Here is a 144,179-nt window from a genome sequence, read left to right as displayed (position 1 = left end):
TTACTTGTCACGGCTGTTTTGAAAGATAGCTTTTCTCTGAAATGTGTGTTGCCTGTTTTATTAGCAATAAGCTTTTTTTTTTTTTTTTGGGGGGGGGGGGTGAGAAGGAACAAATAATCTATGCATTTGTGTCCATGTGTCTGCATCTGTGCCCATGTCTGTGCTTCCTTGTCCTACATGCCAGACCCTCCACGCGGCGGCTGCAGCTGTTCTTTGCCAAGAGCTGGGAACACCAGCATCGCATGGGGGTTCTTCCCGCAGCAGGGCTGATTTCACCGCAGGCAGCCTGCTAGAAATCCGATGCCCTTTCGCCTCCATCTTCCATTTCCCTCCCTCCTCCTTCCTCTATTTCCTACTTTCCTCCTTCCTTTTTCCTACTTTCCCATGCCTGGGGCTGCGCTGCCACCTGGCGTCGCGGACGCGGGAGGGAGCTGGGAAAAGTGCTTTCCTTCTGCTTCTCTGGGCGATGTTACCTACAAACACACCCCCTTCTTCCCGACCACCCCCCCCCACACCCCCCCCAATGTTTCAAAAACCAAAGTGCATGATCTTATACCCCCAGCTGTGGGATGGACTTAAAAGGAGCTGTAAATGCTAATGTGATCTTTGGCCAAAATGTGTTCTTAACCATCCTCAATTAAAGCAGGACATGGTGGAAAAGCATATTTACATCAGGTGGATTGTGCAAGTGTCTGAGGGCAGAGTTAGGCCTTTGTTGTCAGAAGCAAAAACTGCAGCTGTTAATGTTCCTGACTTTGGAGTTGAGGGCTGGTGAAAGGTAAGGATAATTTATTTTGCCTTAGCAGAACATGAAATATAACCCTCTCATACAAGAAACCTTGCTGTTTTCTGGGATGATGCCATGTCTGCAAAGAGTGAATGAGCCTTTTCCTTTGTGTGAAATCCTGGCAGACCCTTGTTCCTGAGTAATCAATGCTCAGGGTGAACTTCCAGGACAGAGGGATGAATAACACCATCTTTCTGAAGTGTAAGCTGTCAGGACCACTCCAGTTTCTAATGTGCTTCATGGGAAATAATCAGCCTGCATCATCTCACAGCACCTTGTGAGAGCCACCATTGACTTGCACTGTACCTGATAGTGGTTTTGAATGAGTGCTACCTCTGTTGAAGTGGATGTCTGGGGGCTAAGTACACTCACTCTGGCTCTGTAGAATAAAAAGAAAGCATTGCTCGCTCCTCCAGCCCTGTCCAAGCGTTTCTTCCCAGTGCACTGGGGATATGTTCAGAGATGCTGTTTTGCAAAAAGCCAGATAATAGTGAGTGTTGTTTGTAACTGAATGCAAGGCACGATTCAGAGATGTTTCTGTTGATGTCATAAAACACAAAAGCAGAATTCAAGTGGAGAAGCCGAATCTGGGGGATGAAATTGCAGCCGTGTATTGTGCTGAGGATGGGGCCTTGTTTTGCTAATCTGCAGCTTTGAAGCATTTTCACTTTTAGCTCTGAAGAAAAGAAAATCTGGTTGTAAATGCAGCTGTGAAAGGAATTACTGATAGCAAAGAAATGTGATGCAAAAATATAACCAGGACGTGCTGCAGAGATTTATCTTGGATGGGGGAATCAGGCCCATGCATGCAAGCACAAATACTAGCTATCAGTTTCTCTGATCTACCAGGGAAGTCAGCCTTAAGAAATCAGGGCAAGGAGTGATGCTGTGTCCTTTGGCAGGGTTGATTTTAAGGTATGCACGATTGTGTCTTACCCCTTAGTTATGCTGCATCTTCACTCTGAAGGAAGGTGTGCATGTTTCTAAACTGTATTGCCACCCTCTTTTTCTTAGTTGAGGAAATCCTCACCTTTCTTGGTAAGAAATGAGCATGTTTTCTCAGTGTATTTTCCCTTGTTGGTGCAAAAAAAGCATAGATTGTATTGAGCAAACTGTATAATCATGTACTAAGTACTGCAGGATGGTTGCCATTTCAAGACTTTATTCCTTTCATCTGCCCTTACTTGGGAAAGCTGCAAATGAGTTGAAGTTGTTGCCTATTGTAAATAATATTTTGTCCCTGATAACACACTGACATTCTCAAGGTGAGGTTGAAGGTTGTTTAAAGCATGGGTGGCATTGCTGAATTGCTTTTCTTTGACATTCATCTTCAACCCAAACAGGTTCTGCAGTAGTTTAAAAAAAGTGAATCAGTATTTTAAAGGCTCAAGAGGAAATCTACTTGGCTGGACCTTGCTCATTACAAAGTACCTGGGAATGTTTTGTTTCTCACAGAAGTTACTTTACACTAAGACAAAAGAGCTGCAATAGTTTAGTTAATCTAGTGTGAAATTAAAGCTGGTAATATACAGGCAGAGTTTACTCTTTCTCTAAAGGCTGGAGCCTGAGTGCTGCTGCAGAGCGTGGCAGAACCAGGCTGCATGGTCGAGGTGCTCCTCAGCAATGATGACAGCAGTCTGCTCCCCAGGCCTGCATCTTGCCAGCCAGGATTTTGTGAGATCCTCTTTTTAAGACAGAACAGTGAAAATCTGCCACAATTAACCATTCTGCTAAGATTTCAGATGTATTTAAATCCATAAAGCAAGGGGAAAGTAACCCCAGGTTTTGTAGCTTAAGTGGCACCTCAGGTCTTTCATCAGCAGAGATGAATCAGACCATCACAGAAGTGAAGGATTTTAATTTCATCTTGTTATTTTGATTTAACCTGTAGGCAAACCATTGTGGCATATCAGTGCATTTATTGTGAGCTGATTCATGTGGCAGACGATTCCCCCAGGACATGTTTCCTCCTGATTTTGCTTGTAAATAGGTGGTTTTGCTCTAGCAATGCTTTTTGCTTCAAGCTTCATTAGTACAGTAGGATATTTACGTGTACCAGACTGTGCTATTTGACTGCTTATGTATAGGAAAAATTATTGCAAAGTTAATAAAAACACATCCTAGGTATAGCCTGAAGCTCCAGAGGCTGGCTTCTACTCAAACCTTTCCCCCCTCCACTTTAGCCTGTTAGAAAAATTGCAGTGCAAAGACAAAAGCTGCAAACGTGCAAGTACATTGTTACAGCTGGGAGAGGATAGTAAGGTCTGGAAAAATACAGGGCCTAATTCTGCTGCCACAGTGTTGTTCTGCTGACCTCAGTGGAGGTGTGACGCAAGTGAAATCCTCACCCTTCTGAAGTTAATTCAAACCACAGAAGTTTTTGGGAATGGGTACTCTCGGTGTGTGTTAAACCACAGCTGCCAAGCATTTGTCACCTGCAGTGAAATGGCTTGGGGCCAGGTAATTGGTGATGTAGGCATTTTTTTAAACTTTTCATAAATTTTGCACTGTCAGGTGGCATTTTAATAGTCTCTGGTCTTACAGTTTAATCTATAAGAATGTGTGTTAAGTAGTTGATGAGTGTAATTTGCTGAAGAGTATAGGCCTATGAGGCTGGAGGATGCATAAAAGAGACATTTCTGTCTTCTGTATTTGGGAACTGGACTGTGAAATTAAGCACATGGTTTTGAAATCTTGTTGTTTTGCCTTTCATTTCCTGGAGTTTCATTGCTGTGAACATTCTCAATTTATGAAGACACCGAAGGAGATAAGAAATCCCCTATGATAAAGCCAAAAGCAAACAAAAATACAAGCTGTAGGAAGGAGGTTAAAGAGTGCAGGAGTCTGGTATGGCTTCAGAAAAGCCCTCAAGAAATCCAGGTGTTACTGAAATGATGTATAGGAGCACTTGAGCAGATGTGCAAGGACAGAAGCTGTCCCCGACACTGTCAATTCCTGCCAGAGTTAAATTGTACCTTCTCAAATGACCAAAATTTGCTTTCCCTGTGTAGGAAAATGTGACTTCCACAGGCTTTGAACTTTGGTTTAGTTATTGGCATTACATCGAAGTAAATGAGCTGTATAATAAACAGTGATGCATAGAGGCTTTTCTGGTCATTATTCTAAACTAGGAAAATAGCCTTTCTTGCACTGCTTGAGTGAAGTCTTGACGGCTTAAATAATTTTACTGGCCAAAGGCTTTGAGAAAAATAGTTTGTCAAACTCCTGATTATAACAAAGAAGTAGACTAGACTGCCCTCAGTTACAGAAGTAATTTCAATCACTCTTCTCCTACAAAAGCAGTACTTAGAAAGACAGTCCAACTGTAAAGCAGAGATTTCATAATGCTCATGAAATGGGAGCCTGCAGCATTTGCGGCTGAGGCACACGAGAGAATACAAAAGTTTCGATACGGAAGATGTTTTCAGTAACATCCCCATTTACAAAGTGTTCTGCCACATTTTGAAGACAGACCAAATAGATTATAAAGAAAGAGGTTCATTTACTCTGGATGGTGTTTTCTAAAATAAAATGATGTCAGATTTTTGTCTGACACAGAAACTACCTTGTAGACAAGGTCTTCATGATGGGTTTTGCACATTGCCTCTATGTTCTCAGTGCTTTAGCAAGTCCCACAGCTTCCGCGTGAGTATCTGTGCAACACAAGTGTGCTCCAGGGTCTGTCTGGGGCAGTTTGCCTGATGTTTTTAGTAAGGATAAATAAAAACATGGGGAGATGCATATTCTTGTAGGATCAAGCCCTGATTTAAGGAAGCTGTCACTGCAGCTAGCTTAGTGTATTTCAACTGTTCAGCAGTGAGAAAACACCCAGGATGTTTTCCTTTGTGAGGGTCACCAGAGTTATGTTTGTGTTAACCCAGTTCTTGCTGATACTCTGGAAAGGGATCAGTTGGATGGCATTTACTTCATGACATTTTTTATTTATTTTTTCCTTCACTCTTCCAGAGGTACTTCCTTAATAATCACGTCTTCAGTCATGTTTTGGAGGAAGACATGAGGATAGCACAGAGGATATGTGTGTCAGTGAGCCCGTTAGGTACCAGCAATTAAATGGTGAGGGAAGATAGGATGGAAATGGGTAGGGATTTGAATGCTGTGGTGAAGAATAAACTTCAGTATGGTATGGTAGGGGAAAGCTTCCTCTTGACTGAAAGTTCTGTAAGTTTTTTATTTGTCTTTCTCAGAAGCCTGTAGCATTGGTTGCTGCTGGGGTTGATGTTGTGGAATAGCTGATTGCAGTAGGGATCGACATCTGGAGAGTGAGCTTAGTCAGGGGCTTTATTCACGGAGAAAATAAATGTACAAGAACATGAGTCAAAATTTATGTATAAATGAGGACATATATGCTAAGTGCATTGACCCAGACTTCACGGTTCGTTCTCCAGGCTGCCACCACCTTCTGGAGTGTCACTGCATGTGTCCCTCTCTCCTGAATCATTCCCTGCAAAGTGGAGATGCTCCTGATATGGATAATAAACCCATATGGAAGATCTAGGGATTTGTTGTCAGGCAGAAGGAGGACAGTGCCAATTCTGGCTTGTGAAAAGCTGTACTTTTTGTCTGATTCTTGGTTCCCCAGAGTCAGCTGATGGAATAGTGATAGAAAGACGACAGTCGTCGTTATTGCAAAGGGCTACCACTATGCAGCACGTCAGGGAAATGAAAAATGCAAAGTGAACAGGAGATACAGTCTGCAGGATGCATCCTGCTATTTTCACTTTATAGTATATTTACTTGTCGAGAGCCCTACAGGTGGTATAATGAAACCCTGTCAAATTATTCCTCTGCAGTAAACTGGGGATGTGGAAGCAAAACTGCCCTAATTGAAAAAATTACTTCAAAGAGCAAAAGCCTCTGTTATACTTACAGAGGTGTTCAGAGCAGCTTGTTGAACACCAGATACTCACAAGGCTACCATGTCTCCTGAGCAAATCCTTGATGAGAGCTTAGAGTAAACAGAGATTCCTTTACTTACAGATGTGTTACGCTCATTAACCAGGAGCCTTCTATCTGCACTAGGTAAGGACGCTGACAACCAGCTCGTGGTCTAAATTCTTGACATCTTTCTTGAAGCTACCTGAAAGGAACAAATGACTCCAAAAGCAAATGTTAGGCTTTTAACTTCCATATTTCTGAGAGAAGTGGGAATTTCATGGTAAACCTATGAATTCATCAGCTGGAGGGTGCTATCTTGTTGGAACTGAGCATATAGGGACCTGGCCTGACCAGCCCCAGGGCTGAGACTTCTGACAAAAAAAGGGGAAGCAGCTGCCCTCATTGTTCCAGCTCTGAAGAGAGATACCATCATCTTTTTAATGAGTGGCTGCACAAATAGAGAAAAATAACTTCTTTTTTTGTTGCTGTTGTTTCCTCAGGGATAGCCAAATTGCTAGCTGTCTTCACCAAAAATATTTGCAGAAATTGTTAGTTTACAAAGAAGTACAAAACATAAAGTAATTGCAAAATGTATAAATATTTGCAAAATTAATTGCTGTTGGTTCCCAGTGTAGCAGATGCAAAACCTTCTGTTAAAATGTTCCTTCACTGCTCACTAGATACATAAAGAACATATTGAAATCTAGTGGTAATAAGATCTCAACATAGATTACTCTTTTTTCCCATTTAATTTGCTGTGTGCCACAAAGATTCAGTCAGAATCAATTTTTACATTTGAATGCCATCCTAAAGAAGCATAATACTGCCAACAGGTTTGCATAGAAAATATAATGGAAACTGTGCATTTTGACCAAATTGTCTAACTTTGCTGGTGGAAACAAGGGATAACTTGTTTACTTCTTGTCTGAAGCACATTCTCATGACAGAGGCCTCTGATAAATCACCCCGGTAGCTATACAGTATTTAAATTCTCCCTGGAAATACAAAGTTACATTAATTTGTTTTGTTAATCTTTGAATAAAAGAACAGAGCGACTCAGGAGAGAATGTGTGGGGCAAGCTGAGATGGCCAGAAGTACATGTGGGTGTCTGCAGAAATCTTTCCCTTAACAGATGTGCCTAGGGAAACAAATCCCCTTATCATCAAGTAATTTGTGGGAATTAGGGAATGAAACCCTCTTTCAAAAGAGAAACCCTATAATCGTAAGTAAGAGAAGTTATTTGCCAAAAGCCTAAATGTCCCAGCTTTGGCACAGACTGGCGCTTGCCATCCAGCTGTTATTTCCCTTGTTTCAAAATAGCACAGCTGGTAGATCTCTTCAGAGCATGGACTTGAGTTCCCCTCCCACCACAGTCCCAAGTTTGTCTCCTCTAGAACAGGACTTATTTTCCCATGGATGCTGGATAAGTCCTGTCTTTTTTTCATTTTTTGGGGTAATAGGATTGAAATTACCTCTGTACTAATGACTGAAGCAGAGCAATGCTTTGCCTGCTTGGGGATTCTCCTGCTTTGTTCCAGCTGAAGCTCATACAATCCTCAGGATGCCTGGGACCTGGCAAGGACATGGGTTTTGTACCTGCAGGGATGTTCTCTAGAAGCACAGTGAAGGAACAAAGCATGTTAAATCTGCCGGCCTGTAATTCTGCTCCCCTTGGCATTTCATGGCCTTGTAAAGCCTTCAGTTATCCTGCCAATATTCTCAGTTTAGTTCTAGTTCATCCCTTGCTATGAATCATCATAACAAAGATAGAAAAAACAAGCTATGGGAGCAAAGCAGGCAAAGGACAGTGTGCCTCTCATAAAAGAAGTTGAGATATATCTTTAATGGAGGAGCTCAAACAAGGGTTGAGCATCTCATCTGATCACCTAGCATGCACTAATACTAGTGGCAGACTGCTTTCTGTTGGGAGAGTAATTTTATCAGTGCAGTCACTAAAGCCCCTTACATCCGATAACTCTCATTTCCCATGCACTTATATCTGTTGCAGAAGTCCTCATTCTATGAAAAAATCGTAGCATGCAAAAATCATCTCCTTGTCTTCACTTCTGAACTTTTTTCAAAATCTTTTTTAAAGTTTTCAAGTTTGTCTCCCTGTCCTGAGTTCAGCAGTAGCAGTCATTTTTCTCCTTAGCTGGTGCAGTGCTGTGTTTTTGACTTTCAGCCTGGGAACAGTACTGATAACAGTGATGTTTTTAGTTGTTGCTCAGTAATGTTTACTCCGACAAAGGACTTTCTCAGTCTCATGCTTTGCCAGGGAAGAGGGGAAGTCGGGAGGAGGCATAGACAGGACACCTGACCCAAACTAGCCAAAGAGATATTCCATACCACAGCACGTCATGCGCAGTATATAAACTGAAGGCAGTTACCCAGAAGGGCTAGATCACTGCTTGGGTATTGGTTGGTGGGTGATGAGCGGTTGTATTCTCTTCCCTTGTTATTTCCCTTATCATTATTATTATTGGTGGTAGCAGCAGTGGTTTGTGTTATACCTTAGTTGCTGGACTGTTCTTACCTCAACCTGTGGGAGTTACATTCTTTTAATTCTTCTCCCCATACCTCAGGAGCGGGGGAAGAGGAAGGGGGGAGTGAGCGAGCGCTGCATGGTTATGAGTTACCGGCTGGATTTAAACCATGACACTCCCTCACATACTATTTATTACCACATCCTCCTAGAGGGGCTGTTTTATCTGTGACGAGAAAATTATTCAGCGTGTTTTGAATAACCTCCATCAAATTAGAAGATGAGTAGGAAATATTTCCACAAATATCCCTTGGAATTCATAAAAGCTGGTCATCAAAAATTATGATATTATTTAAGGTTCTATTTTCTGCAGCTGGAACGACACAAGATAAATCAGAGAAACGACATAATGTCTTCCAAGTGTCTGGATCAAAAGCTTTTGCAGTTTTGTGTGCATCTGTATACCAGAGACCATTTCTATTTCCCATTCATTCATATGCAGATTTCTCTTTCAGTATGCTGGGAAATTAATGCATCTGAAATTTAGCAGGTAAACATTTACAGAACTAAGTATTATAGTTCCCAACATAATTTAAAAATTGGCCTAGCTGAAAATTGCATTGAATGATGATCATCTGTGGGCACAGCAGCATGCAATCAGCATACACCTGAGTCAGCAGAGCTGGAGGTGAGGGTGCTGGGAGTGTGGGGAGGAACACCCAGCCCCACAGAATGGGAAAGAGAATATTTAGCAACAGCTTCCAGCTGAAAGTTCCTGTCATTCCTGCCAGCACCTCTTTGGCTGGGGGTGGGGGGAGGGATGTGGGGTGCTCCTCTGAGCCCCTTACAAGCCCTTTGAACCACTCTATTGTGGTTGGATCTGTTGGTGGAGACTTCTGGGGAAAAGGAAACTCTGAATAATTTAAATCAGGGTTATGAAATCCCCTAAAATAAGGAAACCCAGTTTGAAATTCAGACATCACCTTTTTGAGGAAGTGTTTTATGAGGTGGCAGAATATTGATGAATGTAGATCATGCTAAGCCACTTGCCCAAGCAGTGGCAAAGGCAGATGGTGTTTGAATCAGGATGGAAAAAGGGAGCCCCAGGGCTGTGTGGATGATTCTGTTTCAGCTATAAATCTCTCAGTGCTTGTCTTCATGCTATTGCTCTTATAATTCATATGTATTGCTAAACTGTCATCATCTTTCTTCCTGTTAATAAGAAGTCTAAAATGCATTTTATTTTTCATTTCTGAGAGTGGAAGATTTCAGAAGATGCTAAAAAAACAGGTCATGACATTTTTCTCAGGGGAGAATGCCAGACATTGTAATTTTGTTTCAGAAAGATATATAAAGGAAGAGAGATAATTAATTACAAGGAAAATAAATTAGCAAATTCCAATTCTTTTGCAGAAAATAATCTTTATTTTTCATAATAGGTCAGGATTGAGGTACTTGTTTAACCATCTGCCCAAAATTTAAGGTCAGGAATGTTCCACTGTCAGATAGATACTCTCTTGCTTTAAGCTAAGCACGTCCTAAAAATCCTAAGTGCCTTGCTTTGGAAAATGGAGATAAAACTTATATGGCTGGCTGCATAGAAAAAAAAGGCAGTGTGAGAATGTATGACCACAAACTATTCAGGTTAAAGACCCAGCAACTCCCAAGAGAAAATGTGCCGATTGGAAGCTTTTCTCCCCATGAAGTGTTAAGGAGAGGAAGCTCTGATGGAGTCTTGTGAATCGAAGACGATTAACTCACAGCAGCTGTGATCGCAGCAGGGGATGAAGGACACATGTCATCTTCCCAGAACCCTTATGTTTGCTCTGTAGGCACCATTGCCATAGATGGGAATTAATACAGGGAGTTGAGAGGGATGTGAGACTAATCATTTAGCTGCAGAGGAGAGGGAAAAAGGGAACAATATGAGTTTTATGTTCATGGCAATTTTTTTGACCATTTATTAAGTTACATCCATTGTATGATTTGAAGGAACTCCTCCTTTTATCACGACAGCCATCAGGATTGAAACAGTAATAAAATTCTGTTGACAAGTGCCATAAAGGTGACTTTGTTTTCAGAGCCCCTCTTATCTTTCTGCTTGATCAGAGAGCTAATAAACACAATGAATTTCTCACTGGGCAATTTCAAGAAGAGGAGGAGGGCTGTAAATGCTCATTTTAGTTTTGGCTAACTCTACTGGAAGACAAAATAAGTGCTTTAATAGCAGATCATGTATATATGCTACACCTGCAAAAGCCAGAAGTTGAGGCGTGGAGGGAGATGTACTAATGATGACAGTTTCATACCAATGACTCAAAGACAGTCTGTTTAACCAATGCTACTGAAAGCCCCTTTTATTTATACTGCTTTGGACAAACTTCTTACCCAGACAAGACACGGGGCTGCGGCAGGGTTCTGCCCTGCTGACTCCTCTGCTCCAGGTGTGTAAGGGCTGTCTGAGGCTTGCAGCAGGAGATGCAGGAGCAACCAACTCACAGTAAAGGGCAATACCATCGTGCAATCCCTTCTGATAGCAGAAGGCATTGCAATATTACTAAGAAATGCAGTCTTCATGGATTTCTGGGGGCAAGTGTTAGCAGGATTTTAGTGGGCCATATATGGGGGTCCACTTTTCCTCCTATCTCGATCCACTGATCTCAGTAGGCTTCCTCTCCCTGGGGAGGGAAGGAGCAATGGGCTTACCACAAAGCCTGAGGGGCTTGCCCAGCTGCAGGAGCCTGTGGTGCAGGGATGCTACTGTCTGTATAGACACTCTCTAGTTTATCACATTTTTTCACTCAGTACAAGACATTTTATAATGAGACTAGCAGGTGGTCCTACAAGAGCAAAGCTTCCTACCTGCAGGACATAATACATAAAAAGTAAAGTCAGGCTCTCTGTTTGTGAGTATTCCAGGCATTACAATGTCATGCACTTTATGACAGTTTTTTGCTTAAGGAATAAAAAAATTAAAATCTATATTCAAGAATTTAATGCTAAACATTTAGAGATGATAAACTATGAGGGTGAGATTTTCTGCTGCCTTATGTCTTTTGCGGTGTCTGGAATAAAGGTCTCAAGTCTCTGTCTGGCTCAATAGAGCTTGCTACCTGTTGGGGGTAGAAATGCCAAACTGCAAAACGAGACTTGATTCTGATTTCAAATGAATCGATGTAACTGCAAAGTAGCTTCTACAAAATTGATAGAGATGCATCAGAAGAAGACCAGAAGGACCCAGTTCTGGGGCTTTATGCGATACAATGGGATGCTGACTCAGGAGGAGCCTGCCATCAGGCTCATCAGTATTCTGCTTCCAGCAATGATCTAAACACTAGCAGATTTCCTAGTTCAGTGACTTCCTGAACAGCTGCTGGAAAGATCTCAGGAGAAACCCTGGCGTGACCTTGTGCAATCTTTTTTTTAGCCAGGGAAAATGGTCTGTCAGTTGCCTGTTCTTACAGGACATCGGCGACAGGCCAGGGATCAAGACTCACACACACAGGAGTCTGTAGTGAGTCAGCAGATAAGAATGGCTTAAATTTAGCTTATATTTATGCCTCAAAGAGTGAATGACTATTTTTTTCCTTTCCTTCATTCTCAGACAGCAATTTGGCAGAGGGTTTGGAGTGGGTGCAGAGAGTCTGTCTCTTCCCTGCTCTTGGCCTCTTGCTGCTGCAAACACTAATTTTTGGTAGTGTGTTTTTGCGCTGATCATTTATCATACATGCACCTTAAAGTCTCTTGCACAAACAGAGGGGAGAGAGAGGTTACGGTGGGCTCCTCAGTGCCCTTTGCCACAGATCCTTCTGGCAGATTGGTGACTTTGGCATGCCTACCTGCCAGCATTTTTAGGCTGGGTAATTAGAGATATAAATTGTTCACAGCTGAGCACAGAAAAGGGTTTACAGATTTTGGGAACCTCATTAGGTGCTGTGGCTCCTCAATGCCTCTGAGAAATGGGTCTCCTTGAGCACAGAGTGTATTGCACAATGCTGCCAGGTCCCCACATTCACAACTACTGGTAGTGATCATGGCACCTGTGCCAAATCATCAGACAAATTAATCCAGTGAGTAGAGGACACAGGGGTAAAGTCTTGCAGTTCTGTTGTGCAGCTGCCCTGTGCCATGGGCATGGATTATTTTTTTCTTCTATATTTATTCTTTATATTGCTTTTAGGTATCAACCAATAACATCCAAACCATGTTCTGAGATATGAGAGTGCTCCTTTCCCTCTGGCCGTCTCTGTCCAGGTGGTCTTCCAGCACCTATTTAATCTCTCTCCTCCCCTGTAAAACACAGCAAATGTAAATCCTGTATTTCCATGTGTGTGCCTTCCACATCAGCCAGTCTGTGTGCAGCTAGAAGTACTGTGAAGAATGGCCATTTTCCCAGTTTTTCCTGAAATGGTCTCTATCCTTGGCACTGTAAGGTGTGTGGGGAGGAGAGTCCATGCTGCATATTATCCAAGTTTCATCTTTAGACTGTAGCTCATATCCACAATAATTATGTGAATTTCTCCCAGAAATAATTTTCCAATCGCTTTGAAGCCATATATCCATTTTTGGACAAAATGGCTGCAGCCCAGGAAGCATCGCTCAGTGGTGATGGTAAGAAAGAAGACCCGAGGGTCTGCTGCCCATTTCCTCTGTATTTCCCCTCTGCAGGGGAAAGGGCAACACCAAGCAAATGAGCCCACTGCAAAAAGTGCTTTAAGAGCTGGGGTTTCTTACTACTGGATGCAGTCCTCCACATAAACCAAGTGCAAGCTTGTGGTAAATCAGTATTAAACGCAAAGAAATCCTGTATGATACCAATTGTGAATGCTTGAAATGATCAGGAATATTTAGATGCAATGCTTTAGGAACTCAAGATACGTGATCTTCAATGCAAATATTTTGAGATAAGAGCTAGGAAGTGCTCTGAGATACATATTTATTTATTAACCACAATCCCCCAGTGAAACAAGGCAAGATTTTGCTGCTTTACTTGTGGGTAGAAAAGAAGTACATAAATACATTAGTAGTCCTCAGGATGTATATTAAGATTCATTAACTATCTTAAAGTTCACCAATTTAATGCCATGTCATGCAGGAGTAGCCTTTAGTTAAGTAAGTTTCAAGATTTTATGGCCTTCCTACTTGTGGAATTTTTTAAAGGGCATGAAAAAGATAGCTATCTGCTCTAGCATTGCCCCAGAGAATTGACCTTCCTACTAAATGAGCAGTTTTTCAGTAGGAAATGTTTGGGCACATTTTTCCTGCCCTTCAAGTTAATTTTGCTGAGTACATCTACACAGTCTCAAAGCAAGAACAGATTGTTGCTATTAACCTAATGATGAAACTTGATATTAACATATGTATAAAGATTATATAAATAATTAACAGATGTTTTAAGTATGTAGCAGCTATATATCCTGGAGTATATGTATATTTTAGGTGGGTAGGTGCTTTTGAATGGTAGGTATCATGAAGTGCCAGCAGCCCTTCTGTCACCTTTTTGACATTGTTTGACTCTCCGGGCTATTTATTAGTCTTTTAAGACCCATTGATTGGATGCTGAATCTTTCTATGTTGTACAGTATAGATAGCATAGTGGGACAATGCTTGTCTGTTTGTACCAGTTTTGATGGAGAAGAAACAAAGGGAGTGAGAACCGTGAAGATAGGGCTGCAGAGTCACCTACTGAACCTCTGAAGGACTCTGTTCTGAGCCATTCCTTTGTGCCCAGGATGCCTCTCCCAGCAATTTTCTAAACAGAAGTGCTAGGTCACCTCCACCATGTGTCATGCCACTGGCTGAGCTGTAATAAAGAATATAGCAGATACTATAGCTGGTGTGGTAGGGTAAGGAATGATATCCTCACAGTAACAGTGACTGAGGCAATGGGCATTTTTGGTTTGATTATATTTACCCTGTAAAGCCAGTGTTCACATTGTTGTCAGTGACATTTTGCAAAAATGTTGTATGTATGGACGATTCTAAGAATTTGGTCACCTCATTAATAGTGATCCACCTTGGGTGATGGGCTCTGTGACCCTGTTATTTTGACTCTCTAAAACTCATATCAGAGACAGAGGTGGATGTGCAACGAGGGGAAACAGGACTAAAATATGATATGACTTGGAACTTAGTCCTGGGGCTGATTTTTTTTCTCTTCTTCATAGCACCTGTTTACTAGAACAACTTCTATAGGATATTATGCTCTGCTTAACATGATAGCCAGTGATAAATTCTTTCCAGCTTTAATTTAATGTCTTGGCTGCCTGTTGGCACTGATTTGCGTTAAGAATGGCGACAAAAAAAGCATTGCTGTCATAGCATCTGGCAGGAATCAGGAGTCCAGGCAGGATCACAAATGTGCGCAACCTATAGTGTGAAGATCACTGTCTTGACAAGTGAAAGCCTGAGTCTGGTATTCATTACTTGTCCATTGGCTTGTCCTTAGTGGGGGTTGCTGTTAAATTTCCTTTGTAGAGGGCTTTCAAAAGTAGGGTTGGGCTGACATATGCTAGTGGAAACTGATATGTACCTGATCCTGCTGCTGCACCACTTTTGGTACCTGGCTTCTGAGTCTTTGATTGTATGTGAGGCAGCTCAGTGACATTGAAGAGTTTTTTGTTCTGCACTGGATATTGCTTCCACAATTCAGCTGTCTGTAACGTCGGTATTGTTGTTTTCCTTTGCACCACTCTAAGCATGTATGGTATTTTCTTTCACAACTCTGTAGTGCTGAAAACCCATTCTAGGCAATTCCAGATATGTTAGTATGTAAGGGCTGGAATGAAATTGTTACAGGGAGTTCCATATAAGACCAGGAAATGCAATGAATACCATGAATGTTGCACTCAATAAAGCCAGTGAGCTCCACTATTTCTACCCATAAATGCCATATTGAATATGTACTCGGAGCTCTGTTGAGTTGTACATTACTGGTTAGCCATGCTGCAAGGAGCCCTTCTACGATGCATCCCCTTGTAGGCACCCCTTTGGGCTTCTGCACAGGCTGGACCTAAATCTTGTTTCCTGCTTGTGTGACACACTGGAAAAAATTCTTTTTTCTGTATTCTTTACAAGAAGGAATAACACAGCGTGACTTGTAATTACTTTTCTGCCTTGTGCTACTATGCTGGGCATGAGTGTTAAACTAGTCTGTGTTTTCAGCTTCCCAGGTTTGCATGCCAGTGATCTACAGCTTCATGGCAGTGGCTTTCAGGGAGGATGGCAGGGGAGGTTTTAGAGGATGAAGGGAGGTGAACTCTGTAGTGAAAGTCTGTAAACCATGATATTTCACACCTGGAAAATACATGGAACCTGCCCATAGTAAGATTTTAGGTCATAAACTGTGCGCATGGCTGCTCTCCCATGCTCCTTTGTTTATATATATATAAAATGGAAGTATAAAAATGCCATATTCAGTAGCTCCCAGAGAGTCCCCTGAGTACTTTCTGACCCTGCTTCTCACAACTCACCATAGGTTATCATGTGCTTATAATAGAAACAAGCTAGCTGATAGCAGCACCTGAAAGCTTTTATAATCCTGGGAACAGCACCCAGGTAATTAATTTCCTGGGCTGAAGGGGGAAAGTCTGTTGTCTGCACCAGGGCTGGTTGGTGGAAAAGTGCCTCCTTTTTTTTCTCTTTGGGGATGGGGGTAGATTTTGAGGGGTTATTTTTTCCATTTGGGTTTTTTAAAATTTATTTGTGTGCATAGTATGGGAAGTGGAATGTGTGTGTAATATACAGCTCTTAATTGAAAGAGATGGCTGTTTCTGAAGGGTGTGGTGGCTAGTTTAAGGAGGACAAATCTCCTACCTGGATCTGCATACCAAGGAAAACTGAGGCAGTCCACCTGGCAAAAGGCATAGCAGGGGTTTAACAAAAATAATACTAAGAGATTCATAAATAAGAGCAAGTCTGTGTGAGTGCTATGAGTAAGGTTTCTGCATGTGGCTCCTGGCGTGTTTGAGTGGCCTTCTGAGCTATTGCTGATGGCTTTCCTGTGGTTTAACTCCCTGCTGGAAGGAGTATCATTAGCATCTCAAGGCAGGAATGGGAGCAGGAAAATGCATATGTGAATTTAGACCATATGGATTAATTTCTGTCTAAATACTTGGGTTTAAGTTAAGCTATCACTGCCAACAGTTTTACCCTTCTTTTGGTAAAGTACCCAGAAGATATAACAGTGCTAAGCTCTTGTCCCAGGGAACATGCTTGCTGTCTTGGGGGAGGAAGTCTTCGTGTTTGTGCCCTGGTTGTAACACCAGACTGTGGTGAGAAAACCAGTTCAATTCTTCGGTGCCTCTTGCTGCTGCAAACTAAATGGGCAAGGTGGCACTGTGGAGCTTCCTACCCTGAATGCCAGATAGTGAGAGTAGAAGGTATATGTTGTTTTTTAGCTTTGCTTTACTTGGTGCTACCTCTCTTATCTTACTTGATTAAAAAAAAAAAAGGGGGGGGGCGGGGCAGGAAATGCATTTAAACCTGAATAAATTAAGTTAGGAAAGAAGCACAGTTCTTTGCTACTGAAAGTATTTAAGCTTTTAAAGGTGGAGAAAAAAAAGCCATTCTGCATCAGAAGGTGGCCAACCTGTAAGCTGAACTAGCCTTGATAGGATGTAAGGCCAGGAAAGGGGAGTTGAGGAAAAATCCTCTTTTGAGGGCACTTTTTCCCTATGTTTTTCCTTACAGTCATGGGTAAATTCCTGCTGATCCCTCCTGTCATGAGAAAGGGCTCTGCCCTGACCTGTGGGAGGAGCAGCTTTAAATACCTGAATTCATAGAGCGGTCCCTTCCTTTTGGGCCACATCTGTATGTTGATGCAGCCATTGAATATTCTCCCTGTTTATTTCCATGGGGCTTCAACAAGAGAGACTTTCACCCCCTGTTATCCCTGTACTTTTTCTGATGTATTGTGATAGAGCTGCGGCTTCTATGGTTTGCTGCAGACAATTTCTCAGATGATGAGGGTTTAGCAACCTGAATTGTCATCCTGTAGTTCTGGAAAGGAGCAAAGCTTTTTGATCAGTGTTGCATTCAGAGTTGAATTGCTTGTGCCATGTGGGTAGATGTTTATCGTTAGGATAATGGTACTGCTGAGTAGAAGCAATACTTTGTGATGCAGGTAACCACAAGGATTTTCACTGACCAGTGCATGCTGTCTTCTGAGGTCCTGGAGCTGATCACTTCCAAGTGTTCTGGTGTGAGTGTGGTCTCATATATTTTGAAGAAAAAACTGGGACCCCAGTGCACATCTATAGTCACAAGTCAGCCAAGCACTTGAGTGCAAACCTGTCAGTATTACTTTGTGGCGAGAAGATATTTTCCACAGTCAGACTATATCTCAGGTTCCAAATCAAGCTGCTGGAGAAAAATCTGTTCAGTAGGTAGTCAGCTAAAATGAGACAATAGTATTTATTCCCAGAGATTGTATCTCTGTAAGTATCAAAGGTGCTTTCACCCAAAGCACTGGGCCTTTGACATCAATAAAAGACAGGCAGTTACGGATAACTCTCCCAAAATGGTTTTATAGCTAGTTAATCAATTTACCACAGCAGACATACTGCCTTTTATTTTCAGTTTATACGCCACCCAGGATCCCTGTATATATTGTTGGGGCCAGCAAAAGGATACGAGAGCTTAGAGATCAATATGAAACGCTTCTTCAGTTATATTGATTGCTAGCTGCTAAGAAAGGGATGACAATAAATTTTTGTGTATTTTTGTACCGTCTGTGAGCCTGTTAAAAGAAAAGAAATGCCCCATTTTGCTTTTCTGTTTCTCTCTTCTGAGAAAATGAAAAAAGGTGGCAAAAGCTAAGGGATTTGGGATTGGTTTTGGGGTTTTTTTTTGTTGGTTTTTTTTTTTTTTAGAGTGGGCCAATCAAATACACTTCTTATTTGACATTTTTCTCTCTTTTTCTGTCTTGGGAGGAGAGGAAAATAAGGATGGCAACTAGACGAGAGAGAATTCAAAAGAGAAAACAACAACCCCAAACCTGAAAAGGCAACTCCTGAAATTGTTTTATTAATCCAATCAATATTTGTTTTATTATTGAATTACTAAAAAAAAAAGAATTAAATTATTTTTCATTGCTATGAAAAGTGGGAGCTGTGTACCTCAGGTTTCTAGCACCAGGAGCTAATCTTATTTCTGCAACCACTTGAGACCTTGATTTGGCACAATTTTTCCCAGTCAAAATGCAAAGGCCATCAGGGCATGGGTGTGCTTAGCGTGCTGCAGAATTGGGTGAACAGGGAAGATGCTCATTTCTAGTCTGTGTCCCAAATTATGCTGCAGAAGCTGGAATTGTTTCCATCAGCAAGCTCCTTGCATTTCAGAGAAGCTCTGTGGTAAATGAAGGACACAAATGGAAGAATTAGAATATTCCTTGACTCTGCCTTAGCCTTTAAATTACCTGTACTGCCTGTCCATGTCTCTTTTTGTGGGACATGAACAACAATGCAGCTTAAGCTGCAGCTTAAGCCTTGGCCTCTTCTACTCTCCTCTGAAAAGTGATAAGAAATGCATATAACTTCATTAAGTTGGGGTGCACAAGCAGGCTGGTCCATGCATTCCCAAATTGTTGAGCCACCTTTCAGAAAGCAGGCGCTCTTTGGAAAAGAAGCTGTCCCTCTTGGATGTGAGTTTAATTTGCCTATAAAAAAGGCCTTCATATCTGGGGGTTGTCACTCTGCAACAATACAAATAGTAAATCAGGTTAAAGAGGAGATGAAGCCCAGAGAAGTGAGAGACTTTCCTGTGAGGTTTTGGGAGGGAAAGAGCACAAGCTTTGTGTCCTGGTTCCTAGTTCCCCACCAAATATTGCCTGTCACTGAAAAGTTCCCAATGGAAACGTGTGGCTGTGTGGTCATTCACTGAGTTACGTCTGCTCAAGTTTCTACCCCTTTGGAGAAAATTATGCTCAGAAAAATAACTGTGTCTATGACAAGTTACTGAGCTTCATTGCATCATCCCCTAGCACAGGGAGATCTCTGAGCCAGCCTTTGTGTCTGGAGTGAGCCACATTAATCAGCTGGGAAAGCAGCAGCAGCACATGCAACATCTTTCAAGGGTGTTGTGGCTGTGTCCTTCAATCTTGCTTTACAGTCCTGTGCTTGTGCTGGACCTGCTGCCAGCACTCAGCCAGAGCATCCCTGTGTCCCTGGCCTTGCACCTCAGCCTTGTGCTGGGCACCTTTGCCAGAATGGGGGGAATGGCCATGCTACATGGCTTGCCATGGGGCTTTCGGTCAAGGGAAGCCACCTGCACCCAACTCTGGGTAGAGAGGGTTTCAGTTACAGCACTTTCTGGCCACCCTAGTAACAAATTTCATATTGCTCCTTTATTTGCAGATGAATAATTACATATGAAAAAAATGAACTTTGCCAAGGTTTGGATTCCTGGCAGGAGTGTGGCATGTGGCTGGAGGGTGTGAGTGGAAAGGCATTGGTAAGAGAAAAATCACGTCTGCTAGTGTGAAAAGAAAACCCAACCCCAAAACAAAGAGATTTCTACTTTTCCATAGGTTGGGGGTAGGGGCTGCAAGTCTCTAATAACAAACCTATCTGTCACATGTATGGTCTTCTAATACATGGTGAAATCACCTTATTTTGGTTTGTACATGTACACAGAGAATAGTGAAGTGTTAGGAGGGATCTGGAAATCTGGGTGAATGAGAGGCTGCTGCTGCAGCTGAATTAATCACTTTGACTGAGTTGAAATCTGGGATAAAAGAAATAGCTGGAATCAGCCAGGAAATGCACTCCATCTGTCAGAATCTGGCAGAGACACAATAAACTGCAATCAACCAAAACCAAAAAAGGCTTCCCCAAATCAGCTTTAACCTTCAAAATGGAGGTGCTGGTGAATCTGTTGCGTGGCATTTGTGAGAACTTATATGTCTGTAAGTCACCACCTTGGTAAAAACCATTTCAGCAATTGCTCTGTGCAGGCTGCCTGGAAAGCATGTTTTTCTCATATTCACTTTTAGAATAGGCAGTATTCTCTCCTCTCATAAATATCATGTGCCATAATCTCACTTTGAGTGACTGTCTCTGAAGTGAGGTTCATGTTGGGAATAGGGCTTGGAAAAACTCATGGTGCTTTTTGGATCCTGTGGAAATTTATTGAGAGCTTTCTCTCCCCCAAGACACATCCATCCTCTGCTGGGGTCGCAGAATTGTTCATTTTAATTCCCTTTTGGTGGGACATGAACAACCATGCGGCTTAAGCCTTGACCTCTCTCTTCCACCTTTTTTTCATACTATAAATACAAAAAAAACAAGGGTGGCTTCTTTTTCACACTGTAGGTGAAGTAGGATGAATCAGCTCAGATCCCCGGGCTGTTTAGCTGGGGGTTTGTGCCAGCTCTGTGCCACGCCCCCGACACTTGGCAACCAGCCACATCGGCATACACTGAGTCTGCACACAGGCGTTCAATTCATCGTAGTCTAATCACAACAGAACAAGGGCCTCGCTGTTCAAATAACAGTGAGGCAATGCTGTGCTGGTGGTGTAAATTATGCAGTCCAATCTTGAGCAGGCTGCAGGAAAGACAGTCTATCAAAATGCCATTACACGGCGTGTACAGCTTGCTGCTGCTGGTGGCTGGGTGGCCAGGTAGCTGCAGACTGTTTAATGATAAATTTAATGATAGACTCCTGAAGAATTACTGTTGATTACGCTTCTTGTATTCATTTCAACCTTTCTCCCCGTGGACAAAGAGAGGCACAGAGCAGCCTTGTTTTAAATCACCCTCCAGCCCTGTATGAAACAATTCTGAGAGCCAGCTGGAATAGTCAAGTGTGGCTTTAAAGAAAATCTTTTAAAAAAGAAGATAAAGAGTATATATCTTAAAGAGCCAGATTGCCTGTCAGGAGAAGAGGATGTTTGTGGTTGCACCCCCTCCCTGCCTATGGCTTCATTCAGGGCTGGGGAAAGGAAGGAGGTCGGGATCACTGGCTTGAGGGGTAATGCCTTCTTGGAAACATAATGGAAAAGCACACATACACACATACATGTGGTAATAACATCCAGAGCATCGTGTCTGTGGGAGAGAGAGAAATGGGAGCTGTTGCATTTTAAGTCTCAACATGGCTATTAAAAATTAAAGCTTTATTTAGTCCTGTCAAATGACAAACAATTTTTCTCTTGTGGGAGAATCCTCCTCACGCATCTGAAGAAACTTGTTTGCATTGTGTTCTGTGCTTTTGGTGGGACATGAAAAACAATGCAGCTTAAGCCTTGACCTCTCCTACTCCCCTCTGAAAAAGGATGAGAAAAATGTGTAATTTCATTAACATGGTTTGATCCCAACAGGACTGCAGTCTGCAGAGCAGCCCACTTGAAATTGCATTGTCACCGACCACAAGGCAAGTACCCTTGAAATTTTGTCATTGCTTTTCCCAGTGCAAAGTGTGGTTCTTTCACGTCTCCTTCGTATTGCCCAATCTGACTGCTTCAGCTACTAAAAATAACTTGTCCATGTTATCAGGGAATAAAAGCAGCTGAAATATCCAGGTAGCTTTTTCCCAGTAAAGCCTGGAGTTAGAAACTGCCTTTTTTTTAAGGCATCTTTTTGTTATGATTCATTTTGGACCATGTATTTGTTAATTTCAAGACCACAGATCCTAAAAGCATGTGTAAGAGAGGAGGGCATGATGTGATGGGAGGCTCGAATGATGTGGGGCTGTAAGTGTTTGCACAGGGATGTCTGACCAGGGTGTGAGAGGGTAGGTTTGGGCAGAAGTGATGTACCGGTGAGTCTGATCCCATCTTGGTAAGAACCTTCTGACTCAAAACAAACTTTGGATGAGGTCCAGGAGCCTGTGTTTCACTAAGTCCAGCAGGCCAATCATTCAGGGTGACTGGCAACTAGAGATCGATACACTTAGGCAAAGTTAGTCTACTTTCCTTCTAATACCTAATACTGATACACCGAAATTATTATTAAGACGCCATTAAGAATATAGCCTTCAAAATAATGTCATCATCAGTGCTGCCAGGGTTGTTGGGTTTAGATTTTTTTGGGGGAACAGGCTTCTGCTGTAATGTTGTTTTATGGATTTTATTTTAGTTTTTCCCCTCATTTTGCCTTTTTCTGAAATGATTTATGAATGTCTCTGTCATCATTTCATTCCTTCTGAAAAATCTTTGTTTTTGGAATAAGCTGTGGCATGTCAGATTAAAGTGCTCAAGGCTCTAACAAGTTCTGTGATACTAGGAGCCTTTGATTTATGCATTTAATTATGTCTCACTGGATTATAATAATCCTATTCTTCCTTGTTTCTTGAGCGCAGCTTTCCATACTTGTCTTGCGCTTGATTAAAAATGCCTCCTTTGCTGCTAGGCTGGTAGTGAAATGAAGGCTAACACACAAGGGAACTTTGCATCTGGAGGAGTCTTATTTTTAACCTCTCAAACTCAGCACTCATGGGGCTCCTAGTGGCTTAAAACTTTTGTTTTAATATTGTGAAATCTGAAAACAAAACAGTCCCATCTGTTGGGGTAAGGTTCCCTGGAGACCCATCCCAGATGGTGCCCACCTTCCAACATGATTAAAATCCACAGTGCGGCATAGCATTTACCTGGGGTTTGCTCTTTAGACTTGTAATTACTCAACTCATACCTTGTTGCCATTGTACTAATCTTAGATCCTTTTTCTTTATTTTCTTTCTGTAAATGTAAGTTCCATCTATTTCCCGTTGCTTGGTAGAATGGCATCAGGCAATGATGGTATACAATAGTATGGATGCAGTCAAGACGTCTTGAAAGTTCTCTACTCACGACACATCAGGGGGAGCAGATGACCTTCACTATTTTTCTTTTTTTCTTTTTTTTTTTTTTTCCAGTCCTTGGTGTGCTTCAGACCTGCCTCTCTCAAAAGATAACGGTTGAAATTCTCAAAATTGGCTAGTAGGCTTTTAAGTACACCAAGGGAAAGAAGCTTTTTGGAAGTCCAGTGTGCCTGAAGCTGCTCTCACACACATACAGAAAGGGCCACCTTGGGATTTGGCTCCCTGTTTTGTTTTCTATGAGCAAAAATAGATACGTTTATACCAGTTTCCATTCTTCTTTTGCATAAAGAAATACTCATCACCAGTCTGAAAAAGAGAAAAGTTAATCTGGAAATCTGCTGTTAAACATTTGCAACGTATTTAGAGTTGCAAAGAAAGAAGTTGAATACGTGCTAATTTCTAGCTAAATTTGGCTAAATTCTAGCTAATGTCTTGGCAAAGCTTTCCCCACCTCCCCTTTTTCTTTTGATAGCAGCAGTTTGAGTAGTGATGAGTTTGGTTTTGGCTTTTTTTTTTTTTTTTTTTTTTGCCATTGTGGAAGCAGCTTTGTTAGCAGAGGTGGAAGAAGCAGCACTTGACCCTATCCTGAGAGTTGGGTGTCTGGGGGAGAAGGGCAGATCTACTGGCCTTAATGTAAAGCATAAAATTTGGTGTGTGGATAAGAAAAAAATATCTTTGGACAAGCGAAAGAACTGCTGTGTGCAAACCGGTATTGGATTATGGAGAGGTTTTTGTGCTGGGGAGGTAGAAGCACGTATTTCCATGGGATGCTTCAGTGGATAAGACAATCTCAGTTTCAGAAACCCTGGGCCAAATATGTGGATTGTGCAGCTCTATTGCAGCCAAATAAAGTTACAGCAAGGAAAAAGTTTGCCTGGGGCCTAAATTCAGTGCTTTGTGGAAAATAATTGATTATGACCCATACTACATACTACATGCACAATGCTATGAAATCCCTTGTGTTAAGTGCAGATGAAGTTGATAGTTATCTGATTTGTGTGTCTTGTCAATACACTGTTACCAGGATTTTTTTTCCAGCCTGCAGATTTAAGGGAGATTTTTATTTAGTTATTTCACAAACTCAAATGAAAAGGTTCAGAGTATATCTTCAGAAAAAGAAGAGCTAATGCAGTGTAATAAATAGCTAATGCAGTGTAATAAGTAATAGGAGAAGTACTTGCAAAGAATCTTTATCAAAAGAGCTACATGGTAGATTCTGTTTTAGTATGTTAAGTTAGTTATGTGATTAAAATATGGTTTTTGAGTTACCCACCAACACACAACGCTGCAAGAAGACTAAGCAAAGTGTTTTTTTAGCATTATATATGTATATATATATATAAATTATATTTTGAGTTGGTGTTTTGAGGCACAATATCTGACTTTGAGGTCTGTGCTTTTTGTACCTGGTAACTGTCACCTGAGGCAGTTGAGAAAGCTCCTTAAAATTTTCCAAGTACATGCAGTTATTTCGAGTTCTAATCACCTTATTTCAGTTTTATTCCATTCAACTCTGTTCAGCAGAGCGCATTTTCCTGCATAGTCTATGACTCAAGACCCTTGAATCATCCTGGGTTCTTGGGATCAGCCAAAAGATTTTAGATCATTACACTTCTTATTCCTGAAGTGGAGATTTGGGATTTCTGAGATTAATGAAGATTTTCCTTGATCCCTATTTTCTTCTTCCCATTATGCTGTAAATGCATATCTGACTGTGGTCCTCCTCTGCCCTGGCTGTACCCACAGCCACACATTGGGCTTTCCAGGAGGCTCCTCCAGAGTATTTCCAGCCCACTCCGACTCCTGTGCTGAAGGGATTTGATCACAGAGCTTGCTGTCATCTTTGCTGTGGCGGATAAAGGAAAGCATTTCAATTCTGCCACTGTAATAGGATTATGCTTTTATACCCAAAGTGATTCCAGCTTCAGAGAAGTGTTTTTGCAATCAGATTTGGATTCCTGTGCGGTTCGATTATTACTGGAAGCTGGTGAGTGATGGTGCAATTCATTGAGCTAATTACAATGAGGCATACATGGTGTAGATCACAATGGAAGTAGTAGAGCTTCCTGGAGTAAACTTGGCTTTCTCAGGGAGTCTTCAACGAAAAAAGAAAATGTCTTGCAAGATGTCAAAAGGGTCAGGACCTCTGGGTTCTTCCTTGTCCCCAGCTGCAGGGGTGATGCACGTGGTAGACCTCAGGAGCTCCTGCAGCAATGGAAATTCCTGCTGGAACTCTGCCCAGGTGGTTTGTGTCTGAAACCAGCTCCCTCCTCCAATGCTGCTGAAGCATTTAATAATACGGAGTATTTGAACACTGCAGTTGCTCCTCTGCTCTAGTCCCTGTGGAAGTACCTCTTAAGGTAAGACATCTAATTTGTTTGCCGCTAAATTCCCTTTGTTGAGGACTTGTACTTCATGCTGCCACCAATTTTTTCCTACTCTTACTGTAATAATACGTTGCATGCACCTCTCACATTAGGCACAAGCTTAACCCTCTGACAAAGTTCACAAAGCCCATTTGCTGTGAGTATGGGCTTGAATAGGCTTTTTTGGTTGGGAAATGACACACATCACATGAAAGCCACCTGACAGACCTGATACAAACAGAGCTGTGAAGGATTAAATTATTAAGGTAATTAATCAACAGGTGGCAAATGAAAAAGGCAACCAAAATGAAATTAATTGCCTGTGGACAAGCAAGTCACTTTAAACTGGCTCTAAGCTTTGTAATTGAAGGTGCAGGAGTGCATAACTTTGCATGGGAAGAAAACCAGAAAATGGATGTAAATGGTCAGGCATTTATGAAAGTAGTTTATGCATTACCAAATTTTATAATGTCTTCACTGTGTCACTGTTAAGTCTCCAGAATTATTCTTGTTTAATGAGTAAAATAAAAATGTTTAATGTGCCAGTATTAAATTTAAATAGGTCAATGGGAAAGACAAGTCTGTAAAGTATGTTTCTACTGTAGTAGCCAATACTTTGTCAAGTGTTGTCTTATGGAAGATGTGGAACTAGAGAGCAAAAAGTAGGCTGTGGGTAAATGCTTCAGTTAATTCCCCTTGGAGCTTATGTCTCCGAAGTGGTCTTTGTGCAGGAGGACAGAAATTCCTTTTTCCTTGCAAAAGAACAGTGTACTGACTGTCACAGAGGTAGCACAGGTAGGCCCATGTTTCTGACTTCTGCTTCTGTCCTAAGCTCACTTACCGACTCAGCCCGTGAAACCCAACAGTGATGCTGGAACAGAGGACCAGCTGCAGCACCTCTGGAGTTCATCTGTGCATGAACACATTTGGGTTTGGGGTTCATAGAGTGTGCATAGCTTTCTCTCACTGGGTGCTGTGACTGGATCCTTTTTCCAGTGGCAGTGATGCCCCTTTTTCCAGTGACATCACTGCTTAACTGCTGTGCACACCTCTCCTGCAGGGCTGGAGTGGATGCAGTAATCAGTGTGTGATTAGCATGTGGGTGTTAGTGTGAGACTCTGATTTTATGGATGCTTTTTCTTATTTCACAGTCGACCTCATTGCCCAGTTAGTGGCTGGCTCTGTCATGTGCATGTGCAAAGACTTCAGAAAGAGTACTTGGGGTTTATGACAATGTAGAGCTATTCTGAAATAAAACCCTGCAGCACTACAGAAATGGTGATTTAGGATCTGTTACTAAAACCCTGAGCTGCTGAGCAGGCTCTTGTGCTCATAAAAATTCTCAATTATACAGATGTTTTCCACACCAGAGCAAAAACACTGGAGCACGATGTCAGTAATCTAAAACATGTCTGTTAAAATTCTGCATCTCGGCTTGTCTTACATGGTGCGGAGGGGGGAGGGGGGAGGGAGAAATTTGCTTCTCATGAAATTGGCCCACATGAAGGACCACAACAACGTGGTCTGTGGTATAGCACTTACGCTATGGCTTCCTGCAGTGATCCAGGCAAGCCTTGAAATATTTCTTCTTCAGCCAGCTCTTCTAACATGGAGGGAAAGAAGAGAGGTGGCTTCCTGGCTATGCCTCTGAGCTTTGGAAAAATTAGGTTTAATGTTGTGCAAAGGGGCTTGTCTCTCCTGATTGTCCTGGCTGCTTTGGATTGCTTCCCTGTATCTTCCTAAGCTGGCAGTGTTTTTTATCTTTAGGTATTGGATCATATCTTTTAAGAAGATTGAAGGGAATTAAGTCTCCAGGCTCAATTCTCTCCTCTTCCAAGCAGCTGACAAATTTTAGTGTGTTCTGTGTGGCAGTTACTGGAAGTAGCTGAAGTCTGCAGAGGATGAACCAGGATCCAACAAAATGTTCTTCCTACTTAAGATGACAACTTATAATTTCATTGCAGCTCCCAACTTAATGGTAGCAGATTTACACAGGGTGCCATCCAGCTCTGCCTGGCTTTATAACCAAACAGCTTTACTGAATGGTGCTGGGCATCTGAAGAGGGTAAAGAGTGTGGCAATAATGTAGAAAGCCACCTCACGCTTCTAGAACATATTGTCTTAATTAACTAGAATGTTTAATTAAAGTCAGCATGGCTGAGGAAATGAAAGATGATGCTTACTTGGGAGATTTGCCTTTTTCTTTTTTCCCCTAGAAGGTAGGAGCAGAAGAAATTGGTACAGAAAGGCAGGCAGTTGGTATTAAAATGTAGAGGTAAAATTATAGATCTTGAAGATGAGTAGTCCCAAGGAGGGTGGTTAGGGGGGAAGGAATGGAGGGGGAAGCATGCTACAGTATAGCAAGGAAGAAGGCCCTTCAAGAGGACATTAAACCACAAATATTTAAGACAGAAAACTTTCTCCTTAAACAAAAAATTTGAGCCTTGTATATCTGTATAATAAATAAATTTAAGAGAAGACTATTTCAATACATATTTTTATTTTTCTATATAAAAAGTCTTTGGTTCAGGTAATATTAATTTTTATTGCCAGGTGCAGTATAGAAATCTCATGCAGTTATGGATATGATAACACTCAGGGACTTGGTAGGATTTAATCTCCTTCCCAATCCTGTAGGGCAGATTAGAGGTCCCCTTGCAGCAGGGATCCACCTTCAGTCTGTAGATTTTGACATGAGTGTTCAGCAGCTGCTCGGGTGACTTTCACATCTGGGAACTGTGGGGGAACAAAGACACAGGTTGCCACATATAGCCTGAGCACTGGATGTAAGCCCTCCTCAGCCATGAGTTCATGGTGTGCTGTTTTAGATGTGTCTCAGGCTGCTGGAAGGCATGGCTTGGGTTTCCTGCCTAGCACAGAACCTGAACAATAGAGAATTTGGCTTTAGGTCTTGATATGGGGTCTCTTCAGCTACGTAGTGCATGCTGAGTTTCATATCAATAAAATCATTGGGTGCCTTCAATCCTTAGTCATGATGGGGTACACAAAAGGTGGGGTTTGCTTCTTCCTTTAAAAACAGATTGCCTATGAAATTTTAAATGCTCAACATTGCAGAACAATTTTTCTTTGCTAACTTGGTGTGGCTACACAAAGCTTTGCAGGAAAATGTGCTGTGTAGCCACAGTGTTACAAAATAACAATTTACTTTGGTGAGTTTATTTTCTACTTCATAAGAATATTTAATCATCAATGATGTTAATGGGAATTGCCTGTCTTTGGAGAGTGTGCAGATTAATACTGAGATGACTCCCTCGCTGAGGCAAACACAGTGTAAAAAATAAAATTAAAAAAAAAAATTCTGTAAATAAGTATCTGCCTCACAGTAAGTTCTGCAGAAACTCATCCCCTCATATGTCCAGCTCTTTCTTGATGTTTTGATCATACTATGAAGGGAAGCTAAATTACCCAACAGGGAATATGTCATCATCTGCAAGATGCAGAGCATACACCACAGAAGAGTAGCAAGTACAAAGTCAGTTGAATGTCATGCAATTATCTCCCAAATTATAAAGCACATATTTCGACCACCATAGACTTTATGGAATTGCATCTTACACGAAAGAATCCCATTCCACCCACTGCTAACCTTCCTCTGGCTGAAAATAACCTCTGAAAAAAAACAGGACTAACTTCCAGCTCATAATGCTGGTTGACCTTCTGTGATGAAAACAGATCTGTGCATCAAAATGTCACATTTCCCAAAGAAATAGGAGTACTATGAAACTAGTCCATGTTTGGTTACAGTTAGCTGTATTGGGACAAACAGCTTTGTAAACCCAAAGTGGCAGGTATGGGTTTATTTAGATATTTTAAATGGTTTTCTCCCTACCCAACATCTACAGCTGACTGAAATGCAAATAGCAATCTGTTTTCCCTAGGAAGTCTTTAACTCTTCATTGATGCAAACAGGAGTATAAATTATATGTAGAATTCACTTCTGTGTTCTATAAATCAGTTTCTAACTGGAATTTGGATATTTACATGCTTTAAAAAAAAAAAAATCAGTCTTTCTCCCCTCTCACAAGCTGCACATAGAAGAAATCCTTTCCACAAACAGATGAGCTCAGAAGTTTATTTAGTGCTTCCAGGCTTCCAGGGGTCTGGGAGTGCAGAACAGTCTGATTCCAGAAGCTAGAAGGGGGTATGCAAACCATATTGAACTTAATAGAACTGGTAAATTTTGGTAAGAACTCAACTATTCTTTGACTGAGTAACTTGGGCATGAAGCTTGATGGAGCCTGGAAAGATTCCTGATTTAGGCAAAACCCATTTGGGTTTGTTGGTGGCTTTCAGATGCAATTTCCTCATGTCTTCCTTCCCACTCAGGGGATAGTAAAGAAATGCATGAGGTGGCCACAAAAAGGCAGGGACATCTCAGTGACAGGGGGAAAAAAAAAATTGCCTTTTGGGTTTTTTTTTGCTTTTTTTTTTCTCTTTCTCCAGTAATCTGCTAATTTAGATGTAAAAAGGCATTTGGGATCCAGAGTACCAGACAGGTGTGAGGGCTTTTAAAATTGCCTGTCTGACCCCGTTGATACCAAATAATTATGATAGAAATCTGATTGCTGTTTAGTTTCTAAGGGCCTACAAGTGATTTTATTTATTTATTTATTTTTAGGAACATACTTAAAGTTTTAAAATATTTTTATAATTTTACCAACCATGTCTCCCTTGTCTGAAAGCATCAAGCACATCCAGAAAAAAAGCCGAAACATGTATTAAGGTAGTGTAGTGTCATTTCTGATTTGCTTAATGATAAAAGCTCTAGTGAGGCATGATTTGCTATTCTGTAAGGTTTGTACTAAGAATCCTTGACTCTGGTATGATTTAAGCTGATTGTGACATAGATCTATAAAGAAAATGAATATTTTACAGTAAAAAGTAGATGCATTATGGTATGGGGGGGGCTGAAATCACTGTCTCATCATTCTGAGCACTTAGTTGGAGCCACATTCAAGGTGATTTGCATCAGCTGAAACTGGGTGGTTTTCAGATTCCTTAAACAGAGCAGAGGAAAAAAAACTGGTGTGGTAATTAGAGAAAAAGCCTACACAGGGCTGTGAGAATATCCACACCTCTCACTGAGGGGAGGTGGGTCACAGTTTTGAAAGGCAGGCCCATAACTGTGTCTTATGCAGTGTTAACAAACATCTGAGTGTCAGACTTGCCTGAATTCATATTCCCTGCCTGGGAGATGGAAGGAGGAGGGAGGACACAGGCAATGACACTCCCAGTGCTGGTTCTGTAAATCCCATGGTGTTGGGGCTGCTGTGTGAAGAAGGGGTGAAAGTCTTATGAGTTGGTGAGGCAGGAGAAGCTGAGTTAGTGCACCACTTGAAGTATATGGCAGGGATTACTGAAGAGTAGATTTTGGCTCAGAAAATGGGAGAGAGGATTTCAGGAAAGAAGAAAAGCTCTCTCTCTAAGACACCTTCAGAAGTGTTTATTCTGCAGCAGCGAGAAGAACCAATAATAAGGTGTGTGCACATCAAGTATTTTAAACAATTCTAGCAGTCTTTGACCTCCCTCGTGGCCCCACCCCACCTACCCTCACCCCATCCCCTCCCCCCCCAAGAGGATACTTCACATGATCCAAATGTCTTTTGGTCTCCTTTCTCTTCAACACCAAATACTTGTTCAAGTGGACTTGCTGTTGTCACATAGGAGGATAAAGAAAAAAAAAAAAAAAAGCAAAGAAAAGAGCTTGGGCAGGACAGAGGAGTTTTTCCTCAGCTCTATCAAGATGTCTTTTGTATTGAAATAGTACAGAAATTACAAGAAGTCTTAGAAAAGTTATCCATTGACTGGAGCACTGAATAGTTCAGAATGCGTTGCTTGCAAATCATTATTTAGTTTTGGCAGCTTTTCTAGATGGGATAGTGGTGGAGGAACCGAATCCATAGGCAGGTCCACACCTTTGCAGTCACACTAAAAGGATAAACTGGAAGGAAAGAAAGGAAAAATAAAGAGAATGTAAGAAATGTCTGACAGGAAATTCCTGTCCCAGGAACACACACTTAAACAAAAATCTCTGAGGCAACAACTCCTGGCAGATTTATGCAGAGGTATATGAACTAATATAATGGTAGACAGACTAAACTGTTAAAACTAAATTGCATTATCTGATATCAGTGAGGGTAAAGATAGTGAGGTGATCATATGACATTTCAACTCTTAGAGAAAGAGCCCCTGCTAGTAGGAGAGAGATGGCACTGCAATCGGAGAGCTAAAATGGGAAATCTGAATTGCATGTGCAATAAGAGCTTCTGACACCAGCAGTGATCTTAATCTTACTTAACTACAATAAAACTAGACACCTAGACACCTGGTCCCTCCTGATTTATATATCTGTGTTGTACCTCTTTTACACAATTGTCACATGCTCACAGCACAGTTATAAACATCAATTGGAAACCCATTATAAACACATAACTTGCTACTGATAGAAACTAAATGACTTGATGTCTAACTAAAGTTGGCCCATCTTAGGGGAAAAGAGCACCCTACATCTAATTTATTCTCAGCTGGTTGCTCTGGAGATGAATAATGTTCCCCTGCTTAATGGGCTCTGCCCATTGTGTGCCTTTCAGATGCACTATGCTGGCTCAAAGTTTAACACGAATAAGAAGGTAGAGGAGGAGGGGGAAGGAAAAGGAGAAAACATTCAGCTTCTGCTTCTGTGTTCAGGACACGTTCCCGATGCCTTATTATCACATCAGAGAGCCTGGACCTATCAGCACTTTGATTATGCAAAATTTTCCTCCACTAGGAATTTATTATTCTGCCATCTTAATTTGTTTTGGGGACACTCATCAGTCTGATTCCCTATCAGAGAGAAAATTTGTTTTATTAGAAAACATCTATGAGCAGTTAATGCATCAACTTTATTTTGACCTTGAGAGGTCAATGCATAATTAGAAGGTTTTGGATTCCATTCTGACTGCTTCTTGCTCAAAGACAACCTTGATTATATAAGCTTGGTTTTCCGAGGGCTGCAGTCCTCCTTTAATCATCAAATATGCTGCTACAGACCCTGACACCTCTATCTGGCCCATAGAGTTTTCTCATAGTCAGGGAGGACGGAGCAGAGGGGGATCTTCAGGGTATGGCATTTTCATTACTGAGCAGCAACTGAAAATCGGTGTTATCAGTGCTGTTCCCAGGCTGAAAGTCAAAAACACAGCACTGCACCAGCTACTAAGAAGGAGAAACAATGACTGCCACTGCTGAACCCAGGACACTGTGGTTTGCTGGAATTAATAGACTCCCACCAATCTGCATAGGCAGTAGGTCAGGTCCTCAGTGTGGCAAGGTGCCTGCAAACCTCTCCGGGAACCTGTATTTCCAGGGGAATGGGAGCAAACTGCAGCTGCACCCCTCCTCGAAGTGAAACTCATTGATTTACAGCCTGCATCACATGGAGGTATTGTGGAGACAAATCCTGTGGCTTATGAATAGCAGAGAAGGGCCATCATTATCTTTCCTAGCTACAGGCCCCCTGCCATGAATAACTTTCATTTTTATTGCATTTGTTTTTCTGGTCTTTAAGAATCCCAGCAATTATGTGGTCAGCAATATGAAAGGCATAAAAGAAATCAAGATAATTTGCAGTGAGTTCACAAAGGCTTCTCTATAAAACAGTGGTACAGAGAAATTCTGTGTTGATGGGTTCTATTACAAGTGGAAGGAATGAAACTTTGAAATACTGTTATTTCATCTTTATATGACACATAATGAGCTCAATTCAAATGTTGGTTTTCAGTGGAGCATGAGATCTCTCGGAAATGTGGTGCCCATTCAAACTGAGAAAATAACAATGTGGTATAGAAATATCCAGTGTGTTCTAAGGACATGATACTATTACAGAGCTGAGAGATGGAAACAATTATTTTTTCTTTTAAATGAAGAGCCAAGAACAAGAAGTAATTTCCCACATTTTATGGTGTTTGTCTCATTTCCCTGAAAAACTTCTGAAACCAATTTCATGTTTATTTAGATTTTAATCCAGAAGTTATGAAGTCATCTTCTAATTAATGATGAGCCATTTCTAAGGCATTTTAGCAGCTAAAATGTTATCAAATGGTTGATTTAGCTATTCTTCTCTGACCAAGCTTTACTTATCCAAAACTCTCATCAGACTAGTCACCTCTGGCATTATCAGTGCTAAAAGTTAAGAGTGTGAATTTGCAACAAAGTATGTAACTGGCACCCCACCCTCCCCAATAAAAATAATAATAGAAAAAGAAAAGCCAGCCCAAGCCCCCCCCCTTCCCCCCCGAGGTTCCTTTTGTTTGACTCTTGGTTTGCCCCAGCTCTTTTTGAAGAGTTCTCCTGCTCAAAATATAGGAACTAAAAAATTACTTCAGGAAATAGAAATCAAAACCTTCCCTCAGACCCTCACAGCTCCCTCTCATCTTCATTTGTGAGATCAAATACCATCTTCTTTTCAGATCACCTAGTTTTAGACTTACACAGCTGAGCTCTTCCTCCGAATGAGTTGTCTATTGTCCTTTTACAATCAATAGAAATAAGCAAAATTAATCTCACTCATTTAAGAAGCCTGCTTTGTGATGAGATGAATGGTTCCCTAGAAGTGCTATTTCCCTTCATCACCTATAAAATAAAGTAGACGTCTCAATTATGTGAGATAAATACCATATCAGTATTTAAAAGGAAACATTAAGACTGTCTTTGAGGCTTTCCAGTATGTTTGTGTATGTTCTTGGTGCTGGTTGCACCTCAGCCCCTCCTCCATGTGCTGCATGAAGAACGTGTAGCAAAGCTTTGACAGCTTTGGTGTTCTTGAGAAAAAGTGTTACAATGGTAAAATGGCTAAATGGCATTTGTTCCCTCGACTTAAGTTTCCCAGCAAGTTTGTGCCCAGTCTTGTCAACCTTTCCCACACGTATCTGGGAAAAAAGTGCAGTTCTTAATACTGTATTTCTGGTAAACCACACTTTCATCAGCACAAAAAGCAGATATGTATAAGCGTATGTCTGATCTAGAAATACTGTAGGTAGATATGCAGACATAAAACTTATGTGTCATGTATGTGATATATATGTAGTGGCTATGCTGTCCTTTCAACTCCATTAAAGTCTGTAGAAGGCATTTGTTCTTCAACACACTGCAGGTTTTTTCAAAACCTTAACATACACCTTGGTCATTAAAGTTTGTTTTCTATAATAGCTTGCAGACCGAGACCCTAGCTGGCTAACCTAATTGCTTACTTTGAAAGCTTCAGAGCAAACCCACAGCTTTTCAGATAGAAAAAAGATTGTTGGTATTAGATTATTGTCAGTACACTGGTTGCATGGCCTGCTTAGACTTTAAAAGGTTTTGGAGTGTTTTGAGTAGTCCCTTGGCATTGAAACAAAACATTTGATATGACCTCACATCTCGGAGCTTTGTCACATCTGCTGTAGGAAGCCAACAGGTGTGATGAAAAACCTCTGGGTGGCAAAGCAGCTCTGTCCAAGAGGCAGGCAATGGATTTCACTGAGATCTGGGAGGACATCCCCTCACTGCTTTGCACCTCAACCACCCATACAACTCCAGTAAATCGGGATATATCTCCTTGTGAAAGGGGGAAAAAACCCCAGATCAACAGAAGAAAGAACACAGACTGTCATCAGTTATTAATGGAATCCCAGGAAAGCAAGTTAGGTGAGAATTTAGCCCACCTTTTGCTGTAGAGAAAACAATGATGGTGCATTGACACTAGACATGGCAGGACCATTAGGAATCCCAACTGCAAACTGCTGAATATCCCCCTATAAAATGACAGGAAAATCTGTGGGGTTCGGATTAAACCCAGCAGAAGCAAACACGAAAAATCCCAGTGGATGACCAACCTCATGGTCCAGTGGGAGATGTTCCCATCCTTTGCTCAGGTCCTGACAGACTGCAGTTTGTCTTGTACGCTGAAGTCAATCCATCCTACACACAGTTTCTGGTACTTCCTGGTGTATAGAGGGACTAAGCTATGCACAAATCCTGGTCTGGATAAAGAATAATGCCATGTAGCTCTCTATTATTTCCTGGAAGCTGACAAAAGGGGTCGATGCTTGTGTCTGTCAGCACTGGTGGGGTGGGTGTTATTCTTCTGTGGGTTTTGGGTTTTTTAATAGAAAGAGTGTTATTCATGAGGTCCTCTACTGATGATCACAAGTGAGTTGGAGAAACAAGGGGTTTGACGGTGAAGAAAATCGTCCATATTTCGGTCCCTTGCCCTTGTGTGCTACCTGACCTTCTGCAGCTCTTGTCTCAGCCAGGAGGGCAGGGGTTGCCCCAGCCTGTGCAACAGTTTGGACAACTCCACGTTGTGGTCTCTGTAGTAGCTCGACAGAAATTCTCGAGACTGAGGAGGATGGGGAAAAAAGAAAAAAAAACAACAGTCAAGGAAGGAAACCCACCCAGGAGCTATGCACTGCTCCCAGGAAGGGGCTCAGTGTGGCTAGTTTTGGAATCAAACAGCTCAATATCCAAACATGTTAACTTGAATCTCTGGAAAGCCCTTACCTCTTGGTCCATTGGTGGGTATTTCCGACCTTTGCTTTTTCCCAGGCACTTTGTTTTCCCCCCTTCCAGTAACTGGCACCAAAAGCCTTTCTGAGGGTCAAACCTGTAGAGGATTATATTTTTTAAAGACCTCACTACAGAATAATCCTCCAGCTACTAAGACATCAGTGTTAGCCAACAAATGTTGCTGTCCACATCTCTTTAGATAACGGAAATACTGAGGACAGAGTGGGAAACAGCTTTCCTGTCTTGTGAAAGCTCCAGTAATTTATTTTTTTTTCTGCACAAATTTTCTTTAGAAGTGGCTCAAGGTTAGAGGTTTTTCACATTGTGCTTTACCTACACTAGCTAGTTTAGCTAGTTTTTATTCTTCTTGTTCAGCACATAGATTACAAGTTTTAAGTGTTGATCTGGAGGATGCCAGTCAAGGTCCTGAGCCTCAGTCTCAAGGATCTTACACAGCCCCAGTCCAGACTGTGACTCATATTTTGTTGTCTGGTTTTGGTCAGAGATTTTATTAGTGTCAAACTGCTCCATGTATCCCTGTGGGATGGTAATGTTTTGATCAATTTACACTTGAAAAGAACTTTTTGCTGAAAAAAAATTTATAATCTCTTTCTCTGGAATTAGATGTGCTGTATTCTCATGACACCACCAGCTGTGCTAAAGGACAGCTGCCCATCTTTCAGCTGGATCTGATGCTGTCACTGGTCAGCACTGTCAAGGTGAGAGGGGCTAAAAAGGGCAAGCGTCTATTTGCTGGCTTCAACAGGCATGGGCTCAGTCCCTAAGTCTACTTGTACAGAGAAGTGATTATTGTGTGACTACCACATGATAAGAAATATCATACTGGCAGGTTTTATGTTGTTTTTTGAGTGAAGTAAGCAGTGTTCAGGTCTACTGAAAGAACTGTGGTTTGATTGGTAATTTAACTGCACCTGAGAAGCTAGTGGCTCCATATCATTAGATCTAAATGTAATTTTCATTCCAAAGATGGCATTAGAGCATAAACACTGTCTTAGCAGTCATATCTGAAATACGCAATTTGATTTGGATGTCTAAAATTCAAAGATACAGGAATTTTAGATTAAGGCTTTAAAGCACATACTCACTAAGGAATGAACAACATGCAGCCTTAAGTACTGAATTTATTGCTGCAGGACTTGCAGCATGCATAAAACATTAGCAAGGTTTGGATTTCTGCTATTCAGCAGATGTTTGAAAAGGATGAAGTAAAATCAGCTGGAACAGGTTGTTTATGAGTTACAGACTACCTTGTTGCCCTAGGTCTAGCCATACAACATGGGTGCACCTGCAATTTGCCACTATGCATAAGTGAACTGATTTCTGGAGAAGGGTGAACCTTCTGCACATTTTCTTGCCCGACTCTTTATGGCAGGCCTGACCCTTGTTTCCTAAATTCTTTTAGTAGCTGTATCGATTAAAAATAAATAAATCATTGATTAAATAGATATATCAATGATAAATTTATTTCTGCTTTGGCCTTTTCCATCTGCTCATTGTATGGCAAAGTACTTGAGCTGGCTTGCACTAATTTCCCAAAAGAAGCAGCAATATAGTGTGCTGGGAAAGGAAAACTGCAAAACTGTGCACCAAACAATATTTCTGCCTCAGAAGAAACATATTGAACGGATTTGGGTGGGGGAAAAGAGGGTAAGACAGCTAGGGCTGAATTCAGTCAATGCATTCAGGCATTATGAAACTCTCAAACCGTAATTGGGCACAATGGAAGTATTTATTTGAAAATAGTGATAGTTTTAAGGCTAAAGTTACAAGTGAGCTCTTTAAAGCAGCGAGCAGAAGCCTCTCCTCCAGGCTTGGTTACCTTTTCATCCCTTACAGAGCAAGGCTGTGGGAGGTGCAGGGCTGAACCTGGACACCTTTACGCTCACCCCGCCTCTTGGGAAGTCAATACCTGATGCTAGAGGCAGGGTGGGTGCCTGTGAGGGCAGAGATAATGCCACCATGAGGATCCTTCTGTTATCCTCTGACAAATGTTGCAGTGCTCCAAGAGAAAACATTTTCTTAAGCACACTCCTCTAATCCTGCCTTTTCCTTTCGTTCCTGTTCTTCACAGGAGAGAAAACGAGGGAAATCTCCTCTGCGAGGCTGGTGGATGTGGAGCTGCTTCCGTGGCCAGAGCATGGTGTGAGGAGCCAGGCTAGAGGAAAAGGCATTTTGTCCTAGGTTTCTGTTCATAAAGTTCAGACACTTTAAAATTTTAAGCTGTCACTCCCTGTGAAAATGAGTTTGGTGGGGGAGAGCTGGGAAACATCTCTTCAGTGCCATAGTGGGAGCTTCATGCAGACAACTAGTTTCCCTCTCCTAGCGTTTTGTGGGTTACCCTAACATCTACTGATGGCATTGCATGTGAAAGCCTTGCAACATTAGTTGATTTTCCTCATTTCTTTTCACTACTCTAATCTCTCAGGTCATGGATTCATAGAATCACAGATGGATTAGAGGGGACATTTAAAGGGCATCTTGCTCCAGCCTCGCTGCAGTGAGCCAGGGACACCTTCCATGAGACCAGGTTGCTCGAAGCTCCACCCAACCTGACCTTGAACACTTCCAGGGATGGGGCACCTACCACCTCTCTGGGCAACTTGTGCCAGGGTCTTACCACCCTCATTGTAAAGAATGTCTTCCTTGTGTCTAGTCTGAATTTAGGTCCTCTTTAGCAGTATGTGTAAGAAGCAATGACCTAGTTGCCCATCTCAGCTGTGGCTCTTGCTAACCTGACATAATGTGCAATTCTCTCCAGATGCCTGAGCCCCTTGTCTCCCCTCTGCTGTCTTCTTCCACTGGCTCTGATTAGTACTTTCCTTCTGCCTGGGTTGATTTTACTCTCCTATAAGATGTTCGCATAATTACTCAGGGTGATGAACTTGTTGCTCCCTAGTGTTTGCAGGTCTGGGTCCTCAGGCTGCTTTGTGACAACTTTAAAAATCTGTGGTGTACAGTTATTAGGCAGTAATGACAAGGAGCAATCCTATGCAATCTTTTTTTACTTTGACAGTCCTACCATAAAGTGGCTACATTGTTCAGTGCATTTTTCAATTCAATCCTAAATCTGTACAGAAGTGTGTGCTCCCACAGCACATTTGCATTCTTGGTGCCTCTAAAAAGTGATTGCATAATTTTATAGTTGTGTTTACAATCCATTTTTCCTGTCCAAACAAATAAGAGGCCGAAGTTTATCCCTTGTGTCTGACTCTGCTGGCTTTAATTTAGTTACAGAAAAGAAGATGTATGTATGTGGGTGTGTATTTAAACACCCAAGCGGAAGGCACTGCAGATGTGCGGCAGCAATTATTCAAAGATCAGTAGTTCAGTTGTGGACTCAAATTCCTCCTCTATTTCAGCTGCTTTGGAAAACAATGACTTAAAAAATTACATTGTCAAATCTAAAATTTGTCCTTTAGAAAAAGATTTTGGCAGAGCAACATTCTTAAGGCCCAAAGACCAGCAAGCACTCAACTCTCTCTTTAAACCTGTTGCATAAAAAACCAGAACCCTCTTGGTGAAAGAAACATTAAACAATCGTGAGAGGAGGCTGTGTGGGGTTACTGGAAAGCCTGTGGTCTCCTTTTCCCCTCACTTTTCCTGGTACCAGCCTTCAGGGAAGGTAAGGTACAGGCTTTGCTATTTCCCACCCCACATGCAGGCTCATGCTTTCTGCTTGCACACTGACTTGGCAAAACCCCCTACTGCAGTGCCAGGCTTCTCAGCACATAGATGTTCCAGGGCTCTCTGAGCCCAGCACTTTGGGCCATAATGGGATGATGCTCCTCCTATGTAGAGGCTCAGTACAAAAGCTACTTACAATTTTCTGCCAGTTTAAGAAGCAAGAAAGTAATTCAGCCCACCTTCCACCCCTGCAGAGACTGTCTTCCTGTGGGGAACTGAGAAGACTCAGAGCACCACACAGGCCATTACTCCCCTTGCATGGGGAAAGCTTCACCTTCCAGGTAATGAGGGTGAGAAATGTGATAGGGCTCATCATAGCTGCCTTTGCTAGATCTGAACCAAAGGCTGTGGGAAGTCAATCAAAGGGCTTTCCATATATGAAAATGGGATTAGGAAATTATATATTTAGTCCATGTTAAAAGGAAATTGTCAAGAAACTATATGACCAGACAAATCTTCTCATACTGGGCAATTCTAACCCAGTGTCTGTCACTAGACTCCAACAAGAATATGGTAACAACCTTTAAGCCAAATTTTTCACACCTGACCCTAGGTGGTCTTCAGGTTCTGAAGACTAGCATAACGTTCAACAGTCTGATGTGCAAATGTGTGCTGAGTTCTTACGTGCACAGCTCACTGCAGCAGAATGTACATTTTAAATGATCCAGTGATGAAAGCAAAACAGATACCCATAGCAAACAAGCACTGGGTGCCTCAGGTCAGGCACTCAAACTTAGCAGATGTGCTTTTACGTAAATCTGTATGTTCGTCCTGCATCTGATACAGCAGGTTGTGTAGGTATTTGTTCTGGATGTTGTGCAAAGTAGAGTTTGCATGTGGGAATGTATGCAGTCATCAATTCTGTAATGTGTTATATATGTGCAAGTTAAGGAAAAACTGGAGGGGTGTTACACAGACAACCTCAAGCTTTGCAAAATTAGTGTTGTTATGGATTTTTTTATTTGTTAATTGCAATTAATGATCAAGTGGGGATGTACAGCATGATCCCATAAGGCAGAGAGTAAAGGAACACACTCACGTTAGAGCTTCAGAGTAATTATAATGAGGAGAGACTCCAAGAAACTTCTGCACTTCATCCATCACAGTAGCTGGGTCACTTCTTAGCTGTTGTCCATCAATAATAAGCAACTGTAGGGGTAAAAATGCTAGTTATTTAGAACCAAGACTGAGGCTAATATCATGGGATTAAATTAGCATGTGACTCTGTACAGTTTTATTACAGATGAGCTTCCTTTTAGATATACTTCATTCTGTTGAATTTGTGTAGGTGAGCACTTTATAACTCTGTGTGCACATTGTTCAAATGCAACAGTTAAATCTCACAAGCCAATGTTGACTCTCAGAAAATTCTGATAAAAAGAGATAAAGAAGGAATGTAAAATTATGATTGAGATTTATATTGTGTCTTTAGGAAATCTGTCATGGAAGGTAAGTAGCAGAAAGCTCATGTATATCTTTATCTTAGAATAAAATGTTCAGAAGCTACTCAATTTCATGTTCAAAAGTGATATTGTGGCAATTTATTTAAAACTCGCCACGAGCCTCTCAGCCATGCAGGTTTGCAAAATTGTTAGCAAAGTTTCTTTTTTTTTTTGTTTTGTTTTTAATTAAAGAGGAGTGTGGCATAAAGGTACATTGACTTCCGCAAGCAAATATTCAGACAGTGTATCAAAAGTGTCATGGAGTACCAAGCAGTATTACTAATAACTATTTCAGGCAGATGTAGTTTATATTTATTTTGAAGGCTTATTGTGAATTATTAAGGTTTTGAGTGCAAATGCCAAGAGAATGCACATTACTGAGGCCCGTTAGTAAGCACTATGAGTGCTCTCTCTCTCTGTGCATCTCATTGAGAATGAGTGCATTTTGTTGTGCATCTTGTAAAATTAATCACTGTAACCATGAAACATGAGTGGTTACCAGTGTTACAAGGAAGATGTCAGTGTGCCCCTGAATGTTTAATAAGAGGGCTGCAGTCACTCTTCATTGGAAGAGAAGGAGAGAAATCTTCATGAGAGGGACAGAAGCAGGATGAGGGCAAAGAAGGAGCACAGGTAACAGGGCGTGGGATGTTTGGCATCCTTTTCATGCTCCAAGTTCATCAGAACTGCCCCTTCTCCTTCAAAGGAAGAAGTTGATCTGTGCTGGAGATGAGGAGACATACCCTGTTTGCTCCTAGGGCCATACTGCCTTGACAGTACTGCTTCCCTGTTATGAAGGAGTAGAAAGGCCAGGGATGAAAGAAGAAAGTACTTTCTCCTGGAAATGGGATTGGCCTGCTTCTCCTCTTTGTAGTACAGCTGAGACTGTATAATAGGAAAAGGGAGGATTGCAAAAAGACAAAGCTTCTATTTTCTTTCTGGATTTTCAGGTCCATGTCTAAACAGGCAACACTCAGTTCCACCTCCTTTCAGCAAAATTCTGTCCCACATATGGTAATCTCTGGAGATACTTGTTCATTATACTTGCTCACTAAGCACCCTTTTACTTCTTCTTACAGTAGGTAGACTTATGAACTGAGCTATGGACAACATCCATGGGTCAAGAGTGCCCATGTGTATATTTTGTAGTACTAAAATTTTGCTTTAGGTTTATATCTGTAAACAGTATTTTTAGTAATGGGAATATTCTTTAGGTCTATGTGTTTACATATATTTTTTTCATGGGAAAGATTATGAAAGACAGTTCAGTAAGACATCTGAAGGAAGATGGAAGCAAAAGAAGGTATTGCTGCTCTAACACTGAGAAAGACTAATTCCAGATCAGGATATAACAAATGGGGAATTTTTTATGAAAGGGAGTGAGTGGGAAGTGGAATGAAATTTCTAAAGCCCTGCCATTTTCTAAATGAATTTGTCAAAACTTCCCACAAGGTCTCACGCTGCATCTGCTTGTTTCTTGGGACCTAGAAGCCTTGTCAACCTTGGCTGATGCTGGAAGGAATCCCCAAAGTCCCCCAACAGGCCCATGTGGCCACAGTTCATAACATTTTCCCGTTGCATCTTTTCCACCAGAAAACAGAAAAATCAACACACTTCTGCCAAATAGCTTGGTCGTGTTAGAACTGCATTTCCTGTCAGCTCAGAGTCGCAGTGGGAAATATCCCAGCTCCTCTACTGATGAGGTCGTGCTCATTTTTTGGGACTTTGATGAGCTTGGCTAAACAACAGGTTGAAAATTACCTGTGAAGCAGGGTAATGAGTTAACCATCGTTCAATGTGGACAGCATACCAGCCGGGTGTCAGGCATCTCTTCTGGAGGGTCCTTATCTCTGAGGACGCCCACTGGCTGGATGTAATGACTTCATAAAAATTGAATTTCAAGGCAGCAGGGTCCTCATGGGATCGCTGGTGCTAATGGGAGATATTAGGCAGGTATCACAAAGATGCTAACGATGAAGCCATAAGCCTCCCAAGATCTGTTGGGAGGGCTGTGCTGGCACAGCGGGAGGGGAGTTGAAAAGCCAAATTTTGTCAAAATATACACAATTTTTTACTGCTTTGCATCTCTCACATTGACAATTGTAAAGGTGCAAGTGAGCTATTAAAAATGGTGCAGACTGCAGCCCTAGGCCATGTTTTATTCCTTGCAGAAATCGTAACACCAGTATCAGAAATGGTGTATTTTATAGAATCGTAGAATCATAGAATAGTTAGGGTTGGAAAGGACCTTAAGATCATCCACTTCCAACCCCCCTGCCATGGATAGGGACACCTCGCTCTAAACCGTATCACCCAAGGCCTCGTCCAACCTGGCCTTGAGCACTGCCAGGGATGGAGCATTCACAAACTCCTTGGACAACCTATTTCAGTGCCTCACCACCCTAACAGGAAAGAATTTCCTCCTTATATCCAATGTAAACTTTCCCTGTTTAAGTTTGAACCCATTGCCCCTTGTTCTATCACTACAGTCCCTAATGAAGATTCCCTCCCCAGCATCCCTATATGCCCCCTTCAGATACTGGAAGGCTGCTTTGAGGTCTCCACGCAGCCTTCTCTTCTCCAGGCTGAACAGTCCCAACTTTCTCAGCCTATCTTCATATGGGAGGTGCTTCAGTCCCCTGACCATTCTCGTGGCCCTCCTCTGGACTTGTTCCAACAGATCCATGTCCTTTTTATGTTGAGGACACCAGAACTGCACACAATACTCCAAGTGAGGCCTGACGAGAGCAGAGTAGAGGGGCAGGATGATCTCCTTCGACCTGCTGGTCACACTCCTTTTGATGCAGCCCAGGATACGGTTGGCTTTCTTGGCTGCAAGCGCACACTGAAGCAAGCTCATGTTCATTTTCTCATCGACTAGCACCCCTAAGTCCTTCTCCGCAGGGCTGCTCTGAATCTCTTCTCTGCCCTTCTGAGTTGTTCTCTGTTCTTCTCTGTTGCTGATTGCAACATTAGCAATCCATGTCTGTTTTAACTCTGCTTTCAATATGCCCTTTATCTGTATGATTACACCATATTTTACAAATATGTTTTTTAAGTAGAGTAGACTTTCTTATGCAAAGACATAGGCTTGGTGTTGTGGTTTAAGCCCAGCCGGTAACTTAGAACCGTGTAGCTGATCACTCACTCCCCCACTTCTTTCCTCTCCCTCCTCCTAGAGGGATGGGGAGGAGAATCAAAAGAATGTAACTCCCACGAGTTGAGATAAGAACAGTTTAGTAACCAAGGTATAACACAAATCGCTACTGCTACCACCAATAATGATAATGATAAGAGAAATAACAAGGGAAGAGAATACAATCACTCACCACCCGCTGACCGATACCCAGCCCAACCCAAGCAGCGATTTAGCCCTTCCAGGTAACTGCCTCCAGTTTATATACTGGGCATGATGTGCTGTGGTATGGAATACCCTTTGGCTAGTTTGGATCAGGTGTCCTGTCTCTGCTTCCTTCTGACTTCCCCTCCTCCCTGGCAGAGCATGACACTGAGAAAGTCCTTAGTCAGAATAAACATTACTGAGCAGCAACAATTAAAAACATTGCTGGTTTTTGTTCCCAGGCTGAAAGTCAAAAACACAGCTGAACCCAGGACACTTGGTAAAAGATAAAGTGCTTCCTAGAATTTCCTCAGAAAAACAACAGGCTTTCTTTTTTTTCCAAGGAGAGGAAAAAAAACCACCTCAGTTCTCCAGGCACAGACCTTTTTAACTCCATGGAAACTTTAGGAGACACTGCATTCATATGTACACCACCCCATGTAGCTTCACTTACATGCTGGAGGATGCGATGATGTACCAGATTCTCAGCATCAAGAGAAGAGCTCTGATTTTCTAGCTAGGCTATGCTTGTTTCTCTCGTGTATTCCCCTGGGCGAGGCACACTGCTTTTCCTCGATGCAGTGTCAGTTGTAATTGAGATTAAACTGTTTGTTTACAGCTGGTGGCAGCTCTGTGCTGAGAAGTTTCATCATTTATGACACTGGTGTCACAGATGCCAACTGCAAAAGCTGGCACTCAGCATCCTTCCACTTCTACAGAGTTCAAATTAGGTAACTCTAATTCTTGCTCAAGGGGTTGCTCAAATTCCCACAAATGTTGGCCGTCATCCCCTGCCGCTGATTTCTCAAAGGCAAGGTGCATACCTGGTACCAGGAATATGCCCGATCAGATGGGTCAATGAGGATGGTGATGATCTTGGCTTTGGGGATGAGGGAAGCAGCTCGCTTAGGAGCATCCTCAGAGTGGAAATAGTTGGCACTTTTCTCGAAGACAAGGTCAGTGGTAGTGTTGGAAGGAGTGGGGAAGAAATCCATATACCTGGGAGATGAAGGAACTCATTAGAATTAGCGAAAATGAAAAATGGGTCATATCTCTGCTTCCCATTTCCTTGTAGGTGAAAAGGTGGGTTTTCAGACGTAATGCTCAAGAAACAAAGTTGAGTTTCTCAGCTCATTCCAGAACTGGAATAGGGGGAAGACATCTTGGCTCTTACATGGTATTGGTAATAGTTAAAGCTTCCATGAAGTCAGGTAATTAGGTTTTTCCTTTGGTGGATGGGATTTTGCTAAGAAGTTCATCAGTTTGGAATGAATTTGGTTTTAGCTGCAGAAGAAAATGGGAAAAGCTTCAAAATGTCAACCATTTAATTTTAACATTGTTAAAATACTTCATTTTGGAGCCAGCAAATATTTCCTTTTAGACATTTTCAGAATGTAAAATTTGAATTTTGGCTTTGAATAGTATTTTCCACTTAAAACTGATTAGAATTAAAAGTGGAAAAGAAGGTTCAACTGAAAGGGTGAAAAAATCAAATGAAACAAAAGGTGAAATTTCTCTGGAGGTATTTTCGGGTCCCTTTGATTTTACTGAGCACCCTGGGGCTTCCAGTTTTGGTGGGACTCACTGTTTTTTGTCCTTTCAATAGAAATAAAGTAGGCAGGGCTCACTCTCTGCCCGGGACCCCACTGACTTTGGAACCTGCAGGCCAGTTTTGGTGACGCCTGGCAGAAGGAGTCTCCAAGAGGCTGGCCAAGGCTGGCCTCTTCCTCTACGTGTTACACGGGGCTGCAGAAGAGAGACACCCTGCTGCCCCCTCACCACTCCTTCACCACGTGTATTATACATGTAATGTAGGATGGCCATGGTGAACTTCCTCTTTATGTAGCACGGAACAACAAACACCAAGCATTTATTTCTCTTTCCCTTTACTGTTTGTGCCACCTTGACCTGAGCAGCTGGTGCTGTGACTGGGCACAGCCTGCTTATATCAGTCAGGCCTGTTCACTCCACACACTCTCCATGCTGTACGCCAGCAAGGAAACTACTCCAGGTTAAAATGTGGAGTGTGATATATATCTTACATTTAGGCTTTCACACAAGGATGAGAACTGCTGTTCCCTGTGGAAAAAAAAGCCTTACACAAATGCTTTTCTTAGAAATAAATAGTAAAAGCAATATTTTAAAGTGTGATAGGAATACCAGCTGAAATGCTCTACATTTGTTTTTTTCTCAAGAAGACACAAATCAAATGTTACTTCATGAAAAGCCACTTTTGGAAAAAGAGAGTATAATTCAGTATAGAAACAGTTATGAAAAGACAAGAGTTGTTACTCAGCATGAAGAGAGTCATCATAACTGTCCATTGTGTTCATTGATGAAAAAATAAGAAAATTGTGACTGTGATATCTAAACAAAATTAAAGACTTGATTAAATGTCCCATCATTACAAATTAGTTTCTTTTTGTTTGATAATGTCAAGCATAACAAATTCATCCAGTAATTGTGTTGATGTCATACATGCTCCTGTAATTGTTCCATTATGGTTTACCATGTACTAATAATGAATGCTTCTTTTTTGTTATTCTTCTTACCAGTCAATTCCCTTGTGATAGTTGTTTCCATTGAAGAACTGAACTTCTTCAAAAGTTTTTGGAGTAGGAAGATTGCTGATAATGGAAGGATGCATCAGAAGAAATAAATAAAGGGCTGTTGTTCCTACAACAACAAAAAGAGATGCCATTAGGAAATAGTAAAAAAATCCCCACCTTTGACTTTATTCATTCAATAAAGTACTTTAAATCAATGCATGCTGAGATATACAGGAGAATTAGATTACTTTTTATAAGGAAGTTGCCTGTTGATGAAAGGCCTGTGTAAGCACAAGGGGCTTTCAGAGGGATGGGCGATATGTGCAGACTCTTCTGCTTTTTGAGCTTTTGTCATTTCCAAACCCTGAATTCTGCTCTGTGATACAAGCCTGATATTGCTGCTGAAGGCATTGCTTCCTTGACTATTTAAACCTCTGAGGCAATTCGGCCTGAACATCTTTGTTTTCAAACTATTCATGTTGCACAAAACTTCTCCAAAGCACTAACTGTGGGACTATGTTTTTGTTGCTTTCAGAACTGTCTTTTTGCCCTCTGTGCATTTGTCCTGGGGGTCTGCTACTGAGGAATAAAAATTCTGTTTCAATGCTACTAAGCCTGTATGTGGTAATTATGCTTTCAAATCCCAGTAACAGTACTTATTCGTTATTTGTTTGAGAAAAACACCTGGAAATGTTATATGGTGGTAAACAAAAATTTGGAGAATGTCTCTTTAAAATTGCACTTCGATGTTTTCATGCAATGCAAGCTGTCATTGGACTATGGATTAAAACCTGCTGTCTCTGTCACTGTCACAGTATTTCTGTATGATCTTGGATTAGTCAATTATTTCCCTGCCTCCGCATCCTTTTTGTGTAGTATGTCCACAACAGTAATCACCATCTTGGAAAAGGAATTGGTAGCTTAATTTAAATAATGCCCTGAGAGCCTCAGAGGTCTGCAGGGTGTTAAGCACATTTGTTGTCAGTTAGGTTCTTAAACAATGTTGAAATAATTTGTCAAAGAAGTTAATAGCAATCCTAGCACAAGGCAGCCTGACAGAAACATTTTATGTCAAGTGAGTGCAATTTTGCTATACAAACAGTTGTCCCTGTCTGTTGGCAGTGGAGGAGTTAGTGTCTGAATCCCACAGGGATTGGAAGTGAACCCTTTCTAAGGCAGGGAGTTGACTTCAATTTACAGGACACAAATACACAGGTGCAAAACTGGGTGGCCAGCTTTGGTTACAAATTCATTACTTCTTACCTGTTTTCTGGGGTCCTATCACCAGAAATTTGGGTAGGTGGTCACAAGTTTTGTTTCTTGACCAAATATCCCTATGTCGTTTATCATCACATGGATTCTGAAGAAGAAAATGCAATTGTGTACATCATGCTGGGGTATCCTATGTGTTTGCATGTCTTTGCAAGTGAGAAGTGTTAGGCAGTAATGCCAGAGCCTTACATTAGGTAGTAAACCCCGTATTTCCTCGTAAGAGTTTACTCGTGGCAGATATTGAGCTGGTACTCATCCATGGGAGCATTCAGGTACACAGGGACCAAAGTCTCAGGTATCTTCCAGGACCAGCCCTTCCAGGGGTCCCAGAGAAGTCAGTAAGGCTACACAGTTGTGCACATCTGGAAGGATTGGTGTCAAAATCCACACCCTGTGAGACTACTGCATTTCCTTCTTTCCATTAGCTAGGCTTATTTCATAAACTCAGAGTTTGTAGGCACCTAGGTGGTCTCTTTGGGTAAGAATCAATGCATATGTAATGGTTTTGCATGACTGACTATTAAGTTCACTCATTAGAAAAAAAAATAAGAAAAAAAGATTAAAAATTGATTTAATCAAGTTTTCATTTGAGGTAAAAATGGAAACCTCTGAATAGCTTCAAGGCATTACTTTCTTACGTAACAAAATGGTTTCAGATATATGGAACTTAGTGCCAATTTTAATTTACATAAACACCCAAAAGGAAGAACAAAATAGAAATGTGGGATATTATTAATCTCCTTATCTTCCTACTACCTATGAATGCAAAATAAAATGTGTGAACAAAGGATGCCACAGAAATAGTTAGGATTGACTACTTCTTAAAGCAGTTATCACATGCATACTGTTTTTGCATAGTATTGGCTGGTAATAGAAGATACTTTTTGCTAGTGAATAAAGTTAACAAAATACAATGGAGAAAATCATTAACTGATCTGAATTGCTGCTGCTCCACTGATGCCAGTGGAAATACAGATTTAGACTTCTTTTGCACCTGGACCAAAAATAACAGGGAAAAATTCTGCTCCTTTTTGCTAGGATAAGCCCAGAATAACTGCCCAGATCTCCATGGTGTCTCTCTGAATTTATACCTGCATATTTGAAAGCACAGCTTGGCATATCATATTCTGAGTAAGAGAAGAGCCAGACATCTGTAACAATGATTAGGTAATTACAGTGCTGAAGGAGGTTACAAGCATCACATTTGAAACATATAGTCTATACAAAAACCCTCTTCATTCTTAAACAGAGCTGCCCATTCTGTGTTTGCTGCTGACCCCTCCGGCTCTCCCTTTTCCTTGCTGTTCCACTGAAGGGGTTTCAGGTGGTAGGAAACCCTCCTGGTAGCTACAGTGATCCAATGTTAGTGATTTCCCATTGAGGGATCCAATGACTCTGCATCTCTTACACCTGGCTGGCTGAGAGCATCGTATGGGTAGTGCAACACAATTAGTGAACACAAGGCAATGCATCAGCAGAACTACAAACAGGGAGGATGGGAAGGGAAGCTTTCTCACATATAAATGGCAATTAGGGGCTTTTACCATGCCTGAGTTAAGGGGAGTGGAAGCTAACCCATTTCTGGTCAAAAGCAGTGGCGTCTCAAGAATACTTAAATAATCTAAGGTAGCCTGCAGGAAGAAATAACGTACCTGAATGTGAAGGGGGATTATTTTATTGTTTTAATAGGAAAAGATTCTTATTTCAACAAATGGCTTGTAATTGGAGGAGGAAGAAGTTGTAACATTACCTGCCAGAGAGGGTCTGTCTGCTCTGGAAAGAGCTCAAAGTACTTCTGAGCCAGCTGAACGGGGGGCAGTGTCTGCAGGTTCAGGTTAGTTGAGCTTTTAACAAAGTTGGCCAAGTTGACAAAGGTGTATAAGCCCAGGCGGTCGTTCCCATAATTAGACAAATGGGTCATGAAGATGCTGATCTGGGAGGCAAGAGAAACTTTTCAGTTACAGGGTATCAGGAGATAGCAGCATCTGGATGGAAGGGTGGGCACAGGGGCTCCAAGAGGTTTGCTAAACCCTGTAAACACCCCACACCCCCAAACCAAAAGGCAATAAAAATGTTAAACTAGTTGCACTTCCTGTCCTCTCTGTGAGGGTCACATCTCCAAACTTGTCATATGTGCACTATCTCTTTAAAATCCCTTACCTGAAGCGATGTATTGCTCAAGAGCTCCCCATGGAGTGGTATTCAGGAGACGCTCTTGGAGATATTTTTGTCAATATTATGTTTTGAGTTCTTTTTACAAACAACATAAAAACTGTTCATTGAATGCTTTAAGTTTACTTTGCTGTTCCTCGTCTCTGGGCAGGTGTCTGGGAGGCGCTGGCAAATGTGAGCCCTCGGTTAGGAATTCCCAGCACTCCAGAACATCTGAGGGAGACAGCCGCTCTTCAGACATGTAGGCAAAGCTTAATTTCAGGGCTGCTATTTATGGAATTAACCTGAAAATCTGACTAATACGGTGTCTCCTATGAATGAAGGTTGGCTAATTTGTTTAAATTGGCATAGCTGGAAGTAGGTAAGTTCTGAAATGTAAAGATTTCAAGCCTTTGTGAATGATGGTATCTCAGCTAAATATCACTGTCATGGTCTTCTCCTTAAAGCCAATAAGGCTGCCTTTTTGTCAGCCTTACTCTGGTTCTCCTGTATGTGGCCACTGCTTTGTAGATCTTATAATTTCAGAGGGATAAAGACAATTTGTAAGAATAACATGAAGAATATATTTCCCAGTATTTTCTTTACATGGGGTGACTAAACTCAGTTTTGCAGTTGCAAAGGCCTAATTTCTCTGTAGATGGTAATTTTTCAGTTTTATGAATATACTATCAGACTGAGTGTTGTTACTTGACTCTTCTACTCAGTGAATTGGCCTAAGATAGGATGCGCAATGACAATGCAATTTAATTACGCTGTTATCAAGAAATGACATCGTAGTGGTAATGTTGCACACACAATGCAGGTCGTTGCACACTTTTGCTGGTGTGCGGTCCCAGGGTTTTGCTCTGGCAGAAGAAAAGGCTGCTGATAAAAATACTGTGTCCTGACTTTCAAAATAATCATGGAATGCAAAACCACATGCTTTCTACTTTCACCATCTTGCTCTGCCAATGTGGTGCTTAGAGCATTAGCCCACAATGTTTAAAATCATGGCCATTAGTTTGTTAAATTATTGACAAGGCTTTTAATTCTTCTATAAGGTGAAGATGGATGGAGCTGAAGGACAAAGTGTCCCTTATGGCCCATCTGCAGTGTGTTTACCCTGTGCCCACTTTATTCCACAAAAGGTAATTTGTTCCTCACTTTCATTCTGTACTGAGCCTCTGTTGAGCAAAGATTGTCAACTGTGCAAGATCTGTGTTCTGTGGGTTTGACTTAACTGGAGTGAACACTCAAACTGCCCTAGACTTTGGGCAGGTCCATATGTAGTACCCCAGAAACAGAAGGAAGGCTGTGAATTTTCTTTGGGCTTGCAGTCTGCTGATCTTCTCCGTCACCCCCCAAAAAATACCAATACAAACATGTCCTTTTTAATTTAGAATTCAGCTTCTTCATGATATGACAAATGCTTCCTGCAACCCAGTTTTAAAATGGTGTAAAACACAGGAAATGTTGATAGAGAATATTATCTTGTCTCAGAAGTGTTTTTTATAAGTAGTAGAGGGTCTGTCAATGACATTTAATATTATTGCAGCAATTCAATATTACTGCAGCAAATAAAGTATGAAAGTAGATCTAGTTGCTCTTTATGCTTTCTTTACACTTGAATTAGAATGAGGTTTTCTTAATGTTAAAAGGTACTTATAGGAGATGTATATTAGGTTATTTTCAGAGTTTCATTAAGCTGCAGCCCAATACAAAGGTTCCAATTGATCACTCTTTATGGAGTCAAAAGATCTGGGACATCTCTCTTGACTTCTTTTATTCCATTGATTTTTTTTTTTTTTTTAAGTGAAAATCTCCAAATGTGGTGCACAATAGATGGGATAAAACCACATCCAATTCTTTGCCATCTGTCTCCGAATCAGTTGAGATAATAGGAGATGGGTATTAACAGCATGTTTACAGCATGGAGAGACACAAATGTTAGTTTTCATGCCAATGCCTCAATCCATAGAAAATGCAATAGTCTAGAAATGTGCTGAGCTAGCACAGTGCTGCTGTGGCATGCCTTGAGGGTGGTGCTGGGCTGCACTGCTTTACTGGGCTCTTTTGGGGTGCCCAAAAGGGCTTCAGAACCAGGCTTAGGGGCAAGAGTGAGGAGACCATTGAAAATCAGTGACTGTCCCCTCTTGCAGTGCTCTATGAAAAACAGGCAAATAAAAGAGAAGGAGCTTTGCTTTTATACTTTCTGTGACAAAAAGAAAACAGGCAGGTAGCACTTCACCAGGTGGGATAATGCTTTCAAGAGGGAGTCAGGATCCCGCTCTGTGCAAGGTGCCCTACAGAGGCAATAAATTGTATCAGGTTCCTGAGGCTGGGGACAGGGCTCTGTGTGCTTTGCATTACTCTTGAGGTTAAATTAGCATAAGCAATCTGTGTTACACAAATGTGCAGAAATATACTGAGTAAAACCCTTTGTGGTCACTACACAGCTTATAGCAAGCACGTTATGGGAAGCAATGTCAATTGTGTGTTAGTTTGTTCCCCCAACTAGGCCCAGCCCAGACACTCTGCAGGACAGCAGTGTTCAAGTGATGCTGTAGTTTGTTCTGATGGGGTATCTCATCAGCTTTGGCAATTGGTCTCTGTGATATGAGATTGTCTGTAAACTAATGACAGGGTCATCACACAATTTTACTATCTAGTTCTTTCTTCCAGGGCTTTTTAGAATCAGTTACATCCAGAAATTATAGATAGATATACACAGAATTTTCTATATGTAATATTTGTATTTGCATGCTTGCGACATATACATGAAATGAAATCTAGGTTATCTTAGTAGAGGAAAATAAGAAGCTTGCTTAAAAAATTATTGGAATATAAACAATGCTGGATCTGCTTGAAGTGTGCCAAAACTGCCTTCTCTACTCAGTTAGTGCACTTTCTCCAGATCCACAGCCCCATGTACCTATTAATGCAGAATAGAGGTTTATTTCCTCCTATAAGTGCCAAATTCAATACAGTCTTAACTAAAAGCACTCATTTTTGGACAAAGGTTAGCTACCTGTCTCTGGAGGCCACTAGGATGCTGGTCTCCTTTAAGACTAGAAATCATATTTGCCTTTGTGTGTGTGAATCCCTCCAGCCTGAGGTAAATCTGCAGTTGTGTGTGTTTGTACAGGAGCTGATACTAAACAAGGCTGTTTGATCTATGATCCCAGGAGCCTATGCTACATAGCCACCTATGTCCTTGCCATTTATCCTAGTGAACTGAAACAATTATGAAAATCGCACAAAGCTTCCAGCTTCTCCTTGAGAATACCATATGGCTACATTCCAGAACAGAAATTCCTGGAAAAAAGACTGTTAGAGCTCCCACTTTCAGCTGAAGTGTAACCCAACTAAGGTCACTAAGATGACCCAATATGTGATACTGGGAATCAAATATTGGCCCATATATGTTGATATTTGAACTTGCGCCTTTTCATTGATCTAACACTTGCAGTTGAAAAATCAATTACAAAACTTATGTATAGATTTGCTCTACCTCACTCAGCCTTCAATAATTAAATAGCATCATTGTTCCCTTTTAGGTCCTTTCCTTCTGCTCATCTTTTGGCCCTTCCCCATTGCTGGAAAAGGCCAGGAACAGAGGTAGTCTTATGTGTGGATTCTGCGTCTCTGAGAGGAACTTGTTGTTCACTGTCTTTAACAACTTTTTTCCTCACTTCTGCACCTCTTAAATAACATTTGCAAGAAGGGAAGAATTAACACATACAAAGTAAATCAGGAGTGTAGCTCAACTTTGTGCAAACCAAAGACACTGGGAAATACATGGTGCAGCATCCTGTTCTTGTAGAAATGTGGGAGCATATTTCCTGCTCTTCTCTGCTCCTCTCTTTCATGAATGTCTCTCAGAAAAATGGATTTTGCTGTTCCATCTTTTTCCATTGTACTCAGAAAATGCTGTTGCACAGTTGCTCCAAGAGCAACCTCTAATAACTGGATCTAGATGTCAGCATGTTGTGTTTCTGAATGTGTAAATAGAATGTCATAGCTAAGAAATGCAAAACTGTCAAGTGTTCATTTACTAATACCAAGCAGCCTTATGCTAGGCTGACCACAGAAATACGTCTTTCTGTTTCAGGTGTTTAATATATTTCACATCTTGAACAGCCTTCTGTTATGGATTACAGACTTGTCTGGTACCTTATGATTCAGAGCCCCATTCACTGATAATGAACCCCAGAACACTTGAGCCCTTAATGCAGCTGGTTGTGCAGCAGCACAAAAAGCAAGCTGTGAGTTTTTTGTGTTGACACAGCACTAATTTTAATAATGACAAATTGTTTTTCTAGAATTCAGCACTATTCATATTCATATTCATGACTCCTCTGCTACTGAAGTAAAATAATTTATATGCTGGAAAACCACTTTTTTTCACTTTTACTCTATTTCCACTCTGCAAATTTTTTTTTTATATTTTAGTATTCTTGACAGGATAATCAAATATTTTTGAAACATGATATCTCTACAAGAAGCAAAAAAACACAGTGTTTGGAAAGAAACACTTTTGTCTTTGATTGAAGGGGAAACAAAAATATTGAATGGTGTTATATTTCCTATGCCCATATTCATTACAGTGTCTATACTGGGAATATCCCACTCTACATGTGTCTAGCAATGGGAGGGGAAGCTGCAATCCATCATCAGTATTGTGTCACTGGGACAGCCATACAAATGTTGTAGTATGTCTATGTTGTTTTAACATTCCCTATTCAAAGAGCAAAATTGTTTCCCATTTACCCAGGAACACTCTCCTTTTACATTATTTAGTTGGTATGATTAAATGAATTCTTTTTTATTGACAGAAAAATCCTGTGCTTTGTACCTTTCCCTATGAGGCTAAAGTTGGTATGTTAAATTATCTATTTTTATTTTCCAATATTTACCCAATTCTCACTTCTAAAATAAAGGCTAAATCAAGACCACATTCCAACGCAGTAACTGTTTCCCATGATACATACATCTTTGATACCCCTGGTGCAGAAGGTCCTAGATGAAGGAAGCCACATAGGAGGTTCTACTTCATTAAATATATATATATATATTAACCTGAATTTAAGAAAAGTGGGGTTTTTTTACTGTTAGGCCATACTTTCAAAGTCTGTGAAAAACTAAATGCTGTTGATGAAGACATTTTGCAGTCAGTGAGTGGCTGCATTAGGGAGGAAAAACAAAATGGATTGTTTTATGCCTGTTAATTTGTTGCATTTGTATAAGTGATCAGTGGTACATCCAATTGTGACCGAAGTATAACAAGTTCTATGCAAATATGGTGCTGCCAGTTACATCTGTGGGCCCCAAGAAAGCTTTGCAGAAATCTAGAGCAAGTCAGTCCTCCTGTTATAGGCACATATTTTAATTTTTAAGTGAAGTTCATGACATGGGAATTTGGTTTGTTGCCATCTGTGTTTTCCCATTGAAGAGACTTCCTCAGACTATAAAATTCCTCTGAAACAACAAAAAATTCAGACTTGAGAATAACCCCATCTTCACATTACACAAATGAACCAGATGAGAAAGGGTTTGCGCACTATTGCCTGAAGTCAAATTTGTACGCCAACTGTTTCTGACAGAATAATAAAAGTATCTTCAAAGATCCAGCTCTGAGAAGTCTCAGATGGTTTTGGTCTTCAGTTTTTTAAGATGATCAGAGCAGTTTGCATGAGGAGATAGCTATCAATGCCCCATTTCCTTGAGGGTACATGTTGCCTGCTCCCTTTTAACTTCTGTTGAGCTAGTACTAAATATTGGTTGAGGCTGTCGACCTCTTTAGTCATAATCCTCTACAAATAAAAATCATTTTCAGCTTCAATCATTTTGTGCCAGTGCATAATGTGAGTAGTCCTTGGCACCAGTTTATTGTGCCAAATTAAATTCCACTCTGGCTGCATCCACAGCAAATGATGAGGCTTTCTCTATTCCTGCACTGCAGTAGGGATAGGTGTCCCTTGCTGTCCTTCATGTGGCAGATACTGTGCTGACAGTACCGCCAGCACAGCGGAAGGAGAGCTGGCCTGAGCTGGCAGGTAAGTGGCCACCACAGGCCAGCATTAGCCTACGTCCTCTGCAGTGCCTTGGAGTGGTGTGCCATAGGCAGTACCTGTGTATCACTGTCTTACAGGCATGGTATTTACCTGCTGCTCTCTTATTTGTGTGTGTTTGTTCATAAAAGCCTGATATCTAATTAAACAAGAACATGGTTTAGTAGCATGTAGATGTTGCAAATAATACAGGAGGGGTCACTTTTTAGCATAGAATAGATATCTTTGCAGTAAAGCTTATTACTTTTCCAGAATTTGCAAAATAATCCTAAGGGGCCTTTTATTTGTATGAGTGGAAAATAGGAAATTTCTTCCTGTTTGAATTGTATTTTAGTGGACAGCATTCCCTTGCTCGAAGAAAGCTAGATATGATGTGCATGTATTTTAAGCAACATTAAGCCTTAGTTATGTAGATCATAGAGGATATGATGACATACAATTAAGAGCCTGCTCTACACATGTAGTACCTATATGGCTGCAATTCCTGGATAAAAAGAGGAGACGTTTCCACTCTGCAATCTGTAAACTACCAGTCAGCATTAAACCAGGGGAGCCAGCAGCGGCCAGGCTGCCAAACAGCTATTAACTATGGTGATAAATATTTATGAATAATGCTTTTGAGCCAAGCTGTGTGCTTGATTTGAGCCTCCTTGCATATACACTGTGGGTCACCTGGGAATGCCCTGTCAAATTGCTCTCACCCACTATGACCAGGGGTTAAATTTTGTCATCTTGCAGCTTGGAGATGTCCCCTGGCTACTCTGGGGGGTTCTAGGGAAGGCAATATTTCTAGGCAGAATGAAGCCAATTCTGAAGTAAACATGGACTTCAAGGTTGGCAGACTGACCACGTTTAGGAATAAAACATTTGGTTTAGTGCTGCAGGTGTCTAATGTGTTGCTGGGGGGCTCCCAGAGGAAGCACAGTATTTCACAGATTAGAGTTCAATACAATTCTCTTCAGTAGGACTTAAATAAGTTGTTTTTTTTTTTTTAGCTGGATCTTCAGTCGTCGTTCTCTCTATTTACCCTTCTAATCAGTGAATTAAAACATAACCCTCTGAGCTTACTGAACTGTGGCGGAAATATGCTCACCTATCTGCTGATGGCAAATAATGGTCAAAATGATCATTACTTTGGATAAGCAGACATCTCTGATGTTCCTTTTTATAGATGTGCTGAAATAAGATACGTTTCTAACTGTTTTGAATAATGGAGCGAATTATGTCTATTATCGTTAATGTGGCACTTTGTAGTCTCCAGGTAGAGGGAGGTAAAGTCTCTTGGAGCGATATTGATATTCCCTGTGGCCATTACTGCCTAGGGCCCAGCACAGCACAAAGAGTTGTAGAACTTAAGGCATCCCATTCAAACTGAGATCTCTTATACATACTGAATAAGGGTTTTCAGCAGGATACTTCCTTTTAGATGGCAAAGAAAGAAATGCCAGGCAAGCTGCTATAGATTGGAGCTACAGGAAATTTATCATTTGCTTTTATAAGTGTTCTACTCTCATGTTGATATTCTAACAGTTTTATGAAGAGCTGACTGCTCTGTGTTATAGAGCGTTCATAAATGATGATTAATTAAGCCATTTTGTTGGCCTACTCGGAGCAAACAATCCTCAGAGTTAATTTAATTCTTCATGCTTGTTTTTTTTAAGGATAAAAACAAAACCAAACCTGCAACATTTTCAGTTCACTAGAGGATATAATATTCTCAAATCAGCCATTTTCCAATTAATTTTGAATAGCAGACACAGCAAGGAAATTTTGTTCTTGTCCATTTACTTCTATTAAGGATTCATTTTCAATAATCAGAGAATTCTGAGTCAGCTCATTTTTACCTTTAAGACTTGCTCCTGACACTTTACTAAATTATCCTGTGGTGTGTGCTTGAAGGTAAGAGGTTCTTTTTCCCTTTACTCAGTAACCCTCTTGTTGACACACAGCCATTTATTACTATTTCTTTGTAATACTATTACAAATTACTATTTCTTTGAATTGTAATTGGAAGGGCACTGCAATTAACTGACTGCTCAACTGAGCAAGTGGATCTTACTGGTTCTTCTAAAGCCTGATGCACTTATATTTGCATTTGTGTTTGACTGAGGTTCCTGTTTTGCTGTCCCTTGCTGGGTTAAAAAGCTCTCTGGTTCAAAAAGGGTTTTTTGTTTTGTTTTGTTGTGTTTTTGTTTTTTTTTTTCGAGAAATGACTCACTCTTTGTAGGGGCAATAATATTTAGGGCTGTATTTAATAGCTTATCTTGACTATTAGATGTTTATGACTGTTCTTTATTGTCTGTGAAGCAGGGGAGTAAAGGAGATGAAGTAGAAAAGAGATACTGGAAGACCTCGAGGATGCTGAGGATGTAATATGTGAAACAATTTGTAAGAGCATGCTTTAAATATATCAGAGCATTTCTCAGGAGACTGAGTGAAGGGCAACAGTCAGAGAACATGGACGGAACCCACTTAGTTTTGAGCTTGACATTTGGATGTGGAAAATCCTCCTTAAATTTAAAATCCAGTGGAGTTCCCTAACTTTTCATATGAGAAATCTGATTTTTCTGATTAAAGTATTTCAGTTTGGGATCTGTATGTTCTGAACACTTTGGGGTTCCTTAATTATAAATTTTCATATGTTTCATTTTGAAACAAAGGAAAGGATTTGCCTTGTTCATCCCTTTTGTTCACTTCACCTCCCTCTCCCTGTTTGTTCCTGGTAAGGGGCAAAGAAAAGGAATGTTGCACAGCCCTGGTGAAGGGAGCAAAGAGGAAGGGACATTTTACAATTACATTCTGGAAATGGAGACACTTACTTATTTAAAGGACAACTAAGTTAAGAAAATAATGAGGATCGGAATGTTAAACGTGCTGAAAATGACTGACATGTTGAAGTCCTTGGGGTGCTATACAATTTTTTAAAGTTATATAACCCAAGGAAGTAAACATTAAAAAAATATATTTGGAAGCAGCTCAGAGCACTGCAAAAAGCTTGTAAAGAATTGGCAAGCTTCAGGGAGAGAGAGAAAGAAATAATGCAGTTCAAAATTGTTTAAAAAGCAAATAAATTTTGCAAGTCTTAAACTGACTCTGTTTTATGCGTGGAAGCACTAGAATGCTGCACAACTGCAGAAAACCTAAATATTTTCTTCACAAGGGATTGGGCTGCTAAATGCTGGTCAGAGACAGAGCATTTTTGCTCGTATTTCCGTGTCTGGGCAGTGTCACCTTCAGGCTGAGGACCTGGTATTCTTCCCCTCTAGTGCACTTTGGTATTAAATTCCTGGTTTTGAAGATATATCTTAAGTAACAACATACTTTCTTAAATAGTAGTGTAGTGTCTGGTTTTAAGATCCAGCTACAGTTCATGCAGGCATACATGCTGGCGCAGCACAGGGGTAACAGTCTTGCAAAAAGTTTTATTTTAGTATCAGAATTAGATTAGGCACAGAGCAGTTTTATACAACTTTTTTTACATTTATGATTGACTGAAGTTTGAAATCTTTATCTTTTTTTTTCTCTTCCCTTGCTTGTTTCTACAGAAGGTGATAATTTTTCTGCTTTATTTTCACAACTGACAGGGCAGTGCTAACGCTATGACCTTTAGGAGTTCTGTCCTAATAAGGATTTAGTGATGTTGTTTGTCAAACTACAAAGTAAATAAAGTCTATGATATATAATAATATATGATAACATAGCACTGATTGAACATCTGCCTTTGGTTGGGCAAGGAGAAAAAGTATTTCAGTTGAGCATTTCATTTTTCTTGTATAAAATAGTAAACGAAAACTCCAAGAGTACAGTAATGCCTCATTTTCTGCCCCAAACTGTATATGTATTGCTCTTATCTGTAAATACAACTGAAGCTCCTTGTTACTGTTCTAAGCCTCCAAATGAACGTAACCCTTCAGGGAGAGCTAGATTGATAACTTTTCAAGGAGTTGCACTCTGTTGAGACTTTTTCCACTAACTTTAATGAGTTTTGCTTTGAAGTGTTTATGCAAAGAATAAGCCCCAGAATCTAGACTTGAACAGTTTTCTGCATTAGCTGGGTCCTGGAGAGGGATGGCTGGGATTCCTCTAGCCCTCATTAAAACTCAAAGAAAAGTTGGTCTGTTTTCTGTCTGTCTTGGTGGAATTTACCCCTCCTATGCATACTACTAAATCATTTCTGCCAGACATGACTCATCTTTAGGATTCATAAATAAGAAACTGTCTTGCTCAGCCACAGGGGATTCAGTAGAAGCCATTTAAAACCAAAAAGCATTGGAGGATCCCCTTGACAATCTTTTTGCAAACTCTTTATCCTGATGCAGTGTCACTTGGGATTTCCTAATATAACCATTTATGTGGTATTGTTTCATGGAAGTGCAGACATTATTGGTATATGAGCTTGATATTTATTTGTAATACAGTTGCTGAAATTGCTAATTCAATACTGAATAACAAGTAGGATTTGTGTAAACCACCTGCTTGCTAAAGCACAGGAGGGGAAAAAAAGAGAATTTGCCAGTAGACTTCATTGGTGGCATGATTTACACAGTCCAGAAAAGCTAGCAGATTTAGTTGCAGGTTCCTTACCTGAAGCAAAATCTTCATTATCTCCCACATGCTCCCTGCCGAGGCCACATTGTGAACTTCCCACATATGAAGTACATGGAATATGCATACTCACGGAGGAAATAATGTTGCAATTGATGTACTGCAATGTCCATGTTACTGCTTGCGATTATTGTTGAGTTACAGTCTGACCCTACACTAGTCTGACCCTACCTTAGTTGTGAAAAAATTCTTATCTGATACATTATTCCTATTTAGCAAATTTGCTTCCCCACGTTTAATTATGCTTGAAATGTGCTCCAGTAATCAAACTAATTGAAGAAAAGGTTAATCAAAACTTGATTGTTTAAGTTGTGCTCTTACTTGTAGTTGTTTGGGAGGATGCGATAAAAGACTTATAAATGTATGTCATGACAGCCTAAGGAAGCATAAACTTCTTTGTACTGCCATTTGCAACCCATCTTCACTTCCCAAATTCTGTTATATACACGACTACAAATCATGTCCCTGCTTTGCGCCTGGAAACCCTCAGCTACATCATTTGGGCAAGTCTTTTTCATTCATGTGATGAAAGGAACCATGATGTATTACTTGTTTTTTTTTAACTCTGCTGGGGGATGGTTCAGTTGAATGTTATTGACTTATTAAATGTATTGATGCCAATGCAGAGAATGCCTTAGGTTGGGAGTTGTATGGTTGAAAAGCCAGCACAAGTCCTCCTGCAAGTGTTGACTTTGGTTCTGTTGTGCTTTAGTTGTTGGGGTTTGTTTTTTTTTTTTTTGGCTTTTTGGTGGTGGGGTGGTTTTGTTTTTTGGTTTTTTTAAATTATTTTTGGGGGGAGGTGTTTGCTGTTGTTGGTTTTTTAGTTCATTTTTTGCTTTTTGTGCTAGAATCTGTTCATCAGCTTGTATCACCACTTATTCACAACCTTTCAGGTTTCTGTTTCTTTGCCCCTGACATCTTAAGCTAGAAGACCAGAAATAGCTGACTTTTAGTTTGCTTTCAGACAATTGAAGGGCTGGAATCCACAGCAGATGGTGATAGTGTGCTGATTTTAATCAATGCACCATGATTATTTTTAAAATTTGAAACAGTCTGAACAAGACTGTGTTCAAGTGTGTGTGTGTTCTCTCTGCTCTGTTTAGCAGAGGGTGAATATGGCACCTCTGCACTTTTTTAGCTAGTGTTGTTAGTTTGCTTCTTAATAAGCAACAGGTTCATGTAGATGTATCTTCAATGAGGCAAACTGAAAGTGAGAGAAGCCTTTTGGTTTTAGTGCTCCAACAGCTTTGGTAACTTCCATGTGGCAGTAGGAGATACTTTGCAGCAATGATGCTTTGTGTGTAGGTGGGGATATGAGATGTGGAGTGTGCTACTCCTCTTCATCCATTCGTGGAGTAAATTCATGCTTACATTGCTTCAACCACATGGTGTTTCTGGACTTATGGCTCAAAAATATACCAATTATTTTGCATTTCTGCTTTTAAGTGTCTGAAATAGTGAGAGAGCTATCTTGTTGCTTTTAAGGGATGTTTTTAGGCATGACACTAGCAACAACCCAAATCTTTGCTCGCGAAGCCAGGCCATCAATCAATCAATAACAACATACTGCACACTCAAGGACATGGACTGAAAAAATAAGAAAACATAAGAATTGAGAGCTTGCTGCAAATGGTGTTGGAGGTCTGCAGAGACTCAAAGCCAAAGCACCCTTGTCCAGACTAGCTTTTGGGAGCAGACCCTAAAGTAAACCACTCTCAAAATCCAGGCCCAGGGTTTTGATTTGGAGGAAACTAGGCAGCTGCCTGCAAAAGAGAAGCCAGGAACAAAGAGGCAGTTGTGCAATATGTGGGAGACCATCCCTTACTTTGGCTGCTTTGGGAAAATGTCATTGAACTGCACAGCTCACTTTATTTCTAGTTTATAAAGTGTATTAGCAATTATTTATGAGTTAGCTAATTTTTATGGGGAAACCATCTACCTCTAGTTGTAGAAAAGGTTCTGTGAAACCAGATACTCCTTTTGTTTGGTTGGTTTTTTTGTTGTTGCACCTGTGCTTTTCAAACCAAGCACGGTAGTAAACAGCATTGCACACCACTGGGCAGGTAACGAGCTGCATAAGTTGATATCTAACACAATCTTGGGCTCTGGAATATGATCTTTTCTGGTAATTACACACCTAATTTGTATGTCACTTCAGCTGTTGTGGGAGCCTGGCAGCTCTGTGGGTGTGTGGAGGGGTTCCCCTTGCCCCAGCTTGTGTGCACAGAACACACACTGATGCCAGTGGCAAGTTCACACACCCACTTGACACCAGAGCCACTGAGCAGGAGAGCTTATGCAACTACATGGAGTAGAATTAAGAGAAGCTATTTTTGCAAATCTCCTCCACACCAGGACACTGGTCCGTGTTTTTAAAGAGTAAATGAAAATTTTTTTTCAACAATGTCAATAATGCAAAAACAAACAACGGTACAGGCAATCCCTGTCCTGCAAAACATGAAGTAGGATAACGGTAACAATGTATAAAGCAGCCTTTATGGGGGGGGTATGGCGCATTCCGGTTAAGATTCTATTTTATGGGTATGTTTTCTATCCATGGACTACATTAGGCATCTTGTTCAATAGGACTCAACAACAACATTTTAAATTATGGTTTTGAAAAAGCCTTTTTGTTCTGGACAGTTGTTCTTTTCCATGATCCATTTGGAGAGCACACGCTGGCTTATGTTGAACTGCTCACGGTAATCCCCGGAACTGCACATGTTGATATCTAAATACTAAGGAAGCTTATTAATGAGTGAAGAGCTTCCAGGGTTATAAGATGGGAAGTTTCTTCTTGCTATTGCAGTATGTACTGCTGCCAAATGGGAGACCACATAGCATTCAAAGCATACTGTTTTATTTAACTGAATTTCTGATTGGCCAATGGAATCGGCACTCTATTGATCCTTTTAAGAAGATACCATAGATTTTAGATACTGATCTGTAAGATTCTTCAAATTAACCACCAAAACACTTTGCCTTTTCTTACACTGAATAGAAGTCTTCCCATTTGCTTGTTGTGTGCTCTCCAAACTTGGTATTTAACAGAAGAAAAAGGGTGTCTGAATGTAGAAGATTTTATTTTCTACTCACACTAGTTTCCATCTGAGATAAGGCTAGATTTTGCCTTTACTGTTGTCAGTCAGTGCATATTTCGTAGGATAGTTTGCCAACCTGACTTGAATGATGGTGGGGTTTTGTGGTATTTCTTACTTCAGCTCACACAGGATTAAATTGTTTCTTCCTGTTTGAATAAGCACTTATGTTAAAACAGATTCGTGCTTAACTGTGTTAGGGAAGCATGTGTCAGTATTTCACTTGTGTCTCTTAGCTCAGTAAAATATCAAGTTTGATGAGGTAAAGGTAGAAAATCATAAAAGTGGGAAGGGGGAATCAAACATTAACAGTGTAGAAAAGCTGTTCAAGTACCACCCAATAATATATATTGTACTCTCAAGTTATTGGAACCTAGTTTGGTCAAAGCAATGACTTAATGTACTGCAGAAAATCAAAGAAGATCTCCCTCCCTCTTCCTCCTCTCCTTTTCTTTGGAAGATAACTGTCGTGAGTACCACAGATGCATGATTAAATCTGGCATGCTTTGCTGGCTGTTATATATTGCCTTCCTAGGAAAGGTCCTGTTTCTGCTGCATCACTCCTGTAACCTAAAATGCAGATGGTAGAGATGCTATTCTCAAGCATTCTTTGTGCCATGCTCAGCAGGACAACAAGAGCACCCACCTGCTCTGCAAGACCTGCCTAGGGAGGGATTTGGCTCTTTTCTGGGAGAAGCAATTGGGCCTGGCTGAAGGAAACCTCCTGTGGGGCTGGCACAAGGAGCTGGAGCTATTAGAGCTCCCAGAAGGAAGGTGCTCCAGCCCCTATAAGCTTGGTCCTCTGGGGAGCTGCCTGGAGTGCCCAGGATAACAGATTGTGGAAAGTGTAGTAAGTGATGACATAGGCTATCTGATTTTGTTCAGAGTTCAGTAGCAGCCTTTAAATTTTAGACTAATTGAAGGGCTACCCTTCTCCATAGCCTCAGCCTGGCTTTGGAAAGAACATTTAGACAAAATTGGTGAAAAGTTTGAAAAGTTGAGATTTCTAATAAGCAATTATGAGCTTGTGACTATCAGGAAGAAAAACCTGACATGAGAGAAAAGACTAGCTGGAGGGAAAGAAGTCAGCATGCTTACAGCCTTAGACAATGTGAGTAATTGAGGAACTGTGGCTACTCAAAGTATCTCTTGTGGAGTAAGAACACACTCTGCTACAGATTGCTGCACTGCCTAAGTCTGAGGAAAAATTTGGATAAGTGAAAAGTACACAGCTATTGGTCAAAGATAATGATAATGTGATAAAGGTAAGGATAAATTCCAGCAGCATCCCAGGACAGAGTTGAGCCAAGTTACACTTAAGAAAACTATGGGAAGAAAAGCCAGCCTGAGAGGACTGCAGGCCATGGAAAGACAGGATAAAGAACAGAGACAGGTTTTATTCTCAAATTAGGTGTCATGTGTATGGTACAGAAAAAATCCTAATTGAAATGTCCCATTTCTTAAAGTTCACTGGTTCTTTGAGTCAGAAACCAACTTGACTCCCCAGCCAAAGTTCACCTATAAGCATTTAATTATATAATACCAAAATCTATATTTAGGTCGCTAAATAAAAGTGACCTGGATTTGAGAGTCATCTCTACCTGAAGTTTCTTTAACTCTGCAGAGAAGTCCATGAGTACAGCAATTTAAAACCACTGAAAATTAGGCCACCTGGCAAGACACAGGGTGTTTTGTGAGTGGTACAGCTTGTTGGGGTGGGACAGGATGAAGTCAGGACAATGAAAAAGAATAATTGATGTATAATTTTTTTTTGTTCTAATTCTTTTTCCTTCCACCTCTAGGCTGCTGTTTTAAATGGCACCAGACTGTTGTTCACATCAAGAGAAATGTGACTTCAAAGTATAGCATATATATATATATCTAAATGTAGCATTAGCTTTCCTCCTTGATCCTGGATAAGCCCTACTACATCATATTGTCATATTTGTGCATGTTTATATTAACACAGCACAGTTCAGATCGCTGTATTAGCTGAGACTGAATTGAGTGATAGTTCTGAAAGTCATCCATAAAGTCTGTGACACTTTTCATTAAAACTTCTATATACATACACACACACGTGGGTGCTTGTACATACATAGGTTTTTTTTAACATGTGCACACATACATACATATATATAGTTTAGGGATCATGTAATGTTGACAGAGCAAAAGAAATGCTGCGCTGAGCAAAGCAAGAGTTCCTTAGAAGGTTAAGTACTGTTGGGTTGTTTTTTTAGCTTCACAAAACCTATTTTGAAGAGCCAGTGGTAGGGAAATGGTATCAGGCCTGGGCCCGGGGTTCTATTGAGTTCTATCAGGAGTGCCTGAAGACCCAAGCATATGGAAAAAAGGAAAATCAGAATAAAATCACTGAGTCTTTTTCTACCCTCAATTTTTTTCAGTCTCAGACAAGTCAGTGCATTCTTCTCTCATAGGGACCTAATTTGAGGTTGGGAAACAGGATGGAGCTGAAATTAATGCAGTTTCCAGTAACTTATTGCATACAAGTGTAGTTAGAAATTAGCAGAACACGTTTCACTCCTTTCCTCTTAAATTGCTTGCTACCTCTGAGCAGGTGGTCTCGGTTTTTATTTCCCAAACAAGATTAAGGAAAACTGATCTCCTTCCCTTCCTCCCTCTTTGTCTCCCTCCTCCCTGTTTGTCACTTTGTCCAAAAAATAGCAAAAGAAGGTACCTACAGGATTCAGGAGAATGGTGAGAAAGAGTTCACCTCCTTGGATACTTTTGTCCAGCTCTTGAGGACCCCCAGGATATTCCTTGTAAAAAATGGTATGAGTGAAAAGGCCACAGGTCTGTCGAGGGAGCACCTGAGAACAGAATAACAGCGCCATTGTGACATTAACTTCTTTTGCAAACTTAACCTGGCACAGCCACCCGAATCCCTCCATCAACTCAAGGAAACAAAGCTGCAACCCTTTCTGCCTCTGACGTGGCTATTTGTGGTCTCCTCTGGGTCTTCTGTGCTCTTGTGGTAAAAAAGCATGACCCTGGAGATGTGGAAATTTCAAGATGCCAGGTCTGAAAAGCTGAGACACACGTGTTGAGGTTTCATGCAGACTCTTATTGAGCTCATGAACTCATTGTGTTTGTTTCCTGGCTTGTGCAAGAGGAAGAAAACAAAAAGCCAAACCCCTTTCCCTCAGCAAGATTAGTTTATTTGAAGATAAATAGTACTTCCTGGTCATCTTTGCTATCTCAGGCCACTCATCTTACTGTTCTTGAGATAATGAACTGAATTTGTATTCAGGGCTGCAGACCACGGAAGACGTGTTTATTCATACTTTCCTCAGTCTTGGAAACCATACTGAGCCCTCATTCCTGTTTGTGAAAGGAATGTGTTTGTGTACAGGAATGGTGGGATGCTTGTGTGAGAGCAGCTCCAGGCCAGCTTCCCATCACCTCAGGAACTGAGAGGCTGCCTGCCTCTGAAAAGAAATTTGTCGTGGAGAGCTAGATGGGTTGGTTACATTAGTACCTGGGTACTATCAAAGGGTTGTGGTCAAGTAAAGACAGCAACTGTCAGGGCTTACAGGTATTGCCTAATCCCTTCAGAGACATAATTCACCTGGGGAAGGCCTTCGGTTTCCCTCCAGTCAGTGTTTTCATTCATCCTCAGTTAAAAGGACAAAAAAGCCCACTCTGAGCAGACCGTTTTCATACACGTGTAAATGCACAGCTGAATTTGAGACCATTCCAACAGTAATTCCAACAGGGGCTCTGTGCAGTAACTTCTTGGTTTTGATTAAGAAGTTCCTTTTGTCTTATTCAGGGAATCACAATTTTGATTTTGGATGCATAGGCAATATTCAAGTCAGCTGGGGCTATAAGCATCCTGGGACTGCAGTTATGCATATTCAGTTCTTGTGTTTTACCAGCTATAGGGCTGCAGCTGGCTGGTAAGTCAGGCCAAATAATTTTGTACATTTTCCTGCCTTTCATGCAGCTGAAGCATGTATGTGAGGAACCTTTTCCCTTCTCACACAAATGGATGGTCTGGAGGAGTTGATCACGTCTCTGGACCCTGTCTCTGGGAGTTTCCAAGGCAAAGCTCAGAAAATTCTCAGCCTTGGGGAAGTGTTATACTTGGTGGAGGAGATTGCTCACAACTGCTCACCTTCCTTCCCAGCTGGTGGGTTCCTAATCCTTTCATGCATAAAGATGAACCAGAACTTGAAACATAGGTCTTAGGCAGTTTAATGAATTTCAAAATATGCATTTATAACTCAGTTGGTAGTTGATGGAACTACAAGTACATTCAGTTTCTGAGGTTTACATTTGCAGTTGCCTGAGTTGTGTGATTTTTTTTTAATTTTTTTTAAAGTAGCTGCATAATAAATACACTATGTTGCATCCTTTCAAATCCTTGGTCACAGAGAATTTTAATGATTGCTGTAAAACTTGAAGCATTTGGTAAAAATAGCATACTTTTGAGTCACTTGAAGTACTATTGCTATGAAGCATGGAAATGCAGTGTACCATGATGCCATTGTGGATGAAGCCCCGTCTGTACCGTGCAGGCTTCAGGTGCGGGTATTCTTCTGTGCTGGTCACTCGGATGTGCCAAACCTTCTTCCAAGCCTCGTACAGCTGGATGTGAACCGGGTAAACCCCAGAGTGGTGCGGCGCCACCGCGTATCCCATGCCAGTTGGTATGCCATGCTCCTGCAACACAGGAGAGGGAAGAATACATTTTGGAACAGAAACGGAGCATGTAATTATTCAAAGCTTATTTTTCCTGCAGACAGCTGGAAAGCTGTTATCTTTGGCCAAACTTCTATCTGTTAGTATGTAGCACAAGCTAAAAACAGGAGAGAGATGAAGGGAACTGGAATCACAGTTCGATAGCTGTGGAGTGAGAAATAATCCGTTTCGATTATGTTGCGTTGCTGCTACATGGGATAGGTTTGCCTGCCTGTTCATTATATACTGTTACTAAGGTATCAAATGCCATTAGATGAGTAAACAAATGGAAAAAATGGTTGCAGTAACAAAGAGGATTTTTTGTTTCCTGTTTCTGGAATATAAGCAAGATTCTTTCCTGACTCAATTAATAAATAGATGAATATCTCCCATAGGTTCTGAATCCACTTATATTTTTCCTATGGTATTAAGATAGCAAAAAAAAAGCTGGACTTTGACTGACATGTTTTTCATTTCATAAATATTTAACTCCATTTCTATGAGGAAATATGGGCATTCTCATGAATATAATCTATAGGTTATCTTGAAAATATCTTCCAATGGCACAATGAGGCAGTTAATGTGCAGGCAAAGAGAATTAAGGAAGGAAGAAGCTTAACTGTGAGCATGCTGAGCATGTTTCGTTCACTGCTGATATTCTCTTGCCTCTGTTCTGCTCCTCATCCCTTCTGCTCCCAACTCAGTGTGGGCTGTCTGAAAAACCCCATCTGATGACAAGAGCTGATAACTACATCTATAGGCCAGGATATATTTAAAAGTGAGCAGAATATTTCAAGTGTAAGCTTCATATGAAAATGGGGTAATTAGTTTAATTGAGCTGAGTGACTGTTCAGAGATGCATCCAGTGTCTGTCACCAGCTACTGACATGAAGGACGATTACAGTCTGCCTCTTCTGCCAAGCTGGTTTCCAGCATGTCCAGTCAAAGCCCTTTTCCACTTTCTCACAGCATTTCCAGGTTGCAAGAGCATCCCACAGCTGTGGCTCTTGCAGGATCCCTTCCTACACTCTGGGTGTTAACCAAATTAATATTACTCCCAGTACTACAGGATACATCAGCTGTTTCCTATTCATGTAAAATTGATGTTCAGAAGGAAATGGCTAAAATGAGAGATTATGATTTTTTTATTCTTTTTTTTTTTTTCTGTCCTTCCTCTTGCCCACATTATCCAAGAACCATTGATTACTTTAATTCCAGGAACAGCAGGTGCTGCTGGGCATCTTCAGGTACTTTGCAAGGAAACCATTGTGGTTCTTTGACAAAAATAAAGTTAAACCTGTAAGCCACACTTGTTTGTCCTTCACAGAATACAACCACTTAAAATTATCTATTCCTTATTAGTAAATATCTTAGGTTACTGGCTGATCTTAAAAAAAAAAAAAGACACCCAAATTCACAATTTTTAATTTACTGAGAATAAAATGTAATTTCTGCTTATTAATGTTGTTAACTGCCTGAAAGGCATGAGTCAGTTTAATGGTGAAATGAGAAGTGTTAAACACTCTTTCCTCTATAGTTTTTCTGTGAACATGTATAAAGGAAAAAACTGTATCTAAAAGTTTCTGACAAATCTAGCTATTTATTACTCTGCCCGAGTAACTGACTATGGTCATGCTGTCAAATACACTGTGCTAACTGAAGTATACTGTATTAACTGGAATCTCCAAACCTTCACCAACCCTGTGTTAGGGAGTATACAGACACATAATGTAAGGCAGATGCGTTCTGAGCTAGAGAATGAACACTGCTCTGAATGATATGTCTGTATTGCATGGACCAACACATGAAAAATCCTGGTTTTCTACTTCCTTTTTGCTGCTGGTATTGCCATAGCAACAGAATGGTGACATGGTAATCTGCCATTCACAAATAAATTAAGGCACCTTTTCATAAGTTCTTAATAGAAAGGGCTAATTAGCATCTGAATAACACTTGCACACTACATAGTTCAGCATACAAATCCGTGTCAGTCACTCAAATACTCAATGTGACCTTAAGAAGAAACAACTACCAAATAATCAAATTTTCTTCGGTCAGTTCTGTGTTCAGTTTACTCAGGTAAATGAAATATTTTGTGTCCTCTTTTAGTGATTTCTGTTGCTTTCTCTCCTTTCTTCCTCTCATTTTGTTATTAAATTTAGTTTGGGATTGAGACCTAATGTATTACAGGAAGTGTGTACATTGAAATCTAAGCCATTGAGCAGAAAAGGAGATGCCTATGAGAAGTATATTTTCTTATCTATTCTACTGAATAATTTATAACAAGATTTTACATTAAAGACTTCTTTTTTTTTTTTTAATTTCAAAAGTTCTGTGCATGTGTTTGTCTACTTTGGAAAATTTCTGAACCATTCTGGCAATGAAAGCAGCAGTGTTATGTACGTTCCTTTACATGCTTAAGGTGGGACCACAGAGCCACTGATTTTGGACAGCCTAAATTTGTATTCCCATGAAGAGACTTTCAATTTGTGCATGAAGAGACTTTCAATTCTAATTTAAATGGCAGTGTAAGCTGAAGCTGCAGCAGTGCATTGGACAAGTTCAATGTTAGAGAAGAATCTCTGTTACAACCAGTGGAATGCAGGGAGATAAATAGTTAAAAGAATTGCATTTTTGGCAGGAAATTTCCCAAGTTGTCTCTACTTCCCATGCATTAGTTTGTTTCGTGGTGCAATCTGGGAGCACACAACCTGCCTTCTTTTAAGGGCTAGACAGACTAGAGTATCTCTTCACGAGTACACCTCATGTCCTCAGGCATCGGTGAGATGGTGGTAGGTGGATCAGACTAAAACCCACTCAAACCGATCGTCTTCTGATGCCTGCATGTGGCCACACTTCTGGCCAACAGCAGTCATGCTGATGCACTCAAACCAGAGAATCTGGAATTGCAAACTCATAGTCCTGCCAAGGTAGCTTGGCTCATCTTTGCTCCCTCCAAAGTTCCCATGAGTAGGATTGGTACTTCTATGGGTGATCTAAACGGCTGAAGCAGTCTGCCAAGACTGCTTCTCTCTCTCAATTATCAGCTTGGTTCAAGCAAGTGAAGATTTGCTTGAAACTCCTAATCTCTTTTGACCTTTTTCTTGTTTGTACAGCAATGAGCTGTGATTGCCATGAGTCTGGATGTGCTGTGTGTACTTTTGTGTTTGTGAAAAACCCCGCTGCTAGGGAAAGGACAGGTAATGCAGAATGAGCACTGCTCTCCAGGAGGTATACCCTCAATGAGTAAGTTTGCATTCCTGTAGCAGTTTTTCTGTGGGCGCATGTTGGAAATGTGTATAAAAAGAAATCTGTGTAAGACTGGCTGTATTACCAGGAACTTGTCTGACACAAAACCCCCAGCTTCTGATTGCACCAAGTATTACAAGTCCTTGTTAAAATGCAGTGAGAAATAAAAGAAAACAAAACCTCAACCTGTTATAACACAACTGGCATTATTGTTCTTAAAGGTCGCTGTTTTACAGAAACATCTAGTATTGGCCATTCTCAGAGAAAGAATTAAACAATTAAACAGCAACCTTTTACACTTCCATGTTTCTATGATTTTAATTTCTTAAATCTCATGACTACTGTAGATCTTTTCCCACAGCCAGTTGAACTGCAGGATTTCCCTTGGTGTAAAGACTTTTATTAGATGAAAGAGTTACCAATACAAACTCAGGTAAATTTGCTAAACCTTTTGATTTTGTCCAACAGCAGGAGGTAGAATAAATGCAGTACTTTTTAAGATGTTACCTTCTGAAGTTAAAAGCTTTGTAAAAGCTTCGCATATTTTTAGTACTGGAATTTATTTCTAATATTGATGCACATGGTGAGATTTCCTGTAAGAAATACTGTGTTACTCTGTCAGTTTAAAATACTTTTTAAAGTTTCTCTCATTTGGTAAATAAATTTGCTACTTTCTTGCTTGTCAACACTTACAAAAATGTTGTATTTTATCCTTTATGTGGACGTATGTTTTTTGTTCTCAAGGGTTACATTTCTGGGTAATTTTTATTGAATAAATATTACAGCCTTCAATTCCTTTTAAATCAATTCTAATCTTTAAAAATGTGTTGAAAAGCTCTCTAAGGTAGACAAGATGGTTCAGCAAACATGTGATTGATATTGAGATATGGGGCCTCTGTGTGTTGTTGGTATTTGCTTTCACCTAGCAGACAGTACAAGGGCTCTTAACTAAACAGGCTTTCTGGTGTCAGTGTCGGATCCAGGATTGACAGGAACATGGGAAAAGCCAGCTTTTCACTAGTTTTACATAGAAGCCTCCCAGATATCACCATGACTCTTGTTCTAGACATGCTTTGCACAGCAGCAGACTACCGAGAGACAGGGAAGATGTTGGGATTTAAGATCTTAGGTTTCTGAGGATGTGAAATGAAGAAAGGCAGTCCAGCATGGTGGAAGCTTTACATGGCTCAGAAACACTTAGACTCTGCATGACTCTGGTACCAAATGAATCTGGAAGGTAGAGGCAGTCTTAGAGATATGCTGTCAGAGCATGTTCTTGATAAGGACAAAAGTACTAATGAAGATGGACTATTTCAGAAGGATCTTAAGGTTACGCAAAATAAATTTTATCCTGCCTGCAAAGTACAGTGTTATCCTATATATATGCAGACAATTTACAAAACATTTTTAGAAGCAATCTCTAGTGGGCATATCTCTTTCCCAACATTAACTACAGATATTATTGATGGGACAAATTGGACTCTCTTTTCTTCACATGTAAATACTTTGCCTTTGCTATGTGGTCATTGGTCTTCATATTCTTGGTATTTAACTGGTATATTAAAAGCTTATTTCTTTGTGGTTGGGGCAGCTCAAAAGGAAGGGAAGAGGAAGTGCTTCCTTTTATGCAGAGGAAGTGCTGATGTGCATCAGTAGTTGGTTTATAAACAGGCAATTGAAGCCAAGGAGGGCTACTAGGCAAGTTCCAAATGAATTTGTTTTGTATGTGTCTTTCATTTTTTCCTATCAGATCACAGCTGTCTTTTTAGTCGAGTACAGTTTTTGCCCTATTTCTGCCATGCTTCAGGCACATGTACTCACAAAGGGGCGCAGAAGATAATCATGTAGCAAGCAAATCAAGGGACAAAATAATGAGCTACATGCTTTGTCTTCAATATATTCTACTTAGTTTTGTCAGATAAGAAAGTACAAAATGAGAGAGGAAGGATATCTTCTGATTAAAGAATGGCAGTGAAAACTTGGTTTGTTTTGGTTTTGTGATATGTACTATCAGAGACTTCTGTTTGCAATCCATTTATCTCTGTGTATCGACTGTTGCCTATAAACATGGAGAATAATATGTGAGATATCAGTTTGCAAAATGTAATCTAAGGCTTAATCCATTAGTGGCTTTAGAGGATTTGGGAATCTTCTTATAGAAATAAAAGCCAAACTACACCCCTTTCCTCTGACACCCCCCCAAAAAAAAAACCAAAGAAAAAGAAACAAGAAAGCAAAAAAACCCACAAACCAAAAAAAGCCCCCAAATATTGCTAGTCAAATCCAACTGATAATCAAAATAGATGTCATTTGACATTTCCTTAGCCAGGCTCTAGAGCATATAACCATATTCATCTTCATCAGGGATTGTAGCAATAGGACAAGGGGTAATGGGTTTAAACAGGTGAAGTTCAGGTTAGGTGTAAGTTCAGGTTAGGTGTAAGTTCTTTACTGTGAGGGTGGTGAGGCACTGGAAAAATTGCCCAGAGAAGTGGTGAATGCTCCATCCCTGGCAGTGTCCAAGGCTAGACTGGACAGAGCCTTGGGTGACATGGTTTAGTGTGATGCATCCCTGCCCATGGCAGGGGGTTGGAATTGGATGATCTCAAGGTCCTTTCCAACCCTTTCTGGGATTCTATGATTAACGTAAATTATATGATAGTCAGATAGCAAAGTTCTGGGTAGTCTAAACTCTAGTACAGTTAAAATTTTGTTCCTCTGAGAAGAGATTTGACAGCAAGGGCAGTGGGAATGGAGCTGTGGATGCGGCAGCTTTGGGGCCTGTCTCTCAGGCATGTGTGGACAAGGATTTTGCCAGGCAATGCAGAATGGATTTCCCATGCTTCCTGCTGGATCCAGAGCAGTCGGACAAGAACATTTATGGAAAATGTGAGAAAGTCTCTTCTTTGAACCAACTAGATGTGAAACAGTAGAAATGATAAATATCAGTAACACATGAAACAGAATAATTTGGAGGGCTCTTGCTAAAGGCAGTTTCCTGGTTCTCAATCAATTTACATGTAAAGGAATCCTTTAAAGACTGTTGATTTTACAAAGCCCCAGATACATAAAGGTATACACATCTGTGCTGAAAGCAAGACAATTAGATGCCGAATTAGCAATTAGTTGTATGTATACAAAACTATTTAGACATCTGATTTCTACATGTATCTTGTGACACAGGGGCTTCCGGCAAGCTGCAATTGTAAGTCCCCATTTTCTAGAGTATCATTGCAAGGTATGAATATATTCATGTAAAACAGAACGAGGTCTTTTCTTTAGCTGCAGCTGTAACACTTGTATTTTGTGCCTCTGTTCGGCACTCTGTATGTGTACTCAAGCTCCCGCAAACTGAAAATTATGTATACAGTGTAAATACAAGAGCCAATAACAATTATGGTCATGTATGTTTATAGCTCCATGTGATAATACTCATTAAATACCATTTCAGGTGCACTGAACCTGACCTGAAAGGACATCCCTTTCATGAAACCATTTCCCCCAGTGACAAATGTTAGCCCCAAGTCTGATGCTGTCCTGCAAGGAGAAACTGCTGATTGTGAAGGGGTATGGGTGCAGGTTTCAGGACAGTGTGATTTGTTTTAGCTTTCTTCTGAAACGTTACAGCCAGGAGGTGCCAACAGGTCTTAAATGAACAGAATTTTGTTGTGGTATTTGGGATCTTGAAACAACCTTTACTGTTCTTCCCAGGTATAATTACATACTATCCCACACTGTTACCTTCTTACCCATGTTAAAAATAAATGAATGAAGAAATGCCATGTCAGGTGAAGAATTAATGTAATCATATTTCCAAATAATTGTTGTGACTTTCCTGGCAGCAACACTAAGTATTGTCTGTACCTGCAGCTAAAACTGGAGGTGGGAAGATATAGTCAAATAGGAAATGCAAGAGAAAATGGCATCAGCCATGGGTGAAATACTAATTAAATATCATAGAGCATAAATAGAACATGTTTAACAAAAGCACATGTATGTATTGTTCTAGATCTCTAATTGAAATTTTGATCCACACTGTGAACTCAAGAAATAATGAAAAGGGGTTTGCCTCAACTTTAGAGGACTTATGGAAGTGCAGCTGTAGAACACAGAGTTTCTTTGCCAAATAAGACATGATGCTGAGGATGAGAAAGCATAGGAGGATGCAAAACTACTGTGGAGTCTCTGATAGCTGTCAGGAAGGTTGTTGTAGTGGGAAGATAAATTTCTCCCACAGAGAGAATTCTACATAAAGCCTTTTGAAAATAAGTTTTCTCATAAATAATTTTACAGCTGATACATATTTAAGGTTAAGAAGTTGGTGTAACCCCTGTCCAAACGTTAGCAGCAAATAAATGGTAATAGCAGCAGCCTTTCATCGACATTAGCTCCATCTTTATAAGCACCCTAAAGAGCCTCTACTCTTCAGTGATGATAAGGACATGGGATTTATCTTTCTGTAGCTGAGGTTGCAAAGAAATTCTATTACAAGCCCTGTTTTCAGGCTATGTTATGGATTTACTCCTAAAGGTGGTTTGTCCTAGAGGACTTCATGCTCCCTGAAAATAGGAGAATTTCCCCTCAGGTTTAAAGATGAATGGACTGTGTATTTTTGAGATGGAGACTATTTAAAAAACTACACTTGCATTTAAAATCCCAACTGTATTTGGGTCTCCAGGCCGGGCTACACAAAAACCATGAACAGGCCATGCCAGGAATGAAGGCTGACAGTAAAGCAGAACTGTAGACAGAAAAAGAAGTCTGTACTAGCAATGCCTCTGTACTAACACCCTGCCAAGCAGATCATGGGAAGGGGGGAAATCTGATGAGAAGAGTGAACAGTTAAGTCATTTTTCATGAGTTTTATTTAAAGGTTGTTAGGAAAATATTTTTGTAAACAAAGGAATAAATTGCTTCCAACTGCTTGTTCAGGCAGCTGCCTTGGCTCACATGAGGGATGGGAGGAACAGATAGCTGCTGGCTGGCCTTTGAAAGCTGAGGTTTGGGTTCCCTAAGCAGCAGAGAAAGCCCTGCTGTGTCACTCTGCTCTTCAGAGTGGTTCTGGTTGTTTGGCATGTCTATGCCTTCTTAGAGATCATACAGTGTCTTTTCTAAAAAGAGCATTTACAGGTTTCAGATTTTCTTTGTCATGCTCAGTAAGCAAGTAGGATTATCCTGAAAGGACTCTAAATGATACAGGTACTCTGAGATCTGGGTAATGCTGAGAGGATAGCTCTTGTAAGTTAACAATCCAGATGAGCAAAAATGAAACCTTATCTGGCAATATCAGCAATAGGTTAGCTATGAAAAAACCCATATTTTTTGTGTAACCTTATCTAGGTGTTCCTGCTCCGGCAGGGGGGTTGGACTAGATGATCTTTTGAGGTCCCTTCCAATCTCTAACCTACTGTGATACTGTGTGATATCTACTTAGATTTCACTGTTTCTGATTCCTGTGGTCTTGCAAGGGTGCTTGCATGAAGGACTGCTACCTCTCCAGAAAGGCCCTGTCAGTGAATAAATATAAGACAAAATTCAGCCCAAGTTTTAGTCACAGAAAGGCTTTTTGGGGCTTTTTTGGGGGCTGTCTTTCCAATCTTGCAGCCTTATTTGTATATCTATGTAAATATATTTCTACTTATAATATAGATAAACATAAAAACAGCTTGGAAAGCATAACTATAGTATGTCAAGGTATTGTAGTGAGCCTTTTGGTAATTTTTACTCACTATTGCAAATTCTCTGTTGAGGATCATCTGCTCCACCAGTGACGACTCATTGTGGAAGAGGTGAGGCTGCATGTGACTCCACATATGGGGAAACCACCAAAACTCATCCACAGATCTCAACAGCAGGTCATCACCTTCATCTTCTTCCTCAGTCCCTGCAAAAGAAAGGAAAAGTAACAACAGAAAAGGCCCATAATTTTTTTTTAAACACAGAAGAGGCTGCCATGAAACTTAATGTCCTTGGCCTGGATGCATCAGTGCTCCTGGCATGGTGTTAACTGACAGTAATTCTAACAAGAATTAGTTTTCAAGGGCTGATTGCTGTGCTGTGTAGCATGCCAGGAGCATTTAGAAGTTCAGGCTCCCCCAGAAATTGGAGATCAGATGGACTTATACCCACTGGTACTCTGCTTTAGTCCTGCCAGACACTGCGTAGTTGTAGCTGGACAAGGAGGCATCCTGGAGAACTGTGTGCCAGTTATAGAATACTTTAGGTTGCAAAAAGCCTTTAAGGTCATCAAGTCCAGTCCTAAAGCTAACCTAAACCACTAGGTCCATCACTATGCCATGTCTCCAAGTGCCACATTTACACATCTTTTAGATACCTCCAGGGTACTGGGCCACTTCCCTGGGAAGCATGTTCCAGTGCTTGACAACCTTTTTTTTGGTGAAGATAAGCTGCTCTCTGGATGAGAATAGAAAGCAGTTAGCTAAAATATGAACAGTTATTGGTATATTTATAAACAAAGGAATATTACATAAAACCAGTCTGATTTTGTTTTTTGTTTTAAGTGTCTGTGATCTTAGAAAACCAGCAAACTACATTTTCTATATTTGCTTTAATTTAATATCACACTATCTCATATCACCATAACCTGACAACTTGGATTTAACAGGACAAAACAGAGTCATGTATATTAATGCTGGTTGCCAGGTCTGAGAGTGGTGATTTTTTTGAAAACTGACCAGAAGATGACAATCAATCATTTAAAAAGAAACAAATGAATACATCTGTTGTTTGATGGTTTGTTCTGACAATAATGTCACTGTCAAATACAAAATAAAGGAATAAGGAAAACATATGGGTAAAAATGAAATTTTATCAATGCCAAGCACTGCCCCCGCCCCATAGCTACTTTAATATTAGCCTCAATAAATTGAAATCAGATAATTTCTGGTGAAGTGTAAACCAAGCGGAAGGTGCGAAGCTGTAATGGCAAAGGGGTTCCAAATGTTGTTTCCTGTGCATCTGCATTCAATATTTAGCCAGGTTTAATCTTGAAGTAAAACCAGTAAAAACTCCTCTGTTAGTGAAGAGTACCTGCTTGAGGCAGAAGCAAGCATGTGTGGTTATAACAAAGAATACCTTCCATTTGCGAAATGATACAATGCTGCTTCCACCATCTGCAGACAGGTATTTGCAGCACTTGTTTAAACTGAGAAGGCAAAGTTACATTTCATTAACCTCACCCTGAAATTATTCAACAATATTTAGTTTATTAGCAGCCTTCCCTCTTGTTCCTTTACCATTTAAATGTTTTCTTTTAGTTTCAGTTAAAGAAATAATTGTCAGGATCAGTCTACTGATGCAAACACAGGTATTTTGTCTTCTTACAAGCCTTTCAGTGTTTTGCAAAACTTATTGGCAAGGAATGTTTCATGGATGTTGCTGTTTACTTTTGTGGCACGAGGTAGGAATGTACAGAGGTGTCTGTTCTGTGCATTCACTCCAACCCTGGCTTTTTTTTCACTTCGGCAGTGGTTTTTGAAGAGTGCTACTACGCAAGCAGAGCATTACTTTGAAACTTTTTCCTGGTGTCACTGAATCACTTCACTCCCCTCTGCAGCACTCTGCAAGTTCTAAGCAAGTTGCTCCAACTGATGGGAGCACTGCTGAAAAAACAACCTTGTTTACTAGGTAATCCTTTATTGAAAAGAAAGGACCGATAGCTTGCTCCTTTTGCAAACATCTGCTCCTTTGTGCAAGACCTCTTGTGCATAATGTGCCTGGGGAAAGAAATTTAACATAGGCTTTCAAAATAGGACAGAGGAGAAAGGAATTAGCAGTATGTGAAGCCATTGAAGATCTCTTTGTAACCCAAAGGTAGAAAACTGACAGGAGGGGTGAAGAGTAAGAAAGAGAATATTTGAAAAATATGAAAAGCCACAATCGCCTGACTTAAGATTTAGGTTGAAGTATAATCTAGTGCCTTATTAACATTTGAAGTACAATATAGTTCTTGAAATAATTTCAGTATTAAAAACTATATTTTCAAATCCTATTTTTCCTACTAATTTCTTTGTAAAATTAGATATAACTAACCAAACTTGTTACTTTGTTTTACAGTAACAAAAATCAAACAAGATAAAGCATAACACTTTTGAATTTAAAGAAAAACAAACACTCCCACCCCCCATAATAGCAGAGCTGAAACTGAATGGTTGGAAGTTTAACGTTTGGTGGTGGTGTTTCTTTTGAGGATAATTTTCTTCACAAGCCTTTAAAAAGAGTGTTTGATCTTATAAATGTTTAAGTAGCGTTATTTCAAAAACATTTCATGCCAAAGTTTAATGGAGTATTTAGTGAGTACTAATATCGTTTAAATATTTCATCCCGATCCTTATTCAGAGTATTGGAGGCAAAACAAGGGATTTTGAGGTTTTAATTTCTGTGCAGTCAGCATTCGTTATGTAACTTTCCATTTTCATTTTAATGCAAAATCTGAAAATGCAGAATACCTACAAGCAAGAGGTGAATATGTTTGTGTTTTGAGATGCAGTATGCATTTTACAGAGGTATGTAATAATGCAAAGGTTATTTGCACATAATAAATGATCCCTTATTTTAAAACTGCAACCATAACTTGGACATCTTGTTTGAGCTCAAAACTGAAACTAAGTTTGAAGTTGCTACCAATAACCTCGCAAATTTTAAATGCAAATCCGCAGAACATTTTAATTTCTGTTGCCACTGCATGAACAAGTAGAAACTTGTTTGCTAGAACTGCATAACTGGTAGGGTCTGCTCAGCTTTTCGCTAATAGCGTTATGCCTACAGTGCATAGTTCACCAGTGGCACAGAAGGGTGTGGTGATGGTGGGATGATGAGCAGTGAGGCTGATGTGTCAGCTATTGTAGTTATGTGCAGGAATACCAACTGGAATTGGTATTTGTAGTACAGATGTCAGCAACATCTTCTGATGGAAATGTATAACTTTAATCTACCAACACATTCCCACACTTATCTCCCTCCTGTAGTCTTAAAATGATCCAAGTTTTGGAAAGGAAATAACAAAATCACACATTAAGCAACTCAGTAAGACACAGCAGTTGAAACGCACAAACAAAACATTGAATATCTGCTACTAAAAGCTGCTCTGGGCAAACAAGCCACATTTACGGTAGTTAAAGAATACCTTTCCGTGGTTTATTTCTAATGACTCAATAAAGTGTATGTGGTATGGAGAATACTTTGAAACCTTTCCACTAAGCTGATACAGGATGCCACCACCAACCTCTAAATGAAGTGTTCACTTAAAAACTCAGATGCATAGCTGAGTATAGGCAGCAGCAGGTCCCTTAAAGGGGCCAGTGACGTGCTTCAATTCATTAAGTAGTTCTGCAAACTACTAAGAACTCTTAATAACTCTAAGAACTCTTAAGTACTTCATTTTTGCAATCTTTGAGAGCATTAGGAGGACAGGAACACAGGCACATCTATTTTCTCTCTCTACAGCAGTAGGAGCTTGGAAATTGGTTAGCACTGTATCAGCTGGGCAAGGAAACCTGTGACAACAATATGGAGGCCTTCAGAATGAAGAATGTATTGGCAGGTCAGGGGTTTGATTTTGTTGAAAGGCTGCATGGTGTATGCCAGCCACTGTTCGTGTCATAGTATTTATAGTATTCTCCCTGAATTACCTTTCTCTGCAGTGGACACTGTCATGACTGATACCTTTACGCTGTCGATAGCCACAACCGAGCAGCATCATATGGTACAGCGGCTCAGAGCCTTGGGCTACTTTTGTTTGTTTTGATGTGTTATGTGTGTGCCCAATTAATCTCCAAAGGAATAACTACATAGGCAGCTAAAGATGAAGTGAGGAGAATGCTGAACTTCGGTCTCCCAAGTTACTTTCTGATCAGAGGTCTGCCACTGGTTTGTTATATGACCCCAGGCAAGTAATTCCATCTCTCTCTACCTCTTATTTTTCTCAGGTTCTTCAGCCTATATCTTTAGTTCATAAGGTTTCCTGGGCAGCAGTTGCTTAGCATTGCGTGCTTGCCCAAGGGGAAAACAGCCTGGACTTTGAAAGCAAAATGGATGCAAATACATCATTCTCTACTCTCTCTACATTCTCTCTACTTCTCTCTACTCATCCCTCAAATGCTTCCTCATCTCTCCGTCTTCCAGGGACCTTGTACTCTCCTAACGGGTGGTGAAACAGAGCCATGAGAGCTGGGTAAGCTCATCTGTTTAGTGTTCAAATACTGGCTATGAAAAGGGAAATACAGCTACATCTACCCTGTGAGGGGTGACCTGCCTTACTCCACAGCTACCGCATGGCCTGTGACAGCCGGGACTGCATCATTCAAAGCTTTTAAACTTACCTTCCTGTCCTTTTGCTGCTGTAATGCCTCCTCTGTTCTAGATAAACTTCTAAGGTTCCCTAGCATAACTTAGTAAGAGTTGCTAAATGTGGTGGAATGGGTTGGCATCTGAGGATGCTGGAGGTGATCTTCAAAAGTGGGAAGGCCATGAGGCTTAGAATAGAGAAGGACAAGAGGTATCTCCTTTGAAATGAGTCTTTAAGTATCTTTTTTTTTTTTTTTTTGCCTTAGCAGTACTGGGGAGCAGAATGGCTGAAGTGGCAGGAGAGGGAAGCCTGAATGAAGATGCTGCAAAGTATTAAGGAGAGAGCAAAGGAGGAGAGGAAAAAAATAATTAAAAAAGGGGCATTGTATTGTGGAGAAATTGAGCAAAAGACAGAAAGGACTCAGGAGGAGGAGCTGTAAAAATGCCTCATCTCCCACAGAAACACAGCGTGAGTGTGCAACTCATTACTGCATGGAGTGTGAAAGGAGCAGGGTTTCAATACAAATTTATTTTCATTTTCTTTTACCATCCCTCTTGATTTGCAGACCACTGAGATAGATGACCTTTACAATCATAACAAAATGTTGTGTCTCCCATTCAAACACTTCTGCCTTTTCAGAGATTGAGAGACACGATTTTTGTTATCTTTTGTATTTTATCACATCTGTCGTACTGGAAAAACCCTAGTATGTCTTCTGTGCTGTCCTATCTTTAGTGAAACTATAGACATTTTAGCAGCTACTTTGCCTCCTTTATAACTCCAAGATTTACTACCACATATCTTTCAGAAAAGCACCTAAGGACATCTATATGTTCCAGAGAAGCTCATATATAGCTTTGCCCCTTTGGACACTCAATTAGACACTGATGCTAAAATGGTGGATCATGTGTTTCCCACTGCTTCAACTAGTCAACATGTTTCTTTAAAAGGGCATATTTAAAGCTAGGTTTAAAAATCCTGATACCTATTTAACTGCCACTACCTGAAAGCACAAAGTTCCTTCTTACCTGTGTGGTAAAATTTTCCTGAAAATCCAAGGTTGAAGGTAAAATTTGCAACCTGAGTGCGCAGTAAATTTTGAGTCTCTAGTAAAGCCTGAAATAAATAAGAAATTAACATGCATTTAGAAAAATTAGTATTATTTTTTGAAATGTCTCGTTTTACAGGTTATGTCCAATTGAGGAGATACAAAAAAGATGACCCTCTTAAATGTTTCACATTCTATTTTGGGCTTGTTCTTTTTTATAACTATTACAGTGAGCTTAATTTGTTCTATCAGTGTTTGATGGTCTTGCAATGCTAGTAATAGTACCTAAGTACCAAAGGTGGTGATAGTTCTGTACCTTGGACCAAGATACTGAACACTGTTTGCAGTGATCTATGGCAGGACTTGAATTCCATCATTCAGATATACAAAATCACTAAGCCACTCATGCTTTAGGTTGTTAATGAAGCTTGATGAAATGTACTTAAAACCCTAAGTAAAATTAGGAATGCTACTTGCTGCTGAAATGTAGAGGTGTTGGGATTTACCTACCTGCAGAAACATTTTTGATTGTGTCTGATTACCAAATTCATGCTAAAGTGTGAATGAGCAAAACTCCAGTTTTGACCTATGGCAGAAGTAGTGTTTGTGTCAGAAATGAAAACCCGCTTTTTTTTTATTCTGCCTCCAAACAAAAGGTAAGACCTGTCTAAGTGACATGGAGGAAATGGGTATTGCTTATAGAAGAAATGGGTGTCTTGGTCACCATTTTTCTTGGACATATTTCCAACTATTAGAGAAAGAATGGTTCAGCCTGCATGAATTATCTACATTTACTGTTAGCTGTCAGCTCTGCACTGCTGCTAAAGATAGTCTTTGCTCCACAGATATCTGTCTGCTTTCAGTCACCAGCCCAGATAATCTGGACATGCTACATATGTGAGATGGATAGTGCACTTATCTCCCTATTGTGCTTGCCAGTGTTGAATGGATTATAAGTTCTATTTTCAACAGTTTTCTGTGTCTCCATTATGTGGCTCTTGAGAACTTTTCCCATTATCAATTAATAACGTTTCTATTGATTGAATGATCATGTTCTTGCACAGTTCAAAGACAAAATGAATGCATTGATTTATGCACAGTCTGAGTCCAGCTAATGTTTCCCTTCATTTGAAAAAAATCACATTTTTTTATGGTCCTTAGTAATTTCACTTAACATTACAAGAAAATAGCTTTACCTTTTTGCTCAACCCACTGGTCTAATTTAAGCAACAACACCAACAGCAACAAATTCTACTTATGACCACAATCTAAATGCATATCGAGGCCACTGTAAATGATGAAACCAGGGTTTAAGTGGCTGAGGTGCCAATTGGTGGCCTGTGCAATCATCATCCAGAGCGGAGCTAAACTAAGCAGGTTAGGTTTCGGTGGTCTCACTATTTATCAGATTTCCTTTATATTGCAGTGTTTTGGGAGGTGTTGTCAGCTTCTGTCAGCATTTGCTGTAGGACATTAGCTGTTTAAAGTTACTGACTCCCACCTAATGAGGCATATTGGGCACCCTACATGTTGGAGCACAAGCTTCTTCTGAAGCATCATTTGCTAACAACTGCCTTCTAAAAAGGAATCCCTCAGGTGCCAGGCGGCTCAGGAATGTAACACAGGATGTTGTCAGACTGTGCATCTGCCTTAATTTCTTAAACAGAGACATTTCCTGGGTGTTTAGGAAGATGTAAAACAAATATAGTGGTTATTGGCTGCAACAGTCATTGAGCAAATTCCTTCCCTTGCGAACGGAAATCAAGTAATCTAGTGACAGTAAACTTTTTTATTTAGAATTAAATATTAAGATAGCAGTATCATTTGCATCCTATCGTGCCAGGCATTTAGTAAGTGGGTTATTTCAATCCCGTGACAATTTCACAATTTCATGGCAGTCAGGTGAAGTTCCCAACGACTGGAAAAACGGAAATATAACCCCCATTTTCAAGAAGGGAAAAATGGATGACCCAGGGAATTACAGACCAGTCAGTCTCACGTCTGTGCCTGGCAAAAACTTCGAGCAGTTTCTCTTGGAAGGCATGCTAAGGCACATGAAAATCAACAAGGTGCTTGGTGACAGCCAGCATGGCTTCACCAAGGGGAAATCCTGCCTGACCAATTTGGTGGCCTTCTATGATGGGGCTACAGAACTAATGGAGAGTGGTAAAGCAGTTGATGTCATCTACCTGGATTTGTGTAAAGCGTTCAACACTGTCCCGCACGACATCCTTGTCTCTAAATTGGAGAGACATCAATTTGATGAATGGACCACTCGGTGGATAAAGAACTGGCTGGATGGCCGCACACAAAGAATTGTGGTCAATGGCTCAATGTCCGGCTGGAGACCAGTAACGAGTGGTGTCCCTCAGGGATCGGTGTTGGGACCAATCTTGTTTAACATCTTTGTCGCTGACATGGACAGTGGGATTGAGTGCGCCCTCAGCAATTGTGCCGATGACACCAAGCTGTGTGGTTCGATTGATACACTGGAGGGAAGGAATGCCATCCAGAGGGACCTTGACATGCTTGTGAGGTGGGCTGATGCCAACCTCATGAAGTTCAACCATGCCAAGTGCAAGGTCCTACACCTGGGTCGGAGCAATCCCAGGCACAGCTGGGCAGAGAAGAGATTCAGAGCAGGCCTGCAGAGAAGGACTTGGGGATGCTGGTCAATGAGAAAATGAACATGAGCCGGCTTCAGGGTGCGCTTGCAGCCCAGAAAGCCAACCGTATCCTGGGGCATCAAAAGGAGTGTGACCAGCAGGTCGAAGGAGGTGATCCTGCCCCTTTATTCTGCTCTTGTGAGACCTCACTTGGAGTATTGTGTACAGTTCTGGTGTCCTCAACGTAAAAAGGACATGGATCTGTTGGAACAAGCCCAGAGGAGGGCCACGAGGATGATCAGGGGACTGGAGCACCTCCCATATGAAGATCGGCTGAGAAAGTTGGGGCTGTTCAGCCTGGAGAAGAGAAGGCTGTGTGGAGACCTCATAGCAGCCTTCCAGTATCTGAAGGGGGCATATAGGGATGCTGGGGATGGGCTCTTCATTAGGGACTGTAGTGGTAGGACAAGGGGTAATGGGTTAAAACTTAAACAGAGGAAGTTTAGATTGGATATAAGGAAGAAATTCTTTCCTGTTAGGGTAGTGAGGCACTGGAATAGGTTGCCAGGGAGGTTTTGAATGCTCCATCCCTGGCAGAGTTAAAGGCCAGGTTGGACGAGGCCTTGGGTAATATGGTTTAGAGCAAGGTGTCCCTGCCCATGGCAGGGGGGTTGGAACTTGATGATCTTAAGGTCCTTTCCAACCCTAACTATTCTATGATTCTATATGGGACTATATTTACATAATATAAAACAGCTAAATGTTCACTAAAATGTAAAACTATAGAGATCAAACCCACTGTTAGCAAAGACATTGAGAAAAATCCCCACTTGGTAAAAACTGGCACTAAATTTACACCATTAAATTCACAAGCATAGAATCTGAGTCATTGTATTTAGAACATAATTATCCAAGCAATCTAGAGCATTTTATAGATGTTGAGAAAGACTGATGGTCTGAGCAAAATCAATTCAATTTTCCTTTGAGGAATGAACATCTTGAGAAGTTATCACTTAACATATAGTATAAGAAGGCACATGAAACAAATATCATTATATCTTGTTGATTTTTCGTTTTGATTTCCCTCACACTCACATCTCAATAACATGACAGAGCTGTGGAATAGGGAGATGCCTTCCAGCCTGGTGTAGCCTCTTTAAAAATGCAGAGCAAGAATTAAGATATAAATCCTGTAACCTGCAGTGTGTCAAGCATTCTCTGTCAGAAGGGCAAATGTGTAACTCAAACTGGATTTTGCTTGTTCCTAAAGATTTTTTTTTATTTCAGTTTCTTTATATGCATATTAATTTATATAGTATGCAACTAGACTTCATTTTCATGACCTTACCTGATTTTGATAATGAAAAGGTATTTTCAGCTAGTCAGTTCAAACATATTTTGTCATTACTTTCCTGGGGGGGGGGGTAGTGCCTTCCACATCCTTAATCTAAAAAAGCAGTCTCTGTTGATGTGATTAGGGTCTGCTTTCCCCATTTTTAAAAAAACATATGTTCAAACAAAATTGCTAATGACTCATACTGCCTTCAGTGGTAATTTTACACCATAGATAATGAGAGCTTTTGTCTCCTGTAGGTACAGGCTTTAAGGGCACACAGCATAGAAAAGTACCATAGCAGGAGAAGAGCAGACAACTTTCTTCCATCACCCCTCTTGCATTCTCCCAGGTGGCTGAATTTGAACCCCTGCTTGTCTGCCTGTCTGTGAGGACAGCCGCAAACACTGCTGCGCAGGCAGTCCTGTGGCTCCTGGGTGAAGTAGGATGGAGGAGCTGCACACTCCTGGCATCCAGTGCCCAACACCTTTCTGGGATTTGCACAGCCTTCCTGTGAGGCGCAAGGTGTTTATTTTATTCTGAAGGTTTTGCAGGATGCAGAAGGACTATTGAATTTTAACAGCTGGAAATCCTGCCCAATGCCAAGCACAAACACGTCTGTTCACATTCTGCCTGGTCCTGCTACGCCGTCCCCAGTTCCCTTTGGCAGCCCTCATTCCCCTGTCTCACCTTTATCCCATGCTGACCTCAGGATCTGCTGCCAGCACTGAGGGAGACGTGGTAGGGACTGTCCACAACTTCAGCAGAAGAGAAATTCGTACAGCTTGGGGGGGGGGGGGGGGGAGGAGGGAAGAGCATGGCAAACCTAATTTTGTACAAATCATTTTTCATATTTCATCTGACCACAGTACTTAAGTTATCTCTACCAGTGTGTGTCCTTTCCTCAGGGTTGGTGGGTTTGCATTTTTTTCCTCTGAGTACTGGAGCTTAAAAGAGATCTAAGTGGAGGAAAGCATGTGAGAACATGATTAGCGTTCCCCATTGAACTCATAGGGGTATGTTAAAGCAACAGCTGGAACTCACCGTTGCTTTAGTTTCAGGCAGTTAAATAGATCATGCTAAATAATTATTCTACCCCATGGAAAGAACCATGGAGCACACCTGCACATGGACGAACAGGCCTATCTCATTGCTAGGCTAAATAAACTATGGGTTTTTTTTTTTGAGGTAAATCAAGCCATTCTTTCAAATACAAAACTTTAATTGCCTGAAATCTCTCCAAACTTGTGGGTTTCATTTTATTAATTGACTCTTTGCCTTGCCAATGAGGCTTCTCTCTGACAGCCACAAGATACGGTTTCTTCTTTATATTGCATTTACATTCAGCAGTCTTTGCTGTTAATCCATATAAATACCTTTTGTAGAGTTGAAGTTGCAGTGTCTTCATAATTGGTGCATCTATTAAGAAAAAGTGATATTTTCCTCTATGTCCTTGTTAATTAGAACTCTACCCTTCATTTACATAATAAAATTTTGGGGGCAATATCTGCAGTAACATTTTGTGCCTAATAAGAAGCAATTTGCTTTCCTTTATTAAATACATTAAAACTTCATGCCCAGACATCACTGACTGTAAACATTTGATTCTGCTTAAATTTAATGCACCAAGGCATTTTGCTCTGCCATATTAGGTTTATTTATGTGCTATGTTCTGGATTGTTAGCTGCTAATGAGGCTTCGGCTGTTATTGCTCTGAGGCCTGAACACTAACCTCATTTTAATGAGTTCATTATTTGCTGCCTTCTGAATGGAAGACAACAAATTTTCCTTTTAATTAAAGGTCAAAACACCTCTGGCTAAGGAAAGTGTAGAGGTTATCAAATCCTTAGAGAAGGTAAAAGAATGACTTTTTCTAATTTTGATGGCAGGCATGGGAAGGCGGCTGAGGTAGAAGGTGTTTCTCTGGGGACCAAAACTCCAAGTCTAAGCTAAGTGATAACGACACTAAAATGTGGAACTAGTCTTCCCAAGACTTTGTAAAGATAAAAAATTCCCAAACCCAGCAAACCCAAAACAAACCCTGAAAGTCACCGAAAGTAATTAAAGAGGCTCTACTCCTAAACCAAAGGTCTGCCTGGATCAATACTGCTGCTAAAGCATGAGCCCTTCTTTGCATATGCAATGATTTGTAGGGTGCAGAGGACACATGCCAGACAAATCAAGCCAGCGAAGGTTAATCTCATATTTCTTGTCTGGGAATGTGAGGTGAATGTGATCAATACTGGGGGCTTTTTGTAGGGAGCCAGAGGTATAGGCAACACTGTGTGCGTCTGTGCAAATGCACATAAATGGGATTGGTGATCCATTTCTTTGAAAATAGAGAGTGGAAACTTTAGCCAAACCAAAAAAGGATTAAATACAGGAATTAATACACACATCCTTGTCCTTCGTCCAGCATTTTACACCTGGTCATCATCTTAAAGGAAGGCTACCAAATATTGGTTCATGTGCCTCTCATTCCAGCAACTGCTCACATCACAGGTAATAGTGTTAGAGACAGGGAGCATATTGGGAAAAGAAGGGACCAGTGTCTGTAAGAACAGCTGGTGAAAACTTAAAATCTGCTTTTGGAGGAAAATCCTAACACCTTGTGAAACACAGAGATTGTTTAGCATGAAGACTGATATTGTCAAAATGTCCTTCTAGCAGCTCTAAACATTATTTCTGAAAAAAAAAAAAAGAACCAAATTCCTGACTTTGGCATGTGCTTTAAGGACCTTCCCAGAGTTGTTGAATGTGTCCAAGAGCATCAGAAGAGGCCTAGGAGGGACCCAAGGTTTGCAGGAGTCAACATTACCCCAGTGTGGAGCAGGAAGCCAAGTGATTCTTTCCGGGCTCTTGGTCATGCACGTGGCCTCCCAGAGGCAATATTGCGAATGTGAATTTTGGAAACCAGCAAAACCTCAAGGTTCACGTCTCTGTGTCAGGGATCTCTGTGGTCCTGTGCCAAGGGGCCCTAGCCTATGGGGCACTTCACTACATGGAGCTGCCTAAGGAAACATGGTACCAAGTTACTCCACGGCCGGTCTATATGGGCTGCACAATGTGGAGGGCAGATGAGAAAGGTTATAGTTCTTCCTACAGTTTAGAAGGAGATTAAGGGATGGACGGGAAGTTTCGTATTTCTACTCTTCAGTGTAACTATAATTTGCTGTCATCATGAATTACTTTGTTTCCACAGACTCATTCTAGGAAGCGCTTCTGGTGTGGGAGGATGTGCCAATGTCTGGCATGTCAGGACTGCATGACCAAGGTTACATTGCCCCATCACCATCCTGAAGGATATGACTGAGATTCTTGTCAAAAATGGGCTAACTTGCCATTACTCAAAGTCATAATTAATTTGGGAATGGATCCTAGCACTGGACAGTGATTCTACTGCTGCAGGTTTGGTTTTTTTCTTTCATGTGTGTGTGCATAAAGTATATACATATATGATCATCATATACACATTTATTTATATGTACAGCAGAAATAAAGTATGTGCAAATATAGAAATGTAGATAAACCAGTAAAACTTTTTATACATGTTTGTATGGATTGCATAGTAAAAAAGATTTTTGCCTGGGACAAGTTGTCTAGAAATGGTGAGGAATCTCTGTCCTTTGAGATATGATCTGATCTAACTTTGAAGTTAACCTCTGCTTTGAGCAGGGGTTTAGACTAGATCACCTGCAGGAATCCCTTCTAACCAAAATTACGTTAAGATTTGATGACAGTTTTGCCTGGATTTTTCACTTCAAGACAGTTTTGTCAGTCTTGTTAATAATATCAACAAGCCTTCTAATGCATTTATTCATTTCTGTTCTTAACATCTGTCATTAATGCTTTTGCAGTTATATAGCCTGAGGTTCATTGCCAAGCTGCTCTGTGAAATTTGCTGGTGGTCTATGGGAAGTTGGAGAACTACAAAGTAATAGTTTTGCTCTTTATTTCCAGCTGCAAGTTTGTAGAGAAAAAAAACACAACAATACTTTCAGCAATGCTTTTTCCACTGCGAGCAGCTGCTGTCAGGATGTGATTTTTGGTTGCCTCTTCCTGCTCCCTCACACAAATTTATGCTAAAAAATAATCTGACAATGCCTTATGTGGTCTTGGCAACCTTCAAAGCAAATGCAATCTTTGTAGGACTACCATGAAATAGTAATAATCACAACTATCATAAAAATGATGTGAAAAAGCTAGTTACTGTTTTTCTGATATGAAAACCGAATTTAAAAACATAAAAAAAAAAAAAAAGAAGAGATGTCTAGCCTGGCATCACTGACAGGGTCACTGCAAAGCCAGGACTCTAGGTTCCTTAGTTTTTAGCTTTCAGTTTGGAGTACAAATTTCTGCCATAAGGGGGACAATGAAATCAGTTGTATCTGCACTTCTTAAAACCTAACTCAGTGAGAAATTTATAAACCCAGTGAAGCTGAGTCATTGATTCCTGTGTGGTGAGGATTTCAGCCCACTTTGCATGCTTGTAACAGAATTTTAAATCAGAAAATTCTTTCATACTATAATATAGGTATTATAAAGAATTCACATTATTGACTTACTGGCTAGATTTTGAAAGGAGTTTTGGGGTTAGTCAAAACTTTAATGGGATTTTGGAATCCTATTTGGCTACACCAAACCTGATTTGAATAGCTGTTAACCAGGCCCCAAATCAGTGGACAGCTCTCAATCCTCATGTATTTACATTCCCTCTTCAGACACCTTTTGCCCAGGAAATTCCCAGTGCTGGCTGCAGACCACTCACTGCAGCCAGTGGTGCAAGCAGCACTTTGGCCATTGTCCTGCCTTCCTGAGATGTGGGACTTCCCTTTTTTTTTTTTTTTTTTGTATTTATTTCTGTGAAGTACTATGCTAATCTGTAATGCTATATAAATAATTAATAGGGAGGGCTCTGATGGTGCTGAACACAGCCAGCTCTGTCTGCAGATCTATTTTTTATTATAGAGCTACTCCTTGAGTCTGTTTATCATTTCCCTTGAGTAGCTGTCTTAGTGTGAGGTCTGAGAGGATATGTGAGTTTATTTGAAGTGAGAAAAAACCCTCATGTTTTGCTTTCATATGTAATATGCTTATTGCAAACAGCAAAATTCATTTTTCCTTTATGAGTGGAATATCCAGTTTGTCAGATCTACTTCTGTTGCCATTTTGTGACTCAAACCTAAAGTCAAGAAACTGTCCAGAGTCTATTTGCATGTAATTCATCACAGAGGAATGCATCTGTTCCAGTAAAGGTTCTGGTAGTTTGAGGTGAATTAGATGAATCTGGTGGTGTAGCAAGTTTACTATCTACTCATGACTAACTGGCTAATAACATCAACTGAGAACTCAGAAGAAGGCTTTTGGTTAAGTATTACAGGAGAGTTTATGCTAGGACAGCTACACAGGTACCCTGGCATTGAGAGAACCTTACCCAACTACACATGTGAGGGTACATGAATAAATAAATAGCTATGGCAATTATTCAGTCTCTCTTCTTGGGAAAAGGAATTCATAGCCAACCATCTTGTACTTGTTAGAAGATCTAGCAACAAAAATCTCAAATGAGGAGAAAGGGGACAGTCTAACAGGGCAAAAAGTATGAATTAAGAATAAAGAGCACTAATGAAAAGCAGGGTTTCTTTTATGCAGGACCATGTAGATGAGTCAGTGGGATTGCTTCCAATTCTCCAGCAATATCTGTCTGGGGAAGATCAAAGGCGTTAGGCATGGTGGGGATCAGCCACGGGCGCTGCTTCTGGTACTGTAGGAGCAGGGTATGGCTGCACTGGTTACCTGCTACCAATGATTGCTGGCCTATGTTGGTGTTACTGCCACAAAGATTTACAGCCTATTTGGGAAATCACTGAAGGTCTTTAATATAAATGGCTACTGATTTTGAAGGACTTTTTAGGAATACTAATGAAATCTACTGGCAAATCCTGGAAAGGTTAAAACCAGCACATGCCCAAGCTGAGAACATGTGGCGCTTCCCTGTGGCTGGGGGTTAGAGTCTGCTGGCATTAGCCCCGCTGCTGGCCTGTTGCTGTCCCTGAAGGTTGAATGCAGCAGGGACAGGAGCCAGCAGCACTTTCAGCAGGGGAGTGAATGGGCTTAAAGCTTATTTCTTGTCAATTCTGACTTTTCAAAAGCCTAAGTATTTGCAGCAAAAGAAATCTCTTGAAAAAGCCCCAGCTCCCATGCTCCCTACAGCTGCAGTTCTGCTTGGCCCATACAACAGCTGCACAAAGAAGAGATACTTCTTCCATCTTGCCCTTATCCGTGTCTGCACAAGGCAGGTGGGGTTTGTTCATCTGCAATTCTTTTGGAATGCTAGCATGAGAGAGGCCAGAATGCAGAGGCAGAACTGTCATCTAGATCTGATCAGTCACAGAAAAAAAAACCCAACACTAAAATAAGCAATGAAAGGGCAAAACATCCCATCTCAAAGCTTTAAAGGGACAATGTCTAGATTTAAAATAGTATGTTAATTAAAAAATCATGTTCGCTGATCAGGATCCTGTTGCAGCAAACTCTCCTGGTGTCAGTCATTGTGCTGCACCTTATTAACAGTAAAACACAGAGACTAGTACTTACAGTTCCTCTTAAGTAATTTTTTGGGCTGTGCCGAAAAGAAAAGAACGAAGTCTCCCCTTCTTTGGCACAATACAAATAGAGTAAAAGACAAGTGACACTGACAACTGTATTTTCTTTTAGTTGTATATGCTGTCTTTTTTTTGCCTCTTGTTTCTTGGTTGTTCAGAATTGCTTCTTTAGGCAAAAAAACCAACAACCAAGCGAAACAAAAAACCACACATACACACAAAAAAAACCAACAAATGAAAAAAAAAAAACCCACCCCAAACAAAGCCAACAAGAAAAAGAAAACCCAACCTGTTATTAGTGGGCACTCAGTTGTTACAAATTATTTAAGGGATGGACTAATGGAGGCTACCTTATTTGTCTTCTTCAATTTATGGATTTGGATGTACTAAGGTTTAATCAGAGTGGTTTTCTGCTCCTTTACTGCTCTTGAAAATTATTTACTTGGGTAGCTTCTCATAAAAGTAAAAATTCCTTCGAGTTCTCATCATGGATATTTATCTCAAAATTCTGAACTCCTACCAGCAATCTTAAATGTCTACTTTAAATTTACTGCTTAAAACCTGATGTATGCACTTTGTGGAAGAATTAAGTTTTTTTTTTTTCCAACAGACATTCAATCACAAAGGAGAGATTGGAACAGAGGTGATATATAGAGAGTTCAGGTCTGTCCTTCAGTTTTCAGAACGGGCGTGTTTGCACGATGATGGATATAACCAGTGACTTTAAGAGCTTCTAAAGCTTTTGGACTGGGAGGTGAACAAGGAAACTGCTGCAGTCTTTGATTTCTCTGTTCCTTACTACTGGTAAAAAATGGGAATATCCAAAATATCCAAATACAGGAGCAGAAACATGGCTCTCCAGCATTTTTTTGGTCTGTGAACAGATATTTTTAAATTCCGACTGTTCCAATTTTGTCTTTCTTATTAATTGTTATGTTTCCTATTACCCATTCTAAAGAATGCAATGAGAATCACAAAAAAATTACTCATACCATTTCTTTATACTTTTCACACCACTTCTAGCACCTATACATCAGCTGTGTCTGTGGCCTGTTTTCTTTTGCCCTTTGCAAGTTTGTCCATTGCCCACCCTCTCCATAAAAATCAGAAAAATCAGAGTCTAAGTTAAAGATAAGCCAAAGTAATTTTAGGTAAAATGAGAACAAATCTCTCTAAGATCCAGAGGAAATGCTTCAGGTGCGTGATTAAAAATTATCACCGCGTCATTTCAAAAAGTGGGAAAACTATTCAGAGCAAAACTGAAGTACTGCCCTTTTTTAGATCACTCTGGATTAGGGGCTTGATAAAAAATCAAACCTACACCCTTGAGAAATTCAAGTGGTACAGTGTAACTGTTGAAAAGTATGAAGAAGTCTTTCATCCATCTTTCAGTGATGTCATAGGAAGGAAAGTCCTGCTAACAAGGAGACCTTCCATCTGGCACCACACTCAAGGTAGATCCAGGGGCAGCAGAAAAGTCCAGGCTTCTGTTGGATGCCCAGATCTGGATGAGTCTGTATGCCCTGTTATTTAGGATGTCACACCAAATTATCCCAATGGTTCTTCCTGGTCTTCCCAGCTTAACATTGTGTATGTGCTCAGGGCAAGCCAGTGTATCCCAAGTGCCCTGAGAAGGGAAGATGACTGTTTGCTTCCTGGACCATGGAAAAAGCCCTGAGCAGCGGTAGTAGCTGTCCCCTCCCCCCAGCAATGGGAGGTCTGGCAGGGTATTTCAGCCACAAGAAAGAAAAAGAGGGTTTGGGTGATCTTCCAACTGGCTGATCGAGCTCATCCCTTTCTGGATGCTGCTAAATCATTGCTGACAGGGATGACTTATCCCCAGGGCTTCTAAAACTGCTTCTAACAACCTTTTTTGGTATTGCACTGCCTTGAATTCCCCCAAGCATTACGCATCTGTGAAGTATTTCCTGTTAGAAAGGTATGCTTGGCTATCTTCAAGGTCCTCATTCCTGCTTTTCTAGATTACACAGGATGAATGCTGTGCTATGCTGCAAGTACAGAAAGCGAATTATTTGGGAGAGTAAACATTTCTAGCAAATGTTTTTTAATCAGAAAGTGGTTACTGATGTCATACTACATGTTTTCTTGGCTTCATTGGAAGAGAATGGGAATGTAATTTTAAATTTCTTATTCTTTTCCCCAGCTTATCATTTGAATAAGAAGATATTTCTGTGGTATATGGAGCCTTCCACAAGGAATGTTTTTTGGTGAGAAATTCAGCCCACATCCTAGAGGAAAGGTATGTCTTCCAAGCAAAATAATGTCTGATAACAATAATAATTCAGTGAAAATCAGTGTTTCTAATCTTTGTCACCCCTTTGTAGGTCTCACAATAGTTGAAATTTTGCTTTTTTCATTTTTTCTCTATTCTCACATATATGAGGACAGCAGCTGACAGTCTTTATGGTGACCAAGTTTCTAACAGTTAAGACAGTGAAGAAAGCCAAGCTCAACAGCAAATTAAGTGCTTGCATAGTATTATCTCAGAAAACAAAAGATGCACAGAAAGAGGGGTAGAGGGATATGTTTGTATTGTTTTTCATTTTAAAAATATTCCTATCTCAAAGCCATTCACATGTATTTTGATGGTAGGCAGAAAGTGGCATTACTAAGCCAGTTAACTTTTAAATCTAGTTGCTTTTGATGCTAGTCATTATAGGTAGTACTTTCCTCTCTAAATAGTTCTTTTGAAAATTGTATAGCTACTTGCAGTATAAAGTATGAATCAGTGTAACTTATGATCATTAAACTGAGGAAAATATATTCAGCAAAGTACCAACCTTTTAGTTATAGGTGTTACACTAAATTTCTACTCATTTCTGACTTGAGAGGTTCTATTACTCTCCTAGTTGTGGAGAAGTGCCATATTTTATATGGGAAAGGCAGGTTAAAAATCGTAAGTACTGGATTGTTCTAATAGGTTTTGCTTAGCTAATGCTCTGCTACCCAAATGGGATTTTTTAACAAGGTGTACATTCAGATCCTGGAAAGAATTTGCAGCAGAAAGTTGAGCAATTGCTAAAAAAACAGGTGATATTTTTCCATTGTGAAAAATCTTCCTTGCTCCTCAAGCTCTTCTGTGTGTTCTGCATTCCCCCTTCTTTGCTTCCTCTCTCTATTTGGGTTTAGCACACCTCAAACCTTTGCTGACTAAGGTTATAGCACCAGCAACCAGCCACTGAAATGACTAAACCCAGACAGGATTCAAACCATCTAAGCATCTGGCTTTGATGAGGTTAATCATAGAATCAGCTGGGTTGGAAAAGACCTTTAAGATGATCAAGTACAACCATTACTGCAGCACTGCCAAGGCCACCACTAAACCATGTCACTGAGGGCCTCATCTACACAGTTTGTGAATACTTCCAGGTACAGTGATTCCACCATGGCCCTGGGCAGGCTGTCCCAATGCCTGATAACCTTCTCAGTGAAGAAGATGTTCCTGATATCCAGTCTAAACATCTCTTGGCACAGCTTGAGGCCGTTACCTCTTGTCTCATTGCTTGTTACTTAGGAGAAGAAACCAACCCCAAGCCACCACAACCTCCTTTCAGGTAGTTGGTAGAGAATGATAAAGTCCCCCCTCAGCCTTTTCTTCTCCAGATTAAATCCCAGCAGGCCCCTCAGCTGATCTCCATCAGACTTGTGCTCCAGGCCCTTCACCAGCTCCATTGCTTTTTTCTGGACCTGCTCCAGCACTTCAGCATCTCTCTTGTAGTGAGGGGCCCAGAACTAAACACAGGATTCAAGCTGCAGCCTCACCAGTGCCTAGTACAGGGAGATGATCACTGCCCTGGCCCTGATGGCTACCCTGTTTCTGATATGAGCCAGGATGCTGTTGGCCTCCTTAGCTGCCTGGGCACAAGCTGCTCACATTCAGCTCTGTCAACCAGCACCCGAGTCCTTTCCCATGAGCAGCTTTCCAGCCATTCTTCCCCAAGCCTGGAGTGTTAGATGGGATTGTTTTGGCCCAAATGCACTTTGCCTTGTTGAACCTTATGCTACTGGTCACAGCCTGTCCAGATCCTTCTGCAGAGCTTTCCTATCCATCAGCAGATAATAGCAGAAAAATATTGGAAGACTGGTTTTAACCATCCTACAGTGCACTCTTCCAGCCTTTTGTGTGCACACAGATCTACAGGCATATAGCTGTGTCTGTATATATTGCAATGAACTGTAGCTTTTCATGTTTACAAGCTTGTCCTCTTAAACTGGCACAGTACAGAATATTGTCCAATATAGCAACAGAGAAAAGCAAGGACAAGTACTTAGTACATGATTCAGCCAAAATTTTTCCCCCGACACATTTAGTCAATTAAACCTCATTGTACTTTCATGTCAGTGGATATTCTTTATATTGCCTTCAGAGTGCAGTATACAGGGCTTGCTAGCTGTGCCACCCAATGAAAACCGTAACAGTGAAAGACTAATAAACTCCCTTTTCCAAAGACAATTTCCTCTCACCCTTCACAAAATCTTGGGCATAATTTATTTGACATCGAAGTCTCAGGCAAGATCCTCATATCTGCAAATTTCTGAGCCTCCCTTCAATATTATAAATGTATGTATTATCAACTCAAAATGTTCCCTTGTATTAAGCAAACAGATGACAGGCTGTTGCTAGTACACTATTAATGAGAAGGATAATGCACAGTTCTACAGAGTTCTGAGGAGTTTAAAAACCCAGGGAATGGAAAATTATGCTGAGATTTACTCTATTAAAAGAATTGAATCTTAACCAAAAAGAGCACTTGTGCTTTCAAGAGTCATTGCCAGTTTTAAGAGCCAATATTTCATGAGTTTTGAGAAAGGCAAGCAAATACAGTATGCTGTCAAAAATGTGAACTCAAATATTCTTTATACAGCCTTTACTTGAAGGTCTGATGTCTTGGGGTGAAAATCATAGGTCCTTGAAGCCCATTTCTTTGATTTGATCTGGGCAATTCAAATGTAATATTGACACAACTTTTAAAAGTTGCTCAAATGTTGATATTTAATGTATATATATATATAATGTAAATGTTATGGTGATCCTGGCTTTTGCATGAAATGAAGGGGCAGTAAAAACCTGAAATATCCATTTCCTGGGATATTCTCATGTTAGAAAATCTCTCAGCAGGGTGTGAATTATTTTTTCTAATATTTTTTTTAATTTCTGGAAGATCAGAAATTTCAAAGCTACATTTAATTATGATCTTTTGGAATATTTGAAAAATAAGTCTTCAAATGGTCTGGTTTTCCGGGCCTGAGCAGACGAGCTGGTCGAATAGAATTTTGTTTAAATCATATTGCAGTGAAACATTCTGAATTTAATAAATCAACATTTTGCCACAGAAAACTGTTTCACTGGAGCAGTCCAAGTTAATAAAGTAATAGGAGTATCAACTTCATTTTCCCCTGATTTGCCACTTTGCCATTTTGGAAGCATTTTTCACCCATTTAGTCCAAGGATAGATGGCTAAACAAGTTGGAAGGAAGGAAATCTAAAAGCCTAAACTCTAATTCTTTGAATTTCAACATATCTTGGTCAGAAAGAATTGGGAAGGAGGTACAAGTTTTAATACATTTAATTTGTAACCATTTAAAAATAAATGAAAAATGCCAGTTAAGTGACTACATCAGGTAAAAACCTGAAACACTCTCAGATAACTAATTCAGCCCTCTCAATCAGAAGTGTTGAAAATAGCATGGATGTCATGCTAGAAAAGCTGAGTGTGTCTTTGAGCCCACTTCTATTGGGCTCAGGGTGTCATTGAGCCCACTTCTGTTTGGGTGCTGCCTGCATTAAAACATGAACAGCCGATTAAAAGAGTGCTGGTATTATGAAGAAAGAATTAAAAACATATGAAAGAGTAGGGTTTACAGATATTTAAAGAAACTGTCATAGCTTGGTAAATGGTATGTACCATTTGAACTGCTGAAGGGAAAGAAAAATATCTGTAGGTTTATTTCCTCACGGAAACATCATACCAGAGATGAACATTGAGGTGATATTATGCTATAGAGTATGTTTGGGGATGGGGGTGCATTGCTTTCAGGTAAAAGTTAGAACAGCCAGTTACTGGTTTTGCTTTTCCAAAACGAGCTAGAGGTGGGATAATGGTTTCACTGATCAAATGTCCTGCCTGAGAAAGGAAGAGGCTATTATGTCATTTGTTAGCTTGTTGCAAATCTCACTGCTAATTAAACAAAAAGGGAGATTCATTTTATTAAAAGGAATCCAAGGTTTAGGAGATCTGGTCTCACAAAAAAAACCCCACCAACCAACCAACCAAAACCCACCAAAACAATAAACAAATTAAGGAAAAAAAAAAGGAGTTTCACTCAACTTCAAGAATTTCAACTTGCTGAAACTACTTTTCTTCCTATCTGCAGAACCACCCTTGTGAGCTCTATGGGCTTGGATGACAGGCCTGTGTAAGACAACCTCTGACTAAACAAGCAAAGTCACTCTTAAATAATCTCTCAGATGTGAAGGACAGCACATTGTCTTAGCAGTCTCTCTGTGCCAACCTTAACTGGAAATACAAGAGCTTTTTATTGTATGCTCTGCTAATCAATGCTAAATGGTGGAGTCTTAAATCAGAAACCTTTAATACATGCAACGTGTTGCAATAAATCAAATCCTAATGAACCAAAACACTGTTCGGAAAGCTCCAGAGTGTTTTTACTAATACACTGGTTTGCAGGAAATTATGAATAGCTTATCCTTTCATTTACTTTTTATTTTTGAAAATGAAATTTGATTAAGGTTTTAAAGAAAATATAGGTTTTTTCTTCCTGGCATTTCTTGAGAGGGCTTCTTAACTTCTATAAAATATTCTGCATAAAATATTGTAACTATTGAAATTATGATGAATTATGTTTAATATTTCCATTACAAATTTAGGCATTTTGGCTACAGGAGATGACACAATTATAAGATTATAATTGCAAATGAGACCAAAACTTTATTATTTTTTTTTTGATAAATGAATTCATAGCACTCAGAAATAATTTTTATGTAAGTATTGTAGAACTAGCAAGTTTTTTACATAAGGTCATATTAAATAGTAAAACCAAGAACGTGAAAGAAATATGATTTTAATAAATGGAAAGCCACTTATGCAGTAAGGTTTTATGCGATTGAATCTCATAGACAGTTAGAAATCTTGATTTTAGGACCACTGCATATTCTGGCAGATAGAGCAGACTAATTGTAAGCAGAAATATTACTTCATTAGGACAGTGTTTCCAGAATAAAAGGTTGACATCAAAATAAAAATGTTTCATGGCTTCCTCTCTGTGGGTGATGCTTCCTTATGGGCAGTAGTTCTCAAATTACTTTTCTTTCTTATCTCAAAAAAACCCTCATAGGAACTTTGCCTGGTGCATTTGGCCCATAAGGTTATTCCTCTCACCTCCTCTATTTATGTAGTAATTGTGTTTCCTCCCTGCAGAAAAGTATTACAGTTGGATACAAAGTTGTGCTACATCTTTGTTCATCACTTGGAAAGGGTACAACTGTCTATTCAGAACAGTCACTGTGCAAGGGATGTGAAGATAGCAGTGCTAAGAAATGTGTGGATAAGACTTTAAAAGCCAGGAAATAAAAATGAAGGTAAATTAAAACTGATGTTGGCATTCCACTACCAAACTAAGAATAGGCTGACAGTGAAGAAGCAGGGGGATTTACTGGGAAGTCTTGTTACTGCTAGCGTCTGTGCGGCAGTAAAGAAACGGGAGCAATCCCGACCTGGAGAATGAGTAATCATCTGTGCTGGCAGCAAAACCACATGAAAGGGGAGTCTCTTTGTCAGGGGGTTTAAGAAGTTGGGGCAGCAACCTGGGGTGCCCTGTGTAGCAAAGCAGAGGATTGCATTTGAGACAAGTTAGCATCTAGTGGTCCATGGTCATGGAGAACAAGCTGATGTCCTACGTGTTTCCGGTTCAGCCTGCTATATATCTTGGCAATGACAAAAAAAAAAATAACCTAAACCTAGACTCAGCTGAAATGATAATAAGTACTGGAACTTGACAATGCAGACAATTCAGTACTGCTGGTGCACTAGTAAGATGGTGTGCACAGATGTTAGCCTTATTCAGGAGAGCTGTCCATCTGTAAGTTCATGAATCATTGTCTGAAAGCCTGAGTGATACTGCACTGTTGCAGGGTCTTCTATAAAGTGAGAGACGACTCCCAGACATGTACCACTTTCCAGGATCACAGCTGGTGAAACTATCCACCATTCCTAAAAAAATACTTGCAAATAATAAAGGGTTTACCTGTCACTGCTCTTGGTTTTAGGCTGAGAACCTTGATTTGTGTTTCCATAAAGGGCTGGAGAGTTTCCATGCCAATAGTCATAGGTCAAAAACTGTCAGGTCTAGCTAGTTGGAATCTGGTGGAAAACCACAATGCATTATGTAGTGTTTCATTGTAGCTCATGCTTTCACAGCAAACCCTGAATGCTTAGCACCAGAATATTATCTGGTGACATAAACATAAAAGTCAGGATGATTTTCTCATCAAATTTGATTCTTTGTGTGTGTATTTATGATTGTTGCAGAAAAACTTAAGTAACTCTCTGATGCACAGATGTCCCCTTCAGCAGTGAAATAACTATATCAAACTGTCACAGTTTCAAATGTTCTATGAAATCATTCAATTTTTTATTTATTAAAGTAGCTGCATATAGACCATATAAAATTTCCTAAATAGAATAGTTTCTTGCAAAGTGAAATTCTCCAGACGAATCAATGTGTTTGTATGCAAAGCACTATTCTCCAGCAAACACTGCTGAAAGCAATATATGACTCATTCTAACTCTTCCACACTATGCATGACTCATGTTGAACAATGGAGGCAGAAAGTCATTTGTTCTTATGTCTCTGTAAAAGTATTTGGGCTCTGTATATGGCCAGAAGAAAAGGAAAAACATACAAAAATAGTCCATCTCTTTGAGGAAAGCCTAAATCTTCCCATAGATGAATGAACAGCTCACTGTAAGAAGTGTTTACATCCTAGATTTTAGAATCATAGAATAGCTAAGGTTGGAAAGGACCTTAAGATCATCAAGTTCCAACTCCCCTGCCAGGGGCAGGGGCACCTTGCCCTAAACCCGATCACCCAAGCCTTCGTCCAACCTAGCCTTGAACACTGCCAGGGATGGAGCATTCAAAACCTCCCTGGCAACCTATTCCAGTGCCTCACTACCCTAACAGGAAAGAATTTCTTCCTTATATCCAATCTAAACTCCCCCTGTTTAAGTTTTAACCCATTACCCCTTGTCCTACCACTACAGTCCCTAATGAAGAGTCCACCCCCAGCATCCCTATATGCCCCCTTCAGATACTGGAAGGCTGCTATGAGGTCTCCACGCAACCTTCTCTTCTCCAGGCTGAACAGCCCCAACTTTCTCAGCCGATCTTCATGTGGGAGGTGCTCAAGTCCCCTGATCATTCTCATGGCCCTCCTCTGGACTTGTTCCAACAGTTCCATGTCCTTTTTATGTTGAGGACACCAGAACTGTACACAATACTTCAAGTGAGGTCTCACGAGAGCAGAATAAAGGGGCAGGATCACCTCCTTCGACCTGCTGGTCACACTCCTTTTGATGCCGCAGGATACGGTTGGCTTTCTGGGCTGCAAGTACACCCTGAAGCCGGCTCATGTTCATTTTCTCATTGACCAGCATCCCCAAGTCCTTCTCTGCAGGCCTGCTCTGAATCTCTTCTCTGCCCAGCTGTGCCTGGGATTGCTCCGACCCAGGTGTAGGACCTTGCACTTGGCATGGTTAAACTTCATGAGGTTGGCATGAGCCCACCTCACAAGCATGTCAAGGTCCCTCTGGATGGCATTCCTTCCCTCCAGCGTATCAGCCGAACCTCACAGCTTGGTGTCATCGGCACACTTGCTGAGGGCGCACTCAATCCCACTGTCCATGTCAGCGACAAAGATGTTAAACAAGACCGGACCCAACACCGATCCCTGAGGGACACCACTAGTAACTGGTCTCCAGCCAGACATTGAGCCATTGACCACAATTCTTTGTGTGCGGCCATCCAGCCAGTTCTTTATCCACCGAGTAGTCCATTCATCAAATTGATGTCTCTCCAATTTAGAGACAAGAATGTCGTGTGGGACAGTGTCAAACGCTTTGCACAAATCCGGGTAGGTGACATCAACTGCTTTACCGCTGTCCATCAGTTCTGTAGCCCCATCATAGAAGGCCACCAAATTGGTCAGGCAGGATTTCCCCTTGGTGAAGCCATGCTGGCTGTCACCAAGCACCTTGTTGATTTTCATGTGCCTTAGCATGCCTTCCAGGAGAATCTGCTCCAAGATTTTGCCAGGCACAGACGTGAGACTGACTGGTCTGTAATTCCCTGGGTCATCCATTTTTCCCTTCTTGAAAATGGGGGTTATATTTCCCTTTTTCCAGTCATCGGGAACCTCACCTGACTGCCATGATTTTTCAAATACTATGGCCCGCAGCTTAGCAACTTCATTTGCCAGCTCCTTCAGGACCCGCAGATGGATTTCATCAGGTCCCATGGACTTGTGCACATTCAGATTTTTAAGATGGTTTCGAACCAATTACTCTCCTACAGTGGGCCCAAGGTCTTCATTCTCACAGTCCCTGTGTCTGCCTTCCAAGACATGGGTGGTGCGGTCAGAGCCTTTCCTAGAGAAGACCGAGGCAAAGAAGTCATTCAGAACCTCAGCCTTCTCCAGGAGTCTCCTTCACTCCTGCATAGCTAGTTCACCCGAGAGCATCCTGAGGGGGCCTACGTTCTCCCTAGTCTGTTTTTTATTTGCTATGTACCTGTAGAATCCCTTCCTGTTATCCTTAATATCCCTAGCCAAGTTTAATTCTAACTGGGCCTTAGCTTTCCTAACCTGGTCCCTAGTTTCCCGGACAATAACCCTTTACACTTCCCAGGCTGCCTGTCCTTGCTTCCACTTTCTATAAAGGTCTTTTGTCATTTGAATTTTCTTCAGGAGCTCCTTATCCATCCAAGAAGGTCTCCTGGCCCTCCTGCTGCACTTTCTTCTAGTTGGGATGCAACACTCCTGAGCTTGTAACAGGTGATCCTTGAAGACCAACCAAGAGTCTTGAGCCCCCCTGCCCTCTAGGGCTATATCCCATGGAACCTTACTAAGCAGGTTCCTGAAGAGTCCAAAGTCTGCTTTTTTGAAGTCTGGGGCAGTGAGCTTGCTGCATGCTCTTCTCACTGTCCTAAGGATCTCAAATTCAACCATCTCATGGTCACTGCATCCAAGGCTGCCCTGGAGTGCCACATTTCCAACGAGCCCTTCCCTGTTGGTGAGCACAAGGTCAAGCATGGCACCTCTCCTTGTCGGTTCCTCTATTACTTGCAGAAGGAAGTTGTCTTCCACACAATCGAGGAACCTCCTGGATTGCTTGTGCCGAGCTGTACTGTTATTCCAACAGATGTCAGGGTGGTTGAAGTCACCCATGAGAACGAGGGCCTGTGAATGCGAGGCTTTTCCTATCTGCCTATGGAGTGCTTCATCCGCAGATTCCTCTTGATCAGGTGGTCTATAACATATCCCCACAGTAATGTCCCCCATCGTTGTTTTCCCTTTAACCCTAACCCACAAGCTCTCTGCTATCTGCTCACCTGTCCCCAGAGAGAGTTCCATACACTCCAGCCTATCCCTAACATAAAGGGCAACTCCCCCTCCGCACTTGCCGGGCCTGTCTTTTCTAAAGAGTCTGTAACCTTCCATTCCAAGCCATCCCACCATGTTTCTGTGATTCCTATAATGTCATACCCCCGTAGACGAGCACACATCTCTAATTCCTCGTTTGTTCCCCATGCTACAGGCATTTGTATACAGGCATCTGAGCCGAGCTCCAAATGAAGCTGGCTCATTGGCTGGAGCAGCTGGAATATCTCTACATTGCTCCGAGCATTTATTATAGGTGCTGCCAACTGACTGGGTGTATTGGGATGGAATGATGCCCCCCTCCCCCAACACATCTAGTTTAAAGCCTCCTTGACCAGTCTGGCAAGCCTCCTACCAAAACTGTCCTTCCCCTTCTTTATCGGACCAGCTCCACCAGCCCCCGCTAGACCTGGCCTACAAACTTGGGTCCCATGTTCAAGACACCCAAACCCCTGACTGTGACACCACCCTTTTAACCATTTATTAACCTGACTAATCCTCCTAGCTTTTTCTAGGTCCTCCCCTCTGTCCTGGAGAATAGACGAAAAGACTATCTGAGCTCCAGAGCCCTTAACCACCTCTCCCAGGGCTCTGTAGTCCTTCTTTATGTTCCCCAGGCTACTACTATCTATATCCCTAACACCCACATGTATCACCAGAAGTGGGTAATAGTCCGTGGGGCTTACCAGAGCAGGCAGCCTCCCTGCCACATCCCTGATCCGTGCCCCTGGAATCACAGAATGGTTTGGCATGGAAAGGACTTTAAGATCATCCAGTTCCAACCCCCTGCCATGGGCGGGGACACCTCACACTAGATCGTATTGCCAAAGGCTCTGTCCAACCTGACCTTGAATACTGCCAGGGATGGAGAATTCACCACATCTCTGGGCAACCTGTTCTAGTGCCTCACCACCCTCACAGTAAAGAGCTTTTTCCTTGTATCTAACCTGAACTTCCCCTGTTTCAGTTTAAACCCATCACCCCTTGTCCTATCACTACATGCCCTGATGAAGAGACCCTCCCCAGCATCCTTGCAGGCCCCCTTCAGATACTGGAAGGCTGCTATGGGGCCACCATGCAGCCTTCTCTTCTCCAAGCTGAACAGTCCCAACTTGCTTAGCTTCTTCTTTCTTTAGACCAAAGTCATTTTGTTCTGAAATGAAGCTGGTGTTTAGCTTGAAGTTTATTCTGTTGTCTGTATTGCAATCTGGTTGTGATTTACCACTTTTGAAGTTCCATAAGCTTACCTTCAGGACTGACAATTAACAGTGTCCCTCTACTAGAAAGTATTTTTGCACTTCAGAGGGACACCGATCTCAGTGCTTGAGGTGCAGCACTTATTCTGCCCTCTGCATAAGCTGGCATTTGGTAACTTTTACCTAAAAGTCCTTACATTATTCTGACTATATGGACGGAAGACAAGTGGAGACATAATAAGATTAGAAATGAAAGTATTAATTGCAGGGGGCTATGGCCATATTCATAGAAGAGATAACGAAGACCATGAGATTTAATTTGTGTTGAGTACATGTGTTATATAGGTATATGGTTATATTGATTGTTCAAATGATATATGTAAGGATTTAAAAATAGGAATAAATGAAGATTTGGTTTCATACTATGTTATGATACAGAGGTGGGCAGAAAATGCCTAGCTAATTATTGCTAAACATTTTGAGTTTCAAAGTTCTCCTTTTCTCTTTGAGATTTTCTCTATCATCTCATCTGTTTGTCTATCCTTCAATCAATTCAACTTGTTTCCCTGTTTCTGAGTATTGCCATTTTCAAATAATTTGAATAATGCCAAAGATGCTAAATTGAGCTTTTGCTCACATTTGGATGAAAAAGGAGTATTTAAAGTTACTTGAGTAACACTACTACTAAAGTAACTGCATTATATACAGCATTCTTGGTAATGTGTTTATTGCTGCATCAAGTGCTTTTAAAGCAGTAATTGTGACTGCTTTTTAAGTCTGAATTGCCTAGCCTTTCTAGAAAGATATTTGATAATTTCATAGATTCTTATTTTGCTGTACAAGCAGCAATTGTTATTGCTTCTTTTTAACTAATATGCATTATTTTAAAACTCAGGTTGATGTGGGCCTCTTGAGAGGCCGATATGAAGCAGCCATGTGGTTTGACTCCTACAAATTCCCTAAATGTTATGAAAATGATTTAAACTGAATTAAATGAAGCTAAATTAAACAGAATATCATGTATATCCTGGAAATATACTCCAGTATGATACAACCTATGACTTCAGAATTACTTTGGAGAAAGGATTTGAGAAATCAGTACAAATCCAGGAAATTAGTGGAAGCATAGACAGAGGAATTTGTCAAGTAGACAGTGATGCTGAATGCAGGCTGTGAGCCTTTCTGAATTAGACGAGTAATGAAAAACTCTGCCCTTTCTATATTTTAACAGGTATTGTGCTGGTTTTTAACAGTTCAGAATTGTTAATCTTTTCAAAACTTAAGTTCTGTTGAGCTCTTATTGCTAGCTAAAAAGAATAACGGATGATTTTTCTGTTTTGCTTCCTTTGTGAAAGAGTAAACCTTTTCGCTTTTGGAATAAAAAAGAAAGGGATTTCTGATAAATCTGAAGTGCTTGTACAGCAGAATCAAATTGCCCTGCTTGGAATCTTTTAACTCTACAGGCAAAAAATCCAGTGCACCCTCTGGGAAAAAGCACTGAGTGAGGAGAACACAGGAAAATCTTGCTTAGACTATGTGATAGAAGTACCCCTATAACATGTGGGACACATGGAAAGAATCTAATTGTCTAAACTCATGAAATGTAAGAATTAGAAGATTAAAGACACCAAAATTTGTTTTCTGGCAAGACTCTGTAAAACACTGTTGAGACCTTCCATATCTTCGGTGTTAAACCTGGAAGATGAGAGAACCCCAAATCTATTATAATTCAGGCGGGGTTCTTGGACAGACAGTTAATCCACCAGGCCACCAAGGAGGAATATAAATGTTTTGCTGATGGCAAAGGAATGGATGAAAGAACAGGCTTTACTGAAACAGAAAAAAAAAAAAAGTATGAAATATTTTGTGTGATGTATCTTGACAAGGCACTTGAGCAGCGTTCAACACCCAGATTACTGCAGAAAGAACTGGGGGATTCAAGAGACCTAAACAGGGAAAATATTGAATGAAGTGTCGTCTTGGCTGAAGCAGAATGGAGCACACAATCCCATTTTTAGAAAGATTGTCTGATCGTTAGATTTTTTTTTATAATAACTTCTCAGCTCATTTTACATTAATTTTTAATTTTTTTAAGACCATCCAAAAGTGTTAACTCCAGCATTTTGCTTCATTATGTTCTTCACTGCCACTCTCAAGTGCTTTAAAAGATGACAGTGGAGCAACACAGCTTATAATGACTGATGCTTGGCTGTCTCCTCTAGCTTCCTACACTCATACATCTTGTGTTTTTAGTTTCTTCTGTGTTGTCCATTGGTGTGGTTACTTCACTGGCAGGACTTTCTTATTACAAAAAGACTACAGGGATGCCTGTTATATCTCATCAGCAAGGAATCAATTGCTGTTTGCAGCTTCTGCTGAAGGAGAAAGCTGCAAATGAATGAACAAACAAACAAAAAAAAAGTGTTTCTAGTGCCTATTTATAGCGCCAGAAGTTTCAAATTTTGCCCAAGCACTGGGGGAGATTGATACTGAGTACATTTGGAATTAACTGGATGCAGATTGAGGTATTGGGCCACTGTTATTTCCATTAGGACCTTCCCTGCAGTTGGGTGTGAGTGCAGGATGGCCAGAAGAAAGCAGAGCATCCAGAGAAACTCTTCAAAAACCTGAGTTAGAAATCCAAGTGTCTGTTATAATCCTCCCAGAATCTTAATTCTGGTCTTGACCACTGCTGGCAAATTTCTATAGAAAGCTGGGCAAATTCTGTGACACTAGATGCCAAATTCTGTGAAGAGATGCAAAAATACATTCCTGTCTGTTGTTAAATAGATTCCTCATCCATCTGGCTGGCTTGAGTCCATAACAGCAACTCCAAACAGCACAAAAGGTAAGGCATCCCAGCAGAACTGAAGCAGGAACAAGCATTAATCTACAACAGTTTAATATTAAAATCCTTCTTTCAAAAGGCATTTAGACTTTGCATGGACAGGGAGGAAGGTTTGCACACAGCAGCGTGGAAAGCTTTACTCACCCTGTGCCCACCTGCAGCTTTGTACTGACTATCCTTCTGCCATGCCTGGTGGCATTTCTAATTATTCCAACAGAGAGCAATTGTTCATGCAGAAAGATCATAAAATGCATATGCTGGAGAGATTCAGTTATGGAGCTCAGCCTCCTGCTAAGCCAGCACTTGTTAATTTAGAATTACCAGAAAAGATGCAACTCCAACATGAATTCCTGTCTTTAAAATACGAAAATGAACAAGATACCACAGCCTTGAAGTGTTCAAGGCATTCTAATGATGATGAAGGTCAAAGACGAAGTGCAAACCTGTGGAAGTGAAGAGTTGTCAGATACTTATTTCCATGCTTATTTCCACATGCTTATTTCCGCTGAAGTAAGTAGACTGAAGCTTAGAGTGGAAAAAGATGGGAGAATACAGATGCGCTTTTTGGTGCTGCAAGAAGGAAGGACTATGGTCAGCAGTAACCCAAATGACATTCCCGAGCATGTAAATATTGCAGTAGGTCCTACTATAGCAACAACAACAAAAGAGACTTTAGCAAGTTCTTGCTACATGTTTGGGTAGCACAGCTCTGTTTGTACTCAGTTAAAAGGAAACTGTGAAGGTAAAAGTTCTCTGTTTCCTCAGTATGGTAATCCCAGACACAGCATAATCAGAGGTTTCTAGGCTTTTTACTAGGTCAATGCTGATGGTGATCATCGTCTTGTTGTGTGGCTGGGAACTAATGTAATTTGCAAGTATACAAATAAGGTAATTCTGCAAATTAACTGATGAATCCTTGAGTCTTTGGCCTTCTAAAATCCATCATAAGATAATTGGCAGGAGAGAAAGGGAGAAATTCATTTGCAGAAGCTCACTAAGCTCAAGATAGATCCCTGCAAAGCTTGGGAAAACAGCTTTCTGTGGCTCTGCTGACTTTCTGTTTAATTACTTAGCCAGACATGACCTTGCACAACTTCTATAATACAAGGACTAGGAGATCTTTTGTGGTAAGCAGAGCCCATAATAACTCTGTTCTCTAATCTCTCTTTCTCTAGCTGATGCCACCCTTTGCATAACTATACATATCCCTGAAGAACTTAATTGAGGAATGGCTTTGCGAGGGGATAATAATGGTTGAGTTGTAGGAAGTAATTACACAGGAACAGTGTTACTTGTCTTTTTATTGTTACATACAAATACTGTTATCAGAAACCTCATTTCTATTCACATGCCCTTTGGGTTGGCAGTTGCTACATGTTTGGTCCCTGGAAGAAGGAAAAACCTAAGAGGCTGGATACAGTGATGCTATTTACCTGTATTTTTCATGCAACTGGGAGGTGTGTAACTATTCAGTTGTAATCTTGTATGCACCTGGGAATCTGCCTTGTATGAAGGCATTCCCAAGGAACGTGAGTGTGAGTGGCACAGTATGAAGGCATTCCCAAGGAACATGAGTGTGAGTGGCACATTAGGAGTGCCTAGCAGGGAGTCTCTGCAAAGTGAAACCATACTGCTTGCAGTGACAAATGACAAGAACTGAAGGAACTGGAGAAGTAGTGACATAGCGGCATAATACAGTGGATTCTCCAGTGCTAAGAAACTGTTTCATTACAAACCTTGCATTATATGGTTCTCTTGTTTTGTTTTTGAAAGCACTGTATAAATAACAAATATTTTAGTTTGCATTCGTGATCTGACAGTTTCAACTTGCATTGCAGGGGACAGTGATATTATTTTTGAGGTGCATCACATCATACGTATAGATTGTGGGAGTTGGTTGTTGTTTGGATTTATTTTTTTGGTGGTGCGTGTCTGGGTTTTTTTGGTGCTAAATATACCTGTAATATGCAGTTCAGGAAAGAGTCCAAGTTCTGCCACATTTTGCTGAACATACAGATGCTATGCTAATCCCTCTAGCTGTTGGAGTCATTCATACTTCCACCCTTATCATACCCCTCTAGGACAAGCACAACCTGCCCCTAAATCTCATGCCCTGAAAACACAACCCTCTCAGAGCACCTGGCCACAGCTGCTGCTTCCAAATGCACAAAAGTACTTTGACACCACATGCACATCAGCTTCTTAAATGTCTCACTCTGCTGTATTTGCCTTTCCAGCAAAAAAGCCGTTCTGCCTTAAGGGATGAAAAAAGGCTGACTGGTTCTTAACTGCATTCTTCCCCAAGTGGCTTGGGACATTGTTAACTGGCTGTAATTATTCTTTATTTTAAACTAACTAATGTGCATTCTGACTTTGTTGTTATGATGTTCATTAGCAAGCATCCAGTTTTGAATGTGTATGTATTCTGGGAATGTCCAGTCTATAAGAATGGACTGATTTCTGTCACAAATGTAGGTGAAATACCCTGAGGAACAAACCTGTACGTGATAACTGATCTGAAATGAAATCAACGATGTTAAGGACAGAATATCAATGGATGGTCAAGTTGCAGAGTGGATTTGCGTGTGAACATTTTCTAAAGTGCGATACAATTTTTATTGTCCCCAAAAGATTGTTTGATGGGAAGACTGGTTCTGAGCCTCTGCCTGCAAAAGATTTCTCCCCATGGTCTGTGTCTGTGGCATGATTTCTTGTTAGCGGTGAAGAAAGCATTCATCTCCTGAGTGGTACTGTTGGTGGTTTTGTGATAGAAGTGGGATGCTACTTCTGCACTCAGGAAATGTGGATAGAATGGAAACTTCCCTTCATACCTCGACTCAAACATAATTTATAATTTAAGGAAAAGTCTGAGTCCTAGCAGATGATTTTCCTTGCTATTTTCAAGATACTCAGCAATGTGGACTGCTCAGTTTTCAGATGGAAAAATGTGTTCAGCATGTAAAACTGATGCTGAATGCTTTTTAACAGCTATGGTTCCACCATCTGCCTCCTACTCAAGCCCCTGGATCTGGAGTTTTCTTCCCTGCCATCCATAATAAAGAGCATTGAATTGCAGCTGCTCCCCCAAGCACAGGCTACTAATAGCTAGTAATATTGATTGCTGGATAATGAAGGAGGCAACTTGTTTTTTTTTCTGTCTAGTGAGATTATTCCCGTCAAAAGTATGATTTGAATTTCCAAGTGACTCTCTGTGGACATTCTTCTTATCATAATAGAGGCTCTTTACCCAGTGTAGAATAATAGACTTCCTTAGTGGAGCAAACCACATCAGGAAGAGATGCTCTCAAAATTATACAGGTGGAAAGCTACTGCTGAAAACCTTGTTCCACAATTGCCTTTTCAGTTAATTTCCTCTTGTATACAAGCCCTTTCTCAGAGCATTTTACATATATTTCCATAGAGAGCACTTAGTCACCGAGCTTGTGCACAGCGCTCACATCTCAAGATACCAGGCATTGCAAGTGCCTGTGCTAGAAATCAGCCTGATGAGCATTCATATGCCTGGTTTGGCTAATAGAATTACCTGATCTGTTCAAATGTGCAAAATAGTTCTAATTGTATATGAGACTACTGCTTTTTCTGGGTGTTTTGATACCTGTCTTACTGAACTGGATGAGGAGGCAGCTGAATAGAGAAGTTGTAGAAATGGAAATAAGAATTAAGTAATGAAATAGAAATATGTGTTTAAAAACAAAAGGCTTGCCTATTGCTCATGGAAGTATTGGGGTATTTACAGGAACAAAACCTTTAGAGTAAAGGCTTAAGTATGTGACGTTGCATGCTTAGGAACTTCAGCTAATCTCTGAATAAGGCAATTTCCACATGTAGAAAATTATAAGGAAATAATTGTCATGCTATTGAGTTCTGTCCAAGTTGCGCACATCTTTGAAAGTTACTCTAAGCAAATCTAATTGTAACCCTGGATAGTACAAACTACAAGATAAATTTCAAAGAGCCTCTAAAGTCTGTGGGCTTTTCACCATACCAGGTGTTTATGTCATTTGCTAAGTATAGGCTATGCTTCCATCCTACCACTAGGAACTTTAAACGCTGATCTGCCAGTCTGCTAAGGAAAATTTTCTTGCTAAATTTTTAAGTCAAAATGTGACTGTAACTCTTCCAGGCTTTTTTTTTTCCTTTTTTTTTTTTTTGTTCTTTTTAAATATAGTTATAGTTATGTGAGATTTTAAAAGGCAACCATCTTCTATTGTTCCATTTAATTTTCAGAAATACTGAAAGGAAGAATAAAAAAATGCCTATTAGCTGGTATTTTGTATATGCCGCAGACATACATGTGTATGTGTGTGCATAGGGGAAAACAAAATTAATGCAGTGTAAAACACAGTCTTATCTAAAAATTCAGGTATCTTAGAAGCAAACCTGCTCAAGAAACTGAGATCCTTTTATTTAGGTTAAAGAAAGATCTCTCATGTCAGATATAAAAAGTCTCATTTCTTACTCAGATGCACTAAGCAACCAGTACATTTGCTATATGCATTACTGTATCAGGCCATCTCTGTGTATCAATGTACATACACATACATAAATACATCCCTGTGTATGTGGGTAAACAGACTTGCAAAGTAGTCTTAAGTTACGGTTCCTGTATATGCTAGCTACTCTCGTGCACTTTCAGCCTTTACCCAAAAATAGAGCTTGCCAGCTTTTTCAGGCTTTGTCTCTTTTTAAATATCCATTTGCATACATGGTATCCCTCAGTTCTTGCCTTACCTTCACATCATTGATGTTCATCCTAGTTCCCTCCTTCCCAACAAAGATGTCATCTATGTCAACCAGAATATACCTGTCCAAGGACAGGGTGAGCTTCTTCCCTGATAGGAAGGAGATGGCATCAATAAAGATCAGTTTGTGCAACCAGAAGGTCAAGTTGTTTCCAAAGAGGACTCTCTGAATCCCATCATGAAGCCCCAAATCTTGGATGACAGTTGCATACAGAGCAGCCTTTGGCAATGCTGCGAGGTGTGGTCTGGAGGTCTGCAGTTCGGTTAAAAGCACGGGTTGATAGGTGGAATGGTTAAACTGGAAAACTGTCCAGTCTTCACCAGGCAGTGGACCTTTCTCAACCCTTGGTGCTTTGGTAATGCGCAGCAGGGGAGACTGAGAGTTTACCATACAGTCTTTGAGGGCCACATTATTGTAAAGATGTAGTGGCAGTCCTTTCAATTTTGTACTGGGGGAGCTGTTTTCATTGGCTTTATGAAAACCAATTATGCTAACACTGTATTCCACACAGTATTTTTCCAGAAGCTCTCTATTCCATGAGTCCATGGATACATACTTTAAAATATTCTCATATATAACAATCATGTATTTTCCTCTTCCACTGTCTGTGAGAGGGGGAATGTCCCCCTTAGCTGGTGCAATGACCATGTGGTACTGAAATCTGCTGGACTCAAGGATGGCTATGATGTCTTGCCCCAGCTGAGAGTACTGGCTTTCCACAAACAGGAGAATGGTGGGATCAGTTTTAGATGGATAAATTGGCTTAGCTGTTTTCAGCTCCACAGACCTGTATGGTAGAAGCTTGAGGTCTTCACACTCTACTTCTCCAGTGGTTTCCACAAAGGCCATTTCCTGCTTGTAGCCAGTATAGAGGTAATAGGCAGAAATGACAATACTTGCCAAGCAGAAGGTCGCCAGAAGAATGACTAGTGTTCTGAAACTTCTGTGGAACTTCACAATTAGATTCATCTTTCGCAGGACGTTCAGCCTCTGTTGGACTTGCCGCTCTTTTGGTTCTCTGCTCCTAAAGTACAGTAGGAACAAGAAGATGCAGAGGTGCCAGTTCCCCTTCCAAGATGTTCATGTGACCATTGCAGTGCATTTATGAAGCTGTCAGGGACGTTATAAAGCCGTTGGAGTAGGAAGTCAAAGGATCCAGAAAGCTAAATTGAAAGAGGTTTTGTCAGAAAGCAGCAGCTGCCAATAATCAATGAAGAGGATTCTTAACATTATCTGCAACAAGGATCAGAGGAAGAGTAAATAAAATAAAATCCATAAAGCAATTAAAAACACATGTTGATAAAGTTGGTGATTGATAACTGGTAATCTCAGTTAAGAGGGAAGCTTATGAACAAATGGGAATGACTGAAGAATGCAGGACAAAATTAGGATAAAGTAAATACTTTTTAAATACTGGGCCATGTTCCATGTCAGTTTCAAACTTCAGAAGTATAAAGGGGCAACAAATTCTATGTTGGACCATGAAAGTGAAGTGAAAGGCATGAGAGCACAAATTTGCAGAACTTTTCTCTCCAGTTTCCATTCTGTACCTGGAGTGATCAGTACTTTACAGCCCATTTAAGGGCTGTCTGAAGTGACACCTCCAGCTGAGGGACCGGGACTTCAGTCTGTCCCTGCTGTACTGTATGGGTGAAGTAGAAGGGGCTTAAACCTGATTGCCTGGCCAACTCTGAAGCCCTTGTGCAATTCCTGGTAGTTCTACTTAAAACTTACGAAAAAATTACTATTGGTAAGAGTAAACCACATGACTGAGAGGCAATTAAAAATAACTAAATTCCTGTATGGGCTGATGCAGGAATTAATGCCTTTCTGAATTACTTATACTGTTTACTTATTGGAACAATGTGAGACTCTAAACTATGAATGATTTTTTGAGCTGCAAGGAAGAAACATTTTAGTCAGGTAGTTGTTAATTGATGTGTCCTCCTCCATTAACTCAGATTACACTTTTGAATTTCATTCTGGAAACTATTCCTTCATCCTAAGCTTTACACCTAAAACTGAAAAAAGCTTGTAAGAAAGATACTGAAAAAAATCATCTACCAGTATATTTTAGGAGTCTGGTACACAGTTCTAACAAACCTCTTGATTGTATTGGTTCAGGATCTTGAAAATGCAAGTGAAAAGTTTTCATTTTTCTTGAAATGCTTTGTATACTACTCTCCTACTGCTTTTGGAAGCTTGTCAAGCAATGAACAGAACGCTGAAATAGTGAATTAATAGGTCTACTTGCCCATGAGAGGCTTGTTGATGCTCTCACAGTTTACAGGGGGAATTGTTGCCGAGGCTATTTGTGACTTTGTCAGGTTCAGAATTCTATCTGCTTTACCTTTCTCAGAAGCTTGCCAAGGGAGTAGTACGCCTGTATGGAGGGCAAATCCATCAACAGCCCTACTTGTGTTACACACCCATTGGCCAAAAGGTGGGCAAGGTGCGTAGTTTTTCTGTGGACAGAATTCAACAGAAATGAGAAAAAGTGTTCTGAATTTAGTAATGTCTCATGTATGAGAGAAGAAATAAAAAGAAATCACACCTATCACTGGGAAATGGAAATCACTCTGATAACTGTAAGAATATTTTTGCTGGAATCTTGCTCCCTACTGAAACTCCAGTTAAGATTTTATCAAAAGATAAAACTGTATTAAGTGAAATATCCTTTGCGAGGCCATGTTCTAGTTTTGGTGACATTGATGAGTCACTCAGCAGGACTCCGAGGGTTTATTGGATCTGGAGGATTGCTCCCCCTTGGAAAGGTGGGTAATCTCACAGAACAGCTATTTGCAACAAGCCTTAAACTTGTTAGCATGAGAGAGGCAGGTATCTTGGAAGCAAGAATTAAAAGCCCCTCTAGGACGCTGCAGCCTTTGCTTTGTTTCAGCACTAGAGAGCAATGTTTTCTTGCTCTTTAGCAGACGGCACCTGCTCTCTACGCAGAGCAGGCAGCTCTGCTTGTTGCCAAGCATTTTCCAGAAGAGTCTCGAAATCCTCAGGGCAGGTAAAACACCTTAATTAAGACTCTTATGTGTAAAAATAAATAAAACATAAGACCTCTGCTCTAAGAAATATGCCACTAAATCACACTGAATGCTTACCAAATGTCTCAGCCTTCACCTGGAGTGCAAGAGCACAGCCAGAGAGCTAAAATTGCACGTTTTTTCCTCACTGTTCTGTCCTGCTGGATCTCCCAGGTACTGACATTGCAAGCTGTCCAAGTAATGAGCCAGATCTTTGCTGCTGCTGTTGTTTGTATTACTAAATATAATATGCAAACCTAAATGGAAATGAGAAGCTCCTGACTTTATACTAGCCAAAACAAAAATATGGTCTTCATTCCAAACCATTTGATCCAAATAACATTGGTAAAATCTCTTCCAGTTAAAATTCTAGTAATCAGGTTTAATTTAAGCTAATAAGTCTGTTGTATGCAGATTATATAACGTGCCAATATTCACAATTATCTAAATGTCTAAATACTAGAATTGATAAGGAATTTAAACTTGAATACAGAAACCTGGCATTGGAGCAGATCTCTTTTAGTTTGTGCATTGCATTTGAATTGCTCTTTTGAACTGATTATACTGTTCAGTAAAAAAAAAAAGTATGAAGTAATTAAAGTTTATGAAAATAAATCAGCTATATTAGCCATTAGTGGGACATTTTCCAAGGCATAATTGGAAGTTAAGTGTGGTTTGTGCCTTTGAAACTCTCCCTCATAAAGTTCAACAGCTTTCTAGTCACTGAGAAATTCAAATATCTTAAGAATATTGCTATGCTATATTCATTTGAGAAACATGAAAATAGGCTATATTTCATAATTAGTGTTATTAATATTAGTTCCATTTTAGAAATGGTTGTCTGAGGTCCTGTATTCCTACACTCACCAGTCAACATTCATTGACTATTCGGGGTAAAGCCCAAAGCTGTCTACACTGGATCAAGGTTACACTCATCCAGAGCATGATATAGATCTTCAGTCCTGCATTCAGCCAACTTCTGAGGCATGGGGCCTTTCCTCAAAAAGCAGATTTCTGCAGTGTATCTTTGTTGTGATGCTATAGCCGTCTGCAGGAACTGTAGTTTTTCTTTAGTTCAATCAGCCAAAGAAAAACTGAGGTTTCAAAATTGCTGCCTCCTTATAAAACACTACTTCCTGCTTCCCCTTAAAAAATGCTTTTGATTGATGATTAAAGCATACTGATTTTGAGCATTGATTGAGTGGGAGGTTAGGACTCAACTGTTTAAAACTGATAGCAATATAGTGAAGAGAAGAAGTCTTGTATGAATACTATGTGTTAACATTGCATCAGGAATCAAAGCTGATTCTCTCATGGTCCAGTTCCTATACTCAGACTTTCTCACAGGGCTTAGTGATTTAACAAGCATTTTGACCAAACCAGGTGCAACTTATCAGGGTAGGACATACACTGCAGAAAACAGTTACACTTAGTGAAAGTAGCTGTTAATTGCTAATAAGGGGTAGCTAAAATAATTAAGTAATCACCTGAGTAAATAGGTGAAACTCCATGAAAAGTGAGAGTTGCTGCCTTCCATCATCTCTCTGGAGAAAGAGGTGACAAGTGAGCAGTTTGGCTCTAGCAGGAGGCTGCCAGCCTGTCCAAATGGCAGGGTCAGAGCACTGTCTTGCAGGGCTGTTGTCTAGCTCTACTCCTTTTCTTACCCTTTCTTGTAGGTAGGCTAAGGGTCTCTGATCTAATGCAAGTTGCGGAAAGTAGAGATGTTGATATTAAGCAACAGTTGTGTTTATCTGCTCTATTGATCAAGTTAATAGACTTCACGTCTGCAGCATGTAAGAGCATGTTGTTGATGCCAGTGCAGAGTAGAGGAGCAGGATGCTTGCTAGGTTTGCATCACTGCAATACAATTGTTCCTAAGTCTCCTGTTTGCACCAGCATGCAAGACTGCTCTTGTGGAATGCTCTATGAGTAATCCATCTGGAGCCAGGTCAGAGGTTTCTTTCCATCCTACTCCAACAGAAGTCAGAATGTCTTTGTTTTCTATATCTAAAAATTTCCCTTTAGGCTAAAAAAAATATTGTGAACTTTCATCTTTTCCTGCCTTTATAAGCTTGTATGACTTCTGCCATTGATTAAAAGCCAAATGATCCATGAAACCTACTTGCTACTCCTTACATATGACTGCTCATTCAATATAGAAACAAGCAAACTGATTTAAGTGGAAAAAACTGCTCCTGTTGACCATTAGAGAAAGTTCAGGGTTTCAATTCATGCAGAGGGAAAACAGCTATTTTTCTCAGAAAAGTTTCCAAGAGACTTTTTTACTGAGCTCATGAAACTTGGGCACTTCTTGAAAATGTCCTTTTTCTTTTTCAAGATTTGCAAAGTTGCAATGTGTTTTGTGTTTATAAATGTGGCTTTGCTCATGAGGGGTGCTGCTGTCACCTGCTCATAGCTTGTCATAGGTTTTAGAACACTCTTTTGCCTAGGATAAGGGCTGGTAAAAGCTGTTGAGGTTTTTTAACTTTGTCCTAGCTTCACCTTATAATTTCAGAGTGGAGAGGCTGTTCAGCACTTTCATGTCTTGTTTATTTTTGATGCATAATTATCTCTAAGTTAAACCACCAATGTTCTAGTATTCAGCAATTTGATCAGTCTGTAATGCACATGTAATCTTGTGTGATTCAAGAAAGCTAAATGATGCCATAGGGCAAAGTTGACAATCAATGAATATAAAACAAAGTGCTTCAAATGCCTCAATAACTTGTGCACTCAATGAAAGCTGGCATTGTTGTGTGCATGAAACAAAACTTGGAAGCTAGCTATTTTACCCTCTTGACTTCTATATTTCTTTGGCTCTAAACTCTTCCAGATGATTTCAGAACTTGAAGGTTTGAAGAAAAAAGGCTCCCTGGTGGAAAGGCAGCTAAAGGTGTATTTGGAGATAGGTTTCATACATATATGTATTCTCATAAATGTACAGGTATGTGCACACACACACACAAACCCACACACACCCACACCCCACCTTACAATGTATATAAGATAGTCGGGGAAAGTGGTGTAAAGGTACTTAGGAAGCTGTAAACTTTTCATGCTTGAAAATCTGATAACCTCTGATAGCTGCAGACAGATTCATGCAAAGTTAACCGTTTGTCTCTCTCCAGGACCACCAAAGTTGATCTGGATCCTGGTTAGCATTGTCAGGTATGATCTGAAGCATGCTAATAGAGTGGTTTATTTTTAGTGTTTTACTTGTCTGTGGATTGAATTGTGATCAGAAAGAGCCCGGTAAGAATTATTTCTATTCCTTTAATACTCCTAAAGGTGTACAGATAGCCACCACTGCCTTGCCACAAGTCCCACTTTCTGGAACACACAATAATACGTGTACTGTTGCAACAGCACACAAGCAAACATATTTTATTCTCATTATGTCACGTGTGATCTGAAGTAGCTGACTCATCAGTGGTTTGGGTTTTGGGTTTTCTCTTACTGATGCTTTTAGACAAGTAACTATAACCAGGCTAAAAAAGTTGAGACTGTTCTTCCTGGAGAAGAGAAGCTGTGTGGAGGCCTCAGAGCAGTCTTCCTGTATCTGAAGGGAGTCTACAAGGATGCTGGAGAGAGACTCTTCATCAGGGACTATATTGATAGTACAAGGGGTAATGGGTTCAAACTTAAACAGAGGAAGTTCAGGTTAGATATAAGGAAGAAGTTCTTTACTATGAGGGTGGTGGGGCACTGGCAGAGGTTGCCCAAAGAAGTGGTGGATGCTCCATCCCTGGCAGTGTTCAAGGCCAGCTTGGACTGAGCATTAGGCAACATGGTCTAGGGTGAGGCATCCCTGCCCATGGCAGGGGTTTGGAACTAGAGAATCTTGAGGTCTTTTCCAACCCTAACTGTTCTATGGTTAATGAGACTTCTCACAAAGGTATTCTACGTGAATCTGTGGGACCTTTCTACAAATATGAATTAAAAAGCCTAAGGAAGGTACTGTTCTTTCTGCAGATTCTCACAGAATTGTTGCCTCCTTTGATTCTCCAGACCATATGTAAGACTTTTTTGCATTGCTTAACTCACAGGAGAAATTTATTTTAAGACCTAACAGTCCCACAGTCATTTGGACCACCCAGAAATGCACGTAAGTAACCCATCTGTGATGTTTCAGTGACATTTTCTTCAAGTGTCACAATTTAGCAGTGTTTTTGAATGTAAGTAGTTGTAATATTCCCCCAGAATTCAGACTACTGAATTCTTGAGTGTCAGGTGTGAAATTAGTAATAATAAAATATAGTCTTAGGAGGACCATGCATGAGGGGAGAAAGTGTCCATATATATTTCTTGTTTCTTGATAAAGTGGCTCTAGTCACCATTGTAGCAGGTAGGGGTTAATGACTACATTCACCTTTTGTGCAGCTCCCTATGTGGCAAAAATGTTGTGTAACAATATCAAAATATATCACTTTATCAAAATATACCAAAATATACATAATATTTAGATATTATTAGGCTAAACATTTAGCTCTGTGGCCAAACTTAAGAAAATGTCTTCTCAGTGCTCTTTCTAATAAATGTGTCATCTTGCCTGAGTGATGGTAATAATATCTATCACTTTTCACCAGTAACTCAGTAAACATTCACAAAAGCTAAATAGCATTATTCTTGGGTGAAGGCTTGACTTTTTCAAGGTCATTTGGCAGACCCATGACTGAGCTGGAAGCAATAGCCACTTACTCTTGCACAGTGACAGTCCACAAACAGATGTCTGTACAACCTTCACGACATCTGGAGAAAAATAATTGAACTTCCAAGGATCAAAATAAGGTTTTGAGATTATCTGAAAGTCAGAAGCCTACTGCTGAAGCCATGATGTCAAAGCTAAAATGTCATGGCAGAAAGTTGTGGCTGAAAACACAACAGAGATTTCCATGGTACAAAGTTGTGCATGACCTACAGGATCAAGTCCTTGGAGCTGATGCTTGCTTTCCCAGTGGGGTTAGTGGAGAGTGCAGGTGTAATGAATGTGCTGTGGTTGACTCAGCCCTTTTGAATGAAGACGGTGAATAAAAGCAGTCTTCATATGTTTTCCTGAGACAGCCTGCAAAATATTCCTTCTGACTTTATGCAACATATCTTCTGATCTTGCTTGGTTAATGGCTCTTCATCACTTCTGAATTCATAGTTTAATGCTTCAATGGAAGCCAATTTGAATTCATTTAACTTTTCAAATAAAACTTTAGTGAGATGCTCTATCAGATATTTTTTTACTGATTTCTACGTTTATAAGGCTGTCAATTAGCTATCCACTTTCAATAGAATGATTTGTGTAGTGAATTCAGTTGAGAGACAGCATTTGTGCAATATAATGGCTGCCTAACTATAACTCCTTAAAGTCAATCAATGCAGTAGTCAAAATCTATACATCTTGTTTGATTATATATAGAAGCGAATGCATGTAAAAAAAAAAAAAAAAACAAAAAACCAGGAGCTTTCTGTGGTTCTATTAGCATCTAGATAGCTGCAGGTTTTCTGTATCTGTATTTTGAAAATTTACCAAGGATTACAGATTTGCTGGATAGCTACTGAAACTTTTCTTTTTTGGAGCTTTCTTACCCCCAAAAGGTTAAAAGCCCCCTTTTTAATGAAGAGGCCGTTTGCCTACAAAGACATAGTCACAGCCTCTGGAACAGCTTATTAGAAGCTAAACTCTTTGGTCTTTATACATCTTTGGTTTCCCAGTCTTTGGTCTCCTATTACTTTTATGGGACCGAAAAATATTTTCCATCGTACGAGATAATTGAAGTTTTTCTATCTTTATATCAATGCCAATTTCATGGCTTGACTTTGCGAATGAAGATTTGGGAAGGGCATTTACCCACGCTTACTACAAACACGCTGATGACTAAGAAGGCCAATGTGGGATAGGCAAATCCGGCTACAAAAAGCACAGCAGAAGGTCTCCTTGGGTGGAACAGGTGGGACACGATTCTTCCTGCGTTGTCTTTTCTCCTCGAGACTAGTTCTTCGTGAGCTCTCAAAGGAGTCAGCGGCATTATGTATGGTGTGCCTCCAAGTCTCCCGATTGGAGGCCAAGGTGGACCACTGATGGTAGTCAGTATGGCCAAGGCTAAGGTATTGTTTCAGGGAGTCCTTATATCTCTTCTTTGGGGCACCTCTCTTGCGGCTACCGGTGGCAAGTTCACCATAAAACACGATCTTGGGGAGGCGGTGATCCTTCATTCTAGAGATGTGCCCTGCCCAGCGCAGCTGCAATTTCAGCAATATGGCCTCGATGCTGGTGACCCCTGCCTGTTCGAGGACAGTGACATTAGACACATAGTCAGTCCAATGGATGTTTAGAATTGTACGGAGGCAGCGCTGATGAAAGCGTTCCAGGAGTTGCAGGTGATGACGGTAGATGACCCATGATTCAGACCCATATAAAAGAGTAGACAATACAATGGCTCTGTAGACACTGACCTTTGTACTTTTCTTCAGGTGTTTATTACACCAGACTCTTTTATGGAGTTTTCCAAAGGCTCTATATGCCTTTGCTATTCTGTTGTCTATCTCTTTGTCGATCGTGGCATCCGAGGGAATAATGCTTTCCAGATAGCTGAACTGATGAACTGACTTAAGGTCTGACTCGCCGATGGTAATATGGGGATGGCGATGATCTTCTTGCGGTGCAGGTTGGTAGAGGACTACTGTCTTATTCAAGCTGACTTCCAGCCCAAAAACCTCAGCCGCCTCCGCAAAGCAAGATGTTAAACGCTGCAGAGCTGCTTCTGTGTGGGCAACAAGGGCGGCATCATCAGCAAAGAGCAGTTCACGGACAAGATGGTTTAGGGTCTTAGTGTGGGCCTTCAGTCGCCTTAGATTGAATAGGCTACCATCGGTACGATATCGAATATAAATGCCGTCTTGTTCGTCGAGGTCTGCTGTAGCCCTTTGGAGCATCATGCTAAAGAAGACTGTGAATAAGGTGGGTGCGAGAATGCAACCTTGTTTCACACCATTGGTTATTGGGAAAGGCTCAGAGAGTGCATCACCATACCTGATTTGGCCTTGCTGATCCTCATGTAACAGAATAACCATTTTGAGGAACCTGGGGGGACAACCTAATCGTTCTAAGATCAGCCACAAGCCTTTCCTGCTCACAGTGTCAAAAGCTTTGGTGAGGTCAACGAAAGTTACGTATAACCCCTTATTCTGTTCTCTACACTTTTCTTGCAATTGTCTGAGAACAAATACCATGTCTGTGGTACTTCTATTAGCCCTGAAACCACACTGACTTTCAGGTAGAAGTTCTTCTGTGATAGCAGGTACTAGTCTGTTCAATAGTATTCTTGCAAGAATTTTACCAGCAATGGAGAGCAGAGTTATACCACGGTAGTTTGAGCAGTCTGACTTGACACCTTTTTTCTTATACAGAGTGACGATGATTGCGTCACGAAAGTCTGACGGTATTTTGCCTTGTTCCCAACAGCACACAACTAGCTCATGAAATTTAGCGTGAAGTGCTTGGCCTCCATGCTTCCATATTTCAGGTGGGACTCCGTCAACCCCAGCTGCCTTGCCAGTTTTCACCTGCTGTATGGCCTTAAGAGTCTCTCCCATGGTAGGGGCTAAATCCAATTCGTTTTTCACCGGGTGTTGCAGAATGTGCTGGATTCCTTCGCCTTGGACTACACGATTAGCACTAAAGAGGGTTTGAAAATGTTCAGACCAACGATTCAGGATGGAGATTTTATCTGTAAGAAGCGTTTGGCCATCTGCACCAAGTAAGGGGCTTTGAACCTGGAATGTGGGTCCATACACTGCCTTCAGAGCCTCATAGAATCCTCTGTGGTCACCCAAATCTGCACATAGTTGGGTCTTTTCTGCTAGGTTGAGCCACCACTTGTTCTGGATGTCTCTAAGTTTCTGTTGGAGTTTGCTACATGCAAGACGAAAGGCTGCTTTTCTTACATGGCAGAGTGGCTGAGCGAGGTGTGCTTGATGAGCAGATCTCTTTTTTGTCAGCAATTCCTGGACCTCCTGGTTGCTATCGTCAAACCAGTCTTTGTTTTTCTTTGAGGAGAACCCAATGGATTCTACGGAGGACTGCAGGATGCTGATTTTGATATGTTGCCAAAGCGCTTCAGGAGAAGAATCTATAAGTTGGTCTTCAAGCCTAGTTTGAAGGTTAGCCTGAAAGCTGTCCCTCACTGCAGCTATTTGAAGATTATCAACATTGAGCCTCCTCCTTGGAATGCCGCCCCTCTTAGGTTTGGGCTTGAAGTGGAAATTAAGTTTGCAACGCACAAGGCGGTGGTCTGTTTGGCATTCTGCACTAGGCATCACTCTGGTCTGGCAGACATCACGAATATTTCTCTGGCGCACTAAAACATAGTCAATAAGGTGCCAATATTTAGATCGAGGATGCATCCAGGTTGTCTTCCAGCTGTCTTTCTGCTGGAAGATAGTGTTGGTGATGGTAAGCTGTTCTTCTGCACAGAACTCTAGTAAGAGATGACTGTTATCATTGCAGCTGCCAACACCGTGCTTGCCTAGTACTCCTTTCCAGGCTTCAAAGTTCTTTCCTACTCGGGCGTTGAAGTCACCAAGGATTATGATCTTATCTTCTATAGGAACTTTCTGAGTGAGGTGACGCAGGTCGGAGTAGACTTTTTCTTTTTCTGCAGGGTCAGCTTGCAGAGTTGGAGCATATATGCTGAAAGGAACAATATGTTGCTTATTGTGTAGTGGAAGACGTAAGGCGATAATACGGTCGGAATGACCTATCATCAAATTTTCAAGTTTAGAGGCTATGGAGTTTTTAATCATGAAGCCGACTCCAGAAAGATGACTTTCAGTTTTGGGTTTGCCTGACCAGTAGAGTGTATAGCCAGCACCATGTTCTTTGAGGCTACCTTCCTCATGAAGGCGAACTTCACTGAGAGCAGCGATATCGATGTTAAGTCGTGACAATTCATGGGCAATTAGCGCAGAACGGCTCTCAGGACGCCCACTGTTCACTGTATCAAGCATGGTTCTGATGTTCCAACGTGCGAGTGTCAATCTGGACACACCTTTGGAGGCAGGTGTATGCCTTTGTCTCTTTGTCTTTAATTGACCTCAATAGAAGATGCCCGTTGGCCACGGCTAGCAAACCAGGTGGAGGGGGAGATGAGCTTTGGGTAGGCCACCTTTTCTAGGCCTCTCTCCATATGGAGCAAGCAGTGCTGTCCTTGAAAAAGGCTGCTTGGTCATTCAGGATGTTGCTGAACAAGACTGTCATCTCCTGGGTCAGACTTGAGCGACCAATGTTCTGAACCGCCTGCATGCAGGGTTGGGTCTGCGACTTCCAGTGCACCTTATCACCTGCTGTTTCGTCCCTCGCCTGTCGCTACAGGGCTTTGCAAGTGTGGGTAAACCCTTCGGGCCTGCACAGTGGATTTATTTTAGGTGAGGCACAGTGTGCGCAGAACTGGCCTCACCCTTTACACCTGAGATTTATCTGCCAGGGCCTAGCGAGCTTGGACGGTGACAGCAAAGTCCTCAGGTCGTAGGTTTAATTAGAGTATCCTTCTCTTAGATGGATGGCCTTACAGGGCTACACAAGCTCCATCTGCCCGGGTTTGAAGTTGGAGTTGTCCTTCTCCTAGGATGGTTGCCCGAAGGCTAGTGAGCCCATCCTTGCCCATGGACACACTTTGTCTGACCCTTCATTTGAGAGCTGACTGGCATGGGAGACCCTACCGGAAGCATAAGCCACCACCAGCATAACTCCCAACTTCACAAGGGCACGCAAGCTCTTTCCCCACGACAAGGGGGTGTCCGTGAAAGAGATCAATGCCAATATATTTCACTAAATAACATGTTTTGTGGTATCTGTATCCTGTCACAGGGACTAGTTGTGAGAAAGTCTGATGTGGTCACATCTCTGCTAGGAATTAAAAGGAGGCCATTAACTTACATGAGAGAGAGACTACTGCTGTCACATAGTAATGTTCTGTTAGTAGTGCACAGGAACTCTATTTAAACACAGATAAGGACTTTGTACATAAATCCTTATAGCAGCACATTTACTACATGAAATTTGAAGAGGTTTACTCTGAGCTTACTCAGACCAGATTCCAGTCAGCTAGAGACTGTTTTCAAGCTCTGGGTACATTAACTGTCATTATAATAGCTTCCCTATGTTTATTATTTAAGTAAATGCTACTGAGTATGCCCTCCCCATTTTCATCCTTGTTGGCTGACAAGTTTTGTTGCTATTGAGAGGATTTGGTAGAAAAATAGATAGGAAACATAGTGAGTTGAGTCCCAGCATCATCTAAGCCGTGACAACCTGGCAGGTCTTAGGCAGCAAGTAGCAGTGATGGCAAGCAATGGATTTCAAGCAAAGTAAGGCACGCACAGTGAATGAACACAGAGTGGCTCTCCACATGCCACAGTCTGGGTTTTGTGATTTTCTGAAAGTGTGTTTTTGGACTTCCAAAGAGCATTGCTCTGAAAATGAAAATTCAAACAGTCATTTCTACCTTGCTCATAAAACACTTGCATTAATCACTGCTTTATTACATGACAGTTTTGGGGCAAGAAGTTACGTTTATAATACCTCTCCTGTCTTTTTCCATAAATATTTAAATTGCTTTAATTAGACTTTTAGTCCAGGCTAGATTCCAGGCTGTTGTTCAGAAAACTCTGTATCTTATTACAAGTTCTTTAAAACTAGAAGGATTAGCTTTCTCTAGGAAACAGTTATGGCTGCACATATTACTGTTGTCAGCAAAACTAATCTAAATGGAAAAACTTCATAATGTTTTAAAAATACTACAATACCAAACTCACTTGAATGTATTTGAATAGTTCAGACACTGCAAAGCAGACAAAATAGTCCAAAGAATGTTTATGGAAGATATTAATACAAATTTAACTTCTTTTTATCTTGAAATTATTGAATGGGTATTGTTTCCTTATTGGGAAGAATGATGCCTAGTGGTGACAGGGATAAGGCAGGGAGCCAAAACTGAGTTTAGTTTGTTTCTGCCACCAACATCATGTATTGCCTTCTGGAAACCACTGATTTTTATTTTTTTTTCCTTCAGTACTTCCATTTTCCAGTCTGCATTGTGGGAATAATACCCTCTTCTGCCTTTACATGGACTGTAGCTGTAAAAAGTTTGAAGTTGATTCATGTTTGGTCAAATGTATAAAGTGTGGATATTGCAAATGGTGCATATAATAAAGCCAGTACAAAATACATGCTGTCATGTGCAGTCACATGTATTTGCAGTGTTTGCTTCCTTTTCTTTCGTAGTCTTCATATCCTGGTTAAATGGCTCTATGTTTATTTCTGCCACCATTTTATGGGGCTTCTCTGGGCGAAGCCACTTTGTCAGTCAAGTGAAAGATGTCTTTTGAGATTTCTGGTGTGTCATTTGTGACCTATAGATACTGTTTTGCTTTTGGTTTATAACATAAACAAATGCTTTCTTTGGAAAGATCTAATCTTTGTTTTGTCTAGATAAAGTTCAATTTAGAAATGCCACTAGTAGGGTAAGGGTCCTCTTCAGGAATTCAAGGGACTTTTTGTTGAGTCATGGGAAGCTCAGAAACTGGAACTAGAACTAATGCTATTAGAGCTATGTGATAGAATATTGAGGCTTTGATAAAACTGTTTTGATGAAAAATCTTCAAAACTGAACTACTGAGGCATTAACTTATTTTTGGAAGCAGGGTGTTTGTGACTGTACAGCCCCTGCACCAGGCTGGAATGAGTTATGTTTCTTTACATACTGATTCTCCCCTGTGGGCTTAGTACACAACTATGTGGTGTTTTCTAATATTAATCTCCAGCATGCAGTTGGAAGTGGAAATCCAGCTTGGATTTCTATTTTATGTTAAGGTCTTACAAGCCAACAAAATGATAGCTCATTAATTGACACGATGACATACTGTAATCATAAAAGTCTGGTTTAGACACCATATACATAGATAATTAATTTTCTGCCTGAATGTATGTATTTTCCATGGAGAAGAAAGCCTTCTTGGGGGTACTTTTGTTAAAAATCTAAATGTGAAGAATTACTGTTACTGATTTGTGCTGGCACGTGGAGCTTGCTGCAAAACTGATTAAGAGTTAGTCCTATGGGAGTCTGAGAGTGTCAAGAGTTGGGGCGTGCTCTGTTTGATTTGTTTGTCATGCAGACAGTACATACCACAGAGACCTCTTGATCTTTAATTTTGATATTTATTTTTTTTCTTCTTTCTTCTTTCTCTCCCCTCCCGTACAAATTATAGTAACATGAACTGTTGCAGGTAATATAGAAATAACAATATAGAAATAGTAATATAAAAATAGTAATATAGAAATAATATATAGAAATATAGAAATAATAGAAGGTGCAGTTGCTGTTGTGTTAGAAGATGAAATTCCGGAATCACTGCTTTTCAGTTACTAATGAGATAGAATGACCAATTCCTCTTTAAGGTATGTCAATTCAAAACGAACCTGGACCCTCAATTGCTAACAGTAGTTACTGGTTTGTACTGTGCCTTGTGCAGGAAAGAATTACACACCCGTAACAGTGCAATTGTGTGGCGTAGGATGGTGAAACCATTTAAAATGGCACAGCAAATGCAGTCTACTGACTAGTAGACTGTAATTTTTTAAAGGAAGACTAGTAATTTTTTAAAGGAAGCTGTGAGGGCTTGAAAATGAAAAGTGGCCAGTAAGTGTCTGTATCTTACTCAGAAGTCTAGACACTACTGCATTTTCCTCTCATTTCCAAAACTTTCTTCGTGAATCACTGACCACCTACCTCCCCTCTGGTGGTTTAGGGGGTGATAAATAAAAAGAATAAATTAAAAGAATACCCTGAGGCTCTGGAACTTGAGATCTGGCCTTCTCCTTGCAAAATATGGCCTTATGCAAAAAGAAAGGATGTTGGATAAAATATCCCCTGAAACTAGAACATAGAGGTAGGTGCATATTTCATGGCAGACTGTTTTAACTTTCCAAAGTCGCCTCTTTTATGGCCAGCAGCTACTATTAATTATTTATCAGAACACTTATTTATACACTAAAAGCTAAATGCAATCCTTTCTGTGGAAGCCTGGCAGAGTGTGGGCTGAAATAAGTAGCTGTGGATTTGTTTCGTGCCCAGTTCTGCTCAGGGAAGAGCCCATTAGCATTATTGTGTCTTCTGTGTGTATGATAATGATATATACATATGGGAGATTAAACCCCAGCCATTAGTAAAACTCTATAGCTATAGATGCATCAACCTTGAACATTAGCTCTACGTGCATTTCTCAGTGCTCCTGTGGGCTGTGACAGGGTGACAGATCCTCCTCTCATCCCATGGCTGCTAAGAACTAACTTTGAAGTCACAAGACTGTCCCTAGCAGAAATTCTGCACCAGCAGCTTTGGGTGCAGAAGCATGCACTCTGTAAGGTTACCTGGAGCATGGCCTGGGACAAATGCATCAGCAGCTATACATGTACAGATTTGAAACTGTTGTCTGTGTTACACTGTTTTGGGGCTGTGCTAGGGAATACCTTGTCTTAGTATGTTTTAGGGGAGGAAAGAAACTTGCATGGTAGCTTCCCTGTGACATGAAGAAACAGGGAAAACAGTGACTTCCCTAGGTAGTGAAAAGCAAACCAGGAATTTGGCAGGTTTTCCCTTGGCCAAGCTAAGTAAGCCAGTACAGTTCTTACTTTATCATCTTCCAGGGAAGAGGAGGGAACCCCTTTCTTTTTTGCTTCTTTTCTTGTGAAAGAAGCTCATCCTGTTCTGGCTTCTACTTCTGTATTTGTTCTGCTTTTGCAAAACCCATCCTTACAACAGAGGGGGGAGGAACATTTTGTTCCTCTTTCCTACACTTGGGGAAAGCAGTTGGGACCCTTCCTGTAGCCAGAGGGAAGGAAATAGTTGTAAATACGTCTTTCAGAATTGAGTTTACATCATGTCATCACAATACATCTGGTGCCAGTTGTGTTTTCTCCATCAGATACTGACATGGTTGTGCTGTTGCCATGTGATTCTGGTGGCACTACTATTTAGATAAAATATTACTAGTTTTCTAAAGCAACTGTTAATTTCAGAAGAATCTGGGATTTCTTTGTAATTATTACTGACGGTCGTTGTAGTAAGTGTTTGGGATTGACATGCATGGGTTTCATTTTCTTCCAGCAGCTGAGATTTGGTTTTTTTTATAGCCCAAATCAAATTTTCTAATTTAAATGTTGACATAGATGGAAAATAATAAGTTTTTTATCTAGCAGTCTTCTGGTTGGTTTACACTTCATGAGGGGCTTTGCTTTAAGATCTCAATAGGAGAAGAAGATTTGTTGCTGTGATAGGGGCATTCCTTAGCCTTTCTCTAAATGTGAGACTTCATACTCTAAACAATTTCCAGCACAGAGACCCTCTTTCTCCCATAGTGCAGTGCTTCAACCTGCTCTAATGGTCTCCAACTGTGTCCCATGCCTGAGAATAGGGGATCTGCTAAACTGCCACCTTACACTGTATTCTTTCATCTTTGCAAGTGGTTTCAAACCCAGGCTCCCCTCACCTTGGAAAGCATGGAGAGGCCTTGGCTCATCTTAAACTCAGCACCCTGTTCCTGAAATGATTCCACTGGCGGGGAAACAGTTTTCTGCACAATTATGAATTATCCTTTCCTTCAGCCACCCACGTCCCCAGCTTGAAATGCTTTGCTGCTCTTGGCCCAGGGTTTGCCTTGTTCAGAAAAGCCAATTTTGCAGCTATGGAAATCAGCTTCTTGGATGCACCTAAGAAGCTGAAGCATTATGAAAGCTTTGCAAAGCAAATACTTGATGGAAGCAAACATCTGTGCATACATGCAGCTGAAGCTCAGCCAGCCGTGTGGCTGGAAGCAGTCAAATCAAAATTGTTGGCTAAACCAAAGATTTCTAAACAGAAATTATCTATCTGGGGGGCAGGGGGGGGGGGGGTAAGAGATCATTATATTCTTTCCCTTATTGCTTATAGAAAAACACAGTGAGAAACAAATCTCCTGGTGGCATATGATCAAATGTAACTTTTTGTTTATCCAACTGAAAACTCAGTCACAACTACTGGTAACTCATCAGCATTTTATTTGATGATTGCCCTGGGTTTGCAATATGTATCCCTGTTTTACTTCAAGTATCTCATTATACCTCTGAGATAATTCCTGTGCTGTAAGGCTTCAAAATAAAATAATAATAAAAAAGTCTTTACTATTAGCATATTTTCCTCCCAGTTATACTGAATAATACTTGAACTCTAGCAAAACTCATGATTCCTGCATGCTGCCACATCAGCTAAGTTTGGTCAGTGCCATTACAAAGAGCAATATAGCAGATATCTCAGCCTCTAAATATCCATAAAGTTTTAATAGGACTTCCAGAACTTTATAGTGTGAGCTACCAGGGTGTTCAGACTGAAGTGGAATTATACACTGAGGCGTATATATGTGTCTGCGGTGAGTCACTCAAGTGTCCTGATCTGGGCTTAAATCTAACCCTTCAGATTTGATTTACTTGAAGGAAATGTAAGTTAGAGGAGCATTTGTCTGGTCTCACAGAAAAAAGTGGGATCAACAAGACATTAAGATACATCTGCTTTTATTTTTGAGGTTTTCAGACATTAGGCATTTATTATGAATCAAAAAAATGGCCATGTTTTGAGGAAATGGCACAAAACCTAATACACAAAATTAAACTTCTGCACAGAGCAATGCCATTAGGAACATCTAATCTAGTTGAGCAGATCATATTATTTGAATTTGCAAGATTTGGAAGAAAACTGAAAGCCAAGAATTTCCTTAGTTAAATGTGACTTGGCATTCCTCCTCCCTTTCCCCGCCTTCTTTAGAGCAGCATTTTAGAAAGCAAGTCAGACAGTGCAACTTGGCTGATGGTAAAACTTGCATGATGAAAGTATACAGACACGGTGGGGCAAAACAGAGAAGCACCTGGCAACATTCCCAACTATTTAAACTCTATGAACAAGGAGATTCTTCTATTCTTCCACAAGCTGAACATCTTATAGCAGGAGAATCATAAACTGAAGTGACCGGGTGCAAATGACTTGTATCTCTTTTTATCTTTTGCTCTGGTTACATTAAGAGATGTAAAAGGCAGAATAACTTGCTAGATGGGGTAGGCCAGATTCTGCAGCATTTATTCACAGGGAGGACAAGTGATTAAGAGCTGCAGAAGTTAGTAAAAAATGACATAGTAAATCCCCTAGGGAAAAGAGAACTCAAAAAGTGTGGGTTTTCATATGTATGTGTGGTTACATTAGTGTAGTGCTTGAAGGAAGGAGTCTTCCTCACCTCTAAACATTTCTCGCTTGAGTGTTTATTCCCAGCAGCAATGACTTGGAGCCAGTGTGTCAGCTTTAAAATAAAAAGGCAGGGCTGCCCTGTATTCTGCCTCTGTAGTCATCTGGAAAGCAAACACTGATTTCTTCAGTTTACCTCTTACTATCTGAAACAATACTTGCTTCCACATCATGAATGATCATGCTGCTTAAAAAGAAATGTTGCTGACAGATGTTGTTTGGATATCAAACCACTGGAAGAGAGTAGATCTGTGGGTCTTCCTCAATATACAGGTATGCATTAAATACATTAAATTAATATACAGGTATACATTAAATAGTGCATGTTTACTATATATCCCTGGAAAGCTTTCACGTTGTCATTTTGATGCACTAGTTTTGCTTAAATTTGCTAAATAGTAGCAAATAAAAGCAAAGCGTATGAAGTAGATTAAAGAAGAATTGCAGCCTTATTCTCTTTCTTTCCTCAGATAACTCCTATGATCTAACTTCTGTGGTCTTTAATATATTTAGTCAGACAGCTGTTTCCCCATGCATCCGTTTGCATCAAGGGCACTTGCATGCAAACATGGCAAAGACTATCTCAAACTTTCAAATAATCCTTTGATTGTCAGGTTCTAGGCAGCTTTCTGAAGTACTTACTATATATAATCAGACATTGTGTGGATATTTATACCTGTTCATGAACTGTTTTCTTGTCCCTGAGTATAGGCACTATCTATATAGTTGTATTAATATATACACAGATATATAGGTTAAGGTAGCAGTATGTATGTGCAGAAGCTGAACAATAGCTTACCTAGAGAAGAATTCCTCTTCCTAGCGTGCAGGGAAGAGGCATCTGCTATTCAAATCTCTTCACATGGCTCCAGGTAAACTAGGAAGAGTTTTCAATTGATAGCAGCTGTCTGAGCGGCATCCCGGGAAGATTCCTTTTGCTCCAACCCCAGTAACTGAACTCTACCAGTACGGTCACATCTCATTTATGCACAGACTGTCCTTTTCAAAACAAGCAGCCAGCTGGAATGATTCAAACCTCTGTTCAGCACATTGTTAAAAATGCAGCTTCCTTCTTGGATGTGGGGATTACATCGTGAAGCAGCCAGGCTACAGCAAAAAGGCTGTGAGAACTATTTAATCACCCAAATGTCGTATGCTTCCGTTACTACTACCGGTGCTGCTGCTGTGCCTCCTGTTTGCTGTATTCAGCCTTCCTCTCCCTCATATCTACAAGAGTATCGAGGCAGCTTTGCAGGGTTGTGATTGGCAGAAGCAGCCAATTCCTCCAGCTAATCAACCCCCGACTTTCAAGGACTCTGAGCTGCTCTGATGTCATTCCAGCCGAGGGAGGATGCTTCATGTGAGGATTAGGATGTGGTGACAGAGGCTAATTTGGAGATGAGCTGCATTCCTATCCTGCTGCTGTGACTGATTAGATGCTCCAGGAGGATGAGGATTTGCATAATCTGTCATTGTGCAGTTGGACCACCTCCCCTCCTGCCTGCCCACCCAAAATGCAGGAGGAAAATACCACTTCCAGCTTCTGATTTTACACGTGGAGTCTGTGACTGAAAGCCTAGGGAAAAAAGGAAAGTTGAAAGAGTAATTTTTAGGCGGAGAATCTTAGAGCCCCCCCTTCAGCTCCTCACAGTACCCCAGATGCTGAAGGAGGTTCAAGAAAATTACAATACTAGAAGACTTTTTGGTTCCTACTCTTGTTAGGTCACTGATAAGATCACCTGGTAAAACAGAAAGTAGCTTTTAATACATGATCAAAATCAAGCAGAGGTTGCCCAACAAGTTGGTTACTGGTGATCTCCCTGACAGCACCTCTAGGTGGATACTGGCAAACATGCAGCACTCAGAGGTATATTTTGCTACTGCATGCAACACAAGTTCAATTTATTTGTTGCATAATTTCTTATTAACGTTCTTTATCTCATCCAGCTGGAGATGAAACCTACTTCCATAGCCAAGAAACGTGATTATTATATGACTTTAAACTATATTATAGAGGAAAACCAAAACACTTTCTATATTAAAACCCCTCAACTTTGCACCAATCTAATTTTCAATTTTTGCCAGCTTGGCACCTTTCACTCCAAAACTGTTCTTTGTACGATACACCTTGGAATTGAAATTCAGCCAATTCTGTGCAGCAAATGTGAGGAGAAAATAGTTTTGTTCAAGGAGACTGGAACAAACCCTTTCTGAGATGATGAATGATGCTGTAAACTCAGATTTGAATCATAGCAGGGTCAGCTCAAACTTTCATGTTTCCAAAATAGTGTAAATAAATGGTGTTCCATACAGTTTACCATTTACATCCTTCAGCTGGACCTTCTCAATGGAGAGCTATTTGCTCTCTGAATATCCAGGTTTCAAAGATGGTAGATATTCCTAGCTCAGGACTAATTTATTCCTTCTGGCTAAATTAGAAACTAAGGGAAAATTAAAATTCCAAGTATGGCTGAGTCATTTCCTGCAATTTTTAATTACAAAGCTCTCACTGGGAGCCTTTTAAAAATGCCTTACACTTATGTCTGGCTCTGGAATTGGGATTTATTTTCCAAAGACTGTTGCAAATGTTAGGTTTGGGTTTCCCACTGCAACTGAGTGGTGTGTGGATGCCTCCTTGCATCCTGTTTGAACATCAGAACTTAAATCAGTCTGTAACCAAAACCTTCAAATCAAGTGAGACATTCTCTTCCCAACATAAAGAAGACTTTCTGGTGCAATTGGTCAAAGGCCACAAAAAATATGATAGCTTCCTATTGCTAGTCTGATGGTCCAGAAAGTCCAGTGGTTTTGTTCCTCTCTCTGCTCATGTACTTGACTCCTAGCTGTACTGTCAGCACTGGAGACATCCCTGTGAGGAGAAGGAATTGACTGCAGGGTGCAGGTGTGCTTCAGGACAGCTCTTGGCTGCTGCCAGATGTGCCAGATGTGGTGGGAGCACTCTGCCCCTTTGAAGCTGCTGCCACAGATATTCCCAGGGTGGGCCAGCAGCTAAGTGGTTGTCCATACCCTTGAGAAGGTATTTTAATTCAGATGCTAAAGTCACTCTTTCACATAGACTCCCTGCTTAGTACTATGTAAGCTAACAAGATTTTGAATCAGGTTTGGGTTTTGGAAGGGGCATCTACATTTACACTAAAGGCAACTACTGAAAATTCACCATCCTTCTATTTAGGTGCTTGAATCTAAAGCTAATAGTTTGTTCTAAGTACTATTCAATCACTACAATGTCTGTGCCTCTATTTTTAGCATATTTGTCTTCACAGCACAATATGGGGTAGAAAAACACCATTCCTGCAATTCTGTGCTTAGAAACATGATACAGAGCAAGAGACTACTTTCAGAAACTAATATGTATAATATATGGTCTCTCCCTTCTTCACTCTTCTAGGCTAGTTGAAAACTTTCACTGAGATATTTGGATTGATGTTCTGTTATTGTTATGTCAAGCTTTTGTTTTCTCTGACTGCCCTCAGTTTTCTCACCTGTTACTGCAGTGCTCTGAAGATACTTTAATAGGTACTCCCTACTTCTCCTCTCAAAGCCTACCTTGCAGTGTGAAGGCCATGCTTCGAAAGTAAGTTGACTAGGACACATATAACTGTCTCCTTCAGCTAGAAAAAGTCTTTACCAAAAGGTGGCTTTTGACATTGAAGTTCATAATAAGTTTAAAAGAAAAAAAATTACTATTGCTTCTTTAGCTGTGGAGACTTCTTATGAACTGTCCTTTAACAACTGTGTGTCTACTATTAAACACAGAGTAGCTCTGCAGCTGGTATAAACTGTCAAAACATCCATTGATTTCAGAGGAGCTATGACAAATTACAAGAGTTATAGATTAGTTTCTAATTCTCTAGCTGCTCCTCAAGAACTTAATTACACTCACATCAAAAATGCAAGAAACAGAAAGGCGTAGCAGAATGGGGTTTTTGATGTTTCAAAAATTTGTTAGGGTTTTCAATATGAATATTTTGGCTCTGCCCCAAAATGTGTTAGAAACGTAGGGGTGATAGATAGATACACTTGGAGAAGAGTTTTGTCAACGCAGTTAAGGCATACATGTCTTCTGATGAAAGTGCCTGCATTATCACTGGTTATTCTTATTTCCCAGATGACGTTGGAGAATATGCTGCTAGTAGTCCACTTAAGCATGAAGCATTGATTTGAAGCAACATTAACAGCAAAAATTGTGCAATGTCCTACAAGCAAAATAATAAAAAACCATGTATGCATTAGATTCTCTGGCTTTTGCCAGCTACAGTTTCTATTCAGCTTCTGTTATCATCCACTGTTTATGGTTGGAGACACTTCTGCAAACGATGAGGGCAAATGAGTGCATACAAGTATTGTAATGGCCTTTATCTTAAACTTTTATTCCTCTGTAAAAGAACTTTGGTACCCTAATCAGGTTTTGTTCCTGTAAAGCTTCAGATGTATTAGTTTCAGAGACACTGTTGGTCTGATGTTGAAATATCTCTTAAACCAACATACATTCATTAACATCTAGCATTAGAGCTGCTCTGCGTCTTTAATGACATTACTCTTTTATGTCTTAAGTGCTTACTCAACCATAAAAACGTAAACTCTGGTCTCTTAAGTACTACTATCTAGATACTATCAAAGCAAAAAATGAGCTCTGCTAGATCCAGAGTCTGATCTGTGTCACCTCTTCTTGAGTTATCAGCTCACTGTGACACTGAGGCAAGGGTTCATGTTGTGTGACGGAGAAGTGTGTCTCTGTGTATCCAGAAAGCCTTTAGGGTTCTTTGCCACAGTTTTCCTTACAGAATCCTTCCTGGGTTCAGCCTGAAGTCAGCACAAAGCTTCTGGGAAGTAGATGGGGTTAGGACTGGAGCTTAGGAAGAGAAGAGATTTTTCCTCAGGCCACATTTTAGTGTGGCAGGAGAGACTGAAGCACCAGAGAAGGTTATGTTCTGTTCAGCCCCCTTGTGATTTGTGTTTGTGCCCGTAATGCCTTAGCTATGCACGGGAGGTGTTTTTAATCTGGTCTGCTTTTATGAACACTGTTCTTGTGACCTCCCTGCTGATATGCAAATCAATGTACATTTGTAAAACCTTACACAAACTAGAGTAAAAGAGGTCCAGTTCATTCAACTACCTCACTCAGAAAAACTTGCTGCTACCTCCACTGCATTGCAAACTGTTGCAAATATGAACATTTGTTGATCTAGGAACTCTGGTAGCACTCCCATTTCACCTTTTGGTGGAGGTATGAAGAATCATTTACTGTATTTCTCCTGTGTGACTCACAAGTTATCCTTCATCAGAGGTCATTATATAGTTTCTCTCATCCTCAGTACTGCAAACAGCAGAAGTATTGTCCTCCAGTTGTACATCAGCAATGGCCCTCCAGTGCCTGCTCACAACCCAGCTTCAGGTGGACAAATTACATATTGTAATTGGTAGCATGTTTCGTACACCATTGCTTTACAACAGCTTGAGGAACTCCTTGCTCCTGCCATGATTTGTGCTGATTTGCCATTTCCATAAAATGGGGAGACTACCCCTTTACATGCAGGGTCTGTGCTGCAATAACAAAGGGGCAAAAAATGCCCAATTCTACCCTGCCACCAGCGAGGGAAGAGGGCAACCCAAGAGACTGGGCAGCACTGCTTATGTGGAGGGACTGGTTCCTGTTGAGGGCCTTTAAACCTTTCTGCTTTCTCCCATCCAAACTTAATGGGGCTATTCTGGGAAGAATTAGAACTAAGGGAGTAAACCAGATTGTGCTCAAAAGACAGGTCTATAATTTAGTTATTGGGGAGTAATAATCCTTCTCTCCCCTTGCATTTTAAGTAATTATGGTATTATTTTGGTAAAGAAAAAGAGAATTCATTCGTGGTTCTCTACCACAACACTTGGGACTATGAGAATAACTATCTCCGTATAATTTCAACATTTGGTCATCATGTGCCAGCAGGATATCTGAGCCTTGGTGGCTTTCTAGGTAAAGGGAGAGTAATGGGATTGTATCACTGTGGTATGTTGTTTTTCTCATGGATATATCAGCAAGTGAGTACTTTCTTCTGATGGATACATTAGCAAGTCAGATCCAGGGGTTAATAGCTCATGCAAGAGAATGAATAATATAAGCAGGGAAGTTGTAGATAAGATGCCTAGAGGAAGGTGACTTCTGACACAGCGGAATCCAAAACAACTATTGGCAAAGCCATTATCACAAAGAACATCATAACACTGATAGCATCCAAATGTTAAAACTAAGCATTTCTTTGATTATTAAAAATTAACAAGATTAAACTCTTACTTTATTAAGTGAGGTTTCGTTGGGTTTTGTTTTGTTTGTTTGGTTTTTTTTTGGGGGGGTGTTTTTTGGTTATTTTGTTTTTCTTTTTTTGAGTCATTCAAACTGGAATGATTCATAAAATAATTTAATTAGACCATACCTCCAATGGGAGTCCCCTTTAATGTGTCTATAGCATCTCTTTACTGTAATCCACTTCTGAATAAAAGGTGAAAGCAGGAATTACATTTTCAAAGGTGAAACTACAAAGAGCATTTATCTTTCTCTTTTTAATTTTCTGTCTTTCCCACCTAGGTATCAAGCTTCCATTACACTCTACGTGTGACTTTTTTCTATGTTAGCTCTCACAAGCATAGCTTTTTAGATACCCTAATTCAAAACTTAAAAAGTCCCTCAAAGTGAAAAATCCATTACTAAACCACTTTCAAACTGTTATTCTAGCATTACTCTAATAAATGGACCCTGTTGTACAGAATGATTTGTTTCCCCTCTTAGCAAATTTATTTTAGATAATCACATTATCATTCATTTTCTTCATCTAGTCCTATAGGAGGAGGCCTCATGCTTATGAGCTACCTCTGCTAATCCTCCAGTTGGTGGGGGAGATCTTGGTGTCAAACACAGCTTTTGTAAATCAGTTTCTGTTCTCTTCTGTCCCCTTCTCGTTTGCAAATTATTGCTACGCTGCAGCATGTTTGTGGTACTCAGAGGGACTTGGTCTTCCACCTTTTAAAAAAATTGATTTCCTGCTACTGGTCATTTGCTATATGAATATTTGGTGCTTGAAAGGTCTCCAGAATGTGTGTATAGAGCCATCTGTCTTAAGGAATTGTGTTTGTCTTCAGGTGTGCAAACATGTTTGTCTGTCTGAGATGAGTACCTCTGTTAGCTTTGATGGGATTAATTGTGCAAGTAAAATCAGTAATCTGGGACTGAATTCTCTATGTTACAGTAAGTGCTACCTGTTTGTTACGGGAACTTTCAGCAACATAACTTTCAAAAGTATGCTGGGATTTTGGCATCTTCTCCAGTCTGGCAGAAGCACTAGCTTATACACGTGCACTGTGAGTGGTCTCTTCATTTCTCTTGTGAGCCACAACATGCTATACTGAACTGCACTGTTTCACAAAAGCCACCCCAAACCATGAAACATGACACACCACATCAAAATGAAAAATGGAATAATTCCCTCAGAGGTCTACTTTTAGACTGATGCAGTGATGCTGTGTATCAACATTAAGGAAAAGCCACGCAAATCTGGGTTCAACAAAAATGAGGCTAACATACTTCAAGATGTTGTAGTCTGACAAAGGAAATCAAGATCATGATTCCTATTTACATTGCACTGACTTTTTAGAAAGGTGAAATCTCTCTGTGATGTCTAAGGAGAATAGAGTTAATAAGCTGAAGAAATGCTTTTCATGTCTAACTGCTATTTATTATTTTTTCTTGAGATAGAAATTGCAGACTTTCAGCATTGTTTTCTCAAAATATCAGGAGGGTGGCAGAAGGAATGTTGGTTTTTTTTGTGATATGCAGTACAGTTCAGTGAGAACAGTGCACTCAGATTCTTTTAAGAAACATGTTTTTGTCATGGGAAGAAATATTTTTTGTTGATCATTAGTTAAAATGATGAAAAATATGGATGAAGCAATCAAGAACAAGAGCACTCCAAGTGAACAAGCTCCAAGTGAGTATTTGACTTGACCATGATCATGCTCATGCCTTCTCATCTCATGCCACTCATGCCCAACAGGTTACATTTGAAAGTATCTGTTTCTATCTACAATGATGTTTTGGAGCTGTCTCTTTGCTCTCTGAAGAATTCTGGGTACTTTAGAAACAATATTCAAAGTGTTGTTTTCCTGTTTATACCATTGATGTGACTCCTGGGTTGTGTGCATTTTGGTTTGGGTTATTTTGTTTAGCCATGGCAAAAGGCATAGACACTTTGAACAGGGACTCTGTGAACTGAGATTATCATATAAATGATAAACACCAGTAATAGATTTATTTGTTACAATATGAAATGTCGGCTTGAGAGAAATAGATGAGATGATGAGAGGGCAATAGGGTTTTTTTTCCCTGATGGCATAATGCTTTTGTGTTAAAAGCATTTTAAGAAAGTAGATATGATACTAAAAAAAAAAGAATAAGGCAAAACCTAGCATGAATGCTTATTTTAAATCTGCTATATCTTGTGTTCCCATAGAGGGCAGTATTGTATAAAAGATAGGTTTAAGCCATGTATTAGGGATCTTCCAATTCATCTTTGCTAATATACTTTAAGGGAAATTGCTGTTAAAATAAATTTGACGCAGCATTTCCCTTCAGTCAGGCTATGAGTAATGTATACAATAATGCACATCAAACCACATAACAGAACCTCATTAAAGGTGAAGGGAATTAGTTTTGTAGATTACCTAATTGTAGGTCATAATGGAAAAAAAGTCAGGTTTTACATTACTTCAGATTTTCTGTTCAGTAACTGAGTCACTGTAAGTGAACTCTTTTATTAAAGTTGATTGGACAAACCCAGAAGAAAAAGGACACAGTTTTGTGTTGTCAGTCCTGGGAATAGGATTTGTAGGGTGTTATGTCTTGGGCACAGTGAAATCATCTGCATTTCTGCATTGTATCAGGTATTTTTTTCCTGTGGAGTGAATGGGTGAAGTTATTGTGATGCTTTAATTCACTTTTGTGATTCTCTGATTTTGATGCATTGTCAGCACAAGGCCACAGACATCAATCTTTCACAGCCTTCTGGGTAGCTGAAGCATGGAGAGATCCGTGCCCCTTTAAAATAAACTCATATATTAAATTTTTTTCCTATACTTATCCACCTGCTTCATGAGCACTGTTGTAGAGTTACGTCACATTAAGTTGTTTTCATTGTCTACACCATACATAAGTGAGGGTACAGGGGTCTAAGTTCACATATAGTCATTGGAGAGAAGCAGGTTCCCCTTTCAGGGGAGTGGGAACCTCATAGTTATATGTCTACAATTAAAAGTTATCAAGTGTACCCAGTGTTTCAGGGAATACTGTTTCAGGTAATGACAAAAAAAAAAAAAAAAAAGATGAAAAATCCTTTACAAATGTTCCTAAAAGATTCAGCTGCATCAGAGAGGACTCTGATTACATCTCAAGAGGTGATAAGTTCCTAGGTTTTGACTGAAATCAGACTGGTTGTTGTATTGATGAAGGCCTCCTGAATTAAATAGTACTAACTATTGCTATGAATAGTACACTGTTTACCTTCAAACCTCTGTTAAAATGGTTTGTTTAATGAGTAATATTTGCTTAAGACTTAGGGGATCTATTCTGTCAATTCAACTGCACTTAACTGATGTTAGGCAGAAAAATAAATGTCTTCTTTGAAACGTGGGTAGGTCACTTAAGGCCAGGATTCTGTATTTTTATTAATATTAGCATGTAACACCTTGAAAGATAAAACCACAAGCAGAGTAGAACACCTGAGGTCACCTGAAGGTCCTTTGATCATTCAGATAGAAATACCTGTTGGAGTTTGCTGGGTTGTTTCCCCATCTTTGCTCATGAGCTGGCTTGCAGTTGAACTCATATCATGTGTGTGTTTGGGGGGAAGATGGTCCTTTGGGTGTTGACTAGACATGATACAGCTGAGCTGCAAGGTGGAAAATGCGGTCTTAGCATGGATGTACCCACAAAGAGCCCTTTCAGGAAAAAGATTCTTCTCACATGTAAACACAGGTATCAGAATGTGGGACTACTGCAAATTGCTTCATCTAAGTATGAAAAGCTACGTGTATTCTTCCCCATATTATCTCACATGTGCTGTATAATTACAGTGATGATTATGTCTCTTAAAAAATCGTATTCCAGTAGTGACACTTAAGAAAATCCCCACAGTAAATGCTATGCTCAACCCTGAAGTTCAGTCAGTGAGGTTTAAGGCTGTGGCTCTAATTGTTTCACTAACTGTTTACCAAAATAAGCGGTCCAGGGAGGCTTACAGAAGTTTCTCATGGCTGTTATCTCAGAAATCTTCATGGAGTAGGGAAGAAAAGCAACCAACAGCAA

At 40.5% G+C, this 144,179-nt stretch overlaps 1 protein-coding gene and 1 long non-coding RNA gene across 2 annotated transcripts; one reads left to right on the top strand and one right to left on the bottom strand.

Annotated features, from left to right (window-relative positions):
• Positions 1-35,441: 35,441 nt before the first annotated feature.
• Positions 35,442-135,340, bottom strand: LOC133220862 (bifunctional heparan sulfate N-deacetylase/N-sulfotransferase 4). The gene is made up of 14 exons (XM_061369265.1): positions 134,616-135,340; positions 114,457-115,701; positions 83,399-83,486; positions 77,794-77,948; positions 68,612-68,797; positions 66,814-66,942; positions 49,937-50,119; positions 48,178-48,274; positions 46,918-47,041; positions 45,190-45,364; positions 42,787-42,957; positions 40,623-40,732; positions 35,873-35,975; positions 35,442-35,711 (listed from the first exon to the last, which is right to left on the bottom strand). Exons 2-14 carry the CDS (start codon positions 115,435-115,437, stop codon positions 35,592-35,594), a joined length of 2,622 nt encoding a protein of 873 aa, XP_061225249.1. The 5' UTR covers positions 115,438-115,701; positions 134,616-135,340; the 3' UTR covers positions 35,442-35,591.
• On the top strand, positions 44,983-50,021 carry LOC133220865 (uncharacterized). The gene is made up of 3 exons (XR_009727798.1): positions 44,983-45,096; positions 47,450-47,538; positions 49,876-50,021. It is a non-coding gene; the product is annotated as an uncharacterized LOC133220865 (long non-coding RNA).
• Positions 135,341-144,179: the final 8,839 nt, after the last annotated feature.

The sequence above is a fragment of the Neopsephotus bourkii genome, unplaced genomic scaffold (genome assembly GCF_033783945.1).
Source record: "Neopsephotus bourkii isolate Nb327-2 ecotype Australia unplaced genomic scaffold, CSIRO-AGI_Nbou_v1 NB_1488, whole genome shotgun sequence".
Taxonomy (NCBI): domain Eukaryota; kingdom Metazoa; phylum Chordata; class Aves; order Psittaciformes; family Psittacidae; genus Neopsephotus; species Neopsephotus bourkii.
This window is presented reverse-complemented; position numbering and strand designations above follow the sequence as displayed.

Excerpts from the sequence above, each read along its gene's own strand:
- LOC133220862 (XM_061369265.1), bottom strand. The coding sequence starts at position 115,437 with ATGAATCTAATTGTGAAGTTCCACAGAAGTTTCAGAACACTAGTCATT. Across the intron at positions 83,487-114,456 it reads TGAACATCAATGATGTGAAG|GCTTTACTAGAGACTCAAAA; the intron begins GTAAGGCAAGAA and ends TATTTATTTCAG. Across the intron at positions 48,275-49,936 it reads AGACAGACCCTCTCTGGCAG|AATCCATGTGATGATAAACG; the intron begins GTAATGTTACAA and ends TTTCTTCTTCAG.